Source organism: Coregonus lavaretus (genome assembly GCF_964263955.1).
Source record: "Coregonus lavaretus genome assembly, chromosome: 31".
NCBI lineage: Eukaryota > Metazoa > Chordata > Actinopteri > Salmoniformes > Salmonidae > Coregonus > Coregonus lavaretus.
This window is the reverse complement of record NC_140018.1, coordinates 30,916,614-31,027,773: the sequence shown is the minus strand read 5'-3', so window position 1 is coordinate 31,027,773 and position 111,160 is coordinate 30,916,614. Positions and strand designations below refer to the sequence as shown.

General features: G+C 44.1%; 6 protein-coding genes across 9 annotated transcripts in view; 4 read left to right on the top strand and 2 right to left on the bottom strand.

Annotated features, from left to right (window-relative positions):
• Positions 1 to 11,944: 11,944 nt before the first annotated feature.
• On the top strand, positions 11,945 to 30,619 carry klf11a (Kruppel like factor 11a). 2 transcript variants are annotated; one of them, XM_084149628.1, is made up of 4 exons: positions 11,945 to 12,127; positions 14,029 to 14,280; positions 28,787 to 29,750; positions 29,897 to 30,619. In XM_084149628.1, the coding sequence occupies exons 2-4, from the start codon at positions 14,053 to 14,055 to the stop codon at positions 30,181 to 30,183; spliced, it is 1,479 nt and encodes a 492-aa protein (XP_084005754.1). In that variant the 5' UTR covers positions 11,945 to 12,127; positions 14,029 to 14,052; the 3' UTR covers positions 30,184 to 30,619. The 2 variants fall into 2 exon arrangements, with proteins under 2 accessions (XP_084005754.1, XP_084005753.1); XM_084149627.1 differs by lacking the exon at positions 11,945 to 12,127 and having other exon boundaries at positions 13,312 to 14,280.
• Positions 30,620 to 36,047: 5,428 nt separating this feature from the next.
• rrm2 (ribonucleotide reductase M2 polypeptide) lies at positions 36,048 to 41,207 on the top strand. Of its 2 annotated transcripts, XR_014610338.1 has the most exons (11): positions 36,048 to 36,288; positions 36,542 to 36,610; positions 37,197 to 37,340; positions 37,437 to 37,553; positions 37,647 to 37,780; positions 38,437 to 38,531; positions 38,615 to 38,748; positions 38,958 to 39,062; positions 39,486 to 39,599; positions 40,567 to 40,844; positions 40,901 to 41,207. XR_014610338.1 is itself a non-coding variant. In XM_084148970.1 (10 exons), exons 1-10 carry the CDS (start codon positions 36,196 to 36,198, stop codon positions 40,717 to 40,719), a joined length of 1,158 nt encoding a protein of 385 aa, XP_084005096.1. In that variant the 5' UTR covers positions 36,048 to 36,195; the 3' UTR covers positions 40,720 to 41,207. The 2 variants fall into 2 exon arrangements, 1 of the variants encoding a protein (XP_084005096.1); XM_084148970.1 differs by having other exon boundaries at positions 40,567 to 41,207.
• Positions 41,208 to 43,027: 1,820 nt separating this feature from the next.
• Positions 43,028 to 53,747, top strand: lgals8a (galectin 8a). 2 transcript variants are annotated; one of them, XR_014610355.1, is made up of 10 exons: positions 43,028 to 43,161; positions 43,787 to 43,875; positions 44,047 to 44,257; positions 48,871 to 48,990; positions 49,238 to 49,291; positions 49,539 to 49,565; positions 50,031 to 50,119; positions 50,313 to 50,478; positions 51,660 to 52,882; positions 52,953 to 53,747. XR_014610355.1 is itself a non-coding variant. In XM_084149116.1 (9 exons), exons 1-9 carry the CDS (start codon positions 43,123 to 43,125, stop codon positions 51,807 to 51,809), a joined length of 945 nt encoding a protein of 314 aa, XP_084005242.1. In that variant the 5' UTR covers positions 43,028 to 43,122; the 3' UTR covers positions 51,810 to 53,747. The 2 variants fall into 2 exon arrangements, 1 of the variants encoding a protein (XP_084005242.1); XM_084149116.1 differs by having other exon boundaries at positions 51,660 to 53,747.
• Positions 53,748 to 57,077: 3,330 nt separating this feature from the next.
• Positions 57,078 to 95,917, bottom strand: LOC311106386 (palmitoyltransferase ZDHHC14-like; the record flags this gene model as incomplete). Its single annotated transcript, XM_084148721.1, has 9 exons — positions 57,078 to 57,497; positions 61,573 to 61,675; positions 65,328 to 65,437; positions 65,824 to 65,926; positions 67,204 to 67,276; positions 70,412 to 70,549; positions 70,799 to 70,957; positions 77,338 to 77,498; positions 95,673 to 95,917. The coding sequence occupies 9 exons, from the start codon at positions 95,915 to 95,917 to the stop codon at positions 57,078 to 57,080; spliced, it is 1,512 nt and encodes a 503-aa protein (XP_084004847.1).
• Positions 95,918 to 99,238: 3,321 nt separating this feature from the next.
• On the top strand, positions 99,239 to 105,743 carry LOC311106551 (transmembrane protein 242-like). The gene is made up of 4 exons (XM_084148931.1): positions 99,239 to 99,344; positions 99,545 to 99,645; positions 104,214 to 104,351; positions 104,520 to 105,743. Exons 1-4 carry the CDS (start codon positions 99,260 to 99,262, stop codon positions 104,631 to 104,633), a joined length of 438 nt encoding a protein of 145 aa, XP_084005057.1. The 5' UTR covers positions 99,239 to 99,259; the 3' UTR covers positions 104,634 to 105,743.
• Positions 105,744 to 107,427: 1,684 nt separating this feature from the next.
• Positions 107,428 to 111,160, bottom strand: part of LOC311106550 (AT-rich interactive domain-containing protein 1B-like) — a 126,104-nt gene continuing 122,371 nt past the window's right edge. The window contains exons 18-20 of the mRNA XM_084148930.1: positions 110,965 to 111,160; positions 110,368 to 110,498; positions 107,428 to 109,853 (exon numbers count right to left, since the gene is read on the bottom strand). The exon at positions 110,965 to 111,160 is cut by the window's right edge and continues 612 nt beyond it. Of these exons, the coding sequence (XP_084005056.1) occupies positions 108,069 to 109,853; positions 110,368 to 110,498; positions 110,965 to 111,160 (2,112 nt within the window). The 3' untranslated portion in view covers positions 107,428 to 108,068. The remainder of the gene's footprint in view (positions 109,854 to 110,367; positions 110,499 to 110,964) is intronic.

Here is a 111,160-nt window from a genome sequence, read left to right as displayed (position 1 = left end):
ATGGTCGAAGAAACCACTACTAAAGGATACCAATAATAATAAGAGACCTGCTTGGGCCAAGAAACACGACCAATGGACATTAGACCGGTGGAAATGTGTCCTTTGGTCTGGAGTCCAAATTGGAGATTTTTGGTTCAAACCGCCGTGTCTTTGTGAGACGCGGTGTGGGTGAACGTATGATCTCTGCATGAGTAGTTCCCACCGTAAAGCATGGAGGAGGAGGTGTTATGGTGTGGGGGTGCTTTGCTGGTGACACTGTCTGTGATTTATTTAGAATTCAAGGCACACTAAACCAGCATGGTTACCACAGCATTCTGCAGCGATACGCCATCCCATCTGGTTTGGGCTTAGTGGGACTATCATTTGTTTTTTAACAGGACAATGACCCAACACACCTCCAGGCTGTGTAAGGGCTATTTGACCAAGAAGGGGAGTGTTGGAGTGCTGCATCAGATGACCTGGCCTCCACAATCCCCCGACCTCAACCCAATTGAGATGGTTTGGGATGAGTCGGACGGCAGAGTGAAGGAAAAGCAGCCAACAAGTGCTCAGCATATGTGGGAACTCCTTCAAGACTGTTGGAAAAGCAGTCCAGGTGAAGCTGGTTGAGAGAATGCCATGAGTGTGCAAAGCTGTCATAAAGGCAAAGGGTGGCTATTTGAAGAATCTCAAATATAAAATATATTTAGATTTGTTTAACACTTTTTTGGTTACTACATGATTCCATATGTGTTATTTCATAGTTTTGATGTCTTCACTATTATTCTACAATGTAGAAAAAAGTAAAAATAAGAAAAACCCTTGAATGAGTAGGTGTGTCCAAACTTTTGACTGGTACTGTATATATTAAATTTCCATATGGTAAATATTGCATTCATTGTCTGTGTATCTAGATTTCAAAATATTATTTAAAGTTTACCAAAGTTTCATATATTAAACTTTCAGATTCAGTTTTCAAATTCAGTTCTCTAAATTCAGATTCAAAACCAGAGACAACATCCTGGTTCTTTGCCAGCAACGAATGGTAGAAGAGAACAGATAGAATCAAACGCTTTCTGTGTTAAACAGGTTTCTGGCGGTTTAGGTTTGGTTTTGAACCTTTTGGGCTATATGACCCCATTGCTGAAAGCTAAGACACTCTGGAATATGGTCATGCCTTCTGTTCCCTTCTACGCTACATGACCAAAAGTATGTGGACACCGGCTCGTCGAACATCTCATTCCAAAATATGGGCATTAATATGGAGTCGGTCCCCCCTTTGCTGCTATAACAGCCTACACTCTTCTGGGAAGGCTTTACAATAGATGTTGGAACATTACTGCGGGGACTTGCTTCCATTCAGCCACAAGAGCATTAGTGAGGTCAGGCACTGATGTTGGGCGATTAGGCCTGACTCGCAGTTGGCGTTCCAATTCATCCCAAAGTTGTTCGATGGGGTTGAGGTCAGGGCTCCGTGCAGGCCAGTCATGTCCTTCCACACCGATCTCGACAAACCGTTTCTGTATGGACCTCACTTTGTGCACGGGGGCATTGTCATGCTGAAACAGGAAAGGGCCTTCCCCAAACTGTTGCCACAAAGTTGGAAGCACAGAATTGTCTAGAATGTCATTGTATGCTGTAGCGTTAAGATTTCCCTTTACTGGAACTGAGGGGCCTAGCCCAAACCATGAAAAAACATGGAAAGGTGGCATCCTATGACGGTGCCACGTTAAAAGTCATTGAGTTCTTCAGTAAGGCTATTCTACTGCCAATGTTTGTCTATGGAGACTGCATGGCTGTGTGCTCGATTTTATACACCTGTCAGCAACGGGTTTGGCTGAAATAGCCGAATCCACTAATTTGAAAGGGTGTCCACATACTTTTTTATATATAGTGTATGATGCTCACAGGACACGTTAGAATGGAGTGTGACAAAAACCGCAATTTGGCCCCCATAACATTATAGTTGAATAGCCCTGTCATAGCCCTTCCAAGGATAGATTTTCCACTCCCTATTTAATCTTGCTCCTGGGTTCGAACTGGGTCTCCTGCATGTCACAAGACTGTGTTAGCCCATTTAGCTAAAGCCCATAGGGATGAGTTCAGGAAGCTAACACAAGTCTTCAAGTCTCCAGCAAGGTTACTCATCAAAAGAGCGTGGACCTCGGTTACATTTCACCCCCCTTTGACTTCATACTCAGAGATCACAGCACCAACATAACTGACTGGGTTAGAACTCAGGCCTACTGCACGACAACAACACCTTCTGTGGCAAACAGAAGCAGAAGGATCTGTGCACCCCAATGAGAGTGCAACAGAGGTGGTTTTGTGATCCATGTGATGAGCAACCTTATTGCCTGAGACCTGAAGACATGTTAGTTTGACAATGTGCCAGACAATGTAACTTTTCAGGTCTCCCCTTGTACAATTGAAGAAGGCCTTTTTCATTAGCACGGTGGGTTTAGCATACAATGTAGCTCAGCATTTGAATTATTTATTTTATACAGTCATTTTTATCAAGGGTGTCAATAATTGTGGCAACCAGAAACAACATATAAAACAATCTCCAGGCAGTCCCTTTCAGTAGCAATGGTCATCAAATTAGGGTTTTAAAAACAATTATTATAAATGCACAGTTGGACAATGGATGAGGAAGATACTCCAAACGTTTTGAATTTGTATAATCCATCAAGTATGGACTGAATTATAGCACATAAAACATTTCACTGGCACAGACAAATAATGAATGGAGTTCCGGTGCTCAATTTATTGCAAAATTTCACACAAAAAATAAAAAATAATGCACTCATACAGTGAGGGAAAAAAGTATTTGATCCCTTACTGATTTTGTACGTTTGCCCACTGACAAAGAAATTATCAGTCTATAATTTCAATGGTAGGTTTATTTGAACAGTGAGAGACAGAATAACAACAAAAAACGCATGTCAAAAATGTTATAAATTGATTTGCATTTTAATGAAATAAGTATTTGACCCCCTCTCTATCAGAAAGATTTCTGGCTCCCAGGTGTCTTTTATACAGGTAACGAGCTGAGATTAGGAGCTCACTCTTAAAGGGAGTGCTCCTAATCTCAGTTTGTTACCTGTATAAAAGACACCTCTTCACAGAAGCAATCAATCAATCAGATTCCAAACTCTCCACCATGGCCAAGACCAAAGAGCTCTCCAAGGATGTCAGGGACAAGATTGTAGACCTACACAAGGCTGGAATGGGCTACAAGACCATCGCCAAGCAGCTTGGTGAGAAGGTGACAACAGTTGGTGCGATTATTCGCAAATGGAAGAAACACAAAATAACTGTCAATCTCCCTCGGCCTGGGGCTCCATGCAAGATCTCACCTCGTGGAGTTGCAATGATCATGAGAACGGTGAGGAATCAGCCCAGAACTACACAGGAGGATCTTGTCAATGATCTCAAGGCAGCTGGGACCATAGTCACCAAGAAAACAATTGGTAACACACTACGCTGTGAAGGACTGAAATCCTGCAGCGCCCGCAAGTTCCCCCTGCTCAAGAAAGCACATATACAGGGCCGTCTGAAGTTTGCCAGTGAACATCTGAATGATTAAGAGGAGAACTGGGTGAAGGTGTTGTGGTCAGATGAGACCAAAATCGAGCTCTTTGGCATCAACTCAACTCACCGTGTTTGGAGGAGGAGGAATGCTGCCTATGACCCCAAGAACACCATCCCCACCGTCAAACATGGAGGTGGAAACATTATGCTTTGGGGGTGTTTTTCTGCTAAGGGGACAGGACAACTTCACCGCATCAAAGGGACGATGGACGGGGCCATGTACCGTCAAATCATGGGTGAGAACCTCCTTCCCTCAGCCAGGGCATTGAAAATGGGTGGTGGATGGGTATTCCAGCATGACAATGACCCAAAACACACGGCCAAGGCAACAAAGGAGTGGCTCAAGAAGAAGCACATTAAGGTCCTGGAGTGGCCTAGCCGGTCTCCAGACCTTAATCCCATAGAAAATCTGTGGAGGGAGCTGAAGGTTCGAGATGTCAAACGTCAGCCTCGAAACCTTAATGACTTGGAGAAGATCTGCAGGAGTGGAACAAAATCCCTCCTGAGATGTGTGCAAACCTGGTGGCTAACTACAAGAAACATCTGACCTCTGTGATTGCCAACAAGGGTTTTGCCACAAAGTACTAAGTCATGTTTTGCAGAGGGGTCAAATACTTATTTCCCTAATTAAAATGCAAATCAATTTATAACATTTTTTACATGCGTTTTTCTGGATTTTGTTGTTGTTATTCTGTCTCTCACTGTTCAAATAAACCTACCATTAAAATTATAGACTGATCATGTCTTTGTCAGTGGGTAAACATACAAAATCAGCAGGGGATCAAATACTTTTTTCCCTCACTGTATATACATTTTATTATTGTATCAGGTATTTTAAAATATATATTTTCTTAAAATAAAGAATGATATGTATGGGGTGTATTTGCATATATGAATAAATTAACAAAGAGGTGGAACAGGGCTGCAACCACCAAACACTTGTTCTGTCTACCCAACCTGCACTCAACTGGGGTGTATTCATTACGCCGATTCTGTTGCAAAACTTTTCAACATTTTGCAATGGCCATCTCAGTCTCCGGACTTCAAACCATTGAAAACCTGTGGTTTTAACTGAAGAGGGCAGTCCTTAAGTGCATACAATGGATATCAAGGATCTGGAAGAATTCTGTATGGAGGAATGGTCTAAGATCCCTCCCAATGTGTTCTCCAACTCAGAAAACATTTGAGAAAAAGGCTCAAATCAAATGTATTCGTCACATACAGTTTACAACAGGTACAGTTGAAGTCGGAAGTTTACATACACCTTAGCCAAATACATTTAAACTCAGTTTTTCACACTTCCTGACATTTAATCCAAATCCAAATTCCCTGTTTTAGGTCAGTTAGGATCACCACTTTATTTTAAGAATGTGAAATGTCAGAATAATAGTAGAGAGAATGATTTATTTCAGCTTTTATTTATTTCATCGCATTCCCAGTGGGTCAGAAGTTTACATACACTCAATTAGTATTTGGTAGCATTGCCTTTAAATTGTTTAATTTGGGTCAAACGTTTTGGGTAGCCTTCCACAAGCTTCCCACAATAAGTTGGGTGAATTTTGGCCCATTCCTCCTGACAGAGCTGGTGTAACTGAGTCAGGTTTGTAGGCCTCCTTGCTCGCACACGCTTTTTCAGTTCTGCCCACACATTTTCTATAGGATTGAGGTCAGGGCTTTGTGATGGCCACTCCAATACCTTGACTTTGTTGTCCTTAAGCCATTTTGCCACAACTTTGGAAGTATGCTTGGGTTCATTGTCCATTTGGAAGACCCATTTGCGACCAAGCTTTAACTTCCTGACTGATGTCTTGAGATGTTGCTTCAATATATCCACATAATTTTCCTTCCTCATGATGCCATCTATTTTGTGAAGTGCACCAGTCCCTCCTGCAGCAAAGCACCCCCACAGCATGATGCTGCCACCCCCGTGCTTCATGGTTGGGATGGTGTTCTTCGGCTTGCAAGCGTCCCCCTTTTTCCTCCAAACATAACAATGGTCATTATGGCCAAACAGTTCTATTTTTGTTTCATCAGTCCAGAGGACATTGCTCCAAAAAGTATGATATTTGTCCCCATGTGTAGCTCCTTGCTGAGCGGCCTTTCAGGTTATGTCGATATAGGACTCGTTTTACTGTGGATATAGATCATTTTGTACCTGTTTCCTCCAGCATCTTCACAAGGCCCTTTGCTGTTGTTCTGGGATGGATTTGCACTTTTCGCACCAAAGTACAGTGGGGAAAAAAAGTATTTAGTCAGCCACCAATTGTGCAAGTTCTCCCACTTAAAAAGATGAGAGGGGCCTGTAATTTTCATCATAGGTACACGTCAACGATGACAGACAAAATGAGATTTTTTTCTCCAGATAATCACATTGTAGGATTTTTTATGAATTTATTTGCAAATTATGGTGGAAAATAAGTATTTGGTCACCTACAAACAAGCAAGATTTCTGGCTCTCACAGACCTGTAACTTCTTCTTTAAGAGGCTCCTCTGTCCTCCACTCATTACCTGTATTAATGGCACCTGTTTGAACTTGTTATCAGTATAAAAGACACCTGTCCACAACCTCAAAAAGTCACACTCCAAACTCCACTATGGCCAAGACCAAAGAGCTGTCAAAGGACACCAGAAACAAAATTGTAGACCTGCACCAGGCTGGGAAGACTGAATCTGCAATAGGTAAGCAGCTTGGTTTGAAGAAATCAACTGTGGGAGCAATTATTAGGAAATGGAAGACATACAAGACCACTGATAATCTCCCTCGATCTGGGGCTCCACGCAAGATCTCACCCCGTGGGGTCAAAATGATCACAAGAACGGTGAGCAAAAATCCCAGAACCACACGGGGGGACCTAGTGAATGACCTGCAGAGAGCTGGGACCAAAGTAACAAAGCCTACCATCAGTAACACACTACGCCGCCAGGGACTCAAATCCTGCAGTGCCAGACGTGTCCCCCTGCTTAAGCCAGTACATGTCCAGGCCCGTCTGAAGTTTGCTAGAGTGCATTTGGATGATCCAGAAGAGGATTGGGAGAATATCATATGGTCAGTTGAAACCAAAATATAACTTTTTGGTAAAAACTCAACTCGTCGTGTTTGGAGGACAAAGAATGCTGAGTTGCATCCGAAGAACACCATACCTACTGTGAAGCATGGGGGTGGAAACATCATGCTTTGGGGCTGTTTTTCTGCAAAGGGACCAGGACGACTGATCCGTGTAAAGGAAAGAATGAATGGGGCCATGTATCGTGAGATTTTGAGTGAAAACCTCCTTCCATCAGCAAGGGCATTGAAGATGAAACGTGGCTGGGTCTTTCAGCATGACAATGATCCCAAACACACCGCCCGGGCAACGAAGGAGTGGCTTCGTAAGAAGCATTTCAAGGTCCTGGAGTGGCCTAGCCAGTCTCCAGATCTCAACCCCATAGAAAATCTTTGGAGGGAGTTGAAAGTCCGTGTTGCCCAGCGACAGCCCCAAAACATCACTGCTCTAGAGGAGATCTGCATGGAGGAATGGGCCAAAATACCAGCAACAGTGTGTGAAAACCTTGTGAAGACTTACAGAAAACGTTTGACCTGTGTCATTGCCAACAAAGGGTATATAACAAAGTATTGAGAAACTTTTGTTATTGACCAAATACTTATTTTCCACCATAATTTGCAAATAAATTCATTAAAAATCCTACAATGTGATTTTCTGGATTTTTTTTCCTCATGTTGTCTGTCATAGTTGACGTGTACCTATGATGAAAATTACAGGCCTCTCTCATCTTTTTAAGTTGGAGAACTTGCACAATTGGAGGCTGACTAAATACTTTTTTTCCCCACTGTACGTTCATCTCTAGGAGACAGAACGCGTCTCCTTCCTGAGCGGTATGACGGCTGCGTGGTCCCATGGTGTTTATACTTGCTTACTATTGTTTGTACAGATGAACGTGGTACCTTCAGGCGTTTGGAAATTGCTCCCAAGGATGAACCAGACTTGTGGAGGTCTACAATTCCTTTTATGAGGTCTTGGCTGATTTCTTTTGATTTTCCCATGATGTCAAGCAAAGAGGCACTGAGTTTGAAGGTACGCCTTGAAATACATCCACAGGTACACCTCCAATTGACTCAAATGATGTCAATTAGCCTATCAGAAGCTTCAAAAGCTATGACATCATTTTCTGGAATTTACCAAGCTGTTTAAAGGCACAGTCAACTTACTGTATGTAAACTTTTGACCCACTGGAATTGTGATACAGTGAATTATACGTGAAATAATCTGTCTGTAAACAATTGTTGGAAAAATTACTTGTGTCATGCACAAAGTAGATGTCCTAACCGACTTGCCAAAACTATAGTTTGTTAACAAGAAATGTGTGGAGTGGTTGAAAAACGAGTTTTAATGACTCCAACCAAAGTGTATGTAAACTTCCGACTTCAACTGTATATAAGGTGCAGCAAAACGCTTATGTGCTAGCTCTCTCAACAATGCAGTACATTAATTAATAATAACAATGAAACTAGTCAAAATAACAAGTATTAGAAGTAATAGAAGGGGTAGAATGCATAGTAATAATGGACTGTATTTACAGTACAAATATAAAGTGGGTAGTGGAATCAATAGTATATATTAGAACAGCAGCGTTGACTGTGCGTGTGTGTGTGTGTGAGCTCTGAGTGCGTGTGCTTGTGCGTTTATGGGTGTTTGTGTGTGTGTGTTTGTTTGTGTAAGTTTGTGTGTAAGGGTTGGATGTGTGGGTAGTCAGTGCAAATAATTTCTAAGGTGTATATAGTCTCTCCGGTGCAAATAGTCTCTAAGGTGCAGGTCTGTGAAGGGAGACAGCTGGGTTTAGCTTTTCAGCAGTCTGATTGCCTGGTGGTAGAAGCTGTCTCGGAGACTGTTGGTTCCAGACCCGATACTCCGATACCGCGTGCCAGATGGTAACAGAGAGAACAGTCCATGGCTCCTTGACGATCTTTCAGGCCTTCCTCAGGCACCGCCTGCTGTAGGGCAGGTAGCTCGCCCCAGTGAGGTATTTGGTCGTCTGCACCACCCTCTGTAGGGCCTCCTGGTTGAGGGCGGTGCAGTTGCCGTACAGGCGGTCAAGATGCTCTCGATAGTGCAGCTGTAGAACTTCTCTAGGATTCGAGGGCCCATGCCGAATTTCTTCAGGTGCCTGAGGTTGAAGAGGCACTGCTGCAATATTTTTACCACGGTCGTGGTGTGATTGGACTATGCGAGGTTCTCTGTGATGTGCACACCGAGGAACATGAAGCTTTTTACCCTCTCCACTGCAGCCCTGCTCCTCCCCGTTTTCTGTAGTCCACGATCAACTCCTTGGTTTTGCTGACGTTATCCTCGCAAGGTGAGGTATTAAAAGGTATTGAAAACAGGTGTCAATATTTTTTACCCCTACCTTTTTGAAGAATATATATATATATATATTACTTGTTAAACAAAATCTATTGTATTAGTATAAAATAATATAATTTCTACATTTTTTGGTGAATAAAGACATTTTTGCTAATCTTTATCAAGGGTGTCAATAATTTTGGACCCCACTGTAGATAGAAACGAGGGTTCTTTCTGTGAGCTTAATACAACCTCCAGGGAGGTGGGGAATGAGAAAAAGCTCTTTGTCTGCTGCCTCTATCTCAGACTGAATGACTGATGTATTCTCTCTCAACCCTCCAAGATCCCACAACATGGAAGACTTCTGCTGCATTTCTTATTTACACAAGTGGTTCAGTTCACTGTCAGATGGAACAAAGCCCTTTGGACCTGGATGTGCTCAAGCCTGGGCAGCACCAAGTGAAATACAAAAGGTCCTTTTAAGGGTTCATGTAATGTACAGCCACATCAAAGGGGGTGAAGCGAGCTCCATTCCAGGCCTTGCCCTGAAATTATTTATAGAAAGCCTGTTTACAACCTCAATGCATAGGAGTCCATGGGTTTGCCAGCTGGAGGGGGAGGAGGGAAAAGGGGGCGGGTGGGAAGGGAGGGAGGGAAAGGGGGCGGGAGAGTGGGGAGCGGATTCGGGATTCAGTCATAAGAGACTGGCGAAGAGGAAACGGCACAGCGCACAGGAAGACAATAAGAGACATAGAATCAGTGGAGGCTGCTGAGGGGAGGACGGCTCATAATAATGGCTGGAATGGAGTCAATGGAATGGTATGAAAAACATCAAACACGTGGTTTCCATTTGGTTGATACCATTCCATTGACTCCATTCCAGCCATTATTATGAGCCGTCCTCCCCTCAGCAGCCTCCACTGCATATTATGTATATACCCAAACTGAAATATACACCCAGTTTATTAGGTACACATTTTACATTTTAGTCATTTAGCAGACGCTCTTACCAGAGCGACTTACAGTTAGTGAGTGCATACATATTTTTTTTTTCATACACCACCCCGTTTTATGAAAATGGTTCGCTCCTACAGACAGTGAGTCATGTGTCCGTGGCTTGCTATATAAAGCAGGCAGACAGGCATCGAGGCATTCAGTTACTGTTCGATTGAACGTTGGAATGGGCAAAACGAGTGATCTAAGCTACTTTGAACATGGTATGATTGTCGGTGCCAGGCGCGCCAGTTGTAGTATCTCATAACCAGCCTCCTTGGCTTTTCACGTATGACAGTGTCTAGGGTTTACCGAGAATAGTGAGAAAAACAAAAAACATCCAGTCAGCGGCAGTCCTGTGGGCAAAAACAGTTTGTTGATGAGAGATCGAAGGAGAATGGCTAAAAACAAGAAGAAGCGGCTCCGTTGGGAATGCGATCACCAACAATGCGCATTTGAGGAGTGGAAAAACATCGCCTGGTTCGACGAATCCCGGTTCCTGTTGCGTCATGCTGATGGCAGAGTCAAGATTTGGCGTAAGCAGCATGGTCCCATCCAGCCTGGTGTCAACGTTACAGGCTGGTGGCAAAGGTGTAATTGTGTGGGGAATGTTTTCCTGGCACACGTTAGGTCCCTTGATACCAATTGAGCAACGTTTCCATGCCCCGGAGAATTCAGGTTGTTCTGGAGGAAAAGGTGTACATTTAACATTTAAATATACTTTTAAATATATATAAATTACATTTCAGTAAATTATAAATTCAGTAATTTGTGCATTTTAGTAGTTTTTCTGTGGGTCTCTCAAAGGCCCTTTGTTGGTATTTTCTATTCTTCCATACACTACTCTGTGATCCTGTTTTATCATGCTGCATAATTTGATTATTTACTTCAAAAGATTGTGGGATTTTTTATGTTTACTGTGGGTATTGTGGGGCGGCAGGTAGCTTAGTGGTTAAGAGCGTTGTGCCAGTAACCGAAAGGTCGCTGGTTCTAATCCCCGAGCCGACTAGGTGAAAAATCTGTCGATGTGCCCTTGAGCAAGGCACTTAACCCTAATTGCTCCTGTAAGTCGCTCTGGATAAGAGCGTCTGCTAAATGACTGAAATGTAAATGTATTGACGAGTGGCGCAGCGGTCTAAGGCACTGCATCTCAGTGCTTGAGGTGTCACTACAGACCCCCTGGTTCAATTCCAGGCTGTATCACAACCGGCTGTGAGTGGGAGTCCCATAGGGCAGCGCACAATTGGCACAGCGTCGTCCGGGTTTGGCAGGTGTAGGCCATCATTGTAAATAAGAATTTGTTCTTAACTGACTTGCCTAGTAGAATAAAAAACAAAACAAAAAAATGTATAGGGTATAGATGCATTTCATGACAATGAAGCTCCATTTATATTTCACCCATAGATCAGAAAATGAAAAATATCATCATAGCCTAATTTTATAATCTTATTACTATATCTCTAAAATAAATGTCAAATCTCTAATATGAATTTTATGACCCCGATTGATTCACAACATTTATTTACACTTATTCACTGAGTAACAGGCATTTATACCCCAGATTTTTACACTGTAATTACACTAATCTATAATGAAACAATTTAGACGCCATAACATGTTATCGGATTTATTTATTTTTAAACACAGCTAATTCTTTATTTTCGAAGCCAACGTATTGTATTCTGCAGATTCCCTGTTCAAATCTTTGTGCGTCCCCCATTTTGCGCATGCCCGCTTAGCGCGCGCTCCCCTTGCAACGCAAGCCAGACGCGTGCAAGTATCTCACGATTCGCCGTTTCAACCTTTCCCCTAGTTCTCGAGCATCGAGTTCACCGGGTTTACTCTGACACCGCTGACTCCACCGGGTTTACTCTGACACGCCTTCCAACAGCCACGCACCCTCTTTGCTCCAATCGCGACGCAGTCACGTACTGATCACGCGCTGCCTGCGCTCTGATTGGACGGCGCTCGCTACACCTTTGTTTTTGATTGGTAACATGTTACCACCCGCCAGTCTGCTCTGAATTTTGTTTCTGTTTTTTTCGTCTCCGGGTTTGATTCACTCAGCTAAGGCCAGTCTCAACTATTGGCAGCGGGAATACTTGTGTGCTCAGGGCTCATTGAGTGGTTGCATTGCTACTGTCTCGACTATTATTTTTTTACTCATACTTTCCATATGCTGACTTTTACATCACCCCCGAATTCATAGCAATCTTGTCGGGTAAGTTGATAGATTTTTACTTTAAATTGGCTAATTAACTAATTGTAAAGTTATCAGTGATGTTATCTTCAGGTATTTCAAACCCATCGATAAGTGCCATACATACATACATACATACACACACACACACCTATATATATATATATATATATATATTATGTAAGTTGAATTGAATGCATTGAAGCAAGCAGCCCAAGTTGAACGTTATATTTTTTAGCCCAGACAGTCTGGTTTATTTAAAGTCAGAATGAAACTAGTGTATCCCTGCGCAACGGCCACTGTATCGACTGTGTGATCACACATTGCTACATTGTATCCGCTTTTTATCACCGCATTGTTCCGTTGTATTAATTTTTTCAACATTGTTACACACGCATTGTTACACAAGCACGCACCCAGAACTCACAAAACACACAGTCAACGCTGTTGTTCTAATTATATACTATTTATTCTACAGCGTGACCAAGTCACTAACGATACCCACCTTATATTTTAACGTTACCCACCTTATATTTGTAAATACAGTCCATTATTACTATGCATAATACCTATTACATTACTAGTTTTTTTTTTTTTACTTTTATTGTTATTATTGATTAATGTACTGCATTGTTGATGAAGCTAGCACATAAGAATTTCGCTGCACCTTATATACCTGCTGTAAACTGTATGTGACGAATACAATTTCATTTCATTGTAATTGCCATTACTGTGGCCCCTAAAAGCCAAATGGAACTGTACATCTCATTTTGCATTTTAGTGGGGCTCAACTAGACTACTGTGACGGTTTGCTGTATTGCTATGAGACATTTATCACAGTCTGCTTGGTTGAACATTTTGGGCATAAATTGAAGATTGATTAATTGATTAGCTAATTGATAAGAGCAGATCTATGTTGGATGAAGATTGGATTTGGATTATGAGCTACTTTCATTGGTGTCAACATTGGTTGTTATTGCTGAGGGGTGTCCTCAAGCACAGTTAAATAAGAGGGGGTTCTCAACTCAACCCAATACTTCATGATGCAGCCCACACCCCCTCCATGCACCACAGTCTTTGCATGTTAATCACATCAACTATTGTGGCTTTTTGTTGATGTAGGACATCACTCACATGTCTATTTTTTGTGATGTCCAATGTTATGTGAGCTACTGGGAACTGGGAGGATTGGGTGCACCCACCCACCCGCCACCCACCACCCACCCGCTCAAATGGCTGCCGTTAGCCTAGCGTTGCAATGGGGTCCCTCTCTCTTCATCTCTCCATTCCTCTAAAGCAGCTAGCAGCCTCACTACGTGCAGCTGAGCATTCAGCGGATGACAGCCAACTGCACTACATAGCTACATGCACATCTAGAAGAATACCCAACCCTTGTTCATTGACTACTGTTTATATGTGTTTTCCACAATTTTGAGGCTTTAATGGTTCATGACTTGGACTAAAACCATCTGAGGGAACCATTGCAGTAGTAGGACTCTAGAGATATTTAGTGAGATGTCAGTGTTGAAAGAGTATGCAGCCATCAGAAGCTATTGAGCTGTAATTGTGATAAGAAGTGGACTGGCTAATGGGCAGTTCGGGCAAATGCCAGATGGGCTGGTACATATTTAGCCCACTGGGCCTGTCTATATTTGAGTTTGTGCACAGAATTATCTTTATTTAGGGGGTGGGGGGATGGGGGAATAAATAGACTAGTGCATGTTAGTATTGCCTGACCCGATTTCTGGGCTGATTAATGGTGCATCCTTCTTGTGGCCTCGTTCCTTTCCACCCTCCGTCTGATCTAATGGCCCATAGGGCTCTGGTCAAAGGTACTGCACTATATAGGGAATAGGGTTCCATTAGGGACAAAGATGGTGTTTGGTGGTGCATCTTCCCTGTGGCCTCCATTCCTCCCTCAGGCTGATCTAACGGACATCAGGGTGATGATGATGGAGAGGAACAGGCACGACAGTGAGCAGACCTGCTGCAGCACCTTTGAGTACCACGACCTGGAGGCCGCCGAGGCGCTCGTCAGCATGAGCTCCTGGGGTCAAAGGTCAGCAAACCCCAAGTCACGCCCCCTGACCCCTACCTCTGACTCCTGCGACTCTCTCCTCCTGCACCCTGAGAGCATGGAGTCCCCCAAGGACCTGATCGCACTCTCATCACTGGTGAGTGGAATCCCATTATGTAGGCCTCAGTGGTTTTAATTTCTACTGTAAAATATCACGTTTCTATGCCAACGTAGTTAGTCTAGTATCCGGAGTATAGAAAAATGATTGGTTGGGACTAACCTGCGGCTGCCATTTTAATCAAAACTACAATGACCTTTTTTGGAATAGAGAATTGAATGCATTTGTGTCACATTTGAGAGTTAAAATGTTTAAAGCAGGAATCCGCAGGTCGTGGACAACCTTCTTGAACGAAAACAAGGGGATTGAGCCCTGAGCCGTCTTGGGCTGGCCTTCTGGGCTAGGTGTGTCTGGCTAATCCCGCCTACTCGAATGACCCTGCTGACCCAGAGCTGGAGATTCACTTGCAATCTAACGTTACAGCTGCCAAAAACAAACAGAGCAGACGAAGCCAATAAGTATCTGTTCTTGGATCTGAATAAACTTGACCCCAAAAGAGAAAAAGAAGCGAGAAAGACTGTTCATGACCAATCCATAAACAGGATAAACATTGGAATTAATTTTGAAAGGTGGAAGAGTGACGCAGATATGGCCACCATTCTCATGGACTGGTAACGTTAGGTACAATGCATTCAGAAAGTATTCTGACCCCTTGACTTTTTCCACATTTTGTTATGTTACGGCCTTATTCTAAAATGGATTAAATTGTTTTTTTCCCCTCATCAATCTACACACAATACCCCATAATGACAAAGCAAAAAAAAAACGGAAATATCACATTTACATAAGCATTCAGACCCTTTACACAGTACTTTGTTGAAGCACCTTTGGCAGCGATTACAGCCTTGAGTCTACTTGGGTATGACACTACAAGCTTGGCACACCTGTATTTGGGGAGTTTCTCCCATTCTTCTCTGCAGATCCTCTCAAGCTCTGTCAGGTTGGATGGGGAGCGTCGCTGCACAGCTATTTTCAAGTCTCTCCAGAGATGTTCCATCGGGTTCAAGTCCGGGCTCTGGATGGGCCACTCAAGGACATTCAGAGACTTGTCCCGAAGCCACTCCTTCGTTGTCTTGGCTGTGTGCTTAGGGTCGTTGTCCTGTTGGATGGTGAACCTGAGGTCCTGAGCGCGCTGGAGATGGTTTTCATCAAGGATCTCTGTACTTTGCTCCGTTCATCTTTCCCTCGATCCTGACTAGTCTCCCAGTCCCTGCCGCTGAAAAACATACCCACAGCATGATGCTGCCACCACCATCCTTCACCGTAGGGATGGTGCCAGGTTTCCTCCAGACATGATGCTTGGCATTCAGGCCAAATAGTTCAATCTTGGTTTCTCATGGTCTGAGAGTCTTTAGGTGCCTTTTGGCAAACTCCAAGCGGGCTGTCATGTGCGTTTTACTGAGGAGTGGCTTCCATCTGGCCACTCTACCGTAAAGGCCTGATTGGTGGAGTGCTGCAGAGATGGTTGTCCTTCTGGAAGTTTCTCCCATCTCCACAGAGAAACTCTGAAGCTCTGTCAGAGTGACCATCGGTTTCTTGGTCACCTCCCTGACCAATGCCCTTCTCACCTGATTGCTCAGTTTGGCCGTGCGGCCAGCTCTAGAAAGAATATTGGTGGTTCCAAACTTCTTCCATTTAAGAATGATGGAGTCCACTGTGTTCTTGGGGACCTTCAATGCTGCAGAAATTGTTTGGTACCATTCCCCAGATCTGTGCTTTAACACAATCCTGTCGCCTCGGAGCTCTATGGACAATTCCTTCCACCTCATGGCTTGGTTTTTGCTCTGACATGCACTGTCAACTGTGGGACCTTATATAGACCGGTGTGTGCCTTTCCAAATCATGTCCAATCAATTGAATTTACCACATGTGGACTCCAATCAAGTTCAAATCAAATTGTATTTGTCACATACACGTGTTTAGCAGATGTTATAGCGGGTGTAGCGAAATGCTTGTGCTTCTAGCTCCGACAGTGCAGTAATATCTAACAATTTCACAACATCAAATCAAATCAAATTTTATTGGTCACATGCGCCGAATACAACAGGTGCAGACATTACAGTGAAATGCTTACTTACAGCCCTTAACCAACAGTGCATTTATTTTAAACAAAAAAAGTAAGAATAAAACAACAACAAAAAAAGTGTTGAGAAAAAAAGAGCAGAAGTAAAATAAAGTGACAGTAGGGAGGCTATATATACAGTAAAATAAAGTGACAGTAGGGAGGCTATATATACAGGGGGGTACCGTTGCAGAGTCAATGTGCGGGGGCACCGGCTAGTTGGGGTAGTTGAGGTAATATGTACATGTGGTTAGAGTTAAAGTGACTATGCATAAATACTTAACAGAGTAGCAGCAGCGTAAAAAGGATGGGGTGGGGGGGGCAGTGCAAATAGTCCGGGTAGCCATGATTAGCTGTTCAGGAGTCTTATGGCTTGGGGGTAGAAGCTGTTGAGAAGTCTTTTGGACCTAGACTTGGCACTCCGGTACCGCTTGCCGTGCGGTAGCAGAGAGAACAGTCTATGACTAGGGTGGCTGGAGTCTTTGACAATTTTGAGGGCCTTCCTCTGACACCGCCTGGTATAGAGGTCCTGGATGGCAGGGAGCTTTGCCCCAGTGATGTACTGGGCCGTACGCACTACCCTCTGTAGTGCCTTGCGGTCAGAGGCCAAGCAGTTGCCATACCAGGCGGTGATGCAACCAGTCAGGATGCTCTCGATGGTGCAGCTGTAGAATTTTTTGAGGATCTGAGGACCCATGCCAAATCTTTTTAGTCTCCTGAGGTGGAATAGGCTTTGTCGTGCCCTCTTCACGACTGTCTTGGTGTGTTTGGACCATGATAGTTCGTTGGTGATGTGGACACCAAGGAACTTGAAGCTCTCAACCTGTTCCACTACAGCCCCGTCAATGAGAATGGGGGCGTGCTCAGTCCTCTTTTTTTTCCTGTAGTCCACAATCATCTCCTTTGTCTTGGTCACGTTGAGGGAGAGGTTGTTGTCCTGGCACCACACGGCCAGATCTCTGACCTCCTCCCTATAGGCTGTCTCATCGTTGTCGGTGATCAGGCCTACCACTGTTGTGTCGTCGGCAAACTTAATGATGGTGTTGGAGTCGTGCCTGGCCATGCAGTCATGGGTGAACAGAGAGTACAGGAGGGGACTGAGCACGCACCCCTGAGGGGCCCCCGTGTTGAGGATCAGTGTGGCAGATGTGTTGTTACCTACCCTTACCACCTGGGGGCGGCCCGTCAGGAAGTCCAGGATCCAGTTGCAGAGGGAAGTGTTTAGTCCCAGGATCCTTAGCTTAGTGATGAGTTTAGAGGGCACTATGGTGTTGAATGCTGAGCTGTAGTCAATGAATAGCATTCTCACGTAGGTGTTCCTCTTGTCCAGGTGGGAAAGGGCAGTGTGGAGTGCGATAGAGATTGCATCATCTGTGGATCTGTTGGGGCGGTATGCAAATTGGAGTGGGTCTAGGGTTTCTGGGATTATGCTGTTGATGTGAGCCATGACCAGTCTTTCAAAGCACTTCATGGCTACAGACGTCAGTGCTACGGGTCGGTAGTCATTTAGGCAGGTTATCTTAGAGTCCTTGGGCACGGGGACTATGGTGGTCTGCTTGAAACATGTTGGTATTACAGACTCAGTCAGGGACATGTTGAAAATGTCAGTGAAGACACTTGCCAGTTGGTCAGCACATGCTCGGAGTACACGTCCTGGTAATCCGTCTGGCCCTGCGGCCTTGTGAATGTTGACCTGCTTAAAAGTCTTACTCACATCGGCTACGGAGAGCGTGATCACATAGTCATCCGGAACAGCTGGTGCTCTCATGCATGCTTCAGTGTTGCTTACCTCGAAGCGAGCATAGAAGTGGTTTAGCTCGTCTGGTAGGCTTGTGTCACTGGGCAGCTCGCGGCTGTGCTTCCCTTTGTAGTCTGTAATAGTTTTCAAGCCCTGCCACATCCGACGAGCGTCAGAGCCAGTGTAGTATGATTCAATCTTAGACCTGTATTGACTCTTTGCCTGTTTGATGGTTCGTCGGAGGTCATAGCGGGATTTCTTATAAGCGTCCGGGTTAGAGTCCCGTTCCTTGAAAGCGGCAGCTCTACCCTTTAGCTCAGTGCGGATGTTTCCTGTAATCCATGGCTTCTGGTTGGGGTATGTACGTACGGTCACTGTGGGGACGACATCATCGATGCACTTATTGATGAAGCCAGTGACTGATGTGGTGTACTCCTCAATGCTGTCTGAAGAATCCCGGAACATGTTCCAGTCTGTGCTAGCAAAACAGTCCTGTAGCTTAGCATCTGCGTCATCTGACCACTTTTTTATTAACCGAATCACTGGTGCTTCCTGCTTCAGTTTTTGCTTATAAGCAGGAATCAGGAGGATAGAGTTATGGTCAGATTTGCCAAATGGAGGGCGAGGGAGAGCTTTGTATGCGTCTCTGTGTGTGGAGTAAAGGTGGTCTAGAGTTTTTTTCCCTCTGGTTGCACATTTAACATGCTGGTAGAAATTAGGTAGAACGGATTTAAGTTTCCCTGCATTAAAGTCCCCGGCCACTAGGAGCGCTGCATCTGGATGAGCGTTTTCCTGTTGATGAATGGCCTTGTACATTCAGTGCAATCTTAATGCCAGCATTGGTTTGTGGTGGTAAATAGACAGCTATGAAAAATATAGATGAAAACTCTCTTGGTAAATAGTGTGGTCTACAGCTTATCATAAGATACTGTACCTCAGGCGAGCAAAACCTCGAGACTTCCTTAGTATTTGATTTTGTGCACCAGCTGTTGTTTACAAATATACAGAGACCGCCACCCCTTGTCTTACCAGAGTCAGACGTTCTGTCCTGCCGATGTAGCGTATAGCCTGCTAGCTGAATGTTATCATTGTTGTCGTTCAGCCACGACTCCGTGAAACATAAGATATTACAGTTTTTAATGTCCCGTTGGTAGGATAACCGTAATCTTAAATCGTCCATTTTATTCTCAAAAGATTGAACGTTGGCTAATAGGATTGATGGAAGAGGCAGTTTACTCGCTCGCCGTCGGATCCTTACAAGGCACCCGGATCTGCGTCCGCGATATCTCCGTCTCTTCCTCACGCGAATGACGGGGATCTGGGCCTTGTCGGGTGTCTGTAGGATATCCTTCGCGACCGCCTCGTTGAAGAAAAAATCTTCGTCCAATGCGAGGTGAGTAATCGCTGTCCTGATATCCAGAAGCTCTTTTTGGTTATAAGAGACGATGGCAGAAACATTATACCCAATACACACAAAACTGGTAAGGAATGGGATTTAAGAATATATACATATATGGACAAGCAATGACAGAGCGGCATGGACTAAGATACAGTAGAATATTATAGAATAGAATGCAGTATATACATATGAGATGAGTAGTGCAAGATATGTAAACATTATTAAAGTGACTAGTGTTCCATTTCTTAAAATGGCCAGTGATTGTAAGTTGTAGAAACATCAAGGATGATCAATGGAAACAGGATGCACCTGAGCTCAATTTCGAGTCTCATAGCAAAATATGGTATTTCTGTTATTTATTTGTAATACATTTGCAAAAATGTTTTTTAAAAACAGTTTTCGCTTCATCGTTATGGGGTATTGTGTGTGTAGATTGATGAGGATTTGTATTTATTTAATCAATTTTAGAATAAGGCTGTAACGTAACAACGTAACAAATGTGGAAAAAGTAAAGGGGTCTGAACACTTTCCGAATGCACTGTAAGTGTTGGGTTGCGTTTTTAGCCTGCTAGCTACATCAGCTACTAACCGTAGTGTGTTCAATGATCTAGCTAGCTAACACGGCTACTTAGCTAGCTAGCTAACTAACATGTTCTGTATTCTGACTGTTTTGGTTTGGAAAGGCCATTGACACTTGCGCTAATAAGGGATTTCAATATATTTGAGTGATATTTTTTCTGTCCAATCAACACTGCCGGAGTAACAGAACCATGGATGACTTGGACTACTTGCTGCATGATAAAAAAACTGACCAGAAATCTCTGTTATGTAAAAATCCACATTTTCATTTGAATTCGCAATTAAAAATGAAAAAAAATTACTGATTTCTAAAAAGAAATGGGACAATTACAATGACAACTGAACACTTGTAGAACTTAAATTAAAACACACATACAAGGCAGGACATATACAGCTAGCTACCAGCTCCCAGTAATAAAGCCTAAAAAGTGCTGCAGCAGATCACGGGAGGCCAGTACTCGCCACACACAGCAGCTTGGAATGACCACTCTGTTGCCAGGTCTCTCACCTACAGGCCACAAACTGTTATGTGCTGTACCTGGTTCCCACTTTTCACCCCCTACTAGGTCATCAGAGCCGGTATGACCGCAATGCATCCTTACGGCCCTGCTACAGAGGGTAAATTCTCAATGGCTGACGCGCACCTTAATTCTATCTTGAATTAAAATGTTGGTTTCTGGTGTTGCAGGTAGAACGTCACATGGACACTGCTGATGGCGACGCATGTAGTGTAGCTGAAGGGTTAGGATGTTCACATCTATGGCTGACTTTGTTTCCTCCATCCAACAGGTCCAAGCTATCCTGACTTTGTTTCCTCCATCCAACAGGTCCAAGCTATCCTGACTTTGTTTCCTCCATCCAACAGGTCCAAGCTATCCTGACTTTGTTTCCTCCATCCAACAGGTCCAAGCTATCCTGACTTTGTTTCCTCCATCCAACAGGTCCAAGCTATCCTAACTTTGTTTCCTCCATCCAACAGGTCCAAGCTATCCTGACTTTGTTTCCTCCATCCAACAGATCCAAGCTATCCTGACTTTGTTTCCTCCATCCAACAGGTCCAAGCTATCCTGACTTTGTTTCCTCCATCCAACAGGTCCAAGCTATCCTGACTTTGTTTCCTCCATCCAACAGGTCCAAGCTATCCTGACTTTGTTTCCTCCATCCAACAGGTCCAAGCTATCCTGTGCATTAAAGGTTGACATTGGGAAAACTTTAAACAAATTGTTACTTCAATAGTACACGGTACAATGCAATGTCATATTCCCATATGCTGTACATCCCACTGTATCCTATGCATATGCCAAAATAAAATTGATTTTGATAACATAATATTGATAGAATATGAGTACATTATAGTGAGAACGTTTTATGAATTCAATCACATCTTCAATGCTCTCCAGGGTTGTCAATGTAAATTACAGTGGTACATTTGAAACTCTTCCAACCTCTTCCACCTCTGTCATGGTTTAAACCATTTATTTCTGTGGCGGTGCTGTCCATCCAGTTGTGCTGAATTTCAGCCTCAGCTGAGCTCCTTTACGCATAGATTTTCCTTTGTAGACCTCCTTCCTCATTTTCGCAATTGGTTTTCCTTGATAAAAAATAGCCTTTATTCCAATGCATTAGATTTAGCCGTTGATTTATCATTGTTTGCTTTTCTCAGTCAGCTGTTTAGAGCGCTCATTGCTTTGTTTTTCCAGGTGCGTGCGGGTACTGGTGTTCTCTGTGCCATCCGTGGCCAGAAGTAATAGACAATTTAGCTTTATCATTTTTTATCAATAGTTGTTTTCTTTCCTGGATCAGCTGATGAGGTCAACAATATCACTAGACAGTTGACTCTTTAGGTTAGAAGCATTTGATTTTGCAATGGGATAGACCTACATTTTCTTTAATGTGTGTGCCCATGAGAACTGTTTTCACATAATGAAATGTTACAGGCATAGTTACACTTTCCGAGATCTCCAAGAACCATCATTTGTACAGGGATAAAGTAAATTCGATGTTCTAATTCAATTGTTAAATGCTTAATAATGACAAATAACACTGTCCTAAATGTCATTAATGTAAGGAAAGAAAGGTAGTGTTTTATGTCACACGATCTGTGAAGACTCCAGGCATTAACTCATGAATTATGGACAACTCATAACTAGGGTGTAAAACATGTTTTAATTCAACTCTTGTATTATATTGAATGTAGGATACCTGTTCTGCATGTGTTCATGTGTTTAAAATTGCCTTGGCTGAAAGGGTAGGCTACTGGCAGTGGTGTAGGCCTAAGGTAGGGTAAACGCCATTTACCCACCTTTAAAAATATATAATGCATTGAAAGTATAGGGAGCGTTACTTTTTTCACCACGGCCGGCAATTAGTTTATACACCTTTTTTTTTTTAAACGCATCACTGGCTACTGGTAGGCCCATTTGAAGTTCATGGTAATACACATTGTAGCCTAGTTTAGTAAGTTGACCGTGTGTGTTAGGGTGACCATCCCATTATTCCTGGGACAGTTTCAGCCCTATTTCAGGTGTCCTGATTTTTCAGGCTACAAACATTTTTCAGTTTGTCAACAAGCTGCATCAATTAATGTAGGCCTAATCAATGGCAATCGCTGAATGTCATTAGGCACACTTTTTGGTGTTTTGTAACAGATGTCTACTTTCATTCATCAAATGGCGCAAGTATACAGTACATCCAGTTTAGAATCTGGATTTATTTGGGAGTGGACGGACGTAACTACTTTTTGAAATGATTTGTTAGACAATCAGATGAAAATATAATGTCTGGTTGTGTTCATGCCACATTAAAAGGTAATACATGTTTACCGTTTAAATGACATCTTTATTATTAGAGCCATAAAAAATGTATATGCGAGTGCGTGCATTCAATACAGAGACCCCCCAAATGCCATGGTGTAATTCGCAGTCTGGTTGTGATTTTTATTTTATTTCACCTTTATTTAACCAGGTAAGCCAGTTGAGAAATTTACAACTGCGACCTGGCCAAGATAAAGCAAAGCAGTGCGATAAAAACAACACAGAGTTACATATGGAAAAACAAAAACAAAACGTACAGTCAATAACACAATAGAAAATCTATATACAGTGTGTGCAAATGTAGAAAGTTATGGAGGTAAGGCAATAAATAGGCCATAGTGCAAAATAATTACAATTTAGTATTAACACTGGAGTGATAGATGTGCAGAAGATGATGTGCAAATAGAGATACTGGGGTGCAAATGAGCAAAATAAATAGAAATGTTAATAACAATATGGGGATGAGGTAGTTGGGTGGGCTAATTACAGATGGGCTGTGTACAGCGCAGTGATCGGTAAGCTGCTCTGACAACTGATGCTTAAAGATAGTGAGGGAGATAAGTGTCTCCAGCTTCAGAGATTCTTGCAGTTCATTCCAGTCATTTGCTGCAGAGAACTGGAAGGAATGGCGACCAAAGGAGGTGTTGGCTTTTGGGATCACCAGTGAGATATACTTGCTGGAATGCATACTATGGGTGGGTGTTGCTATGGTGACCAATGAGCTAAGATAAGGCGGGGATTTGCCTAGAAGTGATTTATAGATGACCTGGAGCCAGTGGGTTTGGCAACGAATATGTAGTGAGGGCCAGCAAACGAGAGCGTACAGGTCACAATGGTGGGTAGTATATGGGGCTTTGGTGACAAAACGGATGGCACTGTGATAAGACTACATCCAATTTGCTGAGTAGAGTGTTGGACGCTATTTTGTAAATGACATCGCCGAAGTCAAGGATCGGTAGGATAGTCAGTTTTACGAGGGCATGTTTAGCAGCATGAGTGAAGGAGACTTTGTTGTGAAATAGGAAGCCGATTCTAGATTTAACTTTGGATTGGAGATGCTTAATGGGAGTCTGGAAGGAGAGTTTACGGTCTAACCAGACACGTAGGTATTTGTAGTTGTCCACATATTCTAAGTCAGTGATTCTAGTTGGGCGGGCGGGTGCAAACAGCGTTCGATTGAAGAGCATGCATTTAGTTTTACTAGCGTTTAAGAGCAGTTGGAGGCCACGGAAGGAGTGTTGTATGGCATTGAAGCTCGTTTGGAGGTTTGTTAACACAGTGTCCAGTGAATGGCCAGATGTATACAAAATGGTGTCGTCTGCGTAGAGGTGGATCTGAGAGTCACCAGCAGCAAGAGCGACATCATTGATATACACAGAGAATAGAGTCGGCCCGAGAATTGAACCCTGTGGCACCCCCATAGAGATTGCCAGAGGTCCAGACAACAGGCCCTCCGATTTGACACATTGAACTCTATCTGAGAAGTAGTTGGTGAACCAGGCGAGGCAGTCATTTGAGAAACCAAGGCTATTTAGTCTGCCAATAAGAATGCGGTGATTGACAGAGTCAAAAGCCTTGGCCGGGTCAATGAAGACGGCTGCACAGTACTGTATTTTATCGATCGCGGTTATTATATCGTTTAGGACCTTGAGCGTGGCTGAGGTGCACCCATGACCAGCTCGGAAACCAGATTGCATAGCGGAGAAGGTTCGGTGGGATTCGAAATGGTCGGTGATCTGTTAACTTGGCTTTCAAATACTTTCGAAAGGCAGGGCAGGATGGATATAGGTCTGTAACAGTTTGGATCTAGAGTGTCATCCCTTTGAAGAGGGGGATGACCGCGGCAGCTTTCCAATCTCTGGGGATCTCAGACGATACGAAAGAGTGGTTGAACAGGCTAGTAATAGGGGTTGCGACAATTTTAGAAAGAAAAGGGTCCAGATTGTCTAGCCCAGCTGATTTGGGGGGGGGGGGGGGCGCAAGTTGCAGCAGAGGGTGCAGAGCTGGTGGCCAGGGTAGGGTTAGTCAGGTGGAAAGCATGGCCAGCCGTAGCAAAATGCTTATTGAAATTCTCGATTATCGTAGATTTATCGGTGGTGACAGTGTTTCCTAGCCTCAGTGCAGTGGGTAGCTGGGAGGAGGTGCTCTTATTCTCCATGGACTTTACAGTGTCCCAAAACTTTTTGGAGTTACAGGATGCACATTTCTGTTTGAAAAAGCTAGCCTTTGCTTTCCTAACTGATTGTGTATATTGGTTCCTGACTTCCCTGAAAAGTTGCATATCGCGGGGGCTGTTCGATGCTAATGCAGTACGCCACAGGATGTTTTTGTGCTGGTCAAGGGCAGTCAAGTCTGGGGTGAACCAGGGGCTATATCTGTTCTTAGTTCTGAATTTTCTTGAATGGGGCATGCTTATTTAAGATGGAGAGGAAAGCACTTTTGAAGAACATCCAGGCATCCTCTACTGACGGAATGAGGTCATTATCCATCCAGGATACCTGGGCCAGGTCAATTAGAAAGGCCTGCTCGCTGAAGTGTTTTAGGGAGCGTTTGACAGTGTTGAGGGGTGGTCGTTTGACTGCGGACCAATTACGGACGCAGGTAATGAGGCAGTGATTGCTGAGATCCTAGTTGAAGACAGCGGAGGTGTATTTAGAGGGTAAATTAGTCAGGATGATATCTATGAGGGTACCCATGTTTACGGATTTAGGGTTGTACCTGGTAGGTTCCTTGATAATTTGTGTGAGATTGGGGGCATCTAGTTTAGATTATAGGACAGCCGGGGTGTTAAGCATATCCCAGTTTAGGTCACCAAGCAGTACGAACTCTGAGTATAGATGGGGGACAAGCAATTCACATATGGTGTCCAGGGCACAACTGGGGGCTGAGGGGGGGGTCTGTAGCAAGCGGCAACAGTGAGAGACTTATTTCTGGAAAGGTGGATTTTTAGAAGTAGAAGCTCAAACTGTTTGGGCACAGACCTGGATAGTATGATAGAGCTCTGCAGGCTCTCTCTACAGTAGATTGCAACTCCGCCCCCTTTGGCAGTTCTATCTAGATGGAAAATGTTGTAGTTTGGAATGGACATTTCTAAATTTTTGGTGGCCTTCCTAAGCCAAGATTCAGACACTGCTAGAACATCAGGGTTGGCAGAGTGTGCTAACGCAGTGAATAACTCAAACTTGGGGAGGAGACTTCTGATGTTAACATGCAAGAAACCAAGGCTTTTACGGTTACAGAAGTCAACAAATGATAGCGCCTGGGGGGTAGGAGTGATACTGGGGGCTACAGGGCCTGGGTTAACCTCTACATCACCAGAGGAACAGAGGAGGAGTAGAATAAGGATACGGCTAAAGGCTTTAAGAACTGGTCTTCTAGTGGGTTGTTAACTACAGCTGAATGGGGGGAGGGAAGACATTACCACCAAATAAGCCAGTCACAACCGTGTCTTTTACATACATAGGATGTGGTATTGTGCTGTAACCAGTGTAACATGTGTAATGCTAATGTACATCCTATGACTTGATGGCCCATAGTCTACCGATATGTCATGCAGATGAGCCATTGTTAACTTGTCTGACCATGCTGGGTATTCAGTCGTTCTGGTGGGTAGTTCACACTAGGTAGGAATCATGTTTCAAGCAGACCACTATAGTCCCTGTGCCCAAGAACACTAAGATAACCTGCCTAAATGACTACCGACCCGTAGCACTCAACGTCTGTAGCCATGAAGTGCTTTGAAAGGCTGGTCATGGCTCACATCGACACCATTATCCCAGAAACCCTAGACCCACTCCAATTTGCATACCGCCCCAACAGATCCACAGATGATGCAATCTCTATTGCACTCCACACTGCCCTTTCCCACCTGGACAAGAGGAACACCTACGTGATAATTTTTCATTGAATGAATGCTATTCATTGACTACAGCTCAGCGTTCAACACCATAGTGCCCTCAAAGCTCATCACTAAGCTAAGGACCCTGGGACTAAAACACCTCCCTCTGCAACTGGATCCTGGACTTCCTGACGGGCTGCCCCCAGGTGGTAAGGGTAGGTAACAACACATCTGCCACGCTGATCCTCAACACGGGGCCCCTCAGGGGTGCATGCTCAGTCCCCTCCTGTACTCTCTGTTCACCCATGACTGCATGGCCAAGCACGACTCCAACACCATCATTAAGTTTGCCAACGACACAACAGTGGTAGGCCTGATCACGACAACTATGAGACAGCCTATAGGGAGGAGGTCAGAGACCTGGCCGTGTGGTGCCAAGATAACAACCTCTCCCTCAACGTGATCAAGACAAAGGAGATGATTGTGGACTACAGGAAAGCACGCCCCCATTCTCGTCGACGGGGCTGTAGTAGAACAGGTTGAGAGCTTCAAGTTCCTTGGTGTCCATATCACCAACAAACTATCATGGTCCAAACACACCAAGACAGTCGTGAAGAGGGCACGACAAAGCCTATTCCCCCTCAGGAGACTGAAAAGATTTGGCATGGGTCCTCAGATCCTCAAAAAGTTATACAGCTGCACCATCAAGAGCATCCTGACTGGTTGCATCACCGCCTGGTATGGCAACTGCTCGGCCTCCGACCGCAAGGCACTACAGAGGGTAGTGCGTACGGCCCAGTACATCACTGGGACCAAGCTTCCTGCCATCCAGAACCTCTATACCAGGCGGTGTCAGAGGAAGGACCTAAAAATTGTCAAAGACTCCAGCCACCCTAGTCATAGACTGTTCTCTCTGCTACCGCACGGCAAGCGGTACCGGAGCGCCAAGTCTAGGTCCAAAAGGCTTCTTAACAGCTTCTACCCCCAAGCCATAAGACTCCTGAACAGCTAATGATGGCTACCCGGACTATTTGCAATGTCCCCACCCACCCCACCCCCTCTTTTATGCTGCTGCTACTCTCTGTTTATGATCTATGCATAGTCACTTTAACTCTACCCACATGTACCTATTACCTCAATTACCTTGACTAGCCTGTGCCCCCGCACATTGACTCTGTACCGGTACCCCCTGTATATAGCATCCCTACTGTTATTTTATTTTACTGCTGCTCTTTAATTATTTTTATTTTTTACTTATCAATTTTTTACTTAACACTTATTTTTCTTAAAACTGCATTGTTGGTTAAGGGCTGGTAAGTAAGCATTTCACTGTAAGTATTCACCTGTTGTATTCGGCGCATGTGGCAAATAAAATTTTCTTTTATTTTATCAATGCTGTATATAGGCAGGCAGTGTGCTGAATAGGCAAACATAGCTAATTATTTTGTTGATTACCAACCAAATAATTATTGAATCACAAAGCATAACAGAAAATGGCAACTATTTTTCAGTGAGATCCGCTATTGGCTCCTCGAATAAGCTAGAAGTCGCTAGATGACGTTGCTGCGACGACATCACAGCACCAATTTGCCTTGCTGCGGAACAGCTGCAGTCCCTGACTTCGCCCCCTCTCCTGTCACACAACCCCTCCCCTTGTGCTTCTCTGCCTCTGTGTGCACCATTGATGTGACTTCTGTTGCACAGACAGCTTCTCCCACTCTTGTTTGTGGCAGAATTGAGTGGGGAAAGTCGCTAAATGCTATGAAAATCATAGAAACCTTCTGTGTCAAAACTCCCCAAAGGCAGCCTGAAAAGTAGCTGAAATTGTCACTAGATCATTTTACCAGTAAAAGTGTCTGTAGGAGTCTGCAAACTCACTAAATATAGCAACAAAGTCGCTAAGTTGGCAACACGGACTCCGGGGCAGCAGGGTCATTCGAGTAGGCGGTATTAGCGTAGACACACCTAGCCCAGAAGGCCAGCCCAAGGCGGCTCAGGGCTCAACCCCCTTGTTTTTGTTCAAAGTGAAAACACTACACAAGAAATGGGGCGGCATAGGGTCACCCACGACCTGCGGACTCCTGCTTTAATTCATGTTTCTCTTTCTTTTTTCCAGTGCATGACCCCCCCTCAGAGCCCCATCTTGGCCGAGACCTCCTCCACCACAGCTGTCCTCACCACCACCACCTCATTGGCCAGCTCCAGCTCAGGCCCCAGACCAGTCTTAACCCGGCCAAGACTCTGTGCAGGTCTGCCCCACAGGAATGCCCCTCCCTTGGGCCAACAACCTGGCACGGCCCCCCTCTTAGAGAGCTCTGGAGCTCAAGAGGTACCCAGCAGAGCCATGGTGACCAGCGTTATCCGGCACACTGCTGACAGGGCCCTCTCACAGCACAGCATCAACATTCCACCTCAGTCCCTCATAGGGATACAGCACACCACCTCCAACAGAAACCCTACAGCAGCCTCTTTGGCCGAGACCGTTCCCATGCAGACTGAACCACAAAGCTGCAGCACTGGTCCGTGTGTTAAGGTAGAGAAGGACGTTAGTCCATCCTCACCTAACAGCAGCACAGGCCCCTCCAGTCCTCTCACCCTAAGGTCCCCATCCCAGACCACAGCCACCTCCAGGTCCTCGCCCCCCATCCCAAGCTCCCAGGTCCTCTGCCAGGTGTTTCCAGTCAACGGGCGGACAGGGATGATCTCTGCGTTTGTCCACCAGGGCCCGGTCCAAATGCAGACCCAGGGGGGGCCCAAGCCCATACTAGCCCAGTCACCATCCTCCTTCCCCCAGCCGCTGCAGCTGGTGGGCTCCTCAGTGACTCGGGGGACGGTGATGTTTGTGGTTCCCCAGTCACCTGTGTCCCAGGCCTCGTTGTGCCAACAGACTGTCATGACCCTCGGGAACACCAAGCTCCTGCCCCTGGCCCCAGCTCCAGTTTACATGCCCTCAGGGCAGAGTAGCAATGCCACACAAGCCGACATCTCCCGCAGACGGAACTACGTCTGTAATTTCCCGGGCTGTAAGAAGACCTACTTCAAAAGTTCCCACCTCAAGGCCCATCTCAGAACTCACACTGGTAGGTACTACCTCCCCACGACACGTGTTAAGACAATTTACTGGATATTCTAACCAATGGTAATTTGATTAATGGTCATGTTGAATAGGTAGTGGGTTGTCTTCCACTGATGTACTTATGGCTTCCATTTTTCCCATGCCGTCCAGGTGAGAAACCATTCAGTTGCCACTGGGAGGGCTGTGACAAGAAGTTTGCCCGCTCCGACGAGCTCTCCCGCCACCGGCGAACACACACCGGCGAGAAGAAGTTTGTGTGTAACATTTGCGATCGGCGCTTCATGCGCAGCGACCACTTGACCAAGCATGCTCGCCGACACATGACCACCAAGAGGACCTCCACGTGGCCGGCTGAAGTCAACAAGATGGCGGCATCTAAGGGTCCGTTGAGTGGCTCCAGCAGTCCTCTCAGTGTGCTGGTTCCTTCCCCCAACTAGCTGGGTCTCAGGCCGTACGGTCATCTCAGGACAATATCCCACCACCAACCACACAAGACCAGGGTTTAAATGAAACAAAAACAATAGGCTGCTACTCATTCATTGACAGATACAAACTGACCTTGCACTGGATTTTTTTTATTATGCTTGTTTTGTACTTTCAATGTGTAATATGTATACAGTATGTAATGTTTAGCAAAATGTATGCACTCTTTTTGCCAAAGCCTTTGCATCGCGCTTCTCTCTTACTATGTCTCTGTGATTATAAATATGTATATATGAATATCTATATATGAATGTTGTGTATTCCAATCTGCATTTATTGAATATATGTTATTGATATTTTAAAATGTGTAAGTGGACATTATTCCTCACTGTGATACTACCTACTTTCTTGCTTTGCATATTTATTAATAAATATTTGTTTTAAAAAGTGCTGATTTTGATAGCTTGATTGTTTTTTTTTACAGATACAGTATATTATTACTTAATAAATACTCCACTTTATATAGCATCACCATACTAATAATTGGGTAATCCATTTATGAATAAATTCTATACATATGCCATGGTCACATTTTTTGAAAAGTGCTGTACCAATGTGTAGTTTTACTAGCATTCAATGTAGGCAATTGTCCCATTGTTTTTTCCCCATAATAAAATACACTACTAAACTTGGTAGTCTGCTCTATATTTTCTCAATAACATAATGATGAAACACCCAACGCTTGCTATTTCTCAATCTCAGCAGTGTTGACGATATTATTGCGTCTTCTGTTACACAATCGCGCTCGATCCCGTTTGATTTCGAATACCAGTCTCCCCACACCACCCAGTAACAACGTTCCTCGAATCACATTGCAGTATTTTAGCGTGCTAAGGGGGGCGCGACCAATTGGAAAACAACCGTTCAGCTGGAATATGATCAGAGGATTTTAACTGGCTAACACAGTACCCGCCCATTTGCCTTACTGACCGACATTCACAAAAGCAAAATATTGAAAGGTCCATGTAAGCACTCCCACTAAAATATAGGACAACAGCGCCACTCAGTGGAAATAAATAATTTACAATGTGTGTGAATAAAGGAAAGCTTTTTCAGGTTTCCAGTTCGTAACTTTATGGACACACAACACACCAGGTTGGGCACGCCCCCATCCTCATCAACCGGGCCTCCGTGGAGACGGTCAAAAACGTCCAAGTTCCTCAGCGTACACATCTCTGAGGAGTTGAAATGTTCAAACCACACGGACACCGTGGTGAAAAAGGCACCACAGCGACTAATCAAACTCAGGAGGGTGAAGAAATTCGGCTTGTCCCCGAGGGCCCTCACAGTGTTCTACAGGAGCACCATCGAGAGCATACTGTCGGGCTGCATCACAGCTTGGTACGGCAACTCCGCCGCCGCTGACCGCAAGGCGCTACAGAGGGTGGTACGTTCAGCCAAACGCACAATTGGGTGCACACTGCCTGCCCTCCAGGACACCTACAGTCGTGGTCAAAAGTTTTGAGAATGACACAAGTATTGGTCTTCACAAAGTTCGCTGCTTCAGTGTTATGAGATATTTTTGTCAGATGTTACTATGGTATACTGAAGTATAATTACAAGCATTCCATAAGTGTCAAAGGCTTTTATTGGGCTCCCGAGTGGCGCAACGGTCTAAGGCACTACATCTCAGTGCTTGAGGCGTCACTACAGACAGACCCCCTGGTTCGATTCCAGGCTGTATCACAACCGGCCGTGATTGGGAGTCCCATAGGGTGGCGCACAATTGGCCCAGCGTCGTCCGGGTTTGGCCGGTGTAGGCCGTCATTGTAAATAAGAATTTGTTCTTAACTGACTTGCCTAGTTAAATAAAGGTAAAATAAATAATAAAACAATTGACAATTACATTAAGTTTATGCAAAGAGTCAATATTTGCAGTGTTGACCCTTCTTTTTCAAAACCTCTGCAATCTGTCCCCCGGCCACATCCTGACTGATGGCAGCCCATTCTTGCATAATCAATGCTTGGAGTTTGTCAGAATTTGTGGGGTTTTGTTTGTCCACCCGCCTCTTGAGGATTGACCACAAGTTCTCAATGGGATTAAGGTCTGGGGAGTTTCCTGGCCGTGGACCCAAAATGTAGATGTTTTGTTTCCCAAGCCACTTAGTTATCACTTTTGCCTTATGGCAAGGTGCTCCATCATGCTGGAAAAGGCATTGGTCGTCACCAAACTTGTCTTGGATGGTTGGGAGAAGTTGCTCTCGGAGGATGTGTTGGTACCATTCTTTATTCATGGCTGTGTTCTTAGGCAAAATTGTGAGTGAGCCCAATCCCTTGGCTGAGAAGCAACCCCACACATGAATGGTCTCAGGATGCTTTACTGTTGGCATGACACAGGACTGATGGTAGCGCTCACCTTGTCTTCTCCGGACAAGGTGTTTTCCGGATGCCCCAAACAATTGGAAAGGGGATTCATCAGAGAAAATGACGTTACCCCAGTCCTCAGCAGTCCAATCCCTGTACCTTTTTGCAGAATATCAGTCTGTCCCTGATGTTTTTCCTGGAGAGAAGTGGCTTCTTTGCTGCCCTTCTTGACACCAGGCCATCCTCCAAAAGTCTTCATCTCACTGTGCGTGCAGATGCACTCACACCTGCCTGCTGCCATTCCTGAGCAAGCTCTGCACTGGTGGTGCCCCGATCCCGCAGCTGAATCAACTTTAGGAGACATTCCTGGCGCTTGCTGGACTTTCTTGGGCGCCCTGACGCCTTCTTCACAACAATTGAACCTCTCTCCTTGAAGTTCTTGATGATCCGATAAATGGTTGATTTAAGTGCAATCTTACTAGCAGCAATATCCTTGCCTGTGAAGCCCTTTTTGTGCAAAGCACATGTTTCCTTGCAGGTAACCAGAGGAAGAACAATGATTTCAAGCACCACCCTCCTTTTAAAGCTTCCAGTCTGTTATTCTAACTCAATCAGCATGACAGAGTGATCTCCAGCCTTGTCCTCGTCAACACTCTCACCTGTGTTAACGAGAGAATCACTGACATGACAGCAGCTGGTCCTTTTGTGGCAGGGCTGAAATGCAGTGGAAATGTTTTTTTGTTTAATTGCAATTCATCTGATCACTCTTCATGACATTCTGGAGTATATGCAAATTGCCATCATCAAAACTGAGGCAGCAGACTTTGTGAAAATTAGTATTTGTGTCATTCTCAAAACGTTTGACCACGACTGTACAACACCAGGTGTCGCAGGAAGGCAGCCTCCCTGCTTCCATCACTCAGACGCAGGCAGTCATGGGCTCCTGGCAAAAGCTAACAGACTGGCCAATAGCTTCTCCTCCCAGACCATCACGCTGCTGAATAGCCACCACTAGCCTGATACCTTGTCCCCCCCCCCCTACAGACATTTACCCTGCCCCCACCCCAATGGACATTTATCATGCTGAATAGTGTTTGCAACGCCAGGGTTGTGGGTTCGATTCCCACGGGGGGCCAGTATAAAAAAAAAATATGTAATCACTAACTGTAAGTCGCTCTGGATAAGAGCGTCTGCTAAATGACTAAAATGTAAATGTAAATGAATAGCCACCACTACTCCCCCCTAAATTGCAAATAATAATAGAATGTTTCCAAACACTTCTACTCAATTTGTTCTACATTAATGTAGATGCTACCATCATTACAGATAGTCCTGAATTTATCGTGAATAATGATGAGTGAGAAAGTCAGAGGCATAAGTCGCTCTGGATAAGAGCGTCTGCTAAATGACTAAAATGTAAATGTAATAAATATCACCCCCCCCCCCCCCCCCCAAAAAAAAATAAAAAATACTAACCTCCCCTGATAATTACGATTGATTCAGGACTATCCGTAATCATGGTAGCATCCATATTAATGTAGAAGTGTTTAGAAACATTTTATTTTTATTTACAATAAAAGTGACTCCAAAATAGCACAATACATTATTTAGCATTCATTTCCATTGGGCACAAAATAATCTGAATCACAACCAAAACAAACAGCAAATGCATCCAGTTTGTAGAGTCACAAGCTTGATGTAATAATTGCGTGCTAGGAATATGTGACAAAATACTACACATGAGTGAATTTGTCCCAACACTTTTGGTCCCCTACAACAGGGTTTCCCAAACTCGGTCCTGTACAAAAAGTGTTATAATTTCTAACCGTTCACCCGATATGGATGTGGATTGAAATACCCTCAAATTAAAGCTGACAGTCTGCACTTTAACCTCATAGTCATTGTATCATTTCAAATCCAAAGTGCTGGAGTACAGAGCCAAAACAACAAAACATTTCACTGTCCCAATACTTTTGGAGCTCACTGTATGTCTCGGAAAACGTACCTCAATCCAGGGATGAGAAATGCGTTGTACTCAGAATTGTCCCATTATCCCATCTGTTACAACGAGAAGATTAAATATGGTTTGTCCTTTCATTCAGCAAAGGGGGATAGCCGAGGTTATGTAAGGTTGAGAATGCGTTTGCATAATAATTTCAGTCTTTGGTTTGTCTATGAGTGTTAGCTAAACACATACACACCCATAAAAATATATATTCTGTCCAACAGCAACAATTTGTTAGAAATAAATGTTATCACTATCAAAGTCGAACTGCAGATATGTATTTCAATAAAGTAATCAGTGGTAAGACAAATAACAAACCTTCCTCTTAGTTTTCTGTGCAACCTTACCTCCCAACCAATAGATGGAGATGAGTTTAATTCCAACAGAACATCATGGGCCAACTTCACTGTCTTCAGTCTTTTGTCTACTTTTGACTCTGCTCCCAGCAGCAGCTGACAAAACAAACGAGCAGTGTCAAAATATGTATATGAATGACTTGAATGAAACCAAAATATATGTAAAACAACTGTTTCATCCATAGAAATTGTTTTCATCATTTATTTATTTCCAATTGTCATGTTTGAGATGGCCCTCTGCAACTAGTTGAATTTAACGTAGCAAGCTAACTACGGAAAAGATTGGTAAAGGCATACCAATCTTGCAAGTTCTTTTCGGGGAGGGGTTCTTTGTGCTTAAAATATCAGTAAATGAGTAACAAAGTATCAGCAACTTGGGAAAGTTGGCTTTTGTCTGCCATGTACTGTAAACAAACATCCCTCCTGTAAACCCTGTTAAAAGCTAGATAGAGAACGAACAAAACTAGCTAACTACAGCCATTTAAACGTTTAGCCTCATTTTGTCGACTAATTAAAATGTAGGTTTGCTAAACACGCCAGCTGGCCACATCAACAGTATGGATTACATCCGTAGGCGTAGTGGCGGGAAGATAAATACAACCTATTATATAATGACAACTTAACCAAAGTTGCAAGCAAGTTAGTTAGCTAGTGTTATAAAATAGCTATAACATATGTTGACTGCAGTTAAATGTTACACTGTCGAATCTTGTTAGTTAGTTAGCCACACTAGCCAGCCATCCAACTTGCTGTTCGTCGTTGCATTTTTCTACACATTTCTAACTTTATCTATGACATTATATTTTGTAATTCAACGTTTTAAAAACATAGTATAGTCAAATATATTTATAACTAATGGCTTAGCGCTATTGTCTCACATTAGCGCGCCTTTCCTGACATTTTGTAATTTCTTCCTTTCCCGGTTTTGTAACACTATCAACCGTGGTGGCGGTGTTGCTGTTCTTCTTCTTCGGATTTTATATGGCGGTTTTGAAATTTCCCGCAATTTTTGGAATTACACATGTGAGAGATGTGCAATCTGATTGGCTTCACCCACCCATAAATGTAAATGCCAACAAAATCTTTGTTTCTATTGGCTGCTTGGAATCGACCGCCAGAATTTCAATAAATAGGGGGAACTCGAGTCTTTTGCGTTTAGTTGTTACGTTGATCTAGTCAGCGAAATCAAGTTGTACTGCAGATAGTTGTGAATATATTTATTTTTCCTTTCTTATTTCCTTGCAATTTTACTGACGTTTAACTTTAATTTATTCTGTTGTATAATTCGTCTGTCATTAAAGATGCTTGCAACTCGCTCACCACTCGACAAGAAGAATGAAAACGCTATCGCCACTCAAATGGACAACATTTCACTCGTTGACAAGGAAAACACGGTAAGTTTGAAATTGGGACGTGGGCTAACTTTTATCTAGTTATTTTTGATGTCGGTGGTTGATCTAAAGTGGTCAGGCAAACGGTCACCTCAACTGGTTTACGATGTAATAGCAGCTAACGTTGCCTAGCTAGTTGTCACGTCTGCCTTTCTGTCCAGCACATTATTCAATTGAATGTAAAGTAAGCAAGCCAGTTAGTTACTTAAGTACCTAATTTGTCAAATATAAAACCGTGTAATTTCTCCAAATGCAGCCTCCCAGCCTGAACATGACCCGGATTCTGGCCTCGAAAACCGCGCGCAAAATCTTTGACGATTCTGAGGTGAGTGAACAATGGCTACTTTTACTAGAAATGGTCAGTTTATACACAGTGACCATTTTGCAGCTTGATGATTGGCGTAATTAACGTTAACCTGGTAATTTGCTAGAACGTGGTTATTTGGCACTAATAGTGTTGGCCATGCTAACTAGCTGGCGAGTCATCAAATCATGATGTCGCTTAATGTTATATGTGAGGTTTATGGTAGTTGGCGAGTAACTCAAGTAAGGCAAGCATTTGTTTGAATGGTTAGTTACACAAACTGGCTACTCAAGTGTTTCATAAGGCTAGTAACTAGCCTTCCATTCCAGTCATGTCACGAAAGCCTTTGTCTTGGACACACTAGCTACTGATAGCAAGTTAATGATACATAGTATAGCTCAACCATCTAACGTTGGGCTGTAGAGAACCTTGACATTCTACATAAACTGGTATGCCTTGTTTTCTTATTACATACATGTATTTCCCCTTCAATTCTATGCACCTTTGAATAGTCTAACCATTGAGGAATATGCTATTATACCTCTGCAACATTTGACTAGTAATGATAGAATAAAACAATGTGTATTTTGGTAACTTTCTGGTAAAGTCCAAAGATGCCAAGAAATTCAACACTGAAGAAGAGCCACTCCTGAAGGAAAATCCACGCCGGTTTGTAATTTTCCCCATCAAGTATCATGACATCTGGCAGATGTACAAGAAGGCAGAAGCTTCTTTCTGGACCGCAGAGGAGGTATGTCCAAGTTGCTGCATCATTACAGTGGTGTTTGCGTAAGTAAATGATACATGAGCTGGTTCATGAGCTTTTTATCATTATTTTGTTTTCCAGGTTGATCTGTCCAAAGACACACAGCACTGGGAGTCTCTGAAGGATGAGGAGAGATACTTCATCTCTCACATACTGGCTTTCTTCGCTGCTAGCGACGGAATTGTCAATGAGAACCTGGTAAATTGCTCTTGTGTATACAATACAACAATCAATATTTAACGATGCACACTGTCAAGAAATCACTGATCTAATTTCATATTTCGCTACTAGGTGGAGCGCTTTACACAGGAAGTCCAGGTGACAGAAGCAAGATGTTTCTATGGTTTCCAGATTGCCATGGAGAACATCCACTCTGAGATGTACAGCCTGCTCATTGACACCTACATCAAAGACCCCAAAGAGAGGTCAGACTGTCAGTCAAGCTCTTAGTTGGTAGTGCAGGGAAATCACCCATATCTAGCAAAGTGATTACCCACCTTTTTGTATTTTCTGGCAATGATGAGAAGCGCAGGGGTACGTACCTCCGCTGATAATGGGAGCTGAGTGTTGGTGCTGGTTCTTTGCTGACTGGGGGATGCTAACCTGATATAGACGCCTGACTGAACCTCATGATAGTAAAATATAATCCACCAATGCGCAACATGTAACTTTTTGGCTGACCTAATTTGCATAGAAATATGAGTTATAGATCTGGATTTCTAATTTAAATCAAGTCTAATAAGCAGTAGATCTGTACTATGTGATCTATTTCTATGCTTCCCGTTAAGTTACGTTTTTGAATATTTCACTTTTGGTTTTGTACACCAGCTTCAAAAAGCTGAAAATAAAATGTTTGGTTATTGAAAAGATTTCACAGCGGTTTAGATGGTACAATGATTCTCTAAACTATACATTGCATGTTTTGTCACATAAGCTGCAATTAGTAGAACATAGCATTTTAGCAACCAGGAAATGACAGAGTGATTTCTACATATTGCACTTTTTAAAAGGTCTAAGCATTTTATAGTGCAGCCCTCAACTTTTTGTGAGAATGTGCCTAATGTTTTTCTTTGTCATACAGGGACTACCTCTTCAATGCCATTGAAACCCTCCCCTGTGTGAAGAGGAAGGCTGATTGGGCCCTGAACTGGATCGGCAACAAAAGCGCTGAATTTGGTATATACATGTATTTTTCCTAACAACCTGCACATGATTGGGTTGTGATTGTAAGTTTGTAATGGGCTATGTTTGTATTTCAGGTGAGCGTGTGGTTGCCTTTGCTGCTGTTGAGGGGATCTTCTTCTCTGGATCCTTTGCTGCCATTTTCTGGCTGAAGAAGAGGGGGCTCATGCCTGGCCTGACCTTCTCCAACGAGCTCATCAGCAGAGACGAGGTGGGTGTTTGTTTTCACTATGTTGATTTGACTCCTCTATACCTATGATCCCAGCAGGCAAACCTGATTGAAGTTATGTCATTACAACTGTATTTGGTTACAAAACGGCATGACGTTGTGATACCGTTCATGTGCTTGTTTAACTGAAAAAGCAACATTCTTCATGACTACTTGGCATTATCTTACTAACTAGTTCCATATAAATCCAGGGCCTGCACTGTGACTTCGCCTGCCTCATGTTCAAGCACCTGGTGAATAAGCCCTCAAAGGAGACTGTCACCAGTCTGATCAGGAACGCAGTGGAGATTGAGCAGGTATGTTGATTAAACAATAAGGGCATGTTTCCCTGACCTAGATTAAAAGTCCAATGCAGCAGTTTTTCCTCTAAGTCATTTCTGGGTAACAATTAAGTACCTTACTGTGATTGTTTTCAATTAAAATGGCAAAGAAACATGACTTCTTAGCAAACAGCAATTTCTCAAGCAAACATTTGGCTGGGATTGGTCTGAGGGAAAACTAGCTGTTGGCAGAGGTTTTGTCTTATTGGTGTAACTAATTTACTGCCTGGTTAAATCACCAATCCATTCCACCAAAACGGCTGAAATTTCAGGCAGTCTTTTAAAACGACTTTTACACTAAAAGGTCATTTGTCAGTTATTCCAGTGTGGAAGTGTATATAAAACACAGGAAAATCTTAAGTTTTGTATAAATCTAATTCATTTTTGTTCACATTTCAGGAGTTCCTGACAAAAGCCCTGCCTGTAAAGCTGATTGGTATGAACTGTGACTTGATGACTCAGTACATTGAGTTTGTGGCTGACAGGCTAATGCTGGAGCTGGGCTTTGACAAGGTGAGATTATGGTCCATGGCTTGGTACCTATTCCCTATGTAGTGCACTATATAGGGAATGGGGTGCCATTTTGGAAGCACATCTTTGGAGATTTGGGCAAAAGACGTCCTCTCCTCCGTGACCTGGAAACCGATAAGTGGTTTTGAGTGTCTGAGGAATGTCAATTAGATAGTATGCGAACGGAGGAGTGTCCTCCTCTCGCCGAGGAAACTCAAATATCCTGCCGGAATCCTTCGCAGCAGAGTTTTGAGATCTGCCACACCCCCTTTGAATCTGCTGGAAAGCGTGCACATATTTAAAAACTACACTACTTATCCTTTTATCTATAAAATGTCTAGCACAACTAGCTAAATTAGTTTTTTAACTTTACAGACCTATTTTGGGATTCCACCCCTGTAAATGTAATTTGCCTGACACGTGAGTGGAAAAGGAGGCTTATGTCATACAAGCACATTTGTTTACTCTCCTCAATTATCTTTACCCTTTCTCAATAGGAGGGAGGAGAGGACTGAGTTGAGCCAAACCCATTGATAATCTTTCCTCGTGACAAATGTGTCCTTTTGATATGGAGAAGGGATTAAATCCAATCAAACCATGTTTTAGTTGTAACTTTCCATGGGTCCATGCAATTTGATTGTAAGTTAAATCTGAAATGGGCTAGCAATGATGAGAAGCGCAGGGGTACGTACCTCAGCTGATAATGGGAGCTGAGTGTTGGTGCTAGTGCTCAGCTCAGTGGGCATGTGGTCTGCTGACTTGGGGTGCCAACACGATATAGACGCCTGACTGAGTCTCTTGCCTGTAAAGCTATAGTAAACGCATCAACATTTTAAAATGTAGGCACTCTCTACTGTAAGTCTGGAAAAACTATGCTAAATGTCAATGTACAGTATTTTAAATTGGGTTTGCCTCAAACGGAAGCATTTAACAAGCAGAGACAAACTTTCCTCTAACTCTTACATTCTAGATCTACAGAGTGGAGAATCCATTTGACTTCATGGAGAACATCTCACTGGAGGGTAAGACTAACTTCTTTGAGAAGCGAGTAGGGGAGTACCAGAGGATGGGTGTGATGTCTGGCACCACAGACAACTCCTTCCGGCTGGATGCTGACTTCTAAAGCACTGCTAAGCTCTTGAGACATTGACACTTTCAACACTTGAAGAGGACACGGGCCAGGCTACATGCCACTGGACTACCTCACTTTAGCTCCCATCATCCATTTCTAAGGATGCTTCTCAAATGGCTCACTATATAGTGCACTGCTTTTGACCAGAGCCCCCATGGGCCCTGGTCAAAAGTAGTGTGCGATTTGGGACACAAACTAAGTCTTAATTGTTGGGGCCACAGACATCACATGCACATTACCATTCACAACCCACCCTATCTGCAGTACAACTCTGGTTTTATGATTTATTTGTATAGTAGCTTTTTTAAATTGTTTTTATCTGGGTTTCTGTTTTGTAATAAAATTTTAAAATTCAACATGCAGTAGCAATTTTTAATTCTTTTTGCCCAGTGTTTTCTCCTGTTAGTTACTGCCTGCTTATGGTTACAGATGGGAATGCTAAAGATTCAACTCTTGGAATTAAAGTTAAATTAAACTGACCCCTGTAATTGCATTTGCGTTTATTTGGAGTAGCTAATAAGAATATAATTTCAATGGTGTGTAAATAAACTTAAGTCGTTTTTTGGGGATATCTGTACTAAGGTAACTTGTACTCTACTACATTCCTACAGGAAAATATACTTAAATTTTCCCTTACCCAAAAGTAATCACTACATTTCGAAGGCTCAGGCAGGAGCGCAATATTTACATTTTAGCCATTGCCTCTGATCCTACTGCCTCTGATCTGGCGGACTCGTTAAGCAACTATTTTTGAAATGATATTGGAGTATGCCCCTGGCTGTCCTCAAAACAATCGTGCAGTCTGGGTTGGAATTTGATGTATAGCATTCCTTTTGTTACTTTTACTGTAAGGCATTTAACTTTTTGCAACACTACGTTTAAAACACACTTTTACTCAGAAGTATTTTTCTGGCTGACGCATTTACCGGAGTCATTTCCTATTAAGGTTTATTTTACTTTAAATGAAGTATGACGATTAGGTACTTTTTCAGCCACTGGTATTTAAGGTGACAAAAGGAGTGACAAGGAACACTGGGATTACACCAAATTTGAGGCAGAAATTGAGCAGTTGAAGTAGGCTACTAATAAACAGTATTCAACATTTAGTTTAAACAAATCGTACAATGGCTGGGTTGGCTGAAAACGTCACGAAAGCTGCGCGCTTCCATGGGGCAGAAGTCAGCCTGTTTCGATTCTGGATGGCCAGGTTGCTAGCAAGAATGACAAACGTCCATGTAGGTAATCGTAAATGGCTCCTTTCAGCTCGGTTCATCTTGCTATTAATAATCTCTTGTTTTGACTGATTTCATGTCAATGCTAAAATTAGCTAACGAATTTGTTAGAAATTGCGTAATTCAAATCTGGTATTGGAATAAGAATCAAGAGATCTTCAATCCAAGCTTAATTTATTATATGCAAAATGTATGTATGATAAGTATGAAGGTTTGTATATACGGGTCCGCTGAAATACCACGCAGGGCACTCAGAGAACTAAACCATTGTTTACAGGTTCTTTCTCAAATACTCTGACAGAGTTCCCACCTCTTCTGTTGGCCAATCAGAGTAAAGGACTGAGTGTGGTTTAGACTTTACTCAGCCAATCCGTTGGCGCACGGGTTGGTCCCAACCCCTCGGCGCTCCACCCCTTGGCGCTCCACCGTTCCCAGGCATAAATTGCTATCATAATAACCTGTGGAGTCAGCACCCAAAAGACACCCCTCCAATCTGTACTCCATGTACCCACGTTCAAGGACGGTTTCACAGACAACAAAGAGAGAGTGTTCGTATCTGTAAGAAATACAAGTCTTATCTGACCTACCCCCTAACGTTCCTTACATGAATCACAGCCTGTTATGTGAAACAATTTATATCAGTATAGTACAAACCTATGCTTATCATTAATGCATTCCTTCTAAGTTATTCATCACATACAGATCCAATTATGAGAAAAATAGAACCCAACAAACTAACCATGTATTGGAGACAAAAGGGGCCATTGTGCAAATGTGTTTGTTTTCAATACACATTGGCGACGAAATATAGCTTACGTGTCAATCTAAGCCAATCTCATGTTTTGGCCAGTGCTTGCGCGCGCGTCGGTTGTGGTTAAACAACCAACACGTCTATAAATACAAACGCACTAATACCCCCCCCCAAAATTGTGCTGCAATTAACAAAATGTCATGAAAAGCACAATCTGAAAACCGCTTTGAAGGCTGAAGCCGTCAATGCCTCAACTCCAGCTGTCACATAGCGAAGGCGGGGCTTTGAATTTCATTGGTTGAGAGACGTTTGTTTTACATCGTATGAGGAAGTAACCGGACGGTTAATGAAAAGCTCGGGACGTTTGCATTCTTGCGCCCATTTTAACGCTTTCTTCTGAACCCGTCAACTATGTCGATCACGAACCCGAAACAAACTGTTCTGAATCCGGTGAGATGCTTATATTTGTTTTGTTGCGAATCATACTTGCTCATACATGAACTAAAGCGAGATAATATTGAATTCAGCTGTCAGTTGCCTAGCTAACAGCTAACGTTAGTTATACAGCGATGCCTCTTCTATCATTTACCAGGTCGATAGGAAGCTGTAAAACATGGTTTGGTACACGAACAGTCCCTCAAGTACTGTACCTTTCTGAAGTGTCAATGTAGGCCAGGCGCGTGCGTGCAACGTTTTTGACAGCAGAAACTAGTTTCTCGACCTCATGCCGCGTTCACGAAAACTGGGTAATGTCCGACTTGGAAATCGTGCTGTGTTCAAGACAACTCGAAAATGTCCGACTTGGAAACGCGTTGTAGAAAGATGAGCTCAGTGTCCCACTTGGAAAGTATCAGAATCAAACAATAGGAAGCTCTATGCAAAAAAAAAACGTACGCCGATTTTAACTCGGAGGTTCAGAGTTTCCATGTCTTGAACGCAGCATCAGGTCATAATTGCACTTTAGTAGAATATCTCATAATTTATGTTAAACTGAAACACTCATATCTTATGCATTCAAACAACAACCTAGCCTGACTAGTTGGGTATCAATCAACACCTTCTACTCCACTCACAGACCATTCCCTTTGCTGGGACAATCCTGGGAGGTTTACAGCCTGGGGAGATGGTGCTCATTCAAGGCACTGTTCCCAGTGATTGTGAGAGGTATGGGGTTGATTATGGATACACTACACACACGTCTCAAGAATGACATCACATTACTGTCACATGTCTCTAGTCATGCAGTCATATGAAAGAGGATTCACAGTTCAGAAAATTTGATGGAAGTTGATGAAGAGGTAGCTTATAGCAAACTACAGCTGTGTGCGTGTCCAGGTTTCAGGTGGACTTCACCTGTGGCAACAGCACAAAGCCCAGAGCGGACATAGCCTTCCACTTCAACCCTCGCTTTAAGAGATCTCCCTGCATCGTGTGCAACACACTGCAGAGAGAGAGCTGGGGCAAGGAGGAGATCCTGCATAAGAAGGCCTTCACACTGGGGTCAACCTTTGAGATGATCGTCCTGGTGCAGAAAGACGAGTTTAAGGTGAGGATGACTAGCGATCCGATCAGATACCTTTAAGCCCATACTCGTAAAGCGTCTCATAGTAGCGGTGCTGATCTAGGATCCGTTTTGCGTATTACTAATCACAATTAATAAGATTAAATGGACTATGGGGACCTGCTCCTAGATCAGCACAACTACTCTGAGATGCTTGATACATACAGCCCCAGATTCCCCTGATCTATATAGCCTTTGTCCTGGACCAATGTTCAGGTCCATAATTATTCATAACAATATGGTTAATTGAAAAGACTGGCTCGTGGTTTTGTGGGAATAGGTTTAGGTGCTTTTTGGCCTTTTTGAGAGAGTTTCCAACATGCAACACACTGATACATTTAATGTAGAGAAAGGAATGCGCTTGAAATAAATGTTTTCCTCTATCACTTCCTTCCCCTGTCTCAGGCAAAAGCCTGTGTTTACATCCCAAATGGCACCCTAGTCCCTATTTAGTGCACTACTTTTGACAAGAGTTCATAGTGCCCTAATCAAAACTAGTTCACTATATAGGGAATAGGGTGACATTTGGGACACATCCTGTGACTCAAAGATTCACTTTCATTTCCTTGTTTTTTGTGTCACGGTTCAGTCAGGTGGTTGTATATTAAGCATGGGGAAAGTGTTAAGTCAGTTTTGCCGCATGACGTGTTAATAATTCAGTATAATATATTTTTCACTTCCCTCAGTGGTTGAGGTTGGCTTCAGAAGGTTTCTTATGTTCTTCTGAGGTAAAAGCCAAATACAGTGCATTCGGAAAGTATTCAGACCCCTTCCCTTTTTCCACATTTTGTTACGTTACAGCCTTATTCTAAAATGGATTAAATACATTTTTTTCTTCATCAATCTACACACACTACCCCATAATGACAAAGCGAAAACAGGTTTTTAAAAATGTTTGCAAATATGTTAAAAATTAAAAACAGAAATACCTTATTTACATAAGTATTCAGACCCTTTGCTATGAAACTCAAAATTGAGCACAGGTGCATCCTGTTTCCATTGATCATCCATGAGATGTTTCTACAACTTGATTGGAATCCACCTGTGGTAAATTCAATTAATTGGACATGATTTGGAAAGGCACACACCTGTCTATATAAGGTCCCACAGTTGACAGTACATGTCAGAGCAAAAACCAAGCCATGAGGTTGAAGGAATTGTCCGTAGAGCTCCAAGGCAGGATTGTGTCGAGGCACAGATCTGGGGAAGGGTACCAAAACATTTCTGCAGCATTGAAGGTCCCCAAGAACACAGTGGTCTCCATCATTCTTAAATGGAAGAAGTTTGGAACCAGCAAGACTCTTCCTAGAGCTGGCCGCCCAGCCAAACTGAGCAATCAGGGGAGAAAAGCCTTGGTCAGGAAGGTGACCAAGAACCCGATGGTCACTCTTACAGAGCTCCAGAGTTCCTCTGTGGAGATAGAACCTTCCAGAAGGACAACCATCTCTGCAGCACTCCATCAATAAGGCCTTTATGGTAGAGTGGCCAGATGGAAGCCATACGTTTTTGCTTTGTCATTATGGGGTATTGTGTGTACAGTCGTGGTCAAAAGTTTTGAGAATGACACAAGTATTGGTCTTCAAAGTTAGCTGCTTCAGTGTTTTTAGATATTTTTGTCAGATGTTACTATGGTATACTGAAGTATAATTACAAGCATTCCATAAGTGTCAAAGGCTTTTATTGACAATTACATTAAGTTTATGCAATTACATTAAAAATACTTATTTTTCAAGATCTCTGCAATCCGCCCTGGCATGCTTACAATTAACTTCTGGGCCACATCCTGACTGATGGCAGCCCATTCATAATAACATTAATAATAATAATAATCAATGCTTGGAGTTTGTGGGTTTTTGTTTGTCCACCTGCCTCTTGAGGATTGACCACAAGTTCTCAATGGGATTAAGGTCTGGGGAGTTTCCTGGCCATGGACCCAAAATGTCAATGTTTTGTTCCCCGAGCCACTTAGTTATCACTTTTGCCTTATGGCAAGGTGCTCCATCATGCTGGAAAAGGCATTGTTCATCACCAAACTGTTCTTGGATGGTTGGGAGAAGTTGCTCTCGGAGGATGTGTTGGTACCATTCTTTATTCATGGCTGTGTTCTTAGGCAAAATTGTGAGTGAGCCCACTCCCTTGGCTGAGAAGCAACCCCACACTTGAATGGTCTCAGGATGCTTTACTGTTGGCATGACAGGACTGATGGTAGCGCTCACCTTGTCTCTCCGGACAAGCTTTTTTCCGAATGCCCCAAACAATCGGAAAGGGGATTCATCAGAGAAAATGACTTTACCCCTGTCCTCAGCAGTCCAATCCCTGTACCTTTTGCAGAATATCAGTCTGTCCCTGATGTTTTTCCTGGAGAGAAGTGGCTTCCTCGCTGCCCTTCTTGACACCAGGCCATCCTCCAAAAGTCTTCGCCTCACTGTGCGTGCAGATGCACTCACACCTGCCTGCTGCCATTCCTGAGCAAGCTCTGCACTGGTGGTGCTCCGATCCCACAGCTGAATCAACTTTAGGAGACGCCAGGACATTCTTGGGCGCCCTGAAGCCTTCACAACAATTGAACCTCTCTCCTTGAAGTTCTTGATGATCCGATAAATGGTTGATTTAGGTGCAATCTTACTAGCAGCAATATCCTTGCCTGTGAAGCCCTTTTTGTGCAAAGCACATGTTTCCTTGCAGGTAACCAGAGGAAGAACAATGATTTCAAGCACCACCCTCCTTTTTAAAGCTTCCAGTCTGTAATTCTAACTCAATCAGCATGACAGAGTGATCTCCAGCCTTGTCCTCGTCAACACTCTCACCTGTGTTAACGAGAGAATCACTGACATGATTCAGCTGGTCCTTTTGTGGCAGGGCTGAAATGCAGTGGAAATGTTTTTTGGGGATTAAGTTCATTTTCATGGCAAAGAGGGACTTTGCATTTAATTGCAATTCATCTGTTCACTCTTCATGACATTCTGGAGTATATGCAAATTGCCATCATAAAAACTGAGGCAGCAGACTTAGTGAAAATTAATATTTGTGTCATTCTCAAAACTTTTGACCACAACTGTAGATTGATGAGGGGAAAAAACAATTGAATCCATTTTAGAATAAGGCTGTAACGTAACAAAATGTGGAATAAGTCAATGGGTCTGAATACTTTCCGAATGCATTGTATATCACTGAGAGTTTATTTGTGGCTTTTTACCACATTGTACAAGCTTTCAGGGTTTCTATATCAGATCTGGAAATATCCTCCATGTAGATAACCGAGCAACAGAGCTGGCTCTTCTGTAGCTGCCTAGGGCATATTCATAGTGCAAAGCACACCTTAGCAAAATGTAGCAAAACGTTTTGCATTGGAAAACTAAAACAAGTGTTTCTCATTGGACAAGGTGTGGAAGTCCTAGTCCCTCCCCTTTTCAGTCTGTTTTCTTCCATTTGCCTAGTGAATACGAGCCTGGCAAGCTAACTAGCCATCTTGCTGCTCCTCTTAGGAATCAGCTTGTTACTTGTTACTTATTTACATTTACATTTACGTCATTTAGCAGACGCTCTTATGTTGGAGCAGAGAGGCTATGGAAGCCTTTAGAGCACGTGCCAAATGTATTCCACGGAGGGCCGAGTGTCTGCGGGTTTTCGATCCTCCCTTGTATTTGATTGATGAATTAAGGTCACTAATTATACTGAACAAAAATATAAACGCAACCATATCAAAGATTTTACTGATTTACAGTTCATAGAAGGAAATCAGTCAATTTTAATAAATAAATTGGGCCCTAATCTGTTGATTTTACATAACTGGGCAGGGGCGCAGCCATGGGTGGGCCTGGGAGGGCATAGGCCCACCCACTAGAGAGCCAGGCCCAGCCAATAAAAATGAGTTTTTCTCCACAAAAGGGTTTTATTACAGACAGAAATAATCCTCAGAACCGCCTCTCCATAAAACGATCCCACACGTGAAAAAGGCAGATGTGGAAGTCCTGGGCTGACATGGTTACATGTGGTCTGCGGTTGTGAGGCCAGTTAGATGTACTGCTAAATTCTCAAAAAGGACATTGGAGGCGGCATGTCAGAGAAATTAACATAAAATTATCTGGCAACAGCTCTGTTGGACATTCCTGCAGTCAGCATGTCAATTGCACGGTCCCTCAAAACTTGAGACGTTGTGTGACAGAACGGCACATTTTAGTGGCCTTTTATTGTCCTCAGCACAAGGTGCACCTGTGTATTGATCATGCTGTTTAATCAGCTTCTTGATATGCCACACCTGTCAGGTGGATGGATTATCTTGGCAAAGGAGAAATACTCACTAACAGGGATGAAAACAAATTTGTGCACACGATTTGAGAGAAATAAGCTTTTTGTGCGTATGGAAAATGTCTGGGATCTTTTATTTCAGCTCATGAAACATGGGACCAACATTTTACATGTTGCGTTTATATTTTTGTTCAGTATAGTAAACAACTCCCCTCACCTGGTTGTCTAGGTCTTAATTGAAAGGACAAAACAAAAACCCACAGACACTAGACCCTCCATGGAATGAGTTTGACACCTCTGCTTTAGAGGATTCTCAAACTGTTTGTCTCAGTGTTATCTCTTCTCTCTAGGTGGCAGTGAACGGTGCTCATGTACTGCAGTATAAACACAGACTGGACCTGGATAAGGTGGACACACTGGCCATATCTGGAAAGGTCCAGATTCAGGCCATCGGCTTCATCCCCAGCTCTGTAAGTAACTCATCCTAACTTCATTGTTATTTGTCAGATGGTATGAAATATTTTATATAATCTAGCTATAGCCTAACTGGCTTTATGCTTTCAAGGCCTATAGCCAAATGTTATGCACCTCAAGTTGAATTCTACAGAAGACTTGCATGCCTTTGATGGAGATTTAAGTTCCGAACATCAGTTTGACCTGTTGTGATGATGTGACCCATGGGTGGTAGAAGTTTTGTTTTGTCACTTCAAATTGCAGAACTCCGGTCCACCTCCACCTGGTGTTGTGAACAACAGAGGCCCACTAGCCAATGTAAGGAAGTTGCTTTTTCAACATGAAATAAAGGGAAATCTATTGTTGCTAAGACTGCTAACACGGTTGTGGTGCTTTTGGAGGGGAGCCTTTTTGACTCCAAGCGATGGGATTGTTTAACACACTGCATGGACTGTTTATGCCAATACGTATAACATTACATTCAAGTAAAGTATGCTTTCTCTGTAATGTGAGCAAAAAAATAATCTCTGTAATAAAAGCAAAATATCTACTTTCTTTCTGACAGGCAGTGCTTTCAATGTCAGATGACTTGGTAAGTTGTTATTACAAAATATATTATATGATTGTAATATGAAGCAGCTGTGCTGCCAATGTAATACATCACACATTTGATTAGAATGAAATTGGCAAAACATTTTTTTTTTTTTTCAAATCAAATTCAACACCCTGGTGCCACAACAGCTGGGCCTTTGGAAATTATCTTATTGAATCACCTATTACACACATGGACAAATATCCTAATAAGGACTTTGATGTACATGTAATTTTCCACAACGTCATGGTCATCAGAGCCTGGAAGATTTGGTGCCATGTACTGTACTACCTAGAGCCTTATATTTGCAATACAACGCTCTGGTACTAGCTAAGGCTCAATACATTACTCTATACCAAGTCTGTTTTGTGATGTACCATTTGAATACTTTCCTCGTCTGACATATGACCTGCTTTTTATTTGTGTGGCCTGCTGACAGAAGTAATTTGAGATATTTTTTTGCAGAGTCTGCCCTTCAGGGGCAAACTGACCAATGGGTTGAGTGTAGGACATACTATCACAATCAAAGGACAGACCAGCCTGTACCCACACAGGTATGTATGTAGCAGGCTAGGGGACATGAAAGGATTGTCCAAATATATAAAATAGAATTCACATTACTCTGTTCAAATTCCACACCATTCTTTATCCACAAATTCTCTGAAATGTAGCAACAGTTCAATAACATTGATGAAATGCAGTGTTTTGTCGTTCACTGTTAAATGTACTTTTGAATTTAACTTGTAGCTTCTTGGTGAACCTGCGAGTCGGTAACACGGAGGACATAGCGTTCCACCTGAACCCCCGTATGAAGGCCGGTGTGTTCATCCGTAACTCCTACCTGTCCGAGTGCTGGGGCCCCGAGGAGAACACCCTGCCCAGCTTCCCCTTCTCCCCTGGGGAGTACTTTGAGGTAACCCACCCCCCCCCCTCTCCCTCTGTACTCCACTGGAGTGTATTCATTAGCAAAACGTTGGGCAACAGAAAACATTTAGCAAGTTTCTTATTGGTCAAGTTCAGGTAGTCCCTCTCTGTTTCCGTCCATTTTCTTCCGTTTGGTGTCTAGTGAATACGACCCTGGATTCACCTGAAATGTCTGGGAACTGTCAGTACCACTTCAGGGTTGCTTTCATAAAAATAGCTGGCCTCCCGAGTGGCGCAGCGGTCTAAGGCAGTGCAAGCTGCGTTACTACAGATCCTGGTTCGCTACCGGGCTGTGTCGCAGCCGGTCGCGACCGGGAGACCCATGAGGCGACACACAATTGGCCCAGCGTCATCCGGGTTAGGGGAGGGTTTGGCCGGCCAGGATGTCCTTGTCCCATCGTGCTGTAGAGACTCCTGTGGTGGGCCGGGCGCATGCACGCTGACACGGTCGCCAGGTGTACAGTGTTTCCTCCGACACATTGGTGCGGCTGGCTTCCGGGTTAAGCGTGCATTGTGTCAAGAAGCAGTGTGGCTTGGCGGGGTTGTGTTTCAGAGGACGCATGGCTCTCGACCTTCGCCTCTCAAATCAAATCAAATCAAATCAAATGTTATTGGTCACATGCGCCGAATACAACAGGTGCAGACATTACAGTGAAATGCTTACTTACAGCCCTTAACCAACAGTGCATTTATTTTAAACAAAAAAGTAAGAATAAAACAAAAACAAAAAAAGTGTTGAGAAAAAAAGAGCAGAAGTAAAATAAAGTGACAGTAGGGAGGCTATATATACAGTAAAGTAAAGTGAGTCCGTACGGGAGTTGCAGCGATGGGACAAGACTGAAACTACCAATTGGATATGACGAAATTGGGGACTAAAGGGGGTAAAAAAAATACATAAGACTATTGATATGACATTTTTATTAAGACCGAAAAGTTCAGTTTGAAATGCCAGTATCTGCATTAATTCACAGCAAGGCCCAACAATGGAAAGATACAGCATTACACTGAATCATTCTGAATCGCATTGTCTTATGTCAGATAGCATGACTTTCATTCCATTATGACTTTCATTCCATTATGGAGGAGTGATGCCGCCTGATGCAAGACCACGTCTGAATACTTCATCTGATTCTACCCCTCATATCCTCTCCCGTGTGTTGCTCGTTCTAGATGATCATCCTGTGTGAGGCCAACCAGTTCAAGGTAGCGGTGAACGGGGTCCACCATCTGGACTATAAGCACCGTGTCCAGGACCTGAGCCGCATTACCGAGCTGGAGATCCTGGGAGACCTGCAGCTGCTGGATATCAAGCTGTGGTGACCCCTGACCTCCAAAAATCTGTTTTATGTCCCAATTGTCTCTATTTCCTCCCAAAGTGTGCACTTGTTCACATTCCTTCACTGATTTGAAAGGAAATGACCGGTATGAGAAATATGGTGGTTAACTTCCTCTAGCTAGCCTATGCCTTCATCAATCCAATGCGTTTAAGGAGATATTGTTGGGACACACTCCTGACCTCCAAGATCTGACCTCTAAGATCTGACCCCAGTCACCCTTAGAATGACCTCCAACTCTGGCTACGTCACGATTCACAACCCTTTTCCAGAAATGTAGTAGCAGTAGCAGACCTTGCACACTCCCGTCATGGATTTAAAGCATAGGATTGGTGTAAGCATTGGCTGGAGGAAGTATCCACCATTGTAAAAGCCATGCAAGAAAGTGTGCAAGTGCACATTTTGGGAGAAGCATGGAGAATGAGGACCCATAGCCTCCTCAGCCAGGGTCTCATACAGCTTCGTTGAAAAGCATCTGCCACTGCATGTCCTCTACCCATTGCGTCCTTGATATTCCTCCTATGTGCATATGTTTGGTTTTAATTTGGGACTCTCAGTACATTAATGGACTACTAATCAAGTGTCTGACAACATATCAATTCATTTTGGGGCAGGTTGAATGTAATTAGCAAATTATCTGTTGAAGCAGGTATGGGTAACATGACAAACGGGTAGGTAGACACAAACGGGTAGGTAGACACAAACGCCTTTTATTAATTTGAAGCAACAAGGGCAGGGCGATAGTGATGCTATGATCAGTTTTGTAATATTCATTTTCATCCTAATGCATCAGAATAGCAGTACTTTCCTCTATTAATGCTTGTTATTTAAGCGTGTGCTGGAGCCGTTTAACCTTTCACCCCTGGAATGTGAAAGCATTCCTATTAGCTGGTTATCTAATTTACTAGACTCTACGGCTAAATATGTTATGCCATGGGCATAAAAAATGGATGAAAGCTTATCTAATTTAATATAGCTCTAAGATGTTGCACTACTCCAATCTAATATCACATCATGTGATATGTTTCAGCAATAAGGCCCGAGGGGGTGTGGTATATGGCCAATATACCATGGCTAAGGGCTGTTCTTAAGCACGACGCAACGCAGAGTGCCTGGACACAGCCCTTAGCCATGGTATACTGGCCATATATCACAAACCCCTGAGGTGCCTTATTGCTATTATAAACTGGTTACCAACATAATTAGAGCAGTAAAAATAAATGTTTTGTCATACCTGTGGTATACAGTCTGATATACCACGGCTATCAGCCAATCAGCATTCAGGGCTCGAACCACCCAGTTTATAATATAGAAAATACTATGTAGTACAAGAGTGAGCTTGTATGGTTAGGTAATTCTGTACGTCTTCCAGGAGGGGTTTTGAATTACATTCTTGTTTACCTTTGCTAACCAAAAAGGTTTATTTTATGTATACGATATACTGGGAACTGTGGCTGAAATGACAATGGCTTATATAGCAACTTAACCATGGCTTATATAGTAACTTAACCACGGTTTATATAGCAACGTAACCACGGCTTATATAGCAACGTAACCACGGCTTATATAGCAACTTAACCACTATGTAACAAAGGTATTAGATCAGGGAATTGATCATACACATTACATACCTATTTCCAGAGTGCAGGTCTGCTATAAGCAATATCTGCGCAAATATTAAATTATCAGGGAGCTCTTTCCTATGCAAGTTTCCACACACATATACCTGATCTATCATTTTAAAGGTGGATTTTGTGCATATGCCACCTGTGTGTTGAGTAATTTCTGTTCCCAAAACTGAAGTTATTTTTGAATATTAACCAAGAACAACTGTAAGCAAAAGCCCACAAGCTTTGCCATAGGAAATGACTCAAGTGTATATAAAGATGTATGACCATAATAAACTAACAAATTAAAAGTCGCACTCCAGTCTCCTTTTCACATACTTTATCACCTAATTTACTTCACAAAGTGGTCTTTCCCTCCGCAAGGGAATTAAACAGACAAAACGTCAATATCGAGACAAAGTGGAGTCGCAATTAAACGGCTCAGTCACGAGACGTATGTGGCAGGGTTTACAGACAATCACGGACTACAATAAGAAAAGCAGCCACGTCGCGGTCACCGACGTCTTGCTGCCAGACAAACTAAACAAGTTATTTGCCAGCTTTGAGGATAACACAGCGCCACCCGACACGACCAGCTACCAAGAACTGTGGACTCTCCTTCTCCGTGGCTGACGTAAAACATTTAAACGTGTTAACCCTCGCAAGGCTGCCGGCCCAGACGGCATTCCTAGCCGCGTCCTCAGAGCATGCGCAGACCAGCTGGCTGGTGTGTTTATGGACATTCAATTTCCCTATACCAGTCTGCTGTCCCCACATGCTTCAAGATGGTCACCATTGTTCCTGTACCCAAGAATGCAAAGGTTTCTGAACTACATTACTATCACCCTGTAGCAATCACATCTGTAATCATGAAGTGCTTTGAGAGACTAGTCAAGGATCATGTCACCTCCACCTTATGTCACCCTAGACCCACTTCAATTTGCACACTGCCCTATCCCATCTGGACAAGAAGAATACCTATGTAAGAATGCTGTTCATTGACTATAGCTCAGCATTCAACACCATAGTACCCTCCAAGCTCATCATTAAGCTTGAGGCCCTGGGTCTCAACCCCGCCCTGTGCAATTGGGTCCTGGACTTTCTGACGGGCCGTGTGGTGAAGGTAGGAAACAACATCTCCACTTCACTGATCCTCAACACTGGGGCCCCACAAGGGTGTGTGCTCAGCCCCCTCCTGTACTCCCTGTTCAACCATGACTGCGTAGCCATGCACGCCTCCACTGTTTGATGGAATTACATATTTGTTCCTGAAATAAATTGTCAAACATGATTGTGAATGTTATATTCATATTGCCCTATACATTTTTTTAAATGATAAGTATAGACTGATTGCCAGTCTGTTTGTGCTATCATGCCAACTCATAATCACTGTTTGTCTTGACAATGAGCAATGGCAAGAGCACAAACAGATCTGGGACCAAGCTACAGTACTTTCATTACAGATGATAAACCTGAGGGCAAGTGAATCTGTCCTCAGTGTATCCACTAGAGAGCAGTATACAGTCTATCAGCCCTAAAAATAGCATCCACATCAACATAATCTCACTATCCAGACAGCAGCAGATCCCTCACAGCTGGTTTAGCCAGGTAGACCTAACAGTACCTACACACTGTAAATAAGATATCAGTCACTGCCATCAGCTGACTCAGGGCCAGCTCCAGGCATAAGTGACATAAGCGATCGCTTAGGGCCCCCGGCCGCCAGGGGGATTGCAGGAAATTACTTTTAAAATGTATCTCCACCCCATGGCAAATTGAGTAGAATTGCAGGAAATTAGTTGTAAAACTGTAAACCTTTTCTCTCCAACCCATGGCAAATGTGTAGAATTGCAGAACGATTACTTTAAAACTGCACCATTTTCTCTACTCCCCAATGGAAAGGTCATAGACTTTTTAGTGTTTATCCTCAATGATTCTTAATCAAGTGCATAATTTTATACGTGTACCTTGTTTTAAATGATCAAATAAATTAAACTCCAAAAGAACATGGCAAAATGTGTAGAATTGCAGGAAATTTACTTTAAAACAAAAAATTTTAGTGGCCTCCCAAACAAATCTCACTTAGGTCCCCCAAAAGGCTAGCGCCGGCCCTGAACTGGCCTGCAAGTATTCAGTCATACATTTGTGAGAGAGCATGACACATAGTCATACACTTGGTAGCATGGTACAGAAGAAGCTGTTGGAATGGAATTGTCTACTCCAATTAAAGTTTGGTCAACAGATTACAGTTGCAAAATGCAGGTAACTTTCCCTAAATTCCCAGGTTTTCTAGAAATCCTGGTTGGAGGCTTCGGGATTTCCTGCATATTCCCTCCTGATTCTGGGAATCTTCCAACTGTGACTTCTGGGAATTTTGGGAAATCTACCAGAATTTTGTCAACAGTTGTACCAGATTTAGCTAGCAGCTAATTTCCGTCTGCAAAGGGTATTCACTGAAAATACTATTGGGTATTGTGTTGCATTTCTGCCAAGTGACTGCGCACCGGCTGGTTGAATAAATAAAATCCACTCTTGTACATAAACATATGTGAATTTATTAATTATCCACAGGCATTAATGTATAAAACTGGAAGTCAATGAGAATTTCTTGGCACAATCATCACATTACATTTAATCTACATCCCAAATGGCACCCTATTCCCTATTTAGTGCACTACTTTTGCCAGAGCCCCATAGGCCCTGGTCAAAAGTAATGCACTAAATAGAGTGTGACATTTGGGATGCCGCCATGTTTTGGCATCACATTTTAACAAAACAAAGATTCAATGCGACTAGCGTCACACAGACACCGGGACGGACTGATGAACACCACCGATCACCACGTACAGTGTCAACACAATCTCAAACAGGAAGTGACATCATCTGTGGCCATGGACAACACTGATTGGCTGTGTCCATTATTACTGTATAAAAGAGTGTCACCACTCAGGACACACAACCCACATGGCAAACTATAAACAAGTCCTGTATTTAGTCCTGATTCATGTCTTTCCAGCTAATCAACAGACCTGAAGAACCAGAGAAGTGTCACGCTGTGTGTGTCTTTGGATGTCAGCAAACCCAAATGGCAACTGCCTTGGTAGGTTTAGCTGAGAGAGAGGAGAGAGAGTCAGTCTCATTTTCAGACAATGACACAGCCTGGTCCAGGTAGGTGGTTTCCTCTACATGTCATTGGAGAATAGAGCACAAGTCATGAGCATTTGGCAGAAGGCTTTACCTGCATCCAGGCCTGGTAGACACCTGGTAGAGCACTAGCTATACTACTGTGAAGAGGAAGTGGGAGTCAGAAGTGTGATTTGGTCCTGGTCAGGTGTAGTGAGGACTGAGGGTCTGTCTGTTTGGCACTAGAATAGCTTATCTCAACAGGTGGGGGTGCAAATCTGGGTGGGATGGAGGGATGGAGGGAGGGCTGGGGTGGAATGTTAGGGGAAGTATGGCTTTGGTCCTGAGCCGGCAGTGTGGAGGGAAGGAGAGAGGGAGAGGAAGAGGCACAACTTTTTACTAGAGTCCATGGGCCCTGGTCAAAAGTAGTGCATTACATAGGGAATAGGGTGCCATTTGGCACGCTGACAGAGTCTGGGTAGTGGTTCCAAAGAGCCAGGGGGAGATGGCAGTGGGGCCCAGTCTCAGACAGAGCTGAGTTTGACCAGGCCCCTGACAGAGTCCTCGTGCAGAGAGTCCTGGCTGGCAGGGTCGTAGAGCTGGGCTGGGTTCATGTGTCCCCTGTGGGCGGCGCAGGGCAAAGTCAGAGGCATAGGGCCAGGGGGCAAGGGAGTCTCCTCAGGGCTGGGAAAGTGGTGGTGGTGGCAGTGGGTGTCTGGGTCCCTCAGAGACAACATGTCCCCTGCACAGCCCAGCCCGGGCATGGAGGAGGGCAGGGAGGGCTGGCTGGGGGCCAGGGAGGCGGCACAGGGGACCCCCAAGGAACTCTTCCCAGGGAAAGGGGGTCCCCCTCCACCAATCATGACGGGGTCGCTGTGGAGCAGGGGGGTGGCGGCAGCCTGAAAAACGAATTTGGTGTTCTGAATGCAGTGCTCTTGGTCACACTGAGAAGACAGGGAAAGTGAAATGGAGAGATAGATAGAACATGCCATTACCACGGACACATTAGCATGTCAAATCAACTCAATACCTCATTAAACTCACTACTTCAACTCAAACAACTTACATTTTGAGATTGCCCGAAATTGATTATTTTTGTTACAAATGTGGAACATTTTCACAATCTCTCCACAGGCGTATGGCCAAAGCTACTTGTTCTCACAGCTGCCAGCTTCAAACAAGGCTGTATGCTAATGAGGAACCAGCCAGGAGATTATGATTATTCTGCTTGAGATATAAAACGCCTATTTGAAAAGTAATGCAGGGAGAGGATCCACAGACGTTGGGAGAATTATACACATCAGAATTATACACGTCAGTATTCAGCAGAGTACCTGTGATTTAAAACATGGATATATTCAGAGGGAGGATGATAGGAGTTATTCATCCATCACACTTAAAAGCAGAGTGAGAAGTGAGAAGCTACACCCCGTTGAATTAATGAATACAAACACATGAGCTGTGTTCATTCACTATTAAATACTGCTCTCCGGATCACAGGGTATAGCCCACAGCAGCCACCGGCAGGGAGCAAGCGAGCGAGAAAGAGAGAGAAGTAAGAGAGGAGAGAGAGAGAAAGAAAAGAGAAAGAAAGAGGAGGAAGAGAAGTTCAGATCCCAATAATGACAGAGATGGTAATAGGGGTACATGACAGGTATTTGACGAGACCATAAGGCTATTAAACTTTTTTTAACGATACAGTGGCTTGCGAAAGTATTCACCCCCCTTGGCATTTTTCCTATTTTGTTGCCTCACAACCTGGAATTAAGATGGATTTTTGGGGGGTTTGTATCATTTGATTTACACAACATGCCTACCACTTTGAAGATACAAAATATTTTTTATTATGAAACAAACAACAAATAAGACATAAAAACAGAAAACTTGAGCGTGCATAACTAGCCACCTTTTGCAGCAATTACAGCTACAAGTCTCTTGGGGTATGTCGCTATAAGCTTGGCACATCTAGCCACTGGGATGTTTGCCCATTCTTCAAGGCAAAACTGCTCCAGCTCCTTCAAGTTGGATGGGTTCCACTGGTGTACAGCAATCTTTAAGTCATACCACAGACTCTCAATTTGATTGAGATCTGGGCTTTGACTAGGTAATTCCAAGACATTTAAATATTTCCCCTTAAACCACTCAAGTGTTACTTAAGCAGTATGCTTAGGGTCATTGTCCTGCTGGAAGGTGAACCTCCGTCCCAGTCTCAGATCTATGGAAGACTGAAACAGGTTTCCCTCAAGAATTTCCCTGTATTTAGCGCCATCCATCATTCCTTAAATTCTGACCAGTTTCCCAGTCCCTGCCGATGAAAAACATCCCCACAGCATGATGCTGCCACCACCATGCTTCACTGTGGGGATGGTGTTCTCGGGGTGATGAGAGGGGTTGGGTTTGCGCCAGACATAACGTTTTCCTTGATGGCCAAAAAGCTAAATTTTAGTCTCATCTGACCAGAGTACCTTCTTCCATATGTTTGGGGAGTCGCCCACATGCCTTTTGGCGAACACCAAACGTGTTTGCTTATTTTTTTTCTTTAAGCAATGGCTTTTTTCTGGCCACTCTTCCGTAAAGTCCAGCTCTGTGGAGTGTATGGCTTAAAGTGGTCCTTAAAGTGGTCCTATGGACAGATATTCCAATCTCCGCTGTGGAGCTTTGCAGCTCCTTCAGGGTTATCTTTGGCGTCTTTGTTGCCTCTGATTAATGCCCTCCTTGCCTGGTCCGTGAGTTTTGGTGGGCGGCCCTCTCTTGGCAGGTTTGTTGTGGTGCCATATTCTTTCCATTTTTATAATGGATTTAATGGTGCTCCGTGGGATGTTCAAAGTTTCGGATATTTTTTTATAACCCAACCCTGATCTGTACTTCTCCACAACTTTGTCCCTGACCTGTTTGGAGAGCTCCTTGGTCTTCATGGTGCCGCTTGCTTGGTGGTGCCCCTTGCTTAGTGGTGTTGCAGACTCTGGGGCCTTTCAGAACAGGTGGATACAGTTGAAGTTGGAAGTTTACCTTAGCCAAATACATTTAAACTCAGTTTTTCACAATTCCTGACATTTAATCAGAAGTTTACATACACTCAAGTAGTATTTGTTAGCATTGCCTTTAAATTGTTTAACATGGGTCAAACATTTCGGGTAGCCTTCCCCAAGCTTCCCACAATAAGTTGGGTGAATGTTGGCCCATTCCTCCTGACAGAGCTGGTGTAACTGAGTTAGGTTTGTAGGCCTCCTTGCTCGCACATGCTTTTTCAGTTCTGCCCACAAATGTTCTATAGGATTGAGGTCAGGGCTTTGTGATGGCCACTCCAATACCTTGACTTTGTTGTCCTTAAGCCATTTTGCCACAACTTTGGAAGTATGCTTGGTGTCATTGTCCATTTGGAAGACCATTTGCGACCAAGCTTTAACTTCCTGACTGATGTCTTGAGATGTTGCTTCAATATATCCACATCATTTTCCTTCCTCATGATGCCATCTATTTTATGAAGTGCACTAGTCCCTCCTGCAGCAAAGCATCCCCACAGCATGATTATTATTATTATTATGATGCTGATACCCCGTGCTCCCCCCCTCCCCCCCCCCCCCTTTCTCCAAACACAACGATGGTCATTATGGCCAAACAGTTCTATTTTTGTTTCATCAGACCAGAGGACATTTCTCCAAAAAGTATGATGTTTGTCCCCATGTGCAGTTGCAAACCGTAGTCTGGCTTTTTTATGGTGGTTTTGGAGCAGTGGCTTCTCCCTTGCTGAGCGGTCTTTCATGTTATGTCGATTTAGGACTCGTTTTACTGTGGATATAGATACTTTTGTACCTATTTCCTCCAGCATCTTCACAAGGTCCTTTGCTGTTGTTCTGGGATTGATTTGCACTTTTCGCACCAAAGTACGTTCATCTCTAGGAGACAGAACGCGTCTCCTTCCTGAGCAGTATCACGGCTGCATGGTCCCATGGTGTTTATACTTGCGTACTATTGTTTGTACAGATGAATGTGGTACCTTCAGGCATTTGGAAATTGCTCCCAAGGATGAACCAGACTTGTGGAGGTCTACAATTCTTTGTCTGAGGTCTTGGCTGATTTCTTTTGATTTTCCCATGATGTCAAGCAAAGAGGCACTGAGTTTGAAGGTAGGCCTTGAAATACATCCACAGGTACACCTGAAATTGACTCAAATGATGTCCATTAACCTATCAGAAGCTTCTAAAGCCATGACATCATTTTCTGGAATTTTCCAAGCTGTTTAAAGGCACAGTCAACTTAGTGTATGTAAACTTCTGACCCACTGGAATTGTGTTACAGTGAATTATAAGTGAAATAATCTGTCTGTAAACATTTGTTGGAAAAACTACTTGTGTCATGCACAAAGTAGATGTCCTAACCGACTTGCCAAAACTATAATTTGCTAACAAGAAATTTGTGGAGTGGTTGAAAAACGAGTTTTAATGACTCCAACCTAAGTGTATGTAAACTTCCGACTTCAACTGTATATACTCAGATCATGTGACACTTAGATTGCACACAGGTGGACTTTATTTAACTAATTACGTAACTTCTGAAGGTAATTGGTTGAACCAGATCTTATTTAGGGGCTTCATAGCAAAGCAGTTGAATACATATGCACGCACTACTTTTCCATTATTTATTTTTTTAGCATTTTTTGAAACCATTTTTTTTTTTAATTCCACTTCACCAATTTGGACTATTTTGTGTATGTCCATTTCATGAAATCCAAATAAAAATCAATTTAAATTACAGGTTGTAATGCAACAAAATATGAAAAACGCCAAGGGGGATGAATACTTTTGCAAGGCACTGTAGACAGATTACTGTTCTCTCTTGGCTTGTAATAACAACAAAGTTTGCCATTTGTAAGCGAGAGCACTTGAGTGTGTTGCTGACATACAGTATTAAGCGTTTCTCAGTAGATATAAATACTGAAGTGCCAACTCAGTCCTGTCAAACCCTTAACATCTCTCTATAGAATGCACAAAGAACCACACACACACACATACAACCTACCATGTGAGTGTGAAGCTGGGTGGAGGCATACATGCTGCTGCCGTTGGAGTGTGACACAGGCTGGGGTGTGACTGACTGGATGAAGCCTCTTCGGTCAATAAGACTAGGAAGAGAAGACAGGGAACATGAGCAGAAGTCTTGAAGTGTGTGTGTATGTGTGTGTGTGTGTCGGCATGAGCATGGGTGAGTTTGCTTGGGTGTGTGTGTGCCCGCAAAAGCGGTTGTGTGTCTGTTAGAGCGTGTGTCTGTACGCAATCTGCCTCGGTGCATGCATTTGTGCTTGTGTGTGAGAAGCCTCCAGGCCCATCCCTCCATGCATACCCACACACAGAGCAGATTGCAGCCACCTGTCTCCAGATGGGGAACGATCCCCAACACATTCCCTTGAGGTAACGGCAAACGTGTTAATGATGTGTGAAATTCCCACAGGATCCAACCCAATGTACAGGTAACTGCCAAAGTAAAGGAAACACCAACATAAAGTGTCTTAATAGGGTGTTGGGCCACCACGAGCCAGAACAGCTTCAATGCATCTTGGCATAGATTCTACAAGTGTCTGGAACTCTATTGGACGGATGCGACACCATTCTTCCACAAGAAATGTAATCATTTGGTGTTTTGTTGATGGTGGTGGAAAACACTGTCTCAGACGCCGCCCCAGAATCTTCCACAAGTATTTAATTGAGTTGAGATCTGGTGACAGACGGCCATGGCATTTGGTTAATATCGTTTTCATGCTCATCAAACCATTCAGTGGCCACTCGTGCCCTGTGGATGGGGGCATTGTCATCCTATGGGGGCATAGCCATGGTAGCCAAAATAATGGCTTGCTAGCATGATGGCTTGACCCTAAGCATGATGGGATGTTAATTGATTAATTAACTCAGGAGTCACACCTGTGTGAAAGCACCTGCATTCAATAAACGTTGTATCCCTCATTTACTCAAGTGCTTCCATTATTTTGGCAGTTACCTCTACCTACCTACTGAACAAACCTTACACATAACTCAACTATTATTACACATCACATTGCTCAACTATTCTCAAGTCAGTTGTAACCCATTCATGTAATAGACTTGCTAATGAATCAATGGTAAAATGTTGCTCCACCAGATGTTTGACAAACTAACCTGATTTTGTATCTGGGGGTATTGTAATGTGTATGGAGTCAAATTAGTGCCAAAAACAACATTGACACTTAATGTACACTAATATATTGTGGTGTCACTTGGGAGGGAGCAAATTACTGGCTGAACGACATTATCTCCTCTAGCCAGACCATTTACGTTAAACGTCATAACCAACCATATGCTGTGGGGACGCTAACAATGGATGTGTCCAAAATGGCACCCTTTTTCCTATATAGTGCACTACTTTTGACCAGAGCCCTGGTCAAAAATAGTGCACTACATAGGGAATAGATTGCTATTAGGGAAACAGCCAATGTTCTGAGCTCATCCCAATAACGTGTAAGACAAAGCTAGTTCAAGTTCCCTCGACAGACGACGGAAACAGAGTGTACAGTAAATATTCCTGTGTGCGCTGATGGATATCTTGATTGAAAGTGCTGTTTATTAAAAACAGTGGCAGGCTGTATGATTCTCATAAGTGGAGCTCATTCTGTCGGTGCTGACTAATGCAGAACAGGAGAGGAATTGAGGAGGGGAGAGGAGGAGGAGGGAGAGATTGAGAGCTGAATCTAAAATCCCTTATAGCTACGGTCGTGACTGGTGAGGATCCTCAGTGCAGGGTCGTGCTCATTAGTGCATACCAGAGGTGGGACCAAGTCGCTATTATTTGAGTCACAAGCAAGTCACAAGTCGAGTCCCAAGTAGAACGGGTCAAGACTCGAGTCAAGTCCAAGTTGTGCATTCTAAGAGCAAGTCGAGTCAAGTTTTCTTTAAGTCAAGTAAAAAAAATCTATACATGCAACGACTTGTTCAACTACAAATCTTTGTTTATTGAGGAACCAGACAGTCCTTTTCATTGTGTTGTCTACAACACATTTCGATTAGCCTATGTAACTGTACAATAGGGACCTTGGTTAACCAATCATGAAAGCGCCATATCATACAAAATATACAAGTAGATTAACCAAATATACACAGACAATAGCCCAAAAGAAATAGCCTCCATATCAGGCTTAAAGGAAAACTCCACCCAAAAACCATATTTTGGTATTTGTTTCATTAGTCAATTGTTGACATAGTCCCAAAATGTTTTGCATGTCATCAATCAGGTTTTCAAGATATGTAACTTTCAAAATACATAAATCATGCGTGGATGATTTCTGTTTTTGGGTGGAATTTTCCTTTAACCTGTCCTATCTGAATTGACACAGGTAGAGGGCAAGACTGCACAGCCTCCCCTTGAGAAACCAAATCGAATCTGTCTAACAGGAGCTCAAACAGGTAATATAAGCACTTGGCCCCCAGGACCATACACTTTCCCAATTGGCAATACAACCAAATCAGCTGGTTCTACAATGTCAAAGGCCATTTCCACATCCATTGTTACATTGGTACATTCGTCTTAATGAGACATAATGATTATTACTGATATTTAAACACCATTCAAACATGGAACAATCATTTTCTCTTATTCAACGTTCTGACTCCAAAGCGTGGAGCGCAGGCCACGTAGCCTATTTCTATGTGCACTGAGGCACGTGTGCTCCTATTACGCACAACAAAAATGACAGAGACGTAGGACACAGACACACGGAACTTCCGACATAACTATCAGACATGAAACAGAAATAAGTGTTGCAATAAACGGTACGGGGATGGAATTATGAAACGCTAGCAATTACTGTAGTAGATGGAATATAGATTGACCACATATGCATTTAAATGTGTGAAAGCAACAGAAAACATTTCAACAAGAGAAAAAGCACTCTCCACTGGCACATATGGTGCGTCTTCGTCAAAGTAATAATTCATTTTAACAACACATTTTAAATGCATGCTTCATGAGTAAATTATCAATTTCAAGCTATTTTTAACTAAGTATATTATCAATTTCAAGCAATTTTTACATACCAAAAAACCAGTAGGCCTATGCTAGTAATCGTTGCCCCATTGCTGGTGAGCTTGCAAAGTAAACAGTTAATATTCTTGATCACCAAACCATTTTTGGAGATGTATATTTATTTATTATGGCAATCCTCTCTCCCTATAATTTGACGTTTGTGCTGCATCGGATCCTATAGCTGTACAGCAAATCAGCAATCTGTTCGCTAGCGCATCCGACCTGTGTTGATTGACAGTTTGCTGGTCCAATCAGAGGACCGAGTGTGCGTTTCACTAGCCAATCTGTTGCATGTTTTTTTGCAAGGGCGATGCTACGGCTACTGTCTCTGACTGCATGTAGAGTAATCCACGTAGACTCTATGACACAAAATGAGCGACAAAACATTACAAAACCTGGCCAGATAATTTAAAGTCATCAGTCTCAAGTCAAAGTAGTCTTGAGGTTTGAAGTCCAAGTCAAGTCTCACGTTATTTTATTTTCTAGCAAGTCGAGTCTCAAGTCATCAAATCTGTGACTTGAGTCAGACTCGAGTCCAAGTCATGTGACTCGAGTCCACAACTCTGGTGCACACCATAGCAAAAAAATGTTTTGCAACGGAAAACAAAAAGCTGTGTTCTCATTGGATAAGTTTCAGCAAGTACCTCCCTGTTTCAAAAAGTTTTCTCCCAACTGAACACGACCCAGCCTTGCTGTTAGCTTGGCCCTGGCAGAGAGCAACTCACCTGGGTGGAAGAGGACCACAGAGGGCAGCACAACAGTTGGTCAGGATGTTCCCATAGCTGTAGGGATTGTAGTTGTCCTTCGCCCGTTTGTTCGACCACAAGCCTTTAATCTGGAGAGGGAACAGAGAACACTGCAGCTACCTCGCTCTCCAACCATGGTGCATGAATTGAGAAGAAAACTGAAGGAAAGAGAAATTCAGCAACTCTTGGAGGACAGTTGAACTTAACCAATCAGACCAGAGGAGACAGTTAAGAAGGATTAGGGAGGATTCTGGAGTGTTCAATCTACCAGAACATCAGCAGCATAAGTGAAAGAAAATCAAGCCAGCGACTTATTACATGGAGGCCCAAGCATGAAATGACCCTTAATGCGAGACAGAATTGTTATCAGCAGTCGAAGTCAGAGACTGATAGAGAAAGAGGGGGAAGAGATGTGGGGTGTGTGTGTGTGTGTGTGTGTGTGTGTGTGTGTGTGCGTGTTTGTGTGTGTACTCACATCCTCGTTGGTGGTCTGATTGGAGCTGATCAGGTAGGTATGGAAGCCCGACAGGCCCACAATGGACCACACTGAGAAGAAACACACCACCACCTCCAGCACAGTGAGACAAACAGTCAAGGAAGAGAGACCACCATAACTCAAACATCATCATGGCAATGCAAAATGCATGCATGCCCAGTCAAAGTTATTCTCTGTCCTGGCACCCCAATGGTGGAGCCAGCTTCCCCCCCCCCCCCCCCCCCCCCCGAAACTAGGACAGCATAGTCCCTGTCCATCTTATGAAAACATCTGAAACCCTACCTCTTCAAAGAGTATCTTAAATAATCCCACAGCACCCCACCTCACACCCCCTCCTCACCCCTAAATAAAATCATTTTGTGAACTAACACTTTTTTCCCCCCTTACTAGCTCTGACTTTGGTGATAGTTACTTTGAGAAAATATTGACTTGCACTAACTGTAAGTCGCTTTGGATAAGAGCATCTGCTAAATGAATAAAATTTAAATGTAAAATGCATGCATCAATGGCAATCCCTGCCACTGAATCAATTAAACTAATTTGAGATGAACAGGATCTAAATGTGGGTGAGAGGTGGAGAGAGCTCTTGCATTTGACCTTGCTAATGCAAAGAGTTGGACATAGTGGTACGGACTACCAGAAGATTGTGTTGGGGCCATTGATTTACTCGGCAATGCACTCTACATGTGGTTCGGCTCCATTAAATAACTGCTGTGTCCTCTATAATGCCCTGAATGACTCCAGGCAAAGTGGATACATCCCAACCAATCGACTAACATACACGGTCAATGCATACAAACACATCTAACCCAGCGCACGTGCCACACACAAGGCACGTCAATGACTCTCTCTCTGCCCCTATCATTTATTTAGTGTATTTCAGCCCTCTAGTTGTGTGCGTGTCAGATCCGATGCCTCTTTGCAGGCTTATAGGGGCCTGACTGTGTGCAGTGTGATCAAGGCCCAAATGATGCGTGACAGGTGCATGATTCTCAGAAAAGCAGCGGGGTGGCTGGATGGGGACTAATGGAAACAGAGGCAGTGCATCTGGCTGCTCCCTAATGGAAATGAAATGCCGGCGTCTAGCGCTCCCCTCAAATCAAACCAAAACCTGTACTACAATTTACAGTGCAGAATTTACCCCCCTCAAATGGTGTTCATCTCTTCTGAGTGTCTGTTCGTGTGTGTGTGAGAGTGAGTGTGTGTGTGTGTGTGAGTGATAAACGTTAGATGACTCCCACAGTTGGAACGAGGGAGATAAGGGCAATGTTATCTGCCATTCAGAGATCATGCTGATGCTGTATCACCTTCCACTTAAATGGTGAGTAAATAAACATAAATAAAAACGCACGCACACACACACTCTCCCCAGTAAAAGGATATCTGGCAGGGCTGTCTTTGAGTGTGCTGAGGAAGCCTGTCCGGTTGGATCCTGCAGAGAGCAGAGTGAGCAGAGAAACAACAGGGGTTTGTTACGTAAGGAGGGGAACATTCACCCACTGAGCACCATGACGATGAGCTAGTCAGTACATATACAGCATTACCTCACACTGAATAAGAGCTTCTCAGTCACAGTCACGGAATATCTCAGAGCTGCTTCACAGCACCCACAGTAGGGCAAGAAGTTGTGTGCTCCGAAGGAGATTATTCTGGGATGCCTCCGACTCAAACACCTGTTAACGTCTGTATTTCTCATGTCTGGAAAAACATGGCTATGTAACTGATGCTGGTCACACTGACTGCACCAAAATAGGTTTAAGTCAGGCCTAAATGTGAAGGGTCAATAGGCTAAAATCAGTCAAGGATTTTCTACCAGGGACTCTAGTCTTGATCATACTGTGGTTCAGCAGGGAATGTGTGCATCCCAAATGGCACCCTATGCCTTCAGAAAGTATTCAGACCCCTTGACTTTTTCCACATTTTGTTACGTTCCAGCCTTATTCTAAAAGTGATTAAATTGTTTTTTCCTCTAATCAATCTACACACAATACCCATAATGACAAAGCAAAAGCAGGTTTTTAGACATTTTTGCTAATTTATAAAAAATTAAATAGAAAACTGAAATATCCCTGTTACATTATTCAGACCCTTTACTCAGTACTTTGTTGAAGCTCCTTTGGCAGAGATTACAGCATAGAGTCTTCTTGGGTATGATGCTACAAGCTTGGCACACCTGTATTCGACGAGTTTCTCCCATTCTTCTCTGCAGATCCTCTCAAGCTTTATCAGGTTGGATGGGGAGCGTCGCTGCACAGCTATCTTCAGGTCTCTCCAGAGATGTTCGATCGGGTTCAAGTCCGGTCTCTGGCTGGGCCACTCAAGGACATTCAGAGACTTGTCCCGAAGCCACTCCTGCGTCGTCTTGGCTGTGCGCTGTCGTGACGTGACTCTTATTAATATGATGAATGTTATTTATCGAATCAACTAACTATGTTTAATCGTTACCCGTATTCGGTGAAAACAATAGCTGGAACGACCTAGCGAACAGATGCGAACTGGCTGAGTCAATTCAGTGGCTAGCTTTGCACTTGGCTAGCTAACAGTAGCTGCTAGGGGTAAGTCATAACCTACATTTGTGTTTTGTTTTTACATATTGGTAGCCTGAGTCGTTCAAGGAATTCGGGACATGGGAGACTAGTTAACGTTAGTTTGGCTCTCTCTGTGTGTTCGTGCCGTGAAAGGAGGCGTTTCTTCTTTGTCTGAAAGCAATGGCTAGCTAGTATGCTAACTATTCTAGCTAACTAACTGGCTGAATAAGTTGATGACGGACTCGCTCAAGCTGTCGGGACTAACCCACAACGTTAGACACGGACACAAACGATCTGCTTGGCGTGTTGACACACTGGTGGTTTGTTGTGGCCGAGTATTGGTGCTAAACCGTGTTGTTGGAGTCCGGCATGCTAGCTGGCTGTGGCGTCTTATGACTAGGTGCCCTGGACGATTTTCACGGAAGAATACTGTACCTAGTTAGCTAGCTGAATAAACTAAGTTAGTCTATTCCTAGAAAACATTGAACCGCTGTAGTTTACAACAATTATAGTTTCTGAGGTGGAAGTTGGGAGAGTTATATTTGGGTGTTGTGGTGAGGGAGGCCCCGCTCTCTCCTTTCCCAGATGTTTAGTTCATTTCATTCCGATCTCCTTTGCATTATTGTAGCCATTTTCTGTAGCCTGTCAACCATGCCTCTGTCTATCCCTGTTCTCTCCTCTCCGCACAGGCTATACAAACGCCTCACACCGCGTGGCTGCTGCCTCTCTAACCTGGTGGTCCCTGCACGCACCACCCACGTGGAGTTCCAGGTCTCAGGCAGCCTCTGGAACTGCAGTTCTGCTGCCAACAAGGCAGAGTTCATCTCAGCCTATGCTACCCTCCAGTCCCTCGACTTCTTGGCGCTGACGGAAACATGGATTACCACTGAAAACACTGCTACTCCTACTGCTCTCTCCTCGTCTGACCATGTGTTCTCGCATACCCCGAGAGCATCTGGTCAGCGGGGTGGTGGCACAGGAATCCTCATCTCTCCCAAGTGGACATTCTCTATTTTTCCCCTGACCCATCTGTCTATCTCCTCATTTGAATTCCATGCTGTCACAGTCACTAGCCCATTTAAGCTTAATATCCTTGTCATCTATCGCCCTTCAGGTTCCCTTGGAGAGTTCATCAATGAGTTTGACGCCTTGATAAGTTCCTTTCCTGAGGATGGCTCACCCCTCACAGTTCTGGGGGACTTCAACCTCCCTACGTCTACCTTTGACTCATTTCTCTCTGCCTCCTTCTTTCCACTCCTCTCCTCTTTTGACCTCACCCTTTCACCGCCCCCCCCCTACTCACAAGGCAGGCAATACGCTTGACCTCATCTTTACTAGATGCTGTTCTTCTACTAATCTCACAGCAACTCCCCTCCATGTCTCCGACCACTACTTTGTATCCTTTTCTCTCTCGCTCTCAATACCCACAACCCCTAAGACTGATGCTGTTAGTTACAGTAATCAATAACTGATACAGATGATTGATCTGTGGTGTACAGTAAAGCACCACAAACACAGCTCCCTCTCTCCCCCATAGAGAGAGAGAGACCAGCCGCGTCAGCAGCTTTCCTGACAGCCAGCCTCCACTGGCGCTGGGAAGCAGGGAGAGAGGGAGGGTAGTGTTCTGAAGAGGGGTGGAGGTGGAGGGGCGGAGTGGAAGTGGAGGTGGCTGATCGGGATGAAGTGCCCTAGGAGGTGGTGCTGCTCAGGGCTAGAAGCCCTTTGTTTATGGGTGGATACTGCTGACGGTGAAATACACCTGAAAACCTGGTTGTGGGAAACCGTCTGCTCAACTGCTGTGTATGGGGTTAGGAAAATTTGAGTTACAAGTAGAGAAGGCTTGATACTGTGTAAGAGAAATACCAGCATTATGCATTCACTCATCTTGTCATTTTTTATATTATCTGGATAACAAACAGTATGTTCTGGGCACCTGATGTGTATAGGGGATATTGTTTGGGGAAAAACAGTGTTGTGTGTATTTCAGGTCATCACCACTTTGTGTGTGTGTTTCAGTGTCTGGTCGGCGTTATACTCACTCAGGATGACGTGTGTGATGACGAAGGCGAATATGAATACAGTGAGGAAGGAGAGGGAGAGGATGAAGAGGTAGAAGAAACGGTAGTTCCTCTTTCCCACACAGTTCCCCACCCAGGGACAGTGGTGGTCAAAACGCTCTGCAGAGAGAGAGAGAGGGGAGGGAGAGTGAAAAGGTACGTTTAGATAAAGGGAAATAGAAAAGTGGACAGAGAGAGGGAAAGAGCGGAAGAGAGAAATAGAGAAGAAGAGAGAAGCAGATAGAAAGGGAAATAAAACAGTGAAAAAGAGAGAGGGAGAGATGGGAGAGAGTAGGTGGTTCAAAAGTTGTGCATATGGAACAGCCATCGAGTCAGTCAGATTCTCCTATTATTTTCAGGACTACTCACCCACACAGTTGTCACACAGGCTGCAGTGCGAGGCCCGTGGGGGCCTGAAGATCTTGCAGGTGAAGCAGTACTTGAGCTTCACCGTCTGCCCGTTGATGACCACCTCTCTGGTCCTCGGGGGCGGCCTGTACCCTGGACCACTGGGACCGTTAGCCGCGTCTGAGGAGGACCAAACAAGAGCAAGTCAGATTTAGTTCACAAGGGAAGCATATTCCTTTGTTCTCCTATGGTGGATATTCAGTGCAGCCTCAGAGCTGCATCTTATTTCTAAAGCACAGTCAGTCTGGTAGGGGCCAGATACGAGTTCCTGTATCCAAGGAGGTTTGAGTTTGGCTCTGTTTTTATTTCCCTGTGATAAACAAAACAAGTCACACCATCACATCTCACTACAACAGTATATAGGCTTTCTGAGCTTGATATATCAGTCAGCACATTTTACTGGCTTCCTCGCTGATGCATTTTACAGCGGCGGGCCGCTGGGGCACAGTGTTTACTTGGCATTACATTATTCATCTGCTCAGCAGGACCTGGCACTCCACTCAGAGACAAGAGGCACACACACACACATAGACTCATAGGCAAACACTCACGGGCACACCTACCTAAAAGCAAAAGATCGCTATGTGCACAGGTAAGATCAGGGATATTGCCTCTGCGTATTGAAACAGGTCGGTATTGTGGTGAAATGGAAGATGAAAGACTTTGTAACTATTGTGACCTCGAAGAAATAGAGAATGAAACTCATTTGATCTTCTACGGCCCTTTCTACCACGATATAGGCTTGCTCTTATTCCAGAAAGCACACCAGATATACCCTGGCATTATGTGGCTGAGCGATGAGGAGAAACTGAAATGTTTTTTTTGTCCATTGTGTATTTCCGTTTGCGGAATATTTAGATAAAGCCTGGAATAAAAGAAAAAGGGTTACCTATAATTAAATAATACAAAATATTTAGCTTCTATGTGGTAATGGTATGTGTGTATATAGATTGTGTATAGGCTTGTCTCCCACATGAATCTTCTCTTTGTGCCAGACTAGGTTCAAATGCCTTCTGTTTCATTTTTCTGTATATGTTATGTATGTGTGTATGTACAGTACCAGTCAAAAGTTTGGACTCACCTACTCATTCCAGGGTTTTTCTTTATTTTTAAAATGTTCTACATTGTAGAATAATAGTGAAGACAAAAACTATGAAATAACACATATGGAATCATGTAGTAACCAAAAAAAGTGTTCAACAAATAAAAATATATTTTATATTTGAGATTCTTCAAAGTAGCCACCCTTTGCCTTGATGACAGCTTTGCACACTCTTGGCATTCTCTCAACCAGCTTCATGAGGTGGTCACCTGGAATGCATTTCAATTAACAGGTGTGCCTTCTTAAAAGTTAATTTGTGGAATTTCTTTCCTTCTTAATGCGTTTGAGCCAATTAGTTGTGTTGTGACAAGGTACAGGGGTATACAGAAGATAGCCCTATTTGTTAAAAGACCAAGTCCATATTATGGCAAGAACAGCTCAAATAAGCAAAGAGAAACGACAGTCCATCATTACTTTAAGACATGAAGGTCAGTCAATACGGAACATTTCAAGAACTTAGAAAGTTTCTTCAAGTGCAGTCGCAAAAACCATCAAGCGCTATGATGAAACTGGCTCTCATGAGGACCGCCACAGGAATGGAAGACCCAGAGTTACCTCTGCTGCAGAGGATAAGTTCATTAGAGTTAACGGCACCTCAGATTGCAGCCCAAATAAATGCTTCACAGAGTTCAAGTAACAGACACATCTCAACATCAACTGTTCAGAGGAGACTGCGTGAATCAGGCCTTCATGGTCGAATTGCTGCAAATAAACCACTACTAAAGGACACCAATAAGAAGAAGAGACTTGCTTGGTCCAAGAAATACGAGCAATGGACATTAGACCAGTGGAAATCTGTAAATTGGTCTGATGAGTCCAAATTTGAGATTTTTGGTTCCAACCGCCGTGTCTTTGTGAGACGCAGAGTAGGTGAACGGATGATATCTGCATGTGTGGTTCCCACCGTGAAGCATGGAGGAGGAGGTGTGATGGTGTGGGGATGCTTTGCTGGTGACACTGTCTGTGATTTATTTAGAATTCAAGGCACACTTAACCAGCATGGCTACCACAGCATTCTGCAGCAATACGCCATCCCATCTGGTTTGCGCTTAGTGGGACTATCATTTGTTTTTCAACAGGACAATGACCCAACACACCTCCAGGCTGTGTAAGGGCTATTTTACCAAGAAGGAGAGTGATGGAGTGCTGCATCAGGTGACCTGGCCTCCACAATCACCCGACCTCAACCCAATTGAGATGGTTTGGGATGAGTTGGACCGCAGAGTGAAGGAAAAGCAGCCAACAAGTGCTCAGCATATGTTGGAAAAGCCTTCCTCATGAAGCTGGTTGAGAGAATGCCAACAGTGTGCAAAGCTGTCATCAAGGCAAAGGGTGGCTACTTTGAAGAATCTCAAATATAAAATATATTTTGATTTGTTTAACACTTTTTTGGTTACTACATGATTCCATATGTGTTATTTCATAGTTTTGATGTCTTCACTATTACTCTACAAAGTAGAAAATAGTCAAAATAAAGAAAAACCCTGGAATGAGTATGTGTGTCCAAACCTTTGATTGGTACTTTATTAACAGTGTATATGTATGCATGAATGTATATATATTTTTACTGCTCTAGGGATATAATTATTGTTTGGATAACCTTATTTACTATTATGTATTGATTTTTATCTTTAATTCTTTCACTCTTTATGCGATGCGCACTGCAGAGAACACCGGAAGAAGAATTATCAATGAATTATTACAGTTAATTATTGTAAATGTTTGTTTATGTGTCAATTAATCCCATAAGGGATGGGTTGCCAACTGGCGATTTGACACGGAAAAAAAATGTCATTCACTCATTTATTCATTCACACACGCATGCACACACATGGCCTGCTCCTCAAGCTTGGCGATGGGGGGGGCCACACCTCATTGATGGCTCTGCGGCCCTGCATATCGCTCACTCAGCATCACTTATTTCCCTACTCCCCTGACTTGAAAAGAAAATAATACTACGTACAGCTTTTATCCTTTACAGGTAAGGTACAGTAAATGTAATTTACAAATATATACAGTTGAAGTCGGAAGTTGTCACGATCGTTTACGAACGAGACGGACCAAGGCGCAGCATGATATTCATTCATATTTATTAACGACTAAACACACGACAAAACAACAAAACGAAACGTGAAGTCCAAGGTAGCATACAAACAACATACCTTAACGGAACAAGATCCCACAACTGACTGGTGCCAAAAGGCTGCCTAAGTATGGTCCCCAATCAGAGACAACGAGCTACAGCTGCCTCTGATTGGGAACCACCCTGGCCAACATAGATCTAAACGATCTAGAAACTAACATAGACAAACCCAACACAGAAAATACACACCCTGACTCAACAAATACAACTCCCTAGAGTCAGGGCGTGACAGTACCCCCCCCCCCAAAGGTGCGGACTCCGACCGCGCCACATAAACCTAACAGGGTAGGGGCCGGGTGGGCATTCCGCCTCGGAGGCGGATCCGGCTCCGGGTGTGACCACCACTTACTCTCCACCTCCCCGTTGCACCCCTGGTCTGGTCTGGACCTTGGCGCGCTGCTTCCTCTCTCCTTCCTCCCACGAAGTACCACGCCCTGTCTGGACCCTGGTGTGGGAGACCCCGAACCTGGAGAGGGGCTGACGTCTGGGTCTGGACTGGAACCGCTGACTGGAGCTGGACCCGACGACGGTGGATCGAACTGCTCTGGCTCCGGGGTGGAGCCGCTGACCGGAACTGGATCAGGCACCGGTGGAGCGGACTGCTCTGGCTCCGGAGTGGAGCCGCTGACCGGAGCTGGACTGGACACACGCACCACTGGCTTGGTGCGGGGAGCAGGAACGGGCCGGACTGGGCTGACGACGCGCACCCCTGGCTTGGTGCGGGGAGCAGGAACGGGCTGGACTGGGCTGACGACGCACACCACTGGCTTGGTGCGGGGAGCAGGAACGGGCCGTACCGGACTGGCGACGCGCACCACTGGCCTGGTGCGGGGAGCAGGAACGGGCCGTACCGGACTGGCGACGCGCACCACTGGGCTGGTGCGGGGAGCAGGAACGGGCCGGACTGGGCTGACGACGCGCACCACTGGCTTGGTGCGGGGAGCAGGAACGGGCCGTACCGGACTGGCGACGCGCACCACTGGCCTGATGCGGGGAGCAGGAACAGGCCGGGCCGGGCTGGCGACGCGCACCACTGGCTTGGTGCGGGGGACAGGAACGGGCCGAGCCGGACTGGGAACACGCACCACTGGCTTAGTGCGGGGAGCAGGAACGGGCCGGACCGGACTGGCGACACGCACCACTTGATTGGTGCGAGGAGCGGGACTGGGTTCCTTCATTAACCCCCGCTCCTTCTGCTGCCTAACCATCTCCTCTCGCCGTACCTCTACACTTTCCTTCTGCTCCCTCTGAACCAATGGCCCCCTTAATCTGGCGGCCTCCTCTGCTAAACAGCTGAACCGCTCTATCGCGGCCTCCTGCTGCCTCGTCGTCCACGGCGTGAGCCCCCCCCCCTAAAAAATGTTTGGGCTTGTCTCTCCCCCATGATCATGGCCTCCATCCCTTTTGCCAGACTCTCGCTCATCTCCTCCCAAGTCCATCCTCTCTCCTCGTCACGCTGCTTGATCCAGGATTGGTGGGATCTTCTGTCACGATCGTTTACGAACGAGACGGACCAAGGCGCAGCGTGATATGCATTCATATTTATTAACGACTAAACACACAACAAAACAACAAAACGAAACGTGAAGCCCAAGGTAGCATACAAACAACATACCTTAACGGAACAAGATCCCACAACTGACTGGTGCCAAAAGGCTGCCTAAGTATGGTCCCCAATCAGAGACAACGAGCTACAGCTGCCTCTGATTGGGAACCACCCTGGCCAACATAGATCTAAACGATCTAGAAACTAACATAGACAAACCCAACACAGAAAATACACACCCTGACTCAACAAATACAACTCCCTAGAGTCAGGGCGTGACAGAAGTTTACATAAACCTTAGCCAAATACATTTAAACTCTGTTTTTCACAATTCCTGACATGTAATCCTAGTAGAGCTAGGGTTGTGAAACAGACAATAGGACTAGACTACCTCTCCAAAAGTTCACCGCTTTTTCAGTGCAGGCCTGTAATATTCCTTTTCATCAACGTTTAATAAACAAAATGTAATTATTTTTATCGGTATTGTTTTCAGGCATGATTTTGACGGCAATTAGTACCAATTTTGCTGTTTGTAGAGTTGACTATACAGTACTGAACCTCCAGATCCTCTACTACTGGATGTGTGGATGTTATTTCTAGTGCATCACATTGTGACTGACCACAGACAGTAAACAACCAAACAGAGTAAATATAACAGTGGATTATTTGTACCCTTCCTCAACGGCTGTATAAAACACTGTTGATGTGGTGAGACATAGGCTGTGTCCCAAATGGCACCCTATTCCCTATATAGTGCACTACTTTTGACCAGAGCCCTGTGGTAGTGCACTACATGGGGAATAGGGTGCCATTTGGGACGCTGCCATGAGAGACACTTTCTCTCCTGCTCTAAGAAAGCTGGAGTTAGATGCACAGAGCAAGCAACGCCCAAATTTGGTCATTCTTGCAGTACTGACTCTTTAGTGATTGACAGGTCTGTTCTGGAATGCTGTATTCACAGGAAAAAACAAAGTTCCAAAAATACATCCAGATTGTTCTGTCTGTATGCACAGATTTAGCTCATTGAACATCACTGACTGATTCTTCTTGGTACGGATTGGATTGGACATCTCATAACAAAACGGAACTAGTGGCTTGCTCCTGTGATAGAGGGTTGAATCCCAAATGGCACCCTATTCCCTACACATTGCACTACTTTTGACCAGAGCCCTATGAGCCCTGGTCAAAGGTAGTGCACTAAATAGGGAATATGGTACCATTTGGGACTCTGATGAGATATTTTCTAGATTTAACTCTAAAACGAGGCCCTTAATCAGGCTGTTTGGACAACATGCCATTGGTGCTCAGGGCAAAGCGCCTCTCAAAGCTGATGTCATCTCCAAACATAAACAACAGTGAATACCTTATCTCACTGACACACAGACATACACAGGCGTTTAGAGGCCGCCTGTGATTGGCTCGATCCACACCGTTTGATAGTGGTCGGGCGAAGTTCACGTTGATATCAAATCTATCTGCCTCATTAGCTGAACACAAACAAGGAGAAAAAGCAGCATCAGAGACTCAGAGTGCAGAGTCCTGCCTGGTCCAAGTCCCAAAATGCACCCTATTCCCTACATAGTGCACTACTTTTGACCAAAACCCAGCTCTGGTCAAAAGTAGTACACTATATAGGGAATAGGGTACCATTTGGGAACCCATTCCTTGGACTCTGGACCGTAAGGAAACCAGGTCGTCTCCATAGTTACCTATTTGTCTCTCCAGGTCGGCAGCCTCGTCGGGCGTGGCGCGGGGCAGGAACCCCGGGTCACTGAAGCTGGCCCTGAACAGCATCCCCAGCACAAAGAATAACAGCACCCCTCCGATCACTGGGATGGCTGGGGTCAGGTTGGACGCCAGGAACGGACAGCTGCACGAAAGGAGATAGAAAGAAAGGTTTAAGAATGGAAAAGTATGTAGGCCTAATTAGTAGCTGTTCTTGGTGTGGTCTCTGTATTTGGGTGGGTGGAATGTTTACAACTAACAAACCTGTTAGGACAAACAGACATGCGCGCACACACACAGACAGTAAGGATTTGATTACCTAACTCACTTAAACCAAGCCCAGTGTTTTGTTCATGAACAGATGTTGGTTAGTGTAATCACATTAAACCACTACTGTCATGTCCTCTGTATCTGACTTCATTAGGTGACCAGACAAGAGAGCCAGGTCCAATGAGAAATGATCTTGCTGGAAAGTGAAAATGAATAGTCTGCTTTTCAGTGGCACAATTCAACACACCCCATAGGGCTCTGGTGAAACGTAGTGCACCATTTTATACTCCTGAGACCCAGCAATTCATTTTTGTCCTCTCTAGTGGACATTAGTTCTTGGTCTGTATCTCTGAGGCCATATAAGCCACTGTATTAAGTCCTGTCGTCCCTTTGAGATGACATTCTGGACTTTTCAATGAGATGTGCGAGGGTGACCTTGACAACTTTATCTTCCTGGTTCTTAAAAAAATGTCTGCCATCAAAATTGGCACATTTGATAGAAATTCTAAAAGAAGTGTGTGTAATTATGAATTACACACACTCCTTCGATATAAAGTAGTTTTTGATGAAAATTAAGACGTGTCACTTTCACAAGGTTGGAGTAATAACATGTTCAACTACTTAAGACATTGGCTGGAATCTAGGTTGTGCCTTTACATTGAGAAAATGAACAACTAAAGAAGAATTGTTCACTTCCCTCATTGACTTCTCAAACCCCGGGCCTGGTCTGTTTTGCCTGTTTTGCAAGCGTTCCTGGAAGTCTCGCGATGTTGCGCCTCTGGGTTTAGAAACTCTGTGCTTTAATGTAAATGTTTTCATATTTACGTCCTAATGACCACTACAGAGGACAATTTTGCACTTACAATAAAAGATAAATAACAATATTTTCTCACTTTTTTTCTTGGTAACATTTTGTTTTTCACCCCAAACACTTATATGATGTGCAAAAAATAAGTGCATCCCAAACTTTTTTGTTTCTTTTGGGTCTCAGGAGGATATAGGGAATATGGTGCCATTTGGAATGCCTCCACTGACAGAAATCTACTGGCCTAAGCCTGAGAAGAAAAACTATTTCCAAGCATATTATTCGACTGGCATCCGTGACAAAGCCATGAAATGAAAGGTACGCCCTCGTGTTTATTTTCACATTATTTATAGATATGAACAAAGGCTCCATTCTTCTCTTCTCAAAGCCTGCTACTGTCTGGGTGTGTAGTAGCACATTCTGTGCAAGTGTGCATTTGGCAATGGTATGGCCTTCTGTGCATTTTTAAAAAATAAATATAAAGTAAGCCTTGTCTGAGCCAGAAAGGCTCCTGCCCTGTGGGCCAATCTCCTGTTTACAGCGTGAGGCAGTATGATGTAGGCTACAAGTACGACCCCTGGACTGGGCGCTTTCCATAAATATGGTATGGCCTTATATGCATTTTTCCATACAAATTGAATGGCCTCCCACAACAACAGTCACTGGCTGTCTGCTGTGGATTCAGCTCTAATGCAAACAGTACACTCCATATCTTGTAGGATTGGGAGTTACCAGGGACTTCACGATACGATATTATCACGATACTTAGGTGCAGATACGATTTGTATTTAGATTCTATTCGGGCTGACCCCATTTAGTCGCTGGTCTATTGTTTGGTCGATAGGCTGTTGGTTGACGGAGATTTTATTTAGTCTAGCGGTCGCAAATTGATAAAAGATCTGTCATGCCCGATGTCCACCAGATGCATATGTCACGATCGCCGGTAAGAGAGGACCAATGCGCAGCGTCGAATGACAACCATTCACAGCTGACACTCGTTGCCTCTGATTGGGAGTCACTCAGGCCAACATAGAAATACACAAACTAGAACTCCCAACCTAGAAATACGACACATAGACCAAACACATAGAACTTACACACCCTGGCTCAACATACAAGTGTCCCCAGAGCCAGGGCGTGACAGTACCCCCCCCTAAAGGCGCGGACTCCGACCGCGTCAACTAAATACCACAGGGGAGGGACCGGGTGGGCACTCCGCCTTGGCGGCGGATCCGGCTCCGGGCCTGATCCCCACTCCCTCTCCAACCCCCCAAAGTACCCCTGGTCCGGTCTGGCCCCGCTGACCGGAGCTGGACTGCACACTGGTGGAGCGGATTGCTCTAGCTCCGGCGTGAAGCAGCTGACCGGTGCCGGACCAGGCACCGGTGGAACAGGCACGGGCCGTGCCGGACTGACGACGCGTACCATAGGCTTGGTGCGGAGAGCAGGAGCGGGCCGGACCGGACTGGCGACGCACACCACTGGCTTGGTGTGGGGAACAGGCACGGGCCATGCCGGACTGACGACGCACACCACTGGCTTGGTGTGGGGAGCAGGAGCGGGCCTTACCAGGCTGACGACTCGCACCCCTGGCTTGATGCGAGTGACAGGAACAGGCCGGGCCGGGCTGGCGACGCGCACCGTAGGCTTGGTACGAGTGGCAGGAACAGGCCGGGCCGGGCTGGCGACGCGCACCGTAGGCTTGGTGCGAGTGGCAGGAACAGGCCGGGCCGAGCTGGCGACGCGCACCGTAGGCTTGGTGCGAGTGGCAGGAACAGGCCGGGCCGGGCTGGCGACGCGCACCGTAGGCTTGGTGCGAGTGGCAGGAGCGGGCCGGACCGGGCTGGCGACGCGCACCGTAGGCTCGGTGCGGGGAGCAGGAGCGGGCCGGACCGGGCTGGCGACGCGCACCATAGGCTCGGTGCGGGGAGAAGGAGCGGGCCGGACCGGGCTGGCGACGCGCACCATAGGCTCGGTGCGGGGAGAAGGAACAGGCCGGGCCGGGCTGGCGACGCGCACCGTAGGCTTGGTGCGAGTGGCAGGAGCGGGCCGGACAGGGCTGGCGACGCGCACCATAGGCTTGGTGCGGGGAGCAGGAGCGGGCCGGACCGGGCTGGCGACACGCACCATAGGCTCGGTGCGGGGAGAAGGAACAGGCCGGGCCGGGCTGGCGACGCGCACCATAGGCTCGGTGCGGGGAGCAGGAACAGGCCGGGCCGGGCTGGCGACGCGCACCACAGGCTCGATGCGAGGAACAGGAACAGGCCGGACCGTACTGGGGACACACACCACTGGCCCTATGCAGAGATCAGGAACGGGCCGGACCGGACTGGTAACACACCCCAGTACCTATCGCCGTGCCTCCACACTTTCCCTCTCCTCTGTGACCAGTGGCCCCCTTAACCTGGCGGCCTCCTCTGCCAACCCGCTGGGCTGCTCTGTCGCGGTCTCCTGCTGCCCCGTCGTCCACGACGTTAGCCCCCCCCTAAAAATGTTCTGGGCTTGTCTCTCCCTCGTGGACCAGGCCTCCATGGTTCTCGCCCAACTCTCACTCCACTGTTCCCAATTCCAACCTCTCTGCTCTTCACTTGGCTTGGCCCAGTCGAGACCCTTACTCCACCGATCCCAAGTCCTTCCTCTCTCCTCTTCATGCTGCTTGGTCCAGTTTTGGTGGGTTCTTCTGTCACGATCGCCGGTAAGAGAGGACCAATGCGCAGCGTCGAATGCAAACATATTTATTAACACTGAAGGAAACACGAACAAAACAACAAACGATACGTGACAGTACACGGTATACCATAAACAGACTAGAAACAAGAACCCACAAACACAAAGGGAAAAACAGACAGTTTAAATATGGCTCCCAATCAGAGACAACCATTCACAGCTGACACTCGTTGCCTCTGATTGGGAGTCACTCAGGCCAACATAGAAATACACAAACTAGAACTCCCAACCTAGAAATACGACACATAGACCAAACACATAGAACTTACACACCCTGGCTCAACATACAAGTGTCCCCAGAGCCAGGGCGTGACAGCATATGTGTTTGTTTTGCCGGATGTCTAGCCCGCATTTTACGTACCTGACGCATATGTACACTACCGGTCAAAAGTTTTAGAACACCTACTAATTCAAGGGTTTTTCTTTATTTTTACTATTTTCTACATTGTAGAATAATAGTGAAAACATCAAGACTATGAAATAACACATATGGAATCATGTAGTAACCAAAAAAGTGTTAAACAAATCAAAATATATGTTATATTTCAGATTCTTCAAATAGCCACCGTTTGCCTTGATGACAGCTTTACACACTCTTGGCATTCTCTCAACCAGCTTCATGAGATAGTCACCTGGAATGCATTTCAATTAACAGGTGTGCCTTCTTCAAAGTTAATTTGTGGAATTTCTTTCCTTCTTAATGCGTTTGAGCCAATCAGTTGTGTTGTGACAAGGTATGCAGAAGATAGCCCTATTTGGTAAAAGACCAAGTCCATATTATGGCAACAACAGCTCAAATAAGCAAAGAGAAACGACAGTCCATCATTACTTTAAGACATGAAGGTCAGTCAATACGCAAAATGTAAAGAACTTAGAAAGTTTCTTCAAGTGCAGTTGCAAAAACTATCAAGCGCTATGATGAAACTGGCTCTCATGAGGACCGGCACAGGAATGGAAGACCCAGAGTTACCTCTGCTGCAGAGGATAAGTTCATTAGAGTTACTAGCCTCAGAAATTGCAGCCCAAATAAATGCTTCACAGAGTTCAAGTAACAGAGACATCTCAACATCAACTGTTCAGAGGAGACTGTGTGAATCAGGCCTTCATTACATTTACATTTTAGTCATTTATGGTCGAATTGCTGCAAAGAAACCACTACTAAAGGACACCGATAAGAAGAAGAGACTTGCTTGGGCCAAGAAACATGAGCAATGGACATTAGACCGGTGGAAATTTGTCCTTTGGTCTGGAGTCCAAATTGGAGATTTTTGGTTCCAACCGCCGTGTCTTTGTGAGACACGGTGTGGGTGAAAGGATGATCTCCGCATGTGTATTTCCCACTGTAAAGCATGGAGGAGGAGGTGTTATGGTGTGGGGGTGCTTTGCTGGTGACACTGTCTGTGATTTATTTAGAATTCAAGGCACACTTAACCAGCATGGCTACCACAGCATTCTGCAGCGATACGCCATCCCATCTGGTTTGGGCTTAGTGGGACTATCATTTGTATTTCAACAGGACAATGACCCAACACACCTCCAGGCTGTGTAAGGGCTATTTTACCAAGAAGGAGAGTGATGGAGTGCTGCATCAGATGACCTGGCCTCCACAATCCCCCGACCTCAACCAAATTGAGATGGTTTGGGATGAGTTGGACCGCAGAGTGAAGGAAAAGCAGCCAACAAGTGCTCAGCATATGTGGGAACTCCTTCAAGACTGTTGGAAATGCATTCCAGGTGAAGCTGGTTGAGAGAATGCCAAGAGTGTGCAAAGCTGTCATCAAGGCAAAGGGTGGCTATTTGAAGAATCTCAAATATAAAATATATTTTGATTTGTTTAACACTTTTTTGATTACTACATGATTCCATATTTGTTATTTCATAGTTTTGATCTCTTCACTATTATTCTACATGTAGAAAATAGTAAAAATAAAGAAAAACCATTGAACGAGTAGGTGTTCTAAAACTTTTGACCGGTAGTGTACTTCGCTTTTCAACTCGCTAAAAGCTAGCTAGTTGGAGTCTTTGTGTACTCCCTTTTGTACCACCGCACGGTAAAGCAACACGCAAGTTGAAAATATTGAATGCACGTGATACACAGAACGCACCGTAGCCTACCCAATGTAGTGTTGCGGACTGCTCCATTGAAAATGAATGACATCTGCCGGAACGCAATACTTTGATGCACCTGGTGGACATGAAGCGTGGACTAATCCATTGCGGAGGCCGCAGGGATGGCTCGGTCCATCACTCTGCACAAGGCGCATCTCTCTCCAGAATGTTCTCTCCGGCCAATTCGTGCGCATCCATTGTTTCATAACTTCATTGTGTGAATTGTTTGCCCTTTTATTGTTAGTGACTATCAATTCCCAATTACATTTATCACCAGTAATACATTTACCGTTAATTCCCATAATTTCTAATCTACAATGTTTGTTTGGTTACGGTCATTTCTGTTAATGCATTCAATATATTGTTATTACAGTCGTTTACCGTTCTCATTGTCGGAGTGGACACGTTGTTTGCAGAGCTCACAACCTATCCTACACTTGTGAGAAACAAGTTTTGGTTTATTTCATTCCATTTACGAGTTTTGTCAATTTATTAATTGTCTTTTGGTTGGAGTGCTCCTGTTTATGTTGAGTAAAGATTCACACCCGTTTACGCATCGAAGTAAGGCTACCTGGCCTGCGCGCAAATGTACACATTTGGGGATGTCTGATAGTATTTCTGATTGTCTTAACTCACCACCGCTAATGAGCTGTGGAGCTTCTCAAAGTATTTTTTCTTCACCTCAAACAGCAAGTAAACAAAGTCTGTATTTAAATCCACTGAGAATGATATACAATAGCTCCTCAATGTATTTGACAATTCTTACCAGCTCTCTCCCTTATAACCACCAAGGCTCGGTGTGAAAGGGGAAAATATAATGCAGTGAAAACGTAATAAAATACCTGATTAGGCTACTTTCTTATCCTTTGTGAAGTTCTGCAAATACAGCAGTGTCTGTCTGGAGCTCACTGCCACAGTAAACTGAGGCCCCAGAATAGTTGATACAATGTTGCAAGTTTTCTAGCGCGAGCTGCGGGCCGGACCCAGTTGATAGTTGATATGTTTCAAGTTTGTTGCAGACAAGCGGAGTAGAGAGATGAATGCGATTGAAAGAACATGAACAAACCTCCATGTGTTGCCAATGTGATTTAGGCCTATAGGATATTTATTTTTAAATCAGGATATTTTCTACCTGCAATGTTTTTATTTGTTGGCTTTATGTAGGCTATTTTTACCTAGTTGGCAATAGTACAAAATTATTAACATTATATATAATTGAAATGTTCCACGAAAATGTGTATATGAAAATCATAACTGGCACGCAGATCAGTTAGATATTGTAAGATAAAATGTGTATGAGAAGAAAAAAATAATAAGATAAATTGTAAATTGGCACTCCACATTAAAAAGCTTGACGACCCCTGGTATAGCCTATTACCAGCAACTTCAGGAGCGTAATGGCAGAATCTGCGAAGGCCAGCAGGAGCAGGAGGGTCAGGAACAGGTATTTTTATTCTGGTTATCTTGATCTCTGGCTCCCTCAAGTCATTTGTGTGTCTTAATTATTTATTCAAACAGTGCTCTTAAAGCATCAAGCTCAGTGCATATAGTTGATTTTAATAAAACACATAGGGTGTGTCTATATAAAAAAGGTAACATTCCGACCAATTGATTGGTTGAAAGAACAGACGACTCTTGGTCGACCAAGATTTTTTTGGGTCTGGGACGGCCCTAGATTCTATATGTATCACGATTCTATATGTATTACGATTCGATACGGCAATTTCATTGAGATTCGATGTTCCAAACATTGGTCACTATATTTATCCTGTAGAGGGACTAGAGACAGCCATGAGAAAATGAGTTTTGATCAGTCATGGAAATAAGTGCTCAAAACATGTTAGCTCACCATTTAAAGCGGTAATCTGCAGTTCAAACAATAACAAAGTGATCTCTAAGCCACTGTTTTGGTAGAACGCTGAGGGATGGGGCTAGAGAAATGTAACCATTCTCAAACTCATGAGCAGGACTGACCATCCATGATATCAAAATGATAATTTTAACCATGTTTTGAGGCTATACAGTGTTTGTTTATATTTACCCAGTTTACAAACAAAGACAAAAACAAGCTTATATTTTGGGTTCTGATGTGGTAGGACAGTTGAACTAAGGTCATGAGGCATCTAAGTTATATTCTTCAAGAATCAATGGGTATATATCATCAATTTAAAGGTCTAAAAAGGGATGTAGCAACTGCAGATTGCCCCTTTAATGTTAACATCTTAGCAAAATAAAGAAAAGCTGTTTCATATACAGTGGGGAGAACAAGTATTTGATACACTACCGATTTTTCAGGTTTTCCTACTTACAAAGCATGTAGTGGTCTATAATTGTTATCATAGGTACACTTCAACTGTGAGAGACGGAATCTAAAACAGAAATCCAGAAAATCACATTGTATGATTTTTAAGTAATTAATTTGCATTTTATTGCATGACATAAGTATTTGATCACCTACCAACCAGTAAGAATTCCGGCTCTCACAGACCTGTTAGTTTTTCTTTAAGAAGCCCTCCTGTTCTCCACTCGTTACCTGTATTAACTGCACCTGTTTGAACTCGTTACCTGTATAAAAGACACCTGTCCACACACTCAATCAAACAGACTCCAACCTCTCCACAATCGCCAAGACCAGAGAGCTGTGTAAGGACATCAGGGATAAAATTGTAGACCTGCACAAGGCTGGGATGGGCTACAGGACAATAGGCCAGCAGCTTGGTGAGAAGGCAACAACTGTTGGTGCAATTATTAGAAAATGAAAGAAGTTCAAGATGACGGTCAATCACCCTCGGTCTGGGGCTCCATGCAAGATCTTACCTCGTGGGGCATCAATGATCATGAGGAAGGCGAGGGATCAGCCCAGAACTACACGGCAGGACCTGGTCAATGACCTAAAGAGAGATGGGACCACAGTCTCAAAGAAAACCATTAGTAACACACTACGCCGTCATGGATTAAAATCCTGCAGCGCACGCAAGGTCCCCCTGCTCAAGCCAGCGCATGTCCAGGCCCGTCTGAAGTTTGCCAATGACCATCTGGATGATCCAGAGGAGGAATGGGAGAAGGTCATGTGGTCTGATGAGACAAAAATAGAGCTTTTTGGTCTAAACTCCACTCGCCGTGTTTGGAGGAAGAAGAAGGATGAGTACAACCCCAAGAACACCATCCCAACCGTGAAGCATGGAGGTAGAAACATCATTCTTTGGGGATGCTTTTCTGCAAAGGGGACAGGACGACTGCACCGTATTGAGGGGAGGATGGATGGGGCCATGTATCGCGAGATCTTGGCCAACAACCTCCTTCCCTCAGTAAGAGCATTGAAGATGGGTCGTGGCTGGGTCTTCCAGCATGACAACGACCCAAAACACACAGCCAGGGCAACTAAGGAGTGACTCCGTAAGAAGCATCTCAAGGTCCTGGAGTGGCCTAGCCAGTCTCCAGACCTGAACCCAATAGAAAATCTTTGGAGGGAGCTGAAAGTCCGTATTGCCCAGCGACAGCCCCGAAACCTGAAGGATCTGGAGAAGGTCTGTATGGAGGAGTGGGCCAAAATCCCTGCTGCAGTGTGTGCAAACCTGGTCAAGACCTACAGGAAACGTATGATCTCTGTAATTGCAAACAAAGGTTTCTGTACCAAATATTACGTTCTGCTTTTCTGATGTATCAAATACTTATGTCATGCAATAAAATGCAAATTAATTACTTAAAAATCATACAATGTGATTTTCTGGATTTTTTTAGATTCCGTCTCTCACAGTTGAAGTGTACCTATGATAAAAATTACAGACCTCTACATGCTTTGTAAGTAGGAAAACCTGCAAAATCGGCAGTGTATCAAATACTTGTTCTCCCCACTGTAATCAATATAATATCGTAAAAAATTATATTGCGATACTCTACTGTATACATTTTTCCCCCATCACTAATAGTTTACCTTTAGCACTCTGGTCAATATACTTAAAACATTAATTAGCCCTGATGATCCATATTCTTAGGCAACCTTAACATGAAATAACTTTGCCTATGTCTGCCAGACTGAGTGAGAGGACAGAGCGACTGGTCCTATGGGTTGGTAAGAACAGCCCCAGATCCTGTTATTCTTGGCTTGGTGGGGAGATTCATAAAATACTCCACTATGGCTCCTCTCAGAGGACTTCAATCATTCTCAGATCATGGTTGCATCCCAAATGGCATCTTGGTCAAAAGTACTGCACTATGTAGGGTGCCATTTGGGACGTGGCCCATAACATAAATGTTTGGACAGATTTGGAAAGTTCCTTCCTAAATTAGACTGAGTATTATCTATTATACAACGATTTGATTAGAAAAAGGATTGGATGTCTATTCATATTTGAGTGGGCACAACATCCAAATCTCTTATGAAATAACCCCACGCAGGTTCCCCTAATAAAGTCCTCTATGGGATGTTCCAATATCAGACATTGAGATCCCCATGATTTCATGAGGGGGGTATGTTGAGCGCAGGTTTGATTAATTGGTTTCAGGTTATAGCCTAGGCAGAGAGGGTAGAGAGGCACCTCTAAAACTATATTCAATCTTAAATGGTACTAGTCATGAAGTGAAATATCATGCTTTTATCCACTTACTGTTGCATAGTCAGTGTTGACTGATATGAGAGCTGTATAGCTGCCACTTTAGCTCTGGGAGGCGGTTACACTGGAATTGAATTAGACCAAAACTCAGAGACCTTTTCAGTTCGTCATATAGGGATTGGAAATAGCTGCAGACAGTTTCCAAGTAGTAGCTTAGTCCTCTTTAAAAATATCTCCCATTGTGTCTAAGCAGGAGGTTATCAACCAATGTTGTTGTTGGCATTTTACCCAAAACAGGGATAATTGTCAGAGGGCTTGGCGAATCTGGCACACAGTGGAGGGAAAGGTTGGTAGGGACACAGTAATGAGTCTTTCAATCTACAGTATATACAGTTGAAGTCGGAAGTTTACATACACTTAGGTTGGAGTCATTAAAACTCGTTTTTCAACCACTCCACAAATTTCTTGTTAACAAACTATAGTTTTGGCAAGTCGGTTAGGACATCTACTTTGTGCATGAAACAAGTAATTTTTCCAACAATTGTTTACAGACAGATTATTTCACTTATAATTCACTGTATCACAATTCCAGTGGGTCAGAAGTTTACATACACTAAGTTCACTGTGCGTTTAAACAGCTTGGAAAATTCCAGAAAATTATGTCATGGTTTAGAAGCTTCTGATAGGCTAATTGACATCATTTGAGTCAACTGGAGGTGTACCTTTGGATGTATTTCAAGGCCTATGTCACGCCCTGACTCTGAGGACTCTCATTTGTTGAGTCAGGGTGTGTATTTTCTGTGTCGTGTTGTGCTATGTTGATTGTCTATGTTGAGATCTAGAATGTGTAGATCTATGTTGGCCGGTGTGGTTCCCAATCAGAGGCAGCTGTAGCTCGTTGTCTCTGATTGGGGAATACTTAGGCAGCCTTTTGACACCTGTTAGTTGTGGGATCTTGTTCCGTGTGAGGTATGTTTGTGTGCTACCTTGGACTTCACGTTTCGTTTGTTGTTTTTGTCGTGTGTTTATTCGTGTAAATAAACATGTATGCTTATCACGCTGCGCCTTGGTCCTTCTCGTTCGTAAACGATCGTGACAGAAGATCCCACCAATCCTGGACCAAGCAGTGTGCCGAGGAGAGAGGATGGATTTGGGAGGAGATGAGCGAGAGTCTGGCAAGAAGAATGGAGGCCATGATCACGGGGGAGAGACAACCCCCCCCAAAAAAATCTTTTTGGGGCACACGCCGTGGACGACGAGGCAGCGGGAGGCCGCGATAGAGCGGTTCCGCTGTTTAGCAGAGGAGGCCACCAGATTAGGGGGGTCATTGGTTCAGAGGGAGCAGAAGGAAAGTGTAGAGGCACGGCGAGAGGAGCTGGTTAGGCAGCAGAAGGAGCAGGGGTTAATGAAGGAACCCAGTCCCGCTCATTGCACCAATCAGGTGGTGCGTGTCGCCAGCCCGGTCCGGCCTGTTCCTGTCCCTCGCACCAAGCCAGTGGTGCGCGTCGCCAGCCCGGTCCGGCCTGTTCCTGTTCCTCGCATCAAGCCTGTGGTGCACGTCGCCAGCCCGGTCCGGCCTGTTCCTGTCCCTCGCACCAAGCCAGTGGTGCGCGTTGCCAGCCCGGCCCGGCCTGTTCCTGCCCCTCGCACCAAGCAGTGGTGCGCGTCACCAGCCTGGTCCAACCTGTTCCTGTCCCTCGCACCAAGCCAGTGGTGCGCGTCGCCAGCCCGGCCCGGCCTGTTCCTGCTCCCCGCACCAAGCCAGGGGTGCGCGTCATCAGCCAGGTCCGGCCCGTTCCTGCTCCCCGCACCAAGCCAGTGGTGCGTGTGTCCAGTCCGGCACGGCCCGTACCTGTTCCACCGGTGCCTGGTCCGGCACCGGTCAGCTGCTCCACTCCGGAGCCAAAGCAATCCGCTCCACCGGGGTCCAGTCCAGCTCCGGTCAACGGCTCCACTCCAGAGCCAGAGCAGTCCGCTCCACCGGTGCCTGATCCAGCTCCGGTCAGCGGCTCCACTCCAGAGCCAGAGCAGTTCGATCCACCGTCGTCGGGTCCAGCTCCAGTCAGCGGTTCCAGTCCAGACCCAGACGTCAGCCCCTCTCCAGGTTCGGGGTCTCCCACACCAGGGTCCAGACAGGGCTTGGTACTTCGTGGGAGGAAGGAGAGGGGAAGCAGCGCGCCGAGGTCCAGACCAGACCAGGGGCGCAACAGGGAGGTGGAGAGTAAGTGGTGGTCACACCCGGAGCCGGATCCGCCTCCGAGGCGGAATGCCCACCCGGCCCCTACCCTGTTATGTTTAGGTGGCGCGGTCGGAGTCCGCACCTTTGGGGGGGGGGGGGGGGGGTGGGTACTGTCACGCCCTGACTCCGAGGACTCTCATTTGTTGAGTCAGGGTGTGTATTTTCTGTGTCGTGTTGTGCTATGTTGATTGTCTATGTTGAGATCTATTATGTGTAGATCTATGTTGGCCGGTGTGGTTCCCAATCAGAGGCAGCTGTAGCTCGTTGTCTCTGATTGGGGACAATACTTAGGCAGCCTTTTGACACCTGTTAGTTGTGGGATCTTGTTCTGTGTGAGGTATGTTTGTGTGCTACCTTGGACTTCACGTTTCGTTTGTTGTTTTTGTCGTGTGTTTATTCGTGTAAATAAACATGTATGCTTATCATGCTGCGCCTTGGTCCTTCTCGTTCGTAAACGATCGTGACAGCCTACCTTCAAACTCAGTTCCTCTTTGCTTGACAACATGGGAAAATCAAAAGAAATCAGCCAAGACCTCAGAAAAAAAAGTGTAGACCTCCACAAGTCTGGTTCATCCTTGGGAGCAATTTCCAAACGCCTGAAGGTACCACGTTCATCTGTACAAACAATAGTACGCAAGTATAAACACCATGGGACCACGCAGCCGTCATTCCGCTCAGGAAGGAGACGCGTTCTGTCTCCTAGAGATGAACGTACTTTGGTGCGAAAAGTGCAAATCAATCCCAGAACAACAACAAAGGACCTTGTGAAGATGCTGGAGGAAACAGGTACTAAAGTATCTATATCCACAGTAAAACGAGTCCTATATTGACATAACCTGAAAGGCCGCTCAGCAAGGAAGGAGCCACTGTTCCAAAATCGCCATAAACAAGCCAGACTACGGTTTGCAACTGCACATGGGGACAAAGATCGTACTTTTTGGAGAAATGTACTCTGGTCTGATGAAACAAAAATAGAACTGTTTGGCAATAATGACCATCGTTATGTTTGGAGGAAAAAGGGGGACGCTTGCAAGCCGAAGAACACCATCCCAACCGTGAAGTGAAGCATGGGGGTGGCAGCTTAATGCTGTGGGGGTGCTTTTCTGCAGGAGGGACTGGTGCACTTCACAAAATAGATGGCATCATGAGGAAAGAAAATTATGTGGATATATTGAAGCAACATCTCAAGACCTCAGTCAGGAAGTTAAAGCTTGGTCGCAAATGGGTCTTCCAAATGGACAATGACACCAAGCATACTTCCAAAGTTGTGGCAAAATGGCTTAAGGACAACAAAGTCCAGGTATTGAGGTAAGCCCTGACCTCAATCCTATAGAAAATGTGTGGGCAGAACTGAAAAAGCGTGTGCGAGCAAGGAGGCCTACAAACCTGATTCAGTTACACCAGCTCTGTCAGGAGGAACGGCCCAAAATTCACCCAACTTATTGTGGGAAGCATGTGGAAGGCTACCTGACACGTTTGACCCAAGTTAAACAATTGAAAGGCAACGCTACCAAATACTAATTGACTGTATGTAAACTTCTGACCCACTGGGAATGTGATGAAATAAATAAAAGCTGAAATAAATCATTCTCTCTACTATTATTCGAACATTTCACATTCTTAAAATAAAGTGGTGATCCTAACTGACCTAAGACAGGGAATTATTACTAGAATTAAATGTCAGGAATTGTGAAAAACTGAGTTTAAATGTATTTGGCTAAGGTGTATGTAAACTTCCGACTTCAACTGTAGCTGCACTTCTCTATCCCACTGCCTTTGTAAATAAAAGGACTGTGCCCTTTATATGTAGACTATGGAATATGGACAGTCTTGGATAATGTACTGGAAAAATAGTCTGAATGAAAGCTTAAAAATACACAAGGACAATATCTTCTTGACTGAAAATGTCAGGCAATGGTGTTCATGGTCCTATTATTATAAATGTATCCCCATTATTCAAATGAATGTTTCTCAGCCTTGAGAAGAGGAGAAGTGAAAACATTCAGGCATAAGCGTCTCTCCGTCATTTAAGTTTCTGATGCTTCATGCAACAATGAGTAAACAACATGCAAACATAACCAGCAGTTGATCCATTCCATGATTGAATCACGACACATTCATTTGACCATTTGTGCAATGTTTCCCAAGAGCATGTTGGACTATAAACGGATGAATGTTCAGAGACGCTCTTCACTCAGGCTAGAGGAGTGCAATTACTTTAGTCTTATCACTGAGTCAAACACAACCAACAGAGACCAAGGCTGCCTACATCCCAAATGACACCCTATTCCCTACGTAGTGCACTACTTTTGACACTACTGTTGACCAGGCCCTGGTCAAAAGTAGTGCACTATATAGGGAACTTGGTGCCATTTGGGACACAGGCCAAATCAAACTGGGACAATCGGTGACTCTCCTCCAGTTGCCTTGGAGACGCAAGCTGTTGGTTCGACAGGACACAAAGAGCTTAAGAGGAAACAGTTACTACGGAAACGGGAACACCAGGGTGCCATGTTTTGGAAGTTGTGGTGTGGAATGTGGGAGGAATGAAAGACCACAGAGGGAAAGGTGGGGGATGGGCAGACTGACTGGAAAATCTCTGTCAGTCATCTCTCGACTCTTTGCGTATTACGATTGATGTCAAATGAATGAATTTGCATGTGATAACATTGGGCCTATACAAGCTGTCTTCAACAATTCTAATTGAAGACATAAGTGTATGTGACTTAATTGCCTTACATTTGTGGCATTTTAGCACTCAATGAGTAGGCCATTGAATTTCAGGCTTTTCAGGCTGATACACTAAGAAAATCCAAAAAGGTTCTTAATTGGAACCTGTTTTGATTGCAAGATTGAAAGACTGCAATTATATAAACCTTTAAAAATGACCCTTTGGAAACCTGCAGCAGCTTAGAGATCTATGGGTTGGACGATACTTTTCTCGTCAATTATCTTGAAAAAACGTATTCTTAACTGGAAATCAAGCAATCCTCCATCGTTAACAAAATGGAAAGGTCAAATGCTTTATTATCTAAATCTTCTCTGCAGATCCTCTCAAGCTCTGTCAGGTTGGATGGGGAGCGTCGCTGCACAGCTATTTTCAGGTCTCTCCAGAGATGTTCGATCGGATTCAAGTCCGGGCTCTGGCTGGGCCACTCAAGGACATTCAGAGACTTGTCTCGAAGCCACTCCTGCGTTGTCTTGGCTGTGTACTTAGGGACGTTGTCCTGTTGGAAGGTGAACATTCACCCCAGTCTGAGGTCCTGAGCGCTCTGGAGCAGGTTTTTATCAAGGATCGCTCTGTACTTTGCTCCGTTCATCTTTGCCTCGATCCTGACTAGTCTCCCAGTCCCTGCCGCTGAAAAACATCCCCACAGCATGATGCTGCCACCACCATGCTTCACCGTAGGGATGGTGCCAGTTTTCCTCCAGATGTGACGCTTGGCATTCAGGCCAAAGAGTTCAATCTTGGTTTCATCAGACCAGAGAATCTTGTTTCTCATGGTGAGTCCTTAAGGTGCTTTTTGGCAAACTCCAAGCGGGCTGTCATGTGCCTTTTACTGAGGAGTAGCTTCCGTCTGGCCACTACCATAAAGGCCTGATTGGTAGAGTGCTACAGAGATGGTTGTCCTTCTGGAAGGTTCTCCCATCTCGACAGAGGAACTCTAGATCTCTGTCAGAGTGACCATCGGGTTCTTGGTCACATCCCTGACCAAGGCCATTCTCCCCAGATTGCTCAGTTTGGCAGGGCGGCCAGCTCAAGAAAGAGTCTTGGTGTTTCCAAACTTCTTCCATTTAAGAATGATGGAGGCCACTGTGTTCTTCGGGACCTTCAATGCTGTAAAAAAATGTTGGTACTCTTCTCCAGATCTGTGCCTCGACACAATCCTGTCTCTGAGCTCTACGGACAAGTCCTTCAACCTCATGGCTTGGTTTTTGTAGAAGTTGTAGAAGTTGTAGAAACATCTCAAGGATGATCAATGGAAACAGGATGCACCTGAGCTACATTTCGAGTCTCATAGCAAAGGGTCTGAATACTTATGTAAATAAGGTATTTCTGTTTTTTATTTTAAATATATTTTCAAATGTATTAACAATTTTCCAAAAGTATTGGGACAAATTCACTTATGTGTATTAAAGTAGTAAAAAGTTAAGTATTTGATCCCATAGTTATAGCATACCGAAATATCATACCCCACCAAAAATGCTAACCTCCCCTGTTATTGTAATGGTGAGAGTTTAGCATGTGTTGGGAGTATGATATTTGTGCGTCTGTAACTTTCTCACTCATCTTTACTCATGATTCAGTCAGGATTATGCGTAATCATGGTAGCATCCACATTAATGTAGAAGTGTTTAGAAACATATTATATTCTTATTTACAATTAAAGTGACTCCAAAATGACACAATACATTATTTACCATTAATTTCTATTAGGCACAAAATAATCTGAAACACAACCAAAACAAACAGCAAATGCATCCAACAAATGTGTAGTTGCAAGCTTGATGTAGTCATCGTGTGCTATGAATATGGGACCAAATACTTAACTTTTTACTACTTTAATACACAAGTGAATTTGTCCCAATACTTTTGGTCCCCTATAATGGGGGGACTATGTACAAAAAGTGCTGTAATTTGTAAACTGTTCACCCGATATGGATGAAAATACCCTAAAGTTAAAGCGGACAGTGTGCACTAACTTCATAGTCATTGTATCATTTCAAATCCAAAGTGCTGGAGTACAGAGACCAAGCAACTAAAAATGTGTCACTGTCCCGATATGTTTGGAGCTCACTGTATATGTCATTTGGACTGGAAGCTATTGAACATTTGTTCTTTATGAGAATTAATAACCACAGATGTACTAGGTGAACATTTTTGGAAAAACAAAGGTGAGGTGTACCTTTGATAAGAGATCAAGGAACCGAACACACTTGTATGTATATCTGTAACTCATATGGACAGTGAGCTATTGAAAATATCAGGAAAATACAGGTACAAATCAGGGTGGTGAACTGGAATTGTAATGAATGTAGCATGGATGAGGGGGGGTCAGTGACTTCACATTATGTGGTTTTACATCTCAATTTCACCTGGTATCCTTGTAAATCGGCCAAATATAGCACCCTTAGTGGTTAGAGGTAACTAATAAACATGTTGGGCCCTTTAGCGACTGGAGGCATTTTGCAGTGTGTAATGTTCATATAGGGCTAACCCTCCTGAATGGGAATGCAAAAAAATAACGTTTTGTTAACATACAAACACAGATATAGCACTTTTACGACGGTCCCTAAACCACCTGAGCGCCAGAAATCAGCATATCGCCACCCTTTCGGCTCTGTTAAGGGAATAGTTCGACCATCGGTAAAAACAAAGGGTGTACCTTGCTCTCTACCATCATCTGATTCTAGTTATAGCATTATCATCCTAGGACCTTCCGTCTGAGAGCTATTGACGAGCGAACTCCGAATATCGAAAATTCAAAACATATTGACTGCGGTTACATAGCCTACCCCTTGCTCACCTGGCTTGTGCCAAATGCGCTCATTGCATCACCAGTGAATTATGTTTAGGTCTTGCATGAGCAACTGTGGTGTGTAATTTACACTTACTCGAACGCGAAGAAAAGCCCGCTGGTGACCATGATGAGGACCAGGGTTAAGTAGAAGACCCCGGTCTGCCTCGCCATCATGACCCTTCCATTACAGTAGAATCTATTTCGACCGGGGAAGACCTGCCACTTCCTCCGGGGAGTCGTCTTCTTTTTGTGCCCTAAGGTCTCCATAGGTAACGAGTTGCGCGTGCAGATCTGATTATACTGGCATTCCCGCACGGGCTCATCAAGTCCGAGATACATCTGTAAATAGTGCACCTTTTACAACAATACAAAGAATCCAGGGGCAGCTGATAAATGGGGGTAAAGATGTGCTCCGTGCTTGTTCCAGAGATACTCCTTTGCCACAGACGTGATGCAATGCTGTCAGAGCAAGAAAAGTTCCGTTACTGAACAATACATTTCCAGTACTCAGGTTAGTGAGATAAGAAGAATAAACATCATGATGACCGTTTATTCAAAGAATAAAACATGGACAATTATTTTAAAAAAGTAGGCTTTTTCTGCCTTGCATCCTCCTGAATTTGATCAGATATGCCACTTTGTCAGAGAAAATAAACATAATTGCCTCAATTGTTTGAATAATACTTCCATAGTGTTGTTTTTAAAAACGGTAACTGTCTCTAGCCACCCTAGGCGACCGATGTTACTGTCAAGTGGCCAGACTTATGTAAACACAATGCAAATCAAAAATCTGGAGAGGAAGCGAGAAGAAACCCAGTCATAAAGACGTCCTTCGAGTGTCCTTAAAAAGAGAAGAATGCTTTTCACATTTAAGTGCTAAGATAACCAAATGTTTAGCCACTCAAAGTGTAGAAAAATGCTATTCTCCAACGAGGATATCCGCCAAATAAAAGACAAGCATCTTACTGCAGAATAGCGCCGATTAGATTTCATAGAAGAGGTGGCACGGCTTTTCTTGCAAGTCGCCAGTGCAATAACGTCGTGCCCTTGCTCTCGAGAACCCAAGACATTAAACAAGGCATTCTGCAAATCCCAAAGGTTCTCAGCTATAAACACCGTTTACCGGTGGGACCATGTTAACTACAATCCCGAAGCTCTGTTTTAACATTTAGAAACATCAATAATCCAACCTGGACTCAGCTGGTAGAGGTAACATAGTAAACGTTCATTTGTCTCCCTTCATTTAGTATGATATTGTAGCTCCAACCGGGACTCGAACCTGGGTCCAGCGACCATTGAGCAACACCTTAACCGTTACGCCAAGAGGTCCGATCCTCTTGACGAGGTCGCTAGGTATTGTGTTAAGGTTGCTACATGAATTAATTCCCTTTCCTTCAGGAGAGCATTTCCCCACGCTTCTCTGTACCAAGTCCGTCACGTGGACACGCCTCTCCAATGGCCCCACGACCGCCATCCCACTTCTGACACCAATGTAGTGAATTCGGGGGGTAGCTTCAACCGGGACTCAAACACAGGTCCAGGGACTGTCAAGCCAACACCTTAACTGTTACACCAAGAGGTCCGAACCTCTTGATGAGGTCAGTAGGTCTTATGTTAAGGTCGCTACAATATGTTACGTTTCGTATGTATTAATTTGTGGATGTCCATCAACCATTTCATATGATATTTTACTAATTACAATTCGTATAAGTTACGAATTCCAATTTGTTGTGGCTTACGTTAGCTAGGTGGCTAATGTTAACTAGGCAAGGGGTTAAGGTTAGGGTTAAGGTTAGGGGAAGGGTTAGGTAACATGCTAAGTAGTTGCAAAGTAGATAAAAAGTAGTAAGTAGTTGCAAAGTTGCTAAAATTGTCCTTGATGAGACTCAAACATGCAACCATTGGGTTGCTAGACGTTCGCGTTATATGCCTACTCATCTACCCCGACCAACCACCCTCCTTTCATTTTTGCCTTAACCCATACCAAACATAACATTCCAAACATAACATATCATACTAATTTGAGTATCCCGGAGTTACGGATTGACATTTCCCGGATTGACATTTACTATATTACGTGTAGTCTATGAGACCTAGCAGAATATCACTTGCAAAAAGGTTTTCAAAACATATGGAATGTATCAGAAATAATCTTTCAAACAAAAAATATACACTTACTGTAGCAGGTTTGCACAGATCCATAAGGCTCTGTGTGCCTCCAGCCTAAGAACTACACTTTCGCTACAATTCCTCCCCAGTTATTCTTACACACATGTGTTTGAGCACTAGATAGCTAATTTGCACAAGTGGTCACCTCTGTCTTGAAAAAAAATTAAAAAATATATAATAATAAAGAAATATATATATTTTTGGGGGGCAATTCATATATGTTACGAATTCCAATTCGTACAATATGTTTCGAATTTGTAAGTGCTTAAGATCCCGGACTGCATCTTTAATTTAACCTTTTGTTTTTTTTAAATTATTAATAGCTAATATGAAATATACGTTCCTTATGTTTCTAAAACCATACCGCAAGCGATGCGTGTTAAAGTTCAGAAAGAGCGTCAGGGCTCTTAAGAAAACTCCCCAGACCTTCATGAATAGACGCTACAGGTAGTTAGCGTCTATTAATGGGCTAGTCGTGTCCAGCAGGATACTTTGATACATCTCACATCCTCACAATTATTTCAGTACAATAACATAGTTTCGCTGTGGAGCGCATTTTTGTGTTCATGGTTTGAAAGCTAGGACATTTGTATCACTAAAAGGACAGTACGCCCGACCTCACGATGCCGCTGTCTATAATGTACAGCAGCAGCTCCCACAAACACGTTAGTGGAGTGGTGGAAAAAATACCCAATTGTCATACTTGAGCAAAAGTAAAGATACCTTAATAGAAAATGACTCAAGTAAAAGAGAAAGTAACCCAGTAAAATACTACTTGAGTAAAAGTCTAAAAGTATTTGGTTTTAAATATACTTAAGTATCAAAAGTAAATGTAATTGTTCAAATGTACTTAAGTATCAAAAGTAAAAGTATAAATAATTTCAAATTCCTTATATAAAAAAAACGAGATGGCACCATTTTCTTTTTTTAAATGTATTTATGGAGAGCCAAGGGCACTCTCCAACACTCAGACATATTTACAAACGAAGCATTTGAGTTTAGTGAGTCTGCCAGATCAGAGGCAGTAGTGATGACCAGGGATGTTCTCTTGATAAGTGCGTGAATTTGACAATTTTCCTGTTCTGCTAAGCATTCAAAATGTAACTAGTACTTTTGGGTGTTAAGGAAAATGTATGGAGTAAAAAGTACATTCTTTTCTTTAGGAATGTAATGAAGTTAAAGTTGACAAAAATATAAATAGTAAAGTAAAGTACTGATACCCAGAATAAACTACTTAAGTAGTACTTTGAAGTATTTTTACTTAAGTACTTTACACTGCTGACGTAGTGCCATGGGAATTGTAGTACACGTATCTGTATTTAACTCTCAAATGGAAATATACATTCCCATGTTCAAATGCACAGTACTGAATAATTACACTACAATGTATTGATTCGGTAGCCCAAAAATGGCTTAGATTTTCAAGACAGAACGTTAAGAACGAATCAAATGTTCCTAGCATGTTTCCACCGGAATTCTTTAATTGACGGACAGGGGCTTGCCTTTTACAAAATGACAGCTGAGAAAGAAAACACGAGTTTGAATGTCACTACTGCAATTGTGACAGATAACGACGACAAACTACAGCTAATGAAAGGTAAGCGACTGCTTATTTAACAATTGTTTCACTGTTTGCAAAGATAATTCGTTTTTGTATTGCTGCTGTTAGCTAGCTTGACAGTAGCTAGCTTGACCCTTGAATTATTAGCTAGCTAGTACAGTAGCTAGTATAGTTGATTATTACTCACACGACAAATTCTTGTGATTCATAACCAACGTCCCATCAACCCTTTTTAGGTGCAGCTTTCCTGACGACTGTCGCATCTGCTGGGATGATAGCAGGATTCGGCTCCACGTTAGCCTTGGCCAAGAAAAATAGTCCAGGCTGGTTTAGCAAGGTAGCTATGATTGATAGCTACAGCATTCCATTACATACAGGTTACGTTACATTCATGTTAGCCTTGACCCATGACGAAGTGATATGAGATGGAGCTGGGCTACATAATGACTGTCTCAAATGTATGGCATTAATTGCAATCAATGGCCTCCATGTATGAAAGGCAAGCACAACTACATCTTTATGACACAGCACAATTGGTAGCAAGTGTGCTTACCCTGTAACTGCAGGGTCGCTGATGTTCCTACAAAATTGCTACATTGGTGGTATAATGTTTACATTTTGGTCATTTAGCAGACACTCTTATCCAGAGCGACTTACAGGAGCAATCAGGGTTAAGTGCCTTGCTCAAGGGCACATCGACAGATTGTTCACCTAGTCGGCTCGGGGATTCGAACAGTTACAGTATTTAGGACACCCCATGAGCTGTCCTAACCAGTTAAGTTACCAGCAGGTGTCTTCATAATAGAAAGATGAAGGGAGTCAGTAGTTCCTGCGTCACATGCAATTGCTTTTGAGTTGTTAAAATAATGTTTTGTTATTTCATCAATCCATAAATGATCTAGACCTACATGTAACAGTATCTCTTGCACGTTTGACAATTTCACGAGACATATTTTACACGACATGCCTAAATACGTATAACCACTAGGCTAATAAATACATGTTTTTCTTTGGAATATTTAATTACCTAGATCATGTTATTTCAGGTTATCCATTAGGAACGCAACATCACGTTAAAAAAATCTCTAAATTGGGCATGCCTATAAATTGTGCAAATGAAGTCATCTATAGTGGTTATGTTAACTTTGATAGTGTTCGATGAAAATGATAAGCTTTTCAAAACGTTGTATGCAACATTATCGGCAAGTTACTTGATGCCTACCGTGCCAAAGCAATTTAGAGTTGTTAAATGGGAGTGACGAGTGTGTTGATTACGGTAATATTGTGCAAATTCCGCTTTTAACAACCAACATTTGAATTTTAAAAAAGGCTATGCATTCCAACATATTAGGCAATAATTAACAGTAGGCAAAGTGACCCCTTTCTGTGTTTTTAAACATTGCCGCACTAGGGCGCTGCGCGCAAGTTTGTCGCAGAACAAGAGGGAGGAAGTTCTTACAGAACGCCAGCAAAAAAAGCCTATATTTATATGTTGCTTATGAGTGCATTTCACACTACTTTTGGATTATAATTGGATTTTAAGGCTCGTATGAATGTTCTGCTTAATATAATGTTTGTGTGATCATCGCAAATCAACTGCATTATACTTAAAAAAACACTAACTTCAACCAGTAAAATGTCTCTTTGGCTAGATTTTACAGGCTATATCAATGAGCATTAGCGTTCTAGCTAACAATTGCTGCATTCAAAATAGTTATTTTGCAAAGATCATAACCAAATATGATCTTAGCGACTGTTAAAGCAAAAATCAAAACATCATTGTAAGCTTATGAGAACCCAAAAAAGTTATTTTGTTAGAGTCGACTAGAGTCGCACGCATCTGTAGGTGACGTCAATGTGTTGTGTACTGCAAAGGGGTCTATAGAGTTCACAGCTGGCGATGCCTCATCATGATTGATTATTCCCCATAATTTGCAACAATGTCAATGAGCGTCATCACCATCTTTCCTTTGTGGTACCTCAAACTGTCTGATTACCAGCTGAGAAACTTTACTCTGAGCTGGGAGATTTTTTTTGTCTTAAAACAGGTTTTAACATGATTCCTAGGACCTTTTCTGAGATTCTTTGTGGATACAGGCCCAGGGCTCTGATCAAAAGTAGTGCACTATTTAGGGAATAGGTTGCCATTAGGGGCAGTCACAAGTCCTGAGCTTATATTAGTTCTATAGATATACTTGGCCCAGCAGCAAAGTGGTGCCTTTGTTGGATTTTAAGTCTATTTTTAAGCCCATAGGGCCATCTTTGTAAACATCCATCTCAGCCAAATATGCCTTGTAAAGTGGTCAAATTAGATTTAGCGCTTTGTGAGAGGTATGTGGTTGTGAGGTCACAGTGGCTGGCTGAAGCACTTCTTTCAGAGAAGAGATGGACTGTAGAGATTGTACAGGACAGTAATTTAAGTCTTCCCATAGATTCTCAAGCAGATTTAAATCAAGACTGTAACTTGGCCACTCAGGAACATTCACTGTCTTCTTGGTAAGCAACCAGTGTAGGTTATTGTCCTGCTGAAAGGTGAATTCCTTTCCCAGTGTCTGGTGTAAAGCAGTCTGAAGCAGGTTTTCCTCTAGGATTTTGCCTGTGCTTAGCTCCATCCCATTTTTTATCCTGAAAAACTCCCCAGTCTTTGCCGATGTCAAGCATACCATACCATGAGGCAGCCACCGCCATGCTTGAAAAGAAGCAGTTACTCAGTGATGGGGTATTTGACCCAAGCATAAGGCTTTGCATTTAGGCCAAAAAGTGTATTCCTTTGCCATGTTTGTTTTGCAGTATTACTTTAGTGCCTTGTTCCATACAGGATACATGTTTTGGAATATTTGTATTCTGTATAGTTGTATTATTATTTTCACTCTGGCATTTAGGTAATTATTGTGGAGTAACTACAAGCAACTCTCTACCCTCACCTGAATGCTTTAGCCCTCGGGGCATAGCCAGTGAGAGAGGAAAAAAAGAAAGGAAGGAAGACATGCACGCTCTGTATTTACAGTTGCGTTTTTCTTGGGAGAAGTGATATGACTAAACAGATTCTGTATTTACAGTTGCGTTTTTCTTGGAGAAGTGGTATGACTAAACAGATTCTGTTTTCCATGGTCCAATGCGCCTTGCATGACTTTTTTTGGATGGAGTGAAGGTGTCGTCATTGTTAATGTCTTCTAGACAGTTGTACAGTTTATTTAGAACTTATGTTGCTTACGCCCAGTCTCTAAGTCTTTAGGGAGTCCTGGGACCTGCCTATTGTGCTGCTACTAGCCGCTGAGAAGCGTAGAGATGCAATATACCTCCGTCTTTCGCTTTACTGCCAGTGGTGTCCCTAAGCAGACTGTACTCTACCAGCAACTGTTTGAGCCCGCAGTCTGCCCAGAGGGTTTTCAGGTTAGTGTACCTAGCCCCGGTCGACATTCTCATTGTCGCACCTTGGAGTCTGTGGCTTTTCGCCTGTCGCCTTCCCTGGAAGAGCGTCCCTGTCGTTGTCCAGTACGCGCATCTACTTGGATTGAACGAGAGCTCATGCAAGGGCGTTGTGCTCTTCGCTCATTGGGCAGCCACTCTCGAAAGAGGGTGGGCCCTTTTCTCTTCGACTGTATCCTGCCGGATCATGGGGGCGATTATATTGTTTTATAATGACGAGAGTGACCACCTCTCGGGTACTGTTTTTGGAACATCTCATTAAACGGAGATTTTGTGAGCTTTGCATTGGGCTTCCCCTCACTTTTGAATTCGTTTTTTTCCCCGACGGGTTGTTTCTGCACCTTCTGGGTGTGTACTCCCTTTGTTTCGGAGCCTCTGAGGGTTGGGACTACCCAGGCTTCGGAGAGCATGTTTTGCAGCCATATCCCCATAGCGATACATTGAAACAACTATTTGAAAGAGAACATAAGGTTACTTTCGTAACTCCGGTTCTCTGATAATGAGTGAGATGTATCACCGCATTCCCCTGGTCACAAGAGCGTGAGGAAGAGAAGCATGCTTGAGAATGACCAGAAGGCGGGAGAGAGGCTCCTAATAAGGAGGTGCCACTCTACCCATCTGTCTCCAACAGACGCTTTTGATGGGTCCTTCCACGATCCTCAAGAAGTTATACAGCTGCACCATCGAGAGCATCCTGAGTAGTTGCATCACTGCCTGGTATGGCAACTGCTCGGCCTCCGACCGCAAGGCACTACAACGGGTAGTGCGTATGGCCCAGTACATCACTGGGGCCAAGCTTCCTGCCATCCAGGACCTCTATACCAGGCGGTGTCAGAGGAAGGCCCTCAAAATTGTCAAAGACTCCAGCCACCCTAGTCATAGACTGTTCTCTCTGCTACCGCACGGCAAGCGGTACCGGAGTGCCAAGTCTAGGTCCAAAAGACTTCTCAACAGCTTCTACCCCCAAGCCATAAGACTCCTGAACAGCTAATCATGGCTACCCGGACTATTTGCACCCCCACCCCATCTTTTTACGCTGCTGCTACTCTGTTAATTATTTATGCATAGTCACTTTTAACTCTACCCACATGTACATATTACCTCAATTGACTCTGCACCGGTATCCCCCTGTATATAGCCTCCCTACTGTTATTTTATTTTACTTCTGCTCTTTTTTTCTCAACACTTTTTTGTTGTTTTATTTTACTTTTTTATTAAGAAATAAATGCATTGTTGGTTAAGGGCTGTAAGTAAGCATTTCACAGTAATGTCTACACATGTTGTATTCGGCGCATGTGGCAAATACAATTGTATTCTATTTGAGTTGGTGATCCTGGCGAATCCCCATGGTGATAAAGCTCACTCATCATCAGAGAACCGGGGTTACGAAAGTAACCTTAAGTTTGGAACCATGTGTAGAGCAACTCTTGTGTACCTCAATGTGACCTCAAGTGTGTATGCATGTGTTCTTTCAAGGGAACGATGGCCACTGCTGCAGTACCGGAGACTGGGGCGTCCCTGGCTCTCCGTGCCCTGGGGTGGGGCTCTCTCTACGCCTGGTGTGGAGTGGGCCTGCTCAGCGTCGTAGTCTGGAAAGCCATGGGGGTCCATAGTGTACGTATTAATCAACTCAACCCATCTCATTGTCTTGCCCTTATCATTCCATCAGAGAACATCATAGACTAACATAACACCTTTTAACTAACACTCAGTAAATGTACAACAACAACAAAAATCCATGCATGTGCTGCTCAAGAAACCTCCACTTCTCCGTCTTCACAGCTAACAGAGTTCAGGCAGAAGATGCAGTCTGTTTCCCCAGCTATTCCCAAAAACGAGGAAGGACCAGCCAACTCAGAGGAATGGGACTCCATCTTCAAGTCTAAAGAGGACTGAAGACAACAGGTCTAGCTGACATTCTCCCTCTCTGGTTCAGGGCAGCCTTAATAAGCCACTGACTTAAACGACAATTACTGTGGGATGGGCTGTTGGTCACTGTGTTGAGGAGCTTGGCGTCCACTAGCTGTACTCACAGGTGCAGTATACAGCAGTTGTGGTTACTGGGCTCATTCACCTCTTCACTGATGCTCATCTGAAGTCCATGAGTAATCCTTGTGTGAAAGAAATCATCAACTAAACTATTGGACTGAGCAACATCATGGTTAAGCTCCCTTGGATAATCTTAATTTATTTCTGATTTGAAGCTTAATATTTAAGCTCATGGGAGCGCAGGACTGTCTTGTACTAGTATAGTACAGTTAGCCTGAGTGCCAGTCTTCATTGTTGTCGAGCAAAATATTTTTGGCATGACAATGAGTGACGAGTTAACATGATCACACAGACTGGCACTCAGGCTAGTACAGTATTACTAGGCAGCAACCGCTTTCTAATATTGTATAGCAAGCATGGTGAACAGAACTCACTAATGACTACATGTCATTAAAGCCACAAGATGGATTGCTGTTTGGATTCCTCATAGGCCATCAATATATAGTTGACACTTCTATTTTTGTTCTGTGAAACGGTAAAAAGCTAAATGTGTTTGCAGTTCTGAAGACAGTGAAGGCTGGTCAGCTTAATGTGAGGCACCTGCCTGGTTTCTCTTAAAATAGATTGAACCATCATACAATGTAACACCTATTTAAAAGTGTTTGCCGTCAGCTATTCCCACGAAAGACGAGTATCAAAGCGAGAACAGACCTGAACTATTTATACGGCTAGCTGTATAGCAAGGTGTGTAAAAATACCTGTCATTGTAAATGTGCTTGTGACTGCTGCCCCTGATGTTTTTGTACACATTTAGCACACACATTGATGCCACAGCTGTAACATGGAGCACTGTGTCGGTTACAGCTGAACATTTAGCCCACGGCGCACTGTGTGTTACAGCTTAACTCTGACACTTCTCTATGCATGAGGATCTTATGAGGACTTCATTGAGATGTTATTTCTGTCGTGCATATGATAATTCCTTGTCCGCTGTGCTAAATAAACTACTGTACTTGTCTTCAGTCTGATAGGTTGCAGTTATGTAACAGAACAGATGCCATTTAGCAGACGCTTTTAGTCATGAGTGCATACATTTTTTTATGCCTGTGGTTGGTTATGTGATAATTTGTAGAGGTGATTCTGCAACTCTTGGAGGACAATGGAAGTGAATAAAAATGCTTGGCCATATTCACTCTGCCACGATTCTCCAATTTACAATCTCTGGACAAAAGAGTCAAACACCCTTCACAGTGCTCAACCAGATTTCATGTACATTTATTCTTAACATGTGGAACATACAGGATAAACATTTTATACTGAATAAACCATGTTCAAATGTTAACTTAACTGTCAATCGGACATGATTTTTAAACAATTAAATTCCGGAATAAAGTTCTGCCCATTGTGATCTATTAGTTAGCTGACTGTACAATCAAAATACGTTTGTCAAAACTAGTCTGTCAGACTGAAATCATCCCTAATCCCAATATGTCAGAGACCTGTGTCAGTCAGTCAACATATTTCTTTTAAATACATAAAATGATTGACCTCCATTTGAAGAGTTTCATTAATATTCATTATTCAAATACAAAGTAATCATAACGTCCATTCTAATGATCAACTACCACCACATCTCTCAGAGAAGAAACCAAATAGGGCTGTCTGAATGTACAACGGCTATATACAAATGGGCTTATATATATATATATATATATAAAAGGAGAAAATAAGACTGCGGGAAGTACTGCTTGTGGGTTTGAGAGTTTACCTGTCTGTTGCTATGGTTATGGTCACCAGGAAGTCAGTCAGTTGAACAGGGTGACTCATGTCTCCCTCTTATACTGGTATTGTAATATTATTATGCAATGCTTATGGTCAGAAGTCCTTCACATTTCATAATCTCCCCCAAACAAGCCAACTAAGGCCTAAATACAATCAGATCAAGCGTTAACCAGCGATAGCCGACACCTGCATAGCTGATGTTTTGGCGGTGTCGGAACTGCGTTGGCGCTGCCAAATTGGTGAGCAGCTGCTCTTGTGGTTATTGTCACGAAGTCACACCCATCCCACTTGCGTTAAATTGAAAATCATTAAACGAAATAATGAGGATTTCTATCAGCCTAATCAAGGTGTAGATTACATCTAAAATTCCAGTGTTCAAACTTGTAAACAAGGCTGCATGGGCTTTTCTCTTAATGCGACTCTGTGCAGCCGAATGGCAATGTCCGCTTTAGGTATAATGCCAGGAGCCGCTTGTGGATTTTATTTATTTTACCAGGTAAGTAGACTGAGAACAAATTCTCATTTACAGCAACGACCTGGGGAATAGTTGCAGGTGAGAGGGGGATGAATGAGCCAATTGGAAGCTGGGGATGATTAGGTGGCCATGATGGTAGTCAGGACACCGGGATTAACACCCCTACTCTTACGATAAGTGCCATGGGATCTTTAGTGACCACAGAGTCAGGACACCCGTTTAACGTCACACCCAAAAGACGGCACCCACACAGGGCAATGTCCCCAGTTGCTGCCCTGGGGCATGGGATATTGTTTTTTAGATCAGAGGAAAGAGTGCCTCCTACTGGCCCTCCAACAGCACTTCCAGCAGCATCTTGTCTCCCATCCAGGGACCAACCCTGCTTAGCTTCAGAGGCAAGCCAGCAGTGGTATGCTGCTGATTTGACAGCTCTAACACACAGCTCTAACACAGTTCCACTGCCGACACATCAAAACATCAGCTATGCGGATGTCGGCTAAAGCAGATCTGATTGAGTCGGGCCCTTAATCCTTTTGCACGAAATACCTTTTTTTTCCAGAACAGGATACATGATGATCTGTATATTCGGAGTTAAATCAGTGTTTTTTTTCTCTTTACATTAATACATGGTAAGAGGTCTATCTACAACATGATTCACAATTTAAATAAGTCTGCTTCCTCCCGCAGAAAACAACCATCAAAAAGATCCCACACAGACAAACAGCCACATATAATTACCAAACATTTTTTAAGAGCAAGAGACCCCAAAACTAAAGTACGTTCTCGATCATCGGGTGCCAACTTTGGTTAAAACAAAAACGAACCGACAAATAAAAATAATAGAAAACAATGTAAAATACCAAGTATTAAATATTTGTATTAAAATGATTTAAAAATCCCAAATGAAGGTTGTGAATGGGGCATAGGAGCTATATATATTCTATATATTTATTTGTATGTAAAAACATTTTTTTGGTGTTTTATTTAAATAAAAATATAATACCACCCACACCCATGTGTTCGTGTTCACTGTAGCCTGGTTGTCAGACCAAGCCTCCCTCCCACTGTGTCTTTGCCTGTGGCTGTCACGAGGAGCGTCCAATCTTAAACAGTACTTCACACATGATGGCCGCCACGGCCGAGCTCAGCACAGAGGACAGAGAGCTATCCAGTAGCCTGCTCTCGTAGAGCACAAACTCTGGCCGGTTCTCCTTCACCTTAGCCATAGCCAGCAGAGCCTTGGCGGCCCTGCACATCATGTTAACACTGGGGGGTTCGGGGTGGGGTATTGGTGCTGGGTGTAGCAGGTTGTGGGGTCCCTGCTGGTGCTGGGCCATGGCCACGCAGTCCTCCAGGAAGCCGATGAGTGTTCCCACGCTGCCCTTCTGCAGAGCGATGGCACGCGCCGCCGTCGGGTCCCCCTGCGCCAGGTTAGAGAGTACAGCTACCGCCATCTCCCGGCACACCTGGGACTTCCGCTCGCCCACGTGGCGCACCAGGGTGGCGTAAAGCTTCTCCTGACGACTAAAAGGCGGCGTGGCCAGCAGGAGGTCCACGTTGTTGTCTTGGATGCTCAGCTTGCACAGGCACTCCAGCACCAATCTCTGGGGGGTAAGGGAGGAGGAGCAGCCCGCCGTGGTGAAGGGGTCCTGGGCCTCGGCAGAGGGGCACACCATCCAGTGGAGCAGGCCGTCCAGGATGGGCAGACAGATGCTCTCTGGGTAGAGGGACAGGTCTAGTTGACCTGAGATGTTAGCTAAGGTGACAAGAGTGTTCTCCCTGAGTGCTGACAAACAGTCCCACCACCACTCGTCCTTGCTGCAGGCCCGGCCCTGCTCCTCCTCTCTCTGGTAGCTGGGGGGCGTCCTCCTCCTCTGGGGGTGCAGATGATGCAGCAGGACCAGCCGCCCCAGGATCAGCACTAGGCCCGGGTGGCGGGACATGTCGTTGTCGTTCCCTGGGATGAAGGAGAGGCCGCGGACGATGTTGGAGACGCAGACACAGCGGCGGGCCAGGGCGTCCTGCCAGGGTTCGGCCGTAGAGAGGGGCGCCTCGTCCCAGCAGCGAGGCTCGTCCTCCAGCAGGGTGAAGATGGGGCTTTGGGTCTGCGCCCCTATTCCAATGGAGAAGGTCCCAGTAAGATCGTTCCTCTCTGACAGAGACCGAGAACCTGGTCGGGCACTCAGCATATCATCCACGGTGGCCGTCTCAGTCACGGCCCCCTCTTCCACCTTCCTCTCTTCCTGCTGCTGCTCCCCTACACTCTCCTCTGTATGCTTTCTGTCTGTCTCTTCGCTGCGTCTCTCGAAGTGTGTCTGGATGTGGGCCGTGGAGTCCCCCCCTCCAGCCTTCCAGTGCAGCAGGCCGGAGGTGAAGCCCCTGGGCAGGCTGAGTCCCTGGCGCTCCTCCACATGGTCCTCCTCCGCACTCTTCTCCTCCACCTTCACAGGCAGCTTGTCGTACTTACTGGCCTGTTTGGGCCTGGGCTCTGGGGGCACCTCGGGCTGGGGAGGCTCAGACTGCTCCGTGGTTGCCCCCATCTCAGTTTCTTCCCCCTCTACCTTCTCCTCTTTCACAGTCACCTCGACAGGCTCCTCCGTCTTCTCCTCTGGGACCGTCTCCTCTGTGCTGCCGTTGGCTGAGGGCTTCTCTGTCCCTGCCTCTTCTGGCCTGCTATCCCTCTGCTCTTCGCGTAATTGGCTGCCGAGCTCTGGAATGGCAGGCTCCTCCTCCTGGTCTGCGGGGTCTGCGATTGGTCCAAGCAGCGTCCTCTGTTCCTCTGTGCCCACCTCATACTCATCCAGGATCCCAAAGATCTCGATCAGGCACCGGCGGAAGTAATCCACTATCAGCTCCAGGAAGCCAGGCAACTGGGAAAACACAGGGAAAAACATAGAATATCATATCAGTTGGGTGCTTTCTGAAATTATTGTGTGAAAGACCATAGACAATAGCTTGGTCATTTGTCCTTGAATCCAGTCATGGTCAAATCAAATCAAATCTTATTTGTCACATGCGCCGAATACAACAGGTGTAGACCTTACCGTGAAATGCTTACTTACAGCCCTTAACCAACAATGCAGTTCAAGAAATAGAGTTCAGAAAATATTTACTAAACAAACTAAAGTAAAAATAAATAATAAAAAAAGTAACAAAATAACAATAACGAGGCTACATACAGGGGGTACCGGTACCGAGTCAATGTACGGGGGTACAGGTTGTCCAATATCTACACTTGCACACCCCTTAGAATGAAGCCATGTTGTGGGCATGTATTCGACATGGTATAGGAAGGTATAGTATAGATATCGGAGGGAACATCATTGGTTTAGTCCAGACTCATGGATAATGGATATCATTGGACATTGTATGGATATGTCTCACCTGTGACAGGGTGAAGGAGGACACAGTGTTGTCGTCATACAGCAGGATGTTGATGGTGTCCAGGGCCCACGTGCTTTCCGCCAGCAGACCTGACTTCAGGGACATCATCACGCGCCACGCCTCCGGGGTTCCTGGGGGTCAGAGGTTACAGTACAGAGGTCGGAGGGGAGCGACCTATATTAGAGCTGGGTCGATAAAACTAAGACAGCGATCACTTATCACAGGCATTTTGCTGATATCGTTCATTATGATAAGTAGCCTATACTAGAGAAATGTCAAGTATTCATGAATTAACTTTGCTAATATGGGTGATTGTTAATGGGACAATTGACGGCTACAACTGTCAAAACTAGTAGTAGTAGTTTAAAGGATGAAAAAAAATGTGGTGCAGATTGTTATAAATGTATGGTTCTATTTATCGGGATATGGATTTTTGCCCAGCTCTGCCCTATATAGTGCAATACTTTTGACCACGGCCCATAAGGCTCTGGTGAAAACTAGCGCATCATAAAGGGAATCAGGTGCCATTTGGGATGCAGCCATTATGAATTGAGGTAGTATGCTTCATTCTCTATAATAACAAGTTCATTCTCCTACCAGTCTCCTTGGAGGTAAGTCTACGTCGGGCCTTGAGTTTGGGCAGGGTGGCCTCCACTGACCCCAGGGGGAAGCTGATATCTCTGTGGAGAGGTAGAATGCCCTGCCCTGGCATCCCTCCGCCGTGTGAGCCTGGCATGGATCCGGGCATCCCTGCCTTCTTCAGAGAGGCCATGTAGTGGCCCCCGTTGTTGGG

Coding starts and splice junctions, on each gene's coding strand:
- lgals8a (XM_084149116.1), top strand. CDS start 43,123: ATGTCGATCACGAACCCGAAACAAACTGTTCTGAATCCG. Junction 44,258..48,870: donor TGCAGAAAGACGAGTTTAAG/GTGAGGATGACT, acceptor TCTTCTCTCTAG/GTGGCAGTGAACGGTGCTCA. Junction 48,991..49,237: donor TCGGCTTCATCCCCAGCTCT/GTAAGTAACTCA, acceptor TTCAAATTGCAG/AACTCCGGTCCACCTCCACC.
- rrm2 (XM_084148970.1), top strand. CDS start 36,196: ATGCTTGCAACTCGCTCACCACTCGACAAGAAGAATGAAAACGCTATC. Junction 37,341..37,436: donor CTTTCTGGACCGCAGAGGAG/GTATGTCCAAGT, acceptor TTTGTTTTCCAG/GTTGATCTGTCCAAAGACAC. Junction 37,781..38,436: donor ATCAAAGACCCCAAAGAGAG/GTCAGACTGTCA, acceptor TTTGTCATACAG/GGACTACCTCTTCAATGCCA.
- LOC311106551 (XM_084148931.1), top strand. CDS start 99,260: ATGACAGCTGAGAAAGAAAACACGAGTTTGAATGTCACTACTGCAATT. Junction 99,646..104,213: donor GTCCAGGCTGGTTTAGCAAG/GTAGCTATGATT, acceptor TGTTCTTTCAAG/GGAACGATGGCCACTGCTGC. Junction 104,352..104,519: donor AAGCCATGGGGGTCCATAGT/GTACGTATTAAT, acceptor CCGTCTTCACAG/CTAACAGAGTTCAGGCAGAA.
- klf11a (XM_084149627.1), top strand. CDS start 13,981: ATGGTGTTTGGTGGTGCATCTTCCCTGTGGCCTCCATTCCTCCCTCAG. Junction 14,281..28,786: donor TGATCGCACTCTCATCACTG/GTGAGTGGAATC, acceptor TCTTTTTTCCAG/TGCATGACCCCCCCTCAGAG. Junction 29,751..29,896: donor CCATCTCAGAACTCACACTG/GTAGGTACTACC, acceptor CATGCCGTCCAG/GTGAGAAACCATTCAGTTGC.